This window comes from Lissotriton helveticus, chromosome 8 (assembly GCF_964261635.1).
Source record: "Lissotriton helveticus chromosome 8, aLisHel1.1, whole genome shotgun sequence".
NCBI classification, from domain to species: Eukaryota; Metazoa; Chordata; class Amphibia; order Caudata; family Salamandridae; genus Lissotriton; species Lissotriton helveticus.
Genome location: NC_136069.1, coordinates 269,633,348 through 269,777,526, shown reverse-complemented (window position 1 = coordinate 269,777,526; position 144,179 = coordinate 269,633,348). Strand labels below are relative to the sequence as shown.

The 144,179-nt window shown below is 44.8% G+C and overlaps 1 protein-coding gene across 1 annotated transcript; it reads left to right on the top strand.

Moving 5' to 3' along the window:
• The first annotated feature begins 41,523 nt into the window (after positions 1-41,523).
• Positions 41,524-121,089, top strand: LOC144772597 (myb/SANT-like DNA-binding domain-containing protein 4). Its single transcript, XM_078657029.1, has 4 exons — positions 41,524-41,687; positions 85,669-86,272; positions 102,808-102,852; positions 119,223-121,089. Exons 2-4 carry the CDS (start codon positions 85,799-85,801, stop codon positions 119,796-119,798), a joined length of 1,095 nt encoding a protein of 364 aa, XP_078513155.1. The 5' UTR covers positions 41,524-41,687; positions 85,669-85,798; the 3' UTR covers positions 119,799-121,089.
• Positions 121,090-144,179: the final 23,090 nt, after the last annotated feature.

The following is a 144,179-nucleotide window of genomic DNA, read 5'->3' as shown; positions in this document are numbered from 1 at the left end:
TTAACTGTGCCAAATAATCATTCATCAGAACACATGGTACATCATGTACAGGGCGTGGCTTAGGAACTCCCCAAATACCACTTCAGATGGTGTAAGGCCAGATCATGAATGTGGCACCGATCTTATGGTAAACAATGCCAAAGGTAGTGCATCTGGCCACTTCAAAGACGTGGAAGCAAGTATTTTCGCTAATTTCAGCTTTAGTGTAGCGTTGTACCTCTCCACTAATCCTGCTGATTGCGGGTGGAAGACTGCATGGAATTTCTGTTTGATCCCTAATCCTTTCAGGACATGCTCAACAACGTGCCCAATAAAATGAGGTCCGTTGTCACTCCACAAAAGTTTGCAAACACCATATCTAGGGAAAAACTCCTTTAGAAGCACCTTCGCTGTAGTGAGACCTGTATTATCCTTTGTAGGGTATGCCTCTATCCATTTACTGAAGGCACATACCACCACTAGGACATACTTTAAGTTATTGCAGCATTCAAGTTGGATGTAATCCATCTGCAATACTTCAAAAAGTGCAGTCGGTGTAGCAAACCCTCCTGTAGGAGTTCGTGTTCCTTAACCAGGATTATCCTGCCAACAGATCAAACAGGACTGTACTATTCTTTTAGCTGTGCTGGCAATTTCAGGATGCTCCCAAACTCGCGTAAGCAATTTCGGTATTACTAGAGCTCCAACATGTGCCAGCCCATGTGCCATTTGAACCATAGGTTGTAAATAGGCTGCAGGCAGTTTCTACTTATCCATGTCTTTGTTGCGCCATCAAACTTCATCGTCCAATATTCCTTCTTTGGTCCATTGCTCAAGTTCTGCTACCGAAGCAGATCTTTGTACATCTAGCACTTCCTGTCTAGCATCATGCCATTGCTCAGATTGTGACTTCACTACATACATGGAAGTATCGCTTCGTTGCATTGCAGTCTCACGAGCTACGCGATCTGCAAAGGCGTTGCCTTGTCCTATCTTATCAATGACTTTCTGGTGCGCGCTACACTTAATAATAGCAATTTTTGGGGGATATGTAAGTGCAGTCAAAAGATTATGCACTAGTTCTCCGTGCATTATCTGCATCCCGTGGGACGTAAGGAAGCCTCTTTCCTTCCAAAGTAGGCCAAAATCATGGGCCACTCCAAAAGCATAGCGGCTGTCTGTATAGATGTTCACACGCAAGTCAGTGCTAAGTTCACACGCTCGTGTTAAAGCTATTAGCTCAGCTGCTTGAGCCGACTTCTGTGGTATGCGAGCTGTTTCCACTACTGTCTCAAGTGTTGTGATTGCATATGCAGCTGGAGTCGTACCATCTGGTAACTTCAAACAGGACCCATCAACCCACAGTTAAATGTTATGTTATGTTAATGGCTTTTGTATCGCGCATGACTCACCCAGGGGCATCTCAGCGCTTACCGGAGGGGGGAATACTGCAGGTCGGAAGTTATCGGAAAAGCCACGTTTTTAATTGTTTCCTAAAGGACAAGTAGGTGGTAGATTTTCGCAGCATCACTGGAAGTGAGTTCCAGTATTTGGGTGCTATGAATGAGAAAGCTCTGCTGCCTGTGCCCACCTACATCTGAAAGGGGCTTATCTTGCAAGTCGACGCGACCCTTTGTCTGTTCCTCAGTTAGGAATATACAATCATGAGACTCCTGTGACTGAGGCTGAGTCACCCGATATGGTAACAAAGTAGCTGGGTTCAGTGTCGCACATCTCTTCAATGTAATGTGAGGGGCTAACAGTGTCAGCTCGTATCCTGTTAAACGAGCACTAGTCAAATGTTGCGTCTTTGTCAGATTCAAAAGGGCATCAACCGCATGGGGTACTAACACCAACAGTTTATGTGACAAAACTATCCCTTCACTCTGCCGTATGGACACAGCTGTTGCTGCAACTGAACGGAAGCACTAAGGCAATGCAATAGCAACGGGGTCAAGAACCGCTGAAAAATACGCACAGCGACGATGCTTGTCACCGTGTGTCTGTACTAAAACTGACAATGCACACCCATCTTTCTCGTGTACATAAAGTGTAAAAGCCTTTGTGTACTCTGGAGTGCCTAACACTGGTGCCGAACAAAGAGCTTGTCGTAACTGATGAAAATCATCCTGGCATTCATCTGTCCATGGAAGGGGCATTGGAGTGTCTTTAGTCAAAAGCGCTAGCAGAGGTTTAACAATGTGTGAAAATCCTAATATCCATTGCCTGCAGAACAAAGTCAAACCAATGAATGCACGGACATCTTTCTGAGTAGAAGGTACTGGTGTGTCTAAAATTGCTTGTATGCGATCTGGTGTAAGTGCACGACCCTCAGAAGGTGACCTAAATAGGTTACCTTTGGTCTACAATATTGCAATTTCTTCCGTGATACTTTATGATGGTGTGTAGCAAGAAAAGAAAGTAGGGGCAAAGTACATTTTTCACACTCCTCAGGCATATCGGCTGCCAACAAGATATCATCGACATATTGCATGAGAGCCACTCCTTCAGACAAAGTAAAGGAATCAAGTTGTCATTTCAGGGCTTGACTATAAATGCTCGGACTCTCAGGGTGCCCTTGAGGAATTCTACAGAAACTGTATGATCTATTATTCAAACTGAAACCGAACAAATATCGGCTATCAGAATAGGAATCAAAAAGAAAGCATTCTTCAAGTCAATCACAGAAAATGTAGTTGCTGTTGGAGGAACTAGGGTAAGCAATGTCGTTATGTCTGAAACCACAGGGCACTGCGGTACTACAATCTTGTTGACTTTTTGCAAATCAATGAGGAATCTGTAAATCCTAGTGTCAGTATCTTTTTTCAAGATAGGAAGAATATGACTGTTGCAAACATTGTAAGGAACTTCCTCCAAAACCCCCACTTTAATCAAATCATGAACAATCCGTATAAGTGCTTCTTCACCTTCTCGAGAAATTTTATATTGAGGCAATCGTGGCAAGAAGCACCCTCCTTGGCACTAATATGCACTGGCGGAATAACCATTTGCCCTACATCGGTGTCTGAAGTAGCCCACAAAGTACTAGGGAGTGAAGCTAATGCAATGTCCTCTTTAACAAAACAGGATCTCTCCATCACAGGGTAGTTGTCATTCAAAATAACCCGTACTCCTTCTGGAGAACATCGTATCGTAGCGCTGAAATATTTAAGCATATCAAGCCCACAATATTATCTGGTGTGTTTGGAGAAAGCAAAAATGGAGATGGAGCAGTAAACTTATCAACATGTAATGCAAGTGGTTGTGATAACAGACTAAGGGAAGGTGTTCCATCGAAACCTATTGATGTAATGGTTAAGCCAGACAGGGGAGCCCTTGGAACCAAGTGTTTAGATAAGGTGCTACGAGTAGCTTCTGTATGAACCAGAAACTGATCAGTAGAACCCAAAACATGTGCTGTAACATAGGGACCCTTCTCATCTACTGGAACTTCAACTGATTCCTTACCCCATCCTAGGCAATCCATGCATAAACTGAATCTTTGAAATCAGATGGCACATAATCGGACATTTGATATTGATTTTGTCTGTCAAAAGCATTAAACCCATCCTGTCCACGCATGTTAGAATCAAACCTAGCACGATCATCCGGGCTTCCTCTAGACCCTGAATATCCTGAATGATTTTGCATTTGTCCCCGACCACGTGGATACTGCTGAACACATAGTGCCGGACAATCAGAAGTCCAATGTCCAAATGTCTTGCAAGCGCACCATCTGTGCCCTCAGAAGGCAGGGTACATATTCCCAAGGATGTCATCAAAGATTTTCACATAGGTGAAGATATTGGACAGTGGTCCTACTTAACCAATTTTTAAGGAATGGGGCCTCCGGTCTTGTAGAAATGCTTTTCTTAGACTGCAACGACTAGAAAATATGGAAGTGGTCGGCACCCTTGCAAAATTTTTGAAACTATTGGTAAAGTTTAGGAATTCGATGTAACATATGATAAAGGTACGGGTTAACTCCAGAGCTCTATAGACAGAGGGTCAGGAATTGTAAGAAACTGGAGGGAACCACTTGGGTAGAATATGTGTCTTTCTTTTGCAGACCTATGGATGGTTGGGTGAGGGGTAGCAATGTTGATAATTTTCAAGCGCTCTATGATTTGATTGCTAGGGAGCACTTGTCTGCTAATTGTTTTCCAGAGCTACGCCAGCACCTTATTGATTGAAAGTTGACTAATGCTAGAAAGCTTGCTGAAGAGGCGGACCGCTGGGTCAGTACCAGGGCCCACAAGGGTCTTGTGGGAGACTCCACCAAGGGTGGGCAGGGTCCCCAGCAGAAGAGGGGGGACAAGGGTAAAGAGAGGGAGTTCCAAAAAGGTCCCCAAAGTAATTCCCAAGGGAACCAAGGTATGGGTTCCCAGCCTCCCCCTGAAAAGAAGTCAGGACCCCCGACAGGTAAACCTGTTCATAGGGGGCCTGTTACCTGCTTTCAGAGTAAGCAGGTGGGACATCGTTGGTATGATCCCAGTGTCCTCAGAAAGGACAGTATGTGCCACCCCGTGCACCACCCCGTCAGATGGCCAGTGTAGCCCTGGGTGGGGAGGAGATGGGTGCCCAAGGTGGGTGGGGTCCCGTAGAAATGTCCCTTGTCTCATTAGGAGACTTTGAGATGGCCCCTAAAACTCAGCTACCTGAGAACACTAAAAAATACAGGCAGTGGGTGACCATCAATGGCCATAGAGTGGAGGCTCTCAAAGACACAGGAGCAAGTGTGACAGCTGTCAAGTGTCACTTGGTCTCTGAAGAGCAGGTAGTCCCTCATGCATTCTTCCCAGTTGTTGCTGCTGACAACACAGAGAGTCATTGCATAGTGGCTCAAGTTCCCTTTGAGTGGGGGGGGGTCTCTAGTACTCTTCAAGTAGCTGTGAGGCCATCCATGCCTGTTGATTGTCTGTTAGGCAATGATTTAGAAAACTCCCCTTGGGCTAAGGTGGAGAGGAAGGCGCATTTGGAGATGTTGGGTCTGCATTAGTAGGCATGTGTGACCACTCGGTCTATGGCAGCTAAGTGTGTTGAAGAGACCCTGGAGCCTGAAAGTATGGCCCAGGGACCTGCCTTAAAGAGAAGAGGTAGGGGGCGTGGGAAACCAGTCTCCATTGTTCCCACAGTCCAGGAGGAGGCAGACCTTGAGGGGGATGCCCTGGAACCTACAGGGGAGCAAGTTTCTGAACTGGGGAACCTACCTGATCTGACCAATTGGCAGCAAGAAGGGGGTCCCTCCATGGAGGAATTTTGTGAAGAGCAGAAGAAGTGCCTTTCTTTTGTGGGTTTGAGGCAATACTCCACAAACCAGGCAGCAGGTGATCAGTCTGGATCACATTGGATCATGGGGTACCTGTATAGCGAGCCTAAGGTTGCTGAGCCTGGGTCAGCCCGTGTGCTGGTGGTACCCCGGCGCTTCAGAGCCTTCCTACTGGGTTTGGCTCATGATGTTCCTTTAGCTGGTCATCTGGGGCAGAACAAGACCTTTGAAAGGCTTGTCTCCCACTTGTATTGGCCCAAGATGTTGAAGAGTTCAGATACTCGTTGTAGGACCTGTCAAACTTGCCAGTCAAGTGGGAAAAGTGGAAGGAGGCTCAAGGCCCCTCTACAACATTTCCCTGAAGTCAGTACCCCCTTTGAACGTGTGGGGATTGACATTGTGGCCACTGGACCCCAAGACAGCCATGGGCAACAGGTTTATCCTGGTCTTGGTGGACCATGCTACCCGGTACCCGGAAGTCATTCCGGTCAAGACACTGACGGCCCCCTTGGTGGGACGTGCATTGATGGGGATCTTCTCCCGTGTGGGGTTCCCCAGAGAGGTTGTGTCTGACCGAGGTACAAACTTCATTTCCAATTAAATGAAGTCTCTGTAGAAGGAGTGTGGTATTACCTACAAGTTCACCACTCCTTACCACCCACAAGGAAACGGGCTGGTTGAAAGATTCAACCGGACCCTTAAAGGCATGATCATGGGTCTTGAAGTACCAATGAGGCATAAGTGGGACGACATTCTTGCCATGCCTTCTGTTTGCCTACCGTGAGGTGCCACAAAAGTCTCTAGGGTTCAGCCCCTTTGAGCTGTTGTATCGTCAACTGGTAAGAGGACCTTTGAGTTTGGTCAAGGAAGGCTGGGAGCAATCTCCCAGGAAACCTCTCCAGGATGCATATAGCTACATGCTGGTCTTCAAGAACCAGGTTCGGCGTTTCAGGGATCTCGCTCAGGCGAATCTGGAAGCCAGCCAGGAGGAAATGAAGCGGTGGTACAATCAGAATGCCACTCTGATTGAGCTTCAACCTGGACAGAAAGTTTGGGTCATGGCCCTTGTGGAGCCTTGTGCGCTCCAGGACAGGTGGACCAGTCCATATGAGGTGGTGGAGCGCAAGAGTGATGTTACTTATTTGGTGAACTTGCGGTCTCTCAGGAACGCCTTGTGGGTCCCACATGTTAACCGCCTAAAGCCCCACTTAGAAAGGTCCGAAGTAGGCATACTCCTAGAAAGAGATAATGGAATGGAGGAGGAGACAGAGCCTCTTCCTGACCTCCTGTCTGCAACAGAGCAAGATGGGTCAGTGGATGATGTCAGCCTCTCTGCCACACTGACCCCTGATCAGTAGCAAGATTGTATTCAGCTGTTTGGGCAATTCTCTGATCTATTTCCCTTGGTTCCTGGTTTCACAGAGTGGTGCGTCCATGATGTGGACACTGGTGACAGTCCTCCTGTCAAGCACAAGGCTTACAGAATGACTGACAAGGTTAGGGCTTACATTAAGGAGGAAATCTCAAAGATGTGTGCTTTAGGGGTCATTGAGTCCTCAAACAGTCCTTGGGCCAGCCCAGTGGTCTTGGTCTCAAAGGCTGCCTCGCGGGGGGGGGGCCACGCCCGAACTCTGGTTCTGTGTGGACTACAGAGGGCTTAATTCAGTCACCAGGACTGATGCACACCCCATTCCCAGAGCTGATGAGCTCATTGATCGGTTAGGGGCTGTCTGGTACCTCAGCACGTTTGATTTGACGTCTGGGTACTGGCAGATCGCCTTGACCGATGGGGCTAAGGAGAGGTCAGCATTCTCCACACCAGATGGGCACTACCAATTCCGGGTTATGCCCTTTGGGATGAAGAGTGCACCTGCCACCTTTCAGAGGTTGGTCAACCAGGTGTTGGCTGGGCTGGAGAATTTCAGTGCCGCCTACCTGGATGACATTGCAGTGTTCAGCGCCAGTTGGGAAGAACACTTGCAGCACCTCTGGGAAGTGTTGATGGCACTGCGCAAGGCAGGCCTCACGATCATGGCAAGTAAGTGTCAGATCGGGCAGGGTTCCGTTATGTACTTGGGTCACCAGGTAGGAAGCGGCCAGGTGGCGACCCTACAACCCAAGATTGCTACCATCCTGGCATGGGAACCCCCAAAGACTCAGACACAGGTGAGAGCTTTTTTAGGACTCACAGGGTACTACAGGAGGTTTGTCAAGGGGTATGGCACTATCGTTGCACCCTTGACTGAGCTGACTTCCAGGAAGCAGCCCAAAAAAGTGAATTGGACTGACACCTGTCAGAAGACTTTCGACGCCCTGAAGACTGCGATGTGCACAGCACCAGTGCTTCAGGCACCCAACTTCTCAAAAGAATTCATTGTACAGACAGACGCTTCACAGCATGGTGTGGGGGCTGTTTTATCACAGATTAATGAAGAGGGCCTAGAACAACCTATAGCCTTCATCAATAGGAGGTTACTTTCACGGGAACAGAGGTGGAGTGAAATTGAGCGTGAGGCATTTGCTATGGTCTGGGCACTGAAGAAGTTAAGACCATACTTCTTTAGGACTCACTTCCGAGTTCAGACTAACCACAGGCCCCTCAGATGGCTGATGCAGATGAGGGGTGAGAACCCAAAGGTGTTGAGGTGGTCCATTTCCCTACAGGGTATGGACTTTACGGTGGAACACCGCCCTGGTACAGAACACGCCAACGCTGATGGTCTGTCCAGATTTTTCCGCCTTAGTGAAGAGAACTCCCAAGGGGAAGGGTAGTTCTCCCCACATTTCAGCTGGAGGGGACACGTGTTAGACCTGACATTATTGGCGTGAGACTCCCTTCCATTTTTGACTGATTGCCTCCTTTGTTTTGATATGTTTTTGCTAGATTTATGCTTTCGACATGGTGTCACTGCTAATCAGTGCCACAGTGCAAGTGCTCCCTATGTTAAAGTGATATACTGAATGGATTCCATGATTGGGTTATTTGATTTATCTGTCAGCCCCTAGTACAGTGCACCATGTGTGCCCAGGGCTTGTAAATCAAATGCTGCTGGTGGGCTTGCAGCACTGGTTGTGCCACCCACAGAAGCAGCTTGTAAAGTGTGTCTTAGGCCTGCCATTGCAAGGCCTGTGTGCAGTCTAGCACTGCCATGTCGACCTGGCTAAGTGCTTCCACTTGCCAGTCCCTAAACCTTCCCTTTGCTTCATATTAGACACCCCAAGGGCAGGGTGCATTGTAAGTATAAGGTAGGACATGCCCTGATGTGTGTAGCATGTTCTAATAGTGAATTACAGCCATTTTCGTTTTTCTCTACCGAAGGCTACCTGTTCTCATAGGCCAGATTGGGCAGTTAAGATTATTACATTCTTATAATCCTAACTGACTCAGGGAACATGGTAGAAATTCGAATGTAATATGCCTGAACTCAGAAAAATAAAGTACATCTTTTAGTAAAGTTTATTTTAATATTCTGTGTTTGCAAATACCACTTTAGAAAGAAGGTATTTGCTTGCCTAACCATTTTAGCCTGCCTCTGCTGGGTTGTGTATTCCTTGTCTGGGTTTGTGTGTGGAGGAATCATGTCAACAGAGTTCACGACAAAGGGCCCGCAGGCCGAGAATCTACGCATCACCTCCGCACCGGTAAGGCTCACGACGAGTCCCCTACTCTGCGCAAGCATTGAGGAAGGACGCAACCATTCCCCCGGGTCACGGAACCGACGCATCTCCCCTTTTGCTAGCCTTTTGTTCACTTTGCGTTACGCATCCAGGTACTTTGTTGAGACCTTTGTCGCATTTACCAACAACTTGAACTAAGAGACTTTAATCATCTTTTAAGTAATCTTAAGTGTAGTATTGTGGATTTTTGTCGTTTGTGGTCTTGTGTTAAGTCTATATAAAGAATACTTATTTTTATAAAACCTGTATTGTGTCCATCTGTAGTGTTTTCACTGTATTACTGTGTATATTCATAAATGCTTAACACACTGCCTCTGAGATAAGCCTGTCTGCTTGTGCCAAGCTACCAAGGGGATGAGCAGGGGTTATTAAGGAGTGTAATCCCCTTATCCTGACTTAGTAGTAAGGGTCCCTATTTGGACGAAGGTGATAACCATTGCCAACTAGAGACCCCCAGATCTAACACATATAATTAGAAAAACATTGATAAAATTAGTTATTATGAGAGCAAATAGTATGTGTCTAGGGAGAAATACAAGTAACAAACCCCAAATGCGTCTTAAACCAACAAAAGTTTAATTTTTACACAAAGAGAAAACCCTATACATTGTAAAGTACATTTAAAGTAAATTAACAAGTAGCGTAATGTTAAGCTTAACATCTAAAATTATACATAACCAAATATAACCCTACGTGATAAAAAATTAATATATAAATGAAAGTAAACTTACCTTTGATTTCGCTCCATGTGCCGAAAAGCGAATGTTCAGGAACATGGAAAAAAAGCATGCATGTTCGATAAAAAGCCCCAAAAAATGACCCTTAATTACATAAAATGAAATATCTATATAGTAGCATCTAATTTCAAGAAGATATTTACACTTTCTTAATAAAAGAGCAAACAGTATAAGCACACAAATAATAAAAAAACACCCCGAATGCATTCTGACTAAACAAAAGTGAATTTTTTCACAAATTCAAAACCCCATACCGTTAATAGTACAAATACACTAAATAAAGAAGTAGCACAATGTTAAGCTAAACATTATAACTTATATATTACCAAATGTAATGTAAACTATCAAAATGAGTACATAAACTAAAGTAAACTTACCTTCAGTTGAAGTTAATGTGTTGATAAGCGAAATCCTCAATATGTATATAATTATATTATTATCTTTTAAATAAGTTACATTTTGATACTAACAAAGTAAACATGATGTGCACAAGAGCAAATTAGAAAACATCCCCCGGAAAGCCTCAGTTTTAGATCAAGCAAAAACCATATACCTTCAGAAATACCAACAAACTTAATAAACAGGTATTTCAATATAAAGTTAAAAATTAAAGCTTATCATTTATCAAATATAATATTTCTCAATAAAAAGTTAGTTTATAGATAAAAGTAGGCTTACCTTCTGTTTAAATCCATGTGCCAATAAACAAATGCTCTCAACAAAAAACGAATGTTCTGGAACATGGAAAAAAAGCATAGATTTGTAAACGCTTATTCGATTAAAAAAAAACCACATAAATTACCCTTTATTACATAAAAAGTGATATCTTTATAGTAGCATCTAATTTCAAAAAGATATTTACACTTTCTTAATAAAAGAGCAAACAGTATGTGAACACAAATAATAAAAATAACACCCCAAATGTATCCTTAATAAATAAAAGGGAATGTTTCCACAAATTCAAAACCCTATACATTTATAGTACTTAATCAATCAATCAATCAATAAATTTATAGAGCGTGCTACTCACCCGTGAGGGTCTCAAGGCGCTGAAGGGAGGGGGGTGCTGTTACTGCTCGAATAGCCAGGTCTTGAGGTGCTTCCTGAATGTGAGGTGGTCCTGGGTCAGTCGTCGGTGTGCGGGGAGGGAGTTCCATGTCTTGGAGGCCAGGTAGGAGAACGATCTTCCTCCGGTTGTGGTTTTGCAGATCCGTGGGACGATGGCGAGGGCGAGGCTGGTGGAGCGGAGCTGGTGGGTGGGAGTGTAGAACGAGAGGAGGTTGTTGAGGTATTCGGGCCCATGTCGTGGAGCGCTTTGTGTGCGTGGGTGAGGAGCCTGAACGTGATCCTCTTGCTGACAGGGAGCCAGTGCAGGTTTCTCAGGTGGGGTGTTATGTGGCTGCGGCGAGGGATGTCGAGGATGAGTCGTGCGGAGGCGTTTTGTATGTGCTGAAGTCGTTTCTGAAGTTTGGCTGTGGTTCCTGCGTACAGGGCGTTCCCATAGTCCAGTCGGCTGGTGACGAGGGCATGGGTGACTGTATTTCTGGTTTAGGTGTGGATCCACCAGAAGATCTTTCGGAGCATGCGCAGGGTGTTGAAGCATGACGATGAGATGGTGTTGACTTGTTTGGTCATCGTGAGGGAGGAGTCCAGGATGAATCCCAGGTTGCGAGCGTGGTCCATGGGTGTCGGTGCGGTGCCCAGCGCCGTGGGCCACCAGGAGTCGTCCCAGGCGGATGGAGATTGTCCGAGGATGAGGACCTCTGTTTTGTCTGAGTTGAGTTTCAGACGACGGAGCTTCATCCATTCCGCGACGTCTTTCATTCCTTCCTGGAGGTTGGTTTTGGCGGTGGCTGGGTCTTTAGTGAGGGAGAGTATCAGCTGGGTGTCGTCGGCATATGAGATGATGTTGAGGTTGTGATTGGGAGCAATGGTGGCGAGGGGGCTCATTTCGATATTGAAGAGGGTTGGGCTGAGCGAGGAGCCTTGGGGTACGCCGCAGATGGTCTTGGTGGCCATGGAGCGGAAGGGAGGGAGGCGGACTCCCTGAGTTCTGTCGGAGAGGAACGAGGTGATCCAGACCAGGGCTTTTCCTTGGATGCCAGTGTTGTGGAGGCGGGTTATTAGGGTGAGGTGGCAGACGGTATCGAAGGCGGCCGAGAGGTCTAGGAGGATGAGAGCGGTTGTGTCCCCGTTGTCCATCAGGGTCCTGATGTCGTCGGTGGCTGCGATGAGGGCGGTCTCGGTGCTGTGGTTGGCTCGGAATCCGGACTGGGATGGGTTGAGCGAGTTGTTTGCTTCGAGGAATGCAGTCAGTTGTTTGTTGATGGTCTTCTCGATGACTTTAGCCGGGAAGGGAAGGAGAGAGATGGGGCGGAAGTTCTTGAGGTCTTTAGGGTCGGCTGAGGGTTTCCTCAGTAGGGCATTGATCCCTGCGTGCTTCCAGCTTTCTGGGAAGGTGGCTGATGCGAAGGAGTTGTTTATGATGTTCAGGAGGTGAGGTGCGATGATGGCACCTGCTTTGTTGAAGATGTGGTGAGGGCATGGGTCAGAGGGAGAGCCAGAGTGGATGGTGTTCATGACGTGGGTGGTGTCTTCAGTGCTGACGGGAGTCAAGGCGCTGATGGTGGGGGGTGTGATTGTTGGTTCGGTGGCTGGAGGCGGGGTTTGGGTGCTGAAGCTGTCGTGTATGTCTGCGATCTTGCGGTAAAAGAACGTGACGAGGGAGTTGCAGAGGTCTTGCGACGGTGCAATATCGTTGTTGCTGGCCCTGGAGTTGGAGAGTTCTTTTACGATGTTGAAGAATTCCTTGTTGTTGTGGGTGTTGTTGTCCAGCCGGTCTTTGAACGATGTCCTTTTGGTGGTGCTGATCAGCTGGTGGTGTTCGCGAATGGCGTTCTTACCTCATATAAACTATAAAAAGAGATACATTTAAAAAAAGCTTACCTTTTTTGTCTTCATGCGCAAATAAGTACATGGCGTTCTTGAGGGCTGTCATGTTTTCTGTTGTCCGTTCGTGGCGCCAGGTTTTTTCGAGGGTTCGGCAGGATTTCTTTGAGGTTTTGAGGGCTTCAGTGAACCACGTGGTTTTCCTGTTGCTGGTCTTGCCTGGGGGGTTCTTGAGAGGAGTGAGGTTGCAGTTGGCGCAGTTGGAGATCCATTGTGCGAGGTTCTGGGCTGCGTTGTTGGTGTCAGGGGTGTCGACTGGTGGGTTGAGGCTCAGCGATGTGGTTAGCTGGTCTGTGGTGACTTTGCTCCAGCATCTGGGGGGGATCTGTTGCGTGTGGTGGTGGGATGTAGTCTTCTTGAAAGTGAAGTGGATGCAGCTGTGGTCTGTCCAGTGTAGTCCGGTGGTGTGGCTGAAGGAGACGTGGTTGCTTGCGGAGAAAATGGGGTCGAGCGTGTGGCTGGCGTAGTGGGTGGGGGTGTTCACCAGTTGCTTGAGTCCGAGGTTGGCGAGCAGGGTGGTGGTTTTGCTGTTGTTGTTCTCCAGGTGGAAGTTCAGTTCCCCATGGAGGATTTATTCGAGTGATGCTAGGGGGTGCGGGCTGATGAAGTCGGCGAAGGTTTCGCTGAATTGTGTGCGCGGTCCTGGGGGTCTGTAGATGAGGGTTCCTCTGAGTGTGGTCTTGGGGTTGGTGTACTAATACACTAAATTAAGAAGTTGCACAATGTTAAGCTAAGCATTAGAACTTCTATATTACCCAATGTAATGTAAGCTACAAGAAAATAATGCATAATTTAAAGTAAACTTACCTTCAGTTTAAATTAATGTGCTGATAAGCGAACCCCTTAATATGTATATAATGATATTAGTATCTTTTAAAATATTTACATTTTGATCCTAAAAAAGTAAACATAATGTGCACAAGAGAAAATAAAAAACCTCCACCCCAAAAGCCTTGTAAACAAACAAGAGCTCAGTTTTAGATCAAGCGAACACCATATAACTTCCGAAATATCAACAAGCTTAATAAAGTTATAAAACTAAAGCCTATATTTAATCCAATACAATATGCCCCAATAAGAAGCTAGTTTTTAAATAAAAGTAAGCTTACCTTTTGTTTAAAACTGTGTGCTAATAAACGAATGCTCTGAAACATATCTAAAAATAAAAAATATATTAGGAAACGCATATTCTAAAAAACAAACAAAAATGTTTCTGAATACCACAAACTTTAATATATATACATTAGCATACATATTCAAAACTATATTGGAAATTCCATATTAAAAAAGCAAACAGTATATGCACAATATCAAATAAAAATAAAAGATCCTAAATGCGTACTAAAAAAACTAAAGCTATATTTTAAATAACAATATGAACATGGTAATCCTTATAACTTATATATTACCTCATATAAACTATAAAAAGAGATACATTTAAAAAAAGCTTACCTTTTTTGTCTTCATGCGCAAATAAGTACATGTCCATGAAATAAAAATTAAATCGTCCATTATTTAAAGCATTTTAACTTATTTAGTTGTGCTTCAAAACAACTAAAAAAGCTAGTGTTGAACAGATGAGCACGCTGATAAAAAGCAGATATCCTGAAGCGAAAACAAGGTGTAGAAACTGACAGCATGTGTCTAAAAGCAAAGGCTGCTTTGCTTTAGCCAGTGAATTTAGGCCAAACCAAAAATAGCAACATAGATACTTTTTGGTTACAATTGCTCTACCGCCAGAAAACAAATGGGAACACCTGCCACTGCTTTTTAACCACATGAGCGCTAGCGAAATTCCGCTCCTGTGCTCATGTTTTAAAAAACCCATTATTCATGACGAGCTGGGCTCGTCATGAGCGTGCGAGGAGGCTACCTCATGATGAGCCCAGCTCGTCATGAGCGTCGAAGGGGTTAAGGCACATATAGAAACTTTATATAACTGTTGCTCCGCAGCCAGGAAAGACACCCAAAGAATGCGCACCAAGTTCCACACCGAGGGTTTAAGTAGAATAAAGACAGCATTGAACCCGGCAAGCTGTGTAGTAAAAGCGGCATTTTTATGAAATGTGCCGGTAGCTTTAAAGTATGTTACCATGATAATCAATAACACAAACACACAAACAATGCACATGAAGTTTTACGCCGCACGTTTAAAGAAAATAAATACAAACTCATCAAACCACGGCAAGCTGCGTTCAGGAAGTGGCCTTTTTATGAAACGTGAAACAGGCCAATAGCTTGCAAGTACCCAGTAGAATATTATGCACTAAGAAGTTAGTACATAAATAAATGTACACTTATCTTTAAGTTAGATACATGTGCCGCCAAGCCAATGTCCTGTAACGTGACAAAATAAACCTACATTAGGAAATGGATATGCGACATAAAATCGCCAAAACCTGTTCCTTAATACCACAAATGTTACAATACCTACAATAGCATATAATTAGCATAACATAGGTATAATTGATTAATAAAATAGCAACCCTCCAATGTGTCTGAAACAAACAAAAGTAAAATATAAAACAAATCAAAAACCCAATACATTTAAAAGTACAAATAACATAAATTCAAACAATGCACATAAAGTTTCACGCCGCGCGTTTAAAGCCCGGCAAGCTGCATACTTCCAAACTCAATAAACTCCGGTAAAGCTGCGTACTTCCAAACTCATCAAACCCCGGCAAGCTGCGTACTGAAAGCGGCATTTTTATGAAACGTGCCGTTAACTGTAAGAATAAATAACAACAAAAACACACAAAAATGCGCACCAAGTTCATCATAAATGCATACAATGCACATAAAGTATCATGCCGCGCGTTTAAAGCCCGGCAAGCTGCATACTTCCAAACTCATCAAACCCCGGCAAGCTGCGTACTTCCAAACGCATCAAACCCCGGAAAGCTGCGTACTTCCAAACTCATCAAACCCCGGCAAGCTGTGTACTAAAAGCGGCATTTTTATGAAACGTGCTGTGAACCGTAAGAATAAATAACAACAAAAACACACAAAAATGCGCACCAAGTTCCACGCCTCGCGTTTCAACAAAATAAATACAAATTGAATCTACCCCGGATGCTTTGCCGGAGGGCAGGGCAGCGATTGCCAATCTAATCTCAGCCAATGTGACTCCATTATTCAGCATATCTACTTGTTCCACATCGATGAATTTCACTGAATTAATTTGTAGATATGTCCAAATGTCATCAGGCGCCAGTCGATTTTCAGGAGTATATAAATCCATATAGTATTTGGCGAACTGCTCGAGTATTTGTGGGGGCTATTATAAATCACATTATCAGGGCCTTTAATAGTCCTGACTAGTGTTTTGGCCTTACTTTCCGCCACCTTATAAGCTAATACTTTACCTATTGTTTCCCCACCCTCATACTGGAAAAGATAATGTTTGTGCAATTTGATAAGGCTTTTTTCTCTCAACGTCTGCTTTAAAGTGGACTTAAGATCAATTAAAGTATAGCCCAGTTCTTCTACTGTGTTGGAACCTTCTAAGAGTGCTGCCGCCAACTGTCTTTCTGCATACAGTATTTTAGCGATAGTATCCTTTATATTCTTTTTGTTTTCATAGTTCTGTCTAAATATATATTTAGGGCTCCTGGTTTTATAGTATTTATGTTTTTGCCATTTCCGTCTGTATTTATCCATATTTATTTTTGGGGCATTTTTTCTGTATTTATCCACATTTATTTTTGTCACAAGCAAAAGACGACGCTACAACTAGTATTTTTCCACATTTATTTAAATTGTGAATGCACACATGCGCTCAGTTGTTATTGGTCAACGCTATGCTATACATTCATCTGAAAACGTTGCCATTTGCAGCATGTCCCAAATATGCTTAAAAGTGCTATCACAAGCCATTTGTCTCAGAGCCTTGCAGTTTCTGCCATCGGCAGGGTGCCACATCCTCTTCCCCCACTGAACACCTTACTGCCACACTGAGAGGCTAGTAGTAATAGCATGTAAAGACGTGACTGAATGCCAATTTAGGCCTACATTTCAAACGTTTAATTTTTGAGTGAAAATCAGACGAGTATTGTAATTACTCTATATGATTGTTAATTATGTTAATTTACCCCACTTTCGCTTTCACTGAACCTAATTTGTTAAGCCATTTAAATGGTACTTGCTTATCTTTGTGGCACTCTAAAAGTTTTCAAAAGTCTGCAAACTGACAGGACCTAAGTGTAGTGGCACTAAGTGGTGCAATGCAGACCCCAGCATTCACTGTGGTGCAAGAAGGCGCCCACCCTTCCTGGGGCCCCCAGTCAACCAGAAGGATATGATTATTTGTGACGTAGAAGTGTCTCAGGGCCCCTCAACATATTCTGTGGGGAAGGGGCATTATTTTGTATCATGTCAGGGCTTCCAATTGATACACATTGAATCATGCAAAAATGATGTTATTATTTACATATTCACAAAAAATAAAGCGACAAAAATGATGGCAGACTTCTGCACATGAAAGTTTGATTCCCCTCCCCCACACACCCCTACTTATGAGTGCTCAGGAACCATGGCTGCCCCCAAATCATTGTGAATGGGACACGTTCTTTCCAGCAGGCATATTAATCCTCTGTGCTATAATGAGTCAGAACCTGCACTAGACAAAGCTTCGGTCTCTCTCCGGGAAGAACATTAATCACCGGAATGGTCATTTTTATTGATGCCTGAAATTGCAGACTATTTTGGATCTACAGCCAGGGGGGGCTCAAGGGCGGTGATACCGGGGCCCCTACATCAGGTGCTAACTTCAGGGTGCATCCTGTATGCAAGTTCATTTTAGTTTTAAAAGCACTCGCTGGCCAGTGCTTTGTCTCCAGGACTTTCCGAGGTTGGCCTGGAGAGTTTTCTTCCCTGGTTGCTATACTTGGAGCAATTGGCAGAGTGAAGAGGCAGGGGCTGAGGGGTGAACAATAAAGCCTCATTAACATGTAAATGGTCTTTCAAAGACCTGTGAAGTACTCGGGTGGGGCTGTGTGCGCGCAGGGAAGCTGTCTCAGCCGGGCTAACACCTCTTAACCCTCTAAGGAGGGGGAGACATCAGATGGTTGGCTGTGTGATTCTATTGAAGTGAATGACTAAATATACTAGTATTTTCACGTTTTTATATATAAATACAGACCAAGGAAACCTTGTTTCCCGTCTGTATTTATATGTAAAAATCAGTTTAAACGGGAAACCGGGAGCCCTATATATATTGCTGAGTGAAGCCCCTGATGCTAGCTTTACAGGAGTCCCATACCACATTATGTGAAGCTGAGCCTATATTCATTTCAATAAAGTCTTTTATATGTGCCTTAAGTTTGCCTATGAAATCCGCATTAATCAATAGATGTTTGGGAAATGAAAAAGGGGGAGGGTTTGGTTTCTTTGTTAATATTTTGAAAGAAAGTAGGATGGGGTTGTGGTCTGAAGTGACCCGCGGGCAGATCTCCATGTTACTTGTCTCCAGAATTCTGTCTGAAGCCCAGGCCATATCTATGCGAGAGCACAATTTATGTGCGGCAGAATAGTAAGTATACCCGGCAACGTCGGGGCATAATTCCCGCCAAACATCTTTTAGATCATGTATTCGCCCTATTTCTCTAATTGCGGATCGTTTTTTGCGCATCCTCCTAAATGCCCCCCATCTAGTAGTGTCGATATCATAATTCATAATACAATTAAAATCACCCAATACCAGATGCTCACCCTCCCAATCAAGCAATTCCATATTAACTTTATCCATGACAGTGGGGTCATCTACATTTGAGCCGTACAACACACAGAACGTATATTTCTTACCCGCAATAGTAAGTTGAGCGATAGCCCATCTACCATTTTTATCTGTCGAAGTTCTCGCAGTCTCGGCTTTAAATAATTTATGCTGTAAGATAACCCCACGAATTGGCACATTTAATTCAGAGCATATAATAACATCATAACCTAGTTCTTTAAGTAATTTGCGGTCTTTGTAGGATAAATGTAGCTCTGAAAGTAAAACTATATGTGGGTTATACATCCTTAACTCCTCAAAAACTAAACGCCGTTTATTACTACTATTCAACCCTGCCGCATTCCAGGCTAAACACCTTATTCTATCCATACCAAAAGATTTCTCCCCTTCCCCCGCCCCATATGCATTAAGAAAGAGAAAACAAAGAAAATCTAGAAAGTTTTGCCACTTCAATATAAACTCGCCTCATGTCATTTTTACTCATTTTACCCCCCCTCCCTGAACACCCCGCTCCACCCAACCCTTACCATCCACGCCCATCCCACCCACCCCCCCCTTCTCCATAGAGGAGGATTCCTCTCTCCAACCAGCTGCTGTTTGATTGGGCAGCCAAAAGAGACACAGCAGTGATGATGACCCCTCGATCCCAAAACCACACCAGTTTCATTGATCTAATAACCACATTTCTACAAAAAATGCAAATGGAGGAAAGGGATGAAGAAAAGGTGCGCTGAATAATAAAAAACAAAATCAAAAATGAATCCTCTCTTGGAAGAATTAAGTTAAAGTCGGAGGCTGCAGTATTGGGGGTTTAAGTTAAAGTGTAGCCTATTGCTGCACCTCTTCCTGCACCATTCAACCATCTAACCCTTAAATCATTATACATAGTCAAGCATCTACATTGCTATTCTACCATTTTCTCAGTGGCTTCTCTCCGCCATTTGGTCAGCGTCTTTTCCACTTCTTGATCATCAAAAAATAATATGTGTGACCATTCTTGAATACTTTAAGTCGCGCTAGTTCTTGTAAGTAAGCTTGACCCCCCAAAGCCTTGATAGGGTCAATGTACTGTCATAGCTGCCAGCGTTACTCCATGTAATTTTGCCTAGGTCAGACCTAACAAAAAAAGTTGTTGACTCTATTGTAACAGGCTTATTAGGTCGAGCTTTCAGTGACACCGCCAGTCTTAGCAAAAAATTACCCATGGGATTAAAAACGGCAGAGGATACTGATTGTCCTTATTCCATTGGGCTAATGGTACTCTATGGACCCTTTGTAGTTGCGAGTCCCAATCCCAGTCAGAGAGATCCGGGAATGCCTTTTGGAAGATTTGAACCATGAACGCTCTCGGATCTCCTCCTTCAACCCCTTCTGGGATGCCAAAGACTCGAAGATTTTGTCGTCTTTGTCGATTCTCCATGTACTCGACTTTAGTTTACAGACTCTCAATCTGGGCCTCGTGTTTGCTAACACGTAACTCTGTCTGAGTGGACAGTTCCTCTGTATCTACCACCCTCTGTTGTAGTTCTGCCATCTCTGACGTAAGACCCCCTAGTTTATTTTCCAGTGTATTTAAAGACCGCTGCATTTTGTCATTATCTTCGCGCATTTGCATGTAATGCTGTTGAGATTCAAGTCTCTGCTCACTAAGAAGTTGAACTATCAGATTAAGTGATACATCCTCTTTGCTAAATCCGTTCTCAATCTGCGGCTGAGCAGTCGATTGATTCAGACCCATGTTCTGGTTGTCAATACTGTGAATTGTATCGTTGGAGGTAAGTATAGCCAGAGATAGGTTTTTACCCAACAGGGCTGACGTAGAATTATCAAGTGCATTTATACTTTTTGTCTGAATTTCTGTGGGAGCTCCATCCAACGGGCTATTCCCTGACAATCGGAGTGCCATTGACTTCACCCCTCCTTTAGCTTGCACCCATTTTTGCAGAGGACTATTATCAGCAATAGTTTTAGCTTTTGCCGCAGATTGCACATAAATTGTTTTTTTAGCTTTGTTTCTAGATTTCCCTCTAGCCCTTTTTGCGGCAGAGCCTTTACTCATACCAGGAGGATTTCTGGATACAGCTTCTTCCATTTCTTCAAATTCATCATTTGATCCAGAGTCAATATGAGGGTCTTCCCCTACCATCATATCATCTATGGCAGTGCACATTTTCTCCCCCAGCACATATATTCGGTTTATACCAGGGTTATTTGGGGAGAGCATCTCAGGATTAGCTGAACCAACAGTACTGATGAATCCAGGAGGTTAACTGCAGCACCCACACTTGAGGATCTGGGGGAACTTGTATGCTCTTTAACTATTGTTACTGCTTTAGTTTCTGTTACCATTATCTGTGCCTCCCTGTTGATGGCTGCCCCTGCACCTACTCCGGAACCCTCCGCCTGTGTGTTGGACAATGCTTTGCATGCTCCCACAGCCTCTTTAGTAAGAGTTTGACTTGGGGTTAAAACAAGTTCCCCGCTATGGAATGGGCCTTTGGGCGCAACATTGTTTTGTGTTAGCAGTTGCATTGTAACCTTGTTTCCCTGTTGTGCAGATTGAATTGCATCATTGTTACTATTGGGCGCCCACTGTTCTGTCTCCTTCCTGCTCTTACCGGCTGAGTGCTCAGGAGCTTTTGGAGGCTTCAGTATTGGGGGTTTAATTAGAGGTTTGCTTGATCTATCCTGTATAACCCTATCTATCCCAGAGTTATTAGTTTCTTTATTCAGCACATTCTTACCGTCACGAGTGGTCCTTGCCGGCTTCTTAGGCGCCATCTCCCGATATCGTGGCACTTGTGTCCTCGTCTGTGCGCTAATCTCCGCAAAACTCTGAGGCGAATAGATGAGGAGAGAAGCCAACAAGCGTAGCTCCAGTCGGCCCGAAGTTTTCGTCAGAGACGGCCGTGTAGAGCGTAATAACCACCAGACGCGGACCGCTCAATCGCAGCATCCACCTCTCCAATTCCGTTGTTCTGCACAGTTTTCTCCCGTCTATCCCTCCAGCCAGAACCAGGGCCCGCCTCCACACCACCTTCAGGCTACTCCCGCTATGGCCGCAGAGCAGTCCACGTAGAAGATTGCAGATAGTGTCACCCTCCGGTCCGTGAGCCCTTGCCGATCAGCTTACCCAGCTGTGCAGCCATTAGCGTACCGTCAGCATGTCCGCCCAGCAGTTTGGCAGGTAAAAATAGGCGTTTAGTATAACAGAGTTGTAGATAGCATAGATAGCGTTAGCTGCTCTGGCTGTCGTTTGCCGTCTTCATACCGGCAAGAGAGGGGTCTCTGCTGCTGCTCTCCATGGCGGCTTCAGTCCGCCATCTTGCTCCTCCCCCATGTGCAGTCGAGCGATCTCGGCTGTTGCTTTTGGACAGAAACTGAGGTCACCATTCAGGCGTCCTGCCTCTGAGCTGCCGCGGGCCATTTCTTTGTCTAATGTACTCTAATCGTTTCCTGAGGAATAAAAATTAGATTTCCTCTGCATGAGGAGTATCGGACATATATTATGTTACCGACATCGCAAGGGTGAAAGCAGTGCTGCATTTGTAAAACAGTATTTTCCGGGGCCCACCATTTTGCCCAGAAGCCCTCAGCCCGCGCTATCAGAGGCCGGAGTGCCGAATACCAGGGCCGGTAGCCTTGATCCCACCTCATGCCTCTTTCATCCATCACTCCCAGTCTCTGTCTCATACTGGAATACTCTTTTTCATCCCCCTTTCGGCCTTTGTCACTATTTATCCTTCTTTCTTTCTCCCCCTTTTGTATTTCCCTCTCTCATGCGCTGGGTGAAAGCTTGGTGAGGAAAATTAGGCGTGGGTCCCCACAAATGAGTGCTGATGGGCCCCACCTGCAACCCCCGGCTCAAATTAAGCATTGAATGAAGTCAGAGGATTAGAACTCTTGACCTGCAGACCATAATAGGTGTCTACAAACGTTTAAACGATTAATTTAGGGAGCCATTTTACCAGCTTGTAGATTAACATCAACAGGGTTCTTGTTCTGACTAATCTATAACTCTGCTCTTTCCTTTTCTCTGGAGGGACATTTCCATTGTCTGCGCTAATATGAGACATCATTTTGGGGAGGCCCGTGGCTCGCCACAATGGTGACTGACGTGCAGCCCCTACTTTACTGTAAATTGTGAAATTAACTCTATTGTCTGTTCCTCTGCACCTGCTGTGATCTGCAACGTCTTCATATACGGTGAAGCAGTGCCATGTAAACCTGAGGGCTAAGGAAAACAGGCATTAGCTAAGCCAACAGCTTTTACAATGGCTACCAGCCTTTTGGTTTTTATCAAGGCTTGTTTTGATTTGTCATGGTTTTGTAAAACGTTATAGTTGATAGAACTGCTGGTCCCAGGAAACTAAATTAAAAAGAAAACATTGTCTAAAAACAAAAGTTCTTTGTTGTGTGCTGTAGTTTGCAGAAGAAAAATGTGAATGACACAACAGACCAGTGGCTCAAGAGGGCTGGCTGAAAGTCCCTGTACGTAAGTATATTATGTATATTTTAGTAAAATCGCACGGTCCCGGCAAATGCTTGACTTAAATGTGGTGGCCAGTGGCATCTGCACTTGTTATAGCTCTAGCGTTAATCAGGAGATAAACAATCATTGTGATTCTTCCACTGTTTACAAGGGTGCTTGAACACCTGGGGCGATATTACACTTAGGGCACGTAGGGCCAGATGTACAATGTGATTTTGCATCTGCAAACGGGTTAGCGAACCCGTTTGCGCATGCAAAATCACTGTTGGCCATGTACAATTCCTAAATAGCGAGTCACAATTTATTTGCTACTCGCTATTTAGGAATTGCGAGTCGGAATTAGGAAGGGGCGTACCCTTCCTAAATGCGTCCGCAATGCTGTATGGGAATGTTTTGTGACCGCAATTGAGGTTGCAAAACACTCGCAAATTACCACCTTCTCCAAGAGGGTGGTAATGCAGTCAAAATTTGGAAGGGTTCCCCGGGGGACCCCTTCCACTTTGTGAATGCCTCTTAAAATATTTTTTTAGGGCACACTGCCTGCCCTTAAACAAGCATTTGCATTGCAATAGGTCTTGCATTTGTGTAAGTTTAAGCTATTGGCATTGTTAATGACAATGCCTTTTTTATCTGTTTTGAAACCAACACATAAATAAATGGCATAACCATTTACAATGCCAATAGCTCAAACTCTCGCAAATGCGAGACCTATTGCATTGCATATGCTTGATGGATATTCTGTGCTATGTGGAAAATGACTCGATACATAGCCCTTTGTTGAGAAAGGCTCCAGCCTGCAATAGTATTCTGCACGCTACCAGTGCTCCCTGAAGTCATGTATTAACAACATACCATTTGGGGAGATGGTGCGCATAAGGGATAACTGTAGTTCTTGGGAAACATTTATCACCACCATTCGAAGTGTGAGATGAAGATTCAGTAACAGTTATGGCTCGTTTTTATCTAAAACTTGCATGGATTTTTCTGCATAGTTTATAGTAACCAATTATTCCAGTGTTATTTAAATGTGCTCCTTTTATTCAAACGTACTTTGTTAATTTATTTGCTGTATTACCAATTTATCATTGATGTAGAGAGCCACCCGGGCTCTAGAATAATTTGTTGCCACTTCACATGCAGTCATACACCCCTCGGGGCGGGCTCGTCCCGAGGGCATAAATAAACGGGCCAGAGACCGCTCGTGGTCTTCCGGCCGAGAGCTAAAATGTGTGTGCCACAGTGCATTTATTCAACCTGCTTGGGCCCTATCCGACCTGGGCCCCGCCGCACTACATTGGCGACGATGCAGGTCGCACTCCACGTGTGCCCGCCTACCTCTGGTGCTGTCCGGTGGAGAGCGCGCGGTGCCCACCCGCTTCTGCCGGCTCTCGGAGGTGCATGGTGAAGACGAGCGCAGAGCCCATCCGCATCGCTCTGTGGAGCCCGGTGTGCGGGGCCGCTGTGATGCCTGCCGTCGACTGAAGCTGCGGTGTACTGCCGGTTTGAGCCCGCCCACGCGCCTCCCCTGTGCTGTGGGAGCGTGTTCGGTTGGCGAGGCTCGCCGGTGAGGAGCGCCACGAGGGTGAGTGTCTGCTGCCCCGTGTGCGTGCCGCTCCACCTACGGGGCCGTCTGTGCCCCTGCTTCCTCTGCGATGCCACCGCGAGAGGCATTCAGGCCTGGAAATCCTGCTCGGGACTTTGAGAGCAGCGAGGCCCTGTGCATGGGGCTGCCCCTTCCGCTGCCTTACTGGCCTGCTACACCCGCTGTCCCCATCAAGCAGTGGCTGCTGCAATGCCCAGGGAAGTGTCTCTGCACGTCCCGGTCCATACGAAGCCCCTGGGAGTGGACACCTGAGCCCATTGGAGGGTGGTGGAGTCTCCAGACATGGCCATCAAGCACTGGCCACTGCGAAAGGTGGGAAGGTGCTTATTTTTCCTGCGGACAGGGATAAGAAGCTGCGACACAGCCAGTCCAGTAAAAAAAAGGAATATAATATTAACGCAAGAGTGGAAAAAGAAAAGAACAAACCCTCGCTAGGACACGCACACGCCCTGAGCCGCCTGCCGCCGTATAGGCCGCGCCCTTGCGCTCGCATTTTTGCACTCAGTCGAGATGAGCAACACTTCGCCAGCAGCAGGAGCTGCCGCACAGCAGGATGGAGGGCACAACCAGGCGGTCGCTGTCAATCCCCCACCTCTAGTACATACCCACACGGCGGTCGCACCGCTGCCTCCCTTCAGTGAAGCCGCGGACACAGCAACGGCTGCACCAAGGTGGAAGGCCTGGGTCGGATGGCTCAACCATTACTTTAAGGGGACCCATGAAATGGACGGAACAGTCAAGAGGTCACTCCTAATCAACTACGGCGGCGCGGAAATCTACGATCTGTTTGAGACGCTCCCCAACACCAGCAATGAGGATGACTATGAGGCAACCGTCGCCGCGCTCAACAGACACTTCGACCCGCATCTCAATCCTGATTTTGAGAAGTTCAAGTTCAAGCGGGCGTGGCAGACCGACACTGAATCCGTCTACATGTTCTACGCACGGCTACGTCAGCTGGCTAGCACGTGCCCATTCACGGACCCGAGGGACCAAATCCAGGACCAAATCATTGTAGGCTGCCGCTCCAAGCTCATGCGGAAATTAATTCTCCGGCAGCCTGGGATCACGCTGGATGAAATCCTGATCCTAGCTAGCTCCCACGAACTATCGGACGCCAGGGCAGAAGAAATGGAGGTCGCTCTGCACACAGCTACACTCCCGTCGATCAAGGAGGAAAAGGTAGAAGCCATCCAGAGACGCCCTCAGATGCCTCAATAGGCGCCCAGATCGCCTACAGGTGGACTGTGCGGATACTGTGGCGAATAGCATCCCGCGACGGCCGTCTGTGGGGCGAGAGGTAAGACATGCTCTTGCTGTGGAAGGCTAAACCATTACGCCAAAGTATGCCGTGGAGGAAAGTTCCGGTTGAGGCCTAGAAGCGTAGCCCAGCGTGTTCGCCAAATCTCCCTTGTCGACACGCCGCAGGTATCAGATGACCAGCCCCAAGAGCGACGACCCATGTATGAGGATGAAGATGACGACGAAGTGTTTGTAGTTTCCTACGTCAGCCGGTCCGGGACTCGTCGAAGGCCACCTCCTATGTGCTCTGTCTCCATTGAAGGCACTGACGTGCGGCCCTCATCGACACTGTGGCCTCCGTCAACGTAATGGACTCCAACCAGTATGAACGACTGTCACCGCGACCCTCTCTCTCGCCCGTCCGCCGCCAAGATCTACACATACGGAGGGACGGACCCGCTCCCCCTCCGGGGCGTGATTCAGACCACAATCTCCAGTGGAAAATACACCACCGAAGCAAAGTTCCACATTACGGAAGGAAAAAAGGGACGCTGCTCAGCTGTCACACGGCTGAGGACCTAGGACTTGTCTTCTTCGCCAATCAAGTTCATGAGTCCCATGCGGAGGCGGTGCTTGAGGAGTTTCCGGCGCTCTTCAAGGGGCTGGGAAAACTAAAGGGCAAAAGATTCAAGCTCCACATTGACCCTTCCGTGTGACCAGTGGCCCTCAGGCACCGGCGGGTGCCCTTCAACCTTCGCCCTCAAGTGGAGGAGGAGCTCAGGAAGCTCAAAGAGCTTGGGGTGATCGAAAAGGTGTCCGGGCCTACCCCATGGGTGTCCCCGCTGGTCGTGGCACCCGAGCAACCAGGAGCCATTTGACTCTGTGTCGACATGCGACTACCAAACGCTGCAGTAAAAAGGGAACGCCACATCACCCCCACCATGGACGACATCGTGGCTAATTTGAATGGAGCAAAATGGTTCTCCAAGCTAGACCTGAATGCCGGGTACCACCAACTTCAACTGGAGCCAGAAAGCCGATACATCACCACGTTTTCAACACTTGTGGGTCTACACAGATACAAGAGACTCAGTTTCGGAGTTTCCTCAGCCGCCGAAGTCTTCCAAAATGCGATCCGGGAAGCACTGTCGGGGCTGCAAGGGGTGATCAACCTCAGCGATGATATTCTTGTGTACTCCACCACGCTCGAAGAACATCACTTACATCTCAGGGCTGCACTGACAAGTCTCGTGGACTGTGGGCTGACATTGCATAAGTCAAAGTGCTTGTTCTACCAGGAAAGCATCGACTTCTTTGCCTACACGTTCACCCGTGAAGGACTCCTGGTTGATCCGAAGAAGTAAGTAATTAAATAGTTTATTGTGTAGTTAATTAAAACCATTACAATGTTCCATAACATAAAATATATTACATATTGCCTTCATGAACTGTTATAAAAAATCAGGTGAAATCAATTAATATCAAGCTTAAGAAACATTTTGAAATTTTAGAAGATCTGTTAATATTGTAAACATTATTCTTTCTTCAAATTCTCAAAATAAGTTAAAAATGTGATTATATAACAAATTAATTGTGGGTCCTTTGAGTCCATGCTCATTATTACTGCTGATCTGCAGGTACGTATGCATTTTTCATTAAACTTTCTTTTAAGCAAATCCTGACGGCCGCGCCATAGCCCTGGGCAGATTCATAACAGATGCGCAAAATGCTGTACTGCTGCTCCACATAGATCGCAGTCTTTTCGGCCATGGGCCCTCCAGATCGGTTGATCGCATTGGACGGTAATTTCCCCATGCGCAACTCCATATACTTAGTTTTCAGATACGGCGGAAATGTTAAGGCCAGATATTCTGCAGGCTCAGGCGTTGTATATGCTTGTAGGACCATCCATGCGTGCGCACGTCGGCTTAAGGTTGCTTTATCTTCAATTAATGAGTGAGCTTTTGCCGCTTTTTTTATAATCATCTGAAAAGTTGTCCATGGCAGTTTCCTTTGCCAGAGAGCCTCCATCTTGGTTATTTTCAGTGAGGAATTAAAGTACTTTGCGTAGTATGATTTTGTATCATTTTGCAGAGTTTCCCAGAGTGCAGAGTTGAAAACTAGATCCTGATTCAGCCATATTTTACACCAAAATTTGATTGTCTCGTACCTTTTGTGTATTTCCTGTTTTTGTAACCCAAAATCAAGACGTACTTGGGCTGGCGAGGCATCACATGGCAGATGGAATACTCTTTTATAGACACGTGTTTGTATTTTGTCTAATAATGGCGCACTTTTCCCATGATGAACCACACTTCCATATGCAATAGTCGGTAGTAGTTTTGCTTTCATAACTGCAAGAAGCAGGGCGAACGATGGGCCTTTTAGTCATTTTAGAATACTGCAAAAAGCAAACAGTAGTGCAGTTCCCTTTTTTTCTATTGTTTCCTGTTGCGTAGCAAATGAAAACCTTCGGTCCAAGTATAAGCCCAAATATTTGTAGCTATCAACTACTTCCAACTTGGTGTTGTCAATTATACATTTTGGGTGTTTCGGTCGACAGTTTGTTATAATAATGACCTTTGTTTTTTTATGTTTATTTCCATTAGATTTATTTTGGTATAATCCGCTAACTCATGGATTGATCGTTGCAATCCAATTCTCGTGTAGCTTAAAAGTATTACATCATCTGCATAGGACAAGTGTGTTAGTGGCAGTGTATCCAGTCGTGGTGGGTGGGAGTTGACCCCGTCTAGCCTTAGTGTTAAGTCAGCCATAAATAAATTGAAAAGGTACGGGCCAATACACAGCCTTTTTTAAGCCCTTCATTAGTGTGGATCCTCCGTGTGAGCCTCTGACCATCGGCAATCTTAACCTGCATCCAGGTGTTCGTGTAGAGGTCGATGATTGAATTTAGAAGTGTGTCTGGTAAGCCCTGTTGCTTAAGTTTGGCCCATATAATATGTCGATTGACGCGGTCAAAGGCCGATTTAAAATCCACAAAGCATGGATGGAGTGCCTGTCGCTGTCTTAGGCTTTTATCGGCAATTAGCCCTATTGCTAATATGTTTGATATTGTACCTGTACCTCGTCGACAGCCCGACTGATTCATGGGAATTTTATTGTTTTCATCAGACCAGTTTATCAAGTCAGTTAGAATCAAGGATGCATAGTATTTGGCCTCCGCATCAATCAACGCGATCAGGCGATAATTTGCAGGATCTGTACGATCTCCAGCTTTGTAGATTGGATTAATAATTGCACCTCTCCAACTTTCTGGGATTCTACTAGCAGTGCTAATCATCTGAAACAGGCTACCGATCTTGCATGCCCAGAAATTGGGGTCCTGCTTATAAATTGCCTGTGGAACACCATTTGGACCCGGTGCACTGTCCAGCCGACTTTTTTTATGATCTGTAGAATTTCTGTTTCAGCATAGGGTGCTATCAACTGAGATGCATCATCTTTCTGTTTTTCATTTGGCTTTGTCACGACTGTGAACGGATGGTCCGTAGTATTTGAAAAATTTGAAATTAAATGCTGTACCCCTGCGGGCTCAGTAACGCAGGACATGTTGATAGTTTTAACATTTCTATGCATGGAATTCACCAAGCCCCAGAATGCCCTAGCATCGGATATTTTTGCGTTATATAACAATTTTGTCCAAAAGTTGTTTTCTTCGGTTTTCTTATCGATCCAGATTTTTTTATTTATTTCCTTTTTAATAGGCGTACTTCATCCCATATCTTTGCCCTGGGACTCTGGCGTTGTGCCTTACGCAAGGCCTTTCTTAATTGCTTACTCAAGCTTTGTGATGTTAGACTCAGGTACTATTGATATATTTTCGGTTATTAGTTGAGCATTTGTTGAATACTCCTGATTCGGTGAGTTTTTCCAGGAAAACGGTCCAGGTTTCTGAAACTATTTTATTTTCTAGCTCAAGTGATGTCATTAGATTTTTGGCTTTTAAAGCGATGTCCAGGAGAGTGTTACATGTCCACCTTAGACGTTTCAGATTAATTGTTGATATTTCCCCATCAATGGCTGGGGCTTCTCGATGTTTAAACAATATTATTTTAAGTTCGATGTGCTGAGCTGAGTGATCACTATCGGCTGAGCATTCAATTTGGAAGCTGATTGTTTGCCTAACAAGTAAAAGAGTTACTATTGTGTAGTCCAAAGTCGAGCTTGAACGGGGGCCAATATATGTGCAATTGGCGGGTCTATCTTGTTTTATTTTTCTGTTTAAGGCACGCATTCCCAGATGTTCAAGTTCTCGTATCAATTGCTGGCCTGTTTTATCATTACGGTTTTGTTCATGAAACAGCTGCGTTTCTACAGCCCAGATTCCGTTTGCTACGAGGATGTTATCTTCTTCTTCTTCTTGAGGAAGAAATAAGTTTGCATTAAAATCCCCAGTGAGAATTATCTCCCATGTTGGGTGTTCACAGCGGTATTCTGTGATAACATCTAAGACTTTTTTGAAGAGATCTTTTTTTAATTTGATTTTTGGGTGAGCATAGATGTTAATTAAAATAATAGTGCTTGCCCCTGATTGTGTACCCAGGGCCATTCTTATTATTGCATGGCTGAAGTTGTCGATAGCACCTGAAATGTCGAGCTTTTTAATGATTCTGAGATGTAAACAGCAAGACCCCCCTTTGCTCTTCCGTGTTGTTGCGTTCTTGTTGCATTAACATGATATCCTATCCAGCCTGGGACAGCTACAGGGGCTGTCAGTCAGGTTTCTTGTAGCATAATGATTTCATAGTTATCCCAGGAAGCTATCTTTCCTTTGTCCTGTAGGATTCCTTTTGCCCCTGCGATGTTCCAGGATAGGATTTTTATAGTGGGAGCTGCTGTTTCTCCGGTTAGACTATAATTTCATTCTTCTGTCGGTCCCTGGACGGGCAGCCCCTGCTTTATTTTCCTTTGTTGAAATATATTTTTCCCTTCTGCACCTTTTGCACTTTTTAGTATCGAGGGAACTTTATTCTTTCCTGGACTTTTAGTTTTGGAAATAAATGGAGACGGATATCATTGGATTACTGGGATGGTGAGTGATATTCCCCAGTCCTCAAATTTGGTGATTTCTTGTAAAATTTCAGTTACAGCCTCTTCATTTTTCCATGTTGCTAGAGTACCTTTGTTTCCAGTATTTTTTCCAAGTTTAACAAATTCAATTGCTATCAGATCGATAGATGTTAAATGTTGCAGTGTTGGAATTTCTCTCATGAGCAGTAGGATATTTCCTCTGTTTAGGTAATCTTGGGGAACCTAGGAGTGATAATGGGGGATAAATAGAACCTTGTTTGTTAGATCTAGTTTGTTCTCTTTGGTTTGACCAGAAGAGCATAGCAGCTGCTCATTTGATGACTTACTTCTTGGTTCCTTAATATCCCTGCTATTTGTGTCGTAATGCTGCCTTATGATGTTCAACTGCTGATTTGTTCAACGTATTCTGACCGCTCGTCTACCTTCAGACTATATTTTCTGTCATCTCTTCCAATACTTTCCTTTATGCTTTTCTGTTCATTGTTGTGTACGTTTTGAGGATGACAGTTGCTTGGGTTTCTTTCTGGATCAATTAATCCATTGTTCTTTAATTTGACCCACTCTGGGTTTATTGTAATCAGTATTGAGTCTTCCCTGTTGTTTCACGAGCTTCCCTTCACCTTTGTATGACTTGTCTGTCATGCTTGGTTTCACGGTTAAAATCTTGTTGATTTGATCTAGTATTCATGTCAGGGAGGGGTTTTTCTTGTGACTTTATAATACATTGCTGTCCAGTTCCACGTATTCGTCTGGCATCATTATTTGTGTTTGTCTCTTCTTTTGGCGTTCCTTGTCTGCCTACCCCTGTATTTGAGTCTTTTGTGGGTTTTTTGTCTGGGAGAGCACCATGTACATGTTCAATCTGGATCTGTCTTCTGTGCTGTTTTGTTGACATTTCTGGTTGTTTCTATTGATTTCCAGTATGTGTTCCTTGTCCTATTGTGCTCCCATTAGGTTTATTTCTTGTTGTTATTTCCGGATCATTCGTTTCGGTGGTCTCAATTGTACTTTGCCCTATGAGTGTGGGGAAAACTAGATCGCTGCCCACCCTAACCTGCGACCGAAATGGGGTATTTTCTACCAACTTATTTGTTTGGTACGATGTTTTTTGTGGTACTGACTGAAGGCATTGATTTTTTTCGTCTTCTTGTTTGTGATCTTTCTCCAATACCCGTGAGGTGCTACACCTACTCTGAGGATTAAAGATTGAGTAATTGACCAGGCTATGTTGACTTGATGTTTTACTGATGTGTAGACAATTTCTAGCCTTCCTGGCTCGTTTTTTTTGTCGTTTTGTTAGAACAGGTGGAGATTTGTTTGTTGTAATCATTAGCTGATGCTTATGGTGATTTGCTTCCATACAATGGACCTGTAAACTAAAGCACGGTTCTGGAACCGGGTTTAGTACTGTATTTGACACCTTCTCTATGCCACACACTGTTTGCTGTTTAGTAGACTTTTCTGTTTCACTTGCTACAGCATTTTGGGAATTTTTTTCCCTCAGTTTTTCCTCTTTATTATTTTCTCCTTTTTTGTTAGTAATTGGAGCTAGGTTATGATTATGTCCTCCCTGGATACAGTTTTTACTATTCAGATCCTTATTATCAGGTGAGCAGTTTACGCGTTTGCATTCGTGTAATATGCTTGTTAGTAAAGTTGGTAAATCCCTTAATTTTTCCATTATGAGACAACAGGGGCAACTAAAGGTTTGTGCCTGTATTTCCTTTCCATTTTGAGTGTATCCTAATTGGTTTATCATGATGTCTAGTTTGTTATTTATACCTGAAATGTATTCGGCAATTATATTCATCAAATTTATTTGAATTTCCAGTTTGTCAGACTGCATATTCAGGGTTTTAATTGATGTTTTTAATATATTGACTCGAGCAACATGTATATTTGTAAGGGATTCTGGATTGTGTTCAGTATCCAGCGTTCCCTCTATTGTGTTTTGTACAACATTATCATGTTCCTGCTTGTTCCTGTAATTTAGCGGAGTGACTGTAGTTTTTTTATTTTCCACCTTGTTGTCCTCCTCCATGTGAACACTCTGTCCTGGGTCTACTTTCCTTTTTTTTGCTTAGTTTAGTATATGGTTCATCGTACTCTTGGTCTATCTGTTCCGGTAAGCTTGATATGTGAACCCTCTGCTCTGGGTTTACTTTCCTTTTTTTACTTAATTTAAAGTGTGGTTCATCTGTTCCAGTGAACTTGATATTTCAATTATTGAATCCTTTTTGCCCTCGGATGTATCCACCTGATCGGCCTCTCCTACGGTTTTTTCAAATGTACCATGTGCTGGTAATGTACTGATGCTTAATGAGATGTTTTTCTGAGAGTTTTTTCCTCTTATAAGATCTACTTCATCTATGCATGGGGTATTATCATTTGGTTGAACATGGCCGTTGATTGACTTTCTTCCCCCCTGCAATTACCTTTCCTAGGGTACACATTCTTTCTTCTATAGATTTCTGAGTTTCTAACTGAGATGTTAATGGGGCTTTATTCGTTGTTTCTTTAATAAGTTTGAATTTTGCATTTTTTACTTGCAATGTTACTTTATTATTTGCTGGTGGTCGAGACTCCATCCACGGGTCAAACACATCGTTGGTATTAAAGGAAGGCTCACTTTTTCTAAGAGACTTCCTTTGTTGTCTTGGTGTTGAATGTTTTTTTGGATTTTCCTTGCAGGTGCCTTTCATGTTGCTGTTGACTATTGTACCCGTGTCATATAATATATCTTGATTATCTGAAGAATGAAGTTTTGTTTCCCCGAGTAGGTTCCCAACAGATTCACTGATCGAGGTTGATGTTAACATTATTCTCACCTGATTTGCGTTAGCTATTACCTCAACTTCTATATCATCCAATGAGCTATCTGAGATACTGTATGGTTTTTTACACTGTGCTTGTTCGCCCGTGTCACCATGATCTCCCGGTTCTGTGTGTACATGTGCCTCTGTTTGAATTAACTGTATATTGTTGACCCCACAAAGCGGCTTTTCATCCACGCATACAGATGTTTTAATCTTGTTCTGTAATTGTTTTTCAGTTATGTGTGTTTCACTGTTCGCTGGGTGTTCAGTTCTTGTGACCATAATGCTATCTATTTTCTCATCCATCTTTGGTGAGTTTAGTGTCTGTGGCGTCAATGGCTTTGGGAGGCCGTTTATATTTTCCGACATTGTATAAATTGCTGTAACTGGGTCTTTTAGAAATGTGAATTTACCTGTTGATTTCACTGAGCCGAAGATTGAATAAATAGGTGGTATTAGTGTGACCCCTTGGTTTGGGGAGGGCTTGGTTGCGCTACACAGAAGAGAGGCTACACATTTTACGTCCGATTTGCTTTTACTTTTCCTTTTCGTGGGATGAGTCGAGTTTCTTATCCTGCCTGATCTCATTATACTGCTGTATATGGACTGCTGTATGATGCTGAGTTATAACCTTGTTTAACCTCGTTGGTACAGGGCGGTACAGTACAACAACTGTTTCCCCTTAGTAACTTTCGGGTTTGCAAGGAGTAGGACTATGGCCGATGCCTCCTGTTGGATGTTTCCTCGTTTGTGGTTTGGGCTCACTCCTCACCCTTTCCTCTTTGCGGGGTAGTTCACGTTTTGTTAAAACTTACTCTGCGTCAGGTGCCCTCGCCTTTTTTTCTGTGTTGGGGCCCCTTTCCCTTTTTTTTTTTACAGCGTGGATCTGTCAAGTCTGCCAAGCTGCGAGGCGTTTAGGTGAAAGGTGAATCAGCCCCGTGCCTCTGCCTCACAAGACACCGACTGTGCTCTCTATCCGTGCCACCGGGCACCTCCCGCGGCTCACACCAACACCTCAGCCTCTGGCGGCTCCTGCACTGGTCCTTCGCGGCTCCTACCGACGCTGCCGCAGTTCTCCTGGTATCACCGCAGACGCGCCCCTCAGCCGAGCCGCAGCTGCAGCTGCCTCGAATGGCCCCCACCCCACGCAGCAGTGAGGAGGCGAGGGAGCGAGGAAGCGAGGAGGCAGGAGCCGGCGATAGGAGAGTCTGCGGAGGCAAGCCGGGACCAAGCAGGCAGCAGCCAAACAGCCAAACGTCTTCAGGTGAGCTGCGTCAGGATCAAGAGTGGGCTTACTCGAAACGATGATCCGAAGAAGGCAGAAGCCATCCGAGCGGCCAGCACCCCTCGCAACCCCACGGATGTGATGAGCTTCCTCGGCATGGCCACGTATTGTGGGCGGTTTATTCCCAATCTGGCGGCCATATCCGAGCCACTGCGTGCCCTCACGCGTCAAGATCACAAGTGGGAATGGACGCTGGCGGCCAACAAAGCCTTTTAAGACATCAAGGCGGGACTGCTGGACAAGACCGTGATGGCCTACTTCCATCCCCGGCGCAAAACGGAATTAGTCGTCGACACCAGCCCGGTGGGCCTTGGAGTGGTCCTTCTCCAGGAACACGGTCCTGAAGTATGGAAGCCGGTTGCCTACGCCAGCAAAGCCCTCACTGACACTGAGACCAGATATGCCCAAATCGAGAGAGAGGCGCTGGCTATCAAGTGGGCGTGCCAGCATTTTTACTTATACCTGTGCGGCCAAGAGTTCAGTGTCGTGAACGACCACAAGCCATTGCTCCCGCTGTTTGCCGGCTCTCCCCGACTATCACCCCCGAGAATTGAACGTTGGGCCGTCCAGCTGCAAGTGACCAATCGGCAGACTCTTGTGGCGCGGAGGAGTTTGTCCACATGGTATCCCATGGGGCATGTCCAAAGGCCATGACGCTCGAGGAGATTGGACAGGCCACCCATGAAGATCACACACTTTCCCGAGTCAGAGGCACCTTGGAGAACAACGGCTGGACCCACTTCCTGGATGGGGCTCGTGTCCTCCGGCCGGAGGTCAGCTATGCCCGTCAACAGCTGTGGCACGTTCGAAGTTAGCTCAGTGTTGGAGAAGGAGGAGTCGTCCTGAGGGGACATCTCATAGTGGTCCCAGAGAGCCTACAAAAGAGGGTCCTCGCGCTGGCCCACGTTGGCCACCAGGAAATGGCCAAGACCATGGCAAGATTAAGAGACAAAGTTTGGTTCCCGGCCATGGATTCTATGGTGGAAGAGATGGTACGGCAGTGCCATGCATGCACAATCACTGGGGGAGACCCAGCGCCAGCGCCGGTGATCACCGAAGAACCGTGCACGACTCCGTGGACCCATCTCAGTGTAGACTTCGGGAGCTTCCCAGACGGATGTCAGATGCTGTTCATAGTTGACTCATTCTCGAAGTTTCCCCTTGTCGAGGTCGTCGCATCAACGGCCTTCCCGCATGTGAGGCGGGTCCTGGATCGGGTTTTCGCCATGATGGGACTGCCGAAGGAGGTGAAGTCTGACAACGGACCCCCCTTTCAGGGACGCGGGTTCCAGGAGTACCTTGAAAACCTAGCGGTGCGCCACTGGAAGATCACCCCGCTATGGCCCCAAGCCAATGGGGAAGTAGAAAGACTGATGAGAACATTCAACCGCGCTCTCCGCATCGCCGTAGATAACGGGGAAGATCCTGAAACAGCCCTTGACCAGTTCCTTGGTGCTTATCGTCAGACCCCTCACAGCACCACTAAGTGTGCTCCTGCGCATCTTCTGTTCAAACGAGCCCCACGAGACACCATCCCGGCAGACCCCCCGTGGGTGCCCGTGGAGCGGGACAATGCCGCCGTCCAGGAGAGGAGAGCAAATATCAACCGAAAAGCCAGCGAGGCCCGAAGAGCCCAGGAACCTCAGCTCAAAGTGGGAGACCGGGTGGTGATCAAAGACCGTTACCCCAGATGGAAATTCCGGACACCCTTTGAGCCAGAGCCGTGGGTCGTTGTGCATGTCCAAGGAACAATGGTCACCGCTCAGAGAGGACAACACTCAGTGACCAGGAACACTTCCAATTTCAAGAGGACCACCAAGGTGGAGGTGAGCTCTGAAGAATCGGGGCTCCAGGGCGAGTGGTCAGCATCGTCCCCCCCGGTGTCACCTCAAGGAAGGAGCGCGACACCTGAGTCGCCCCGGCAATGTCACCCAGGATTTGCGGGTAGCCCCGGGTCGCCCCACCTGCCCAGCCAGGGCCGGCGCTAGGCATGGGCAGTATGGGCAGCCGCCCAGGGCCTCGCGCTCAGCTCAAAAACATGGGGCCTCGCTTCCACGTGAAAGGCTTCATTAAAGTCAGGCCCCCCTCCCCTCCGATCACTGCAATTTGACATTTTGCTAATGAGGTGCCTAAACCTGAGCAGTTCTAAAGGCGTGGTGTCAGTCCTGGGATTACGGGCATGGAGGGATGGAAAGAATGGCCAGGGGTCTTGGAACAGCAGGGAAGACTATTGTGTGTGAGCAGGTCAAGGGCCAGGCTGTGCTCTGTTGAAAAGGTGCCATTTGCGTTTCCAAGCAACAAATGGCCCTTTTGTTTTCAGGATCGGCTGAAATGTAATAGGTGTGGAGTGGCGGCGCAGTAGAAGAGGGAGAAGCCGTGGCTGGGCAAAGTTTATAGTAAAAGCACCACACCTCTTTTAAGCCCGGGGGAGGTGGCCCCCACTTCCCTGGGCTTCCATGCACTGGATCAGGGCCCAAGTGTGGGGCCCCTTTCTCTCGGCCTCACATCCCTTATCCAGCGCAAAGAGGCCCAGGGTAGGAGAGGCCCCTTGTGCCCTGCAGCAATGGATCAGACCTCTAAGCCCAAGTTTGGGGGCCCCTGCCCTGGGACATACAGTCATTATTCAGAACTCTGACACCCAGGGTAGGGCCCCCACCCATCTCCTGAACTTTGTAGCACTAAAGTATGGCTCTGAAGCCCATGGGACTAAACACTTTCCCCAGGGCTTTGTGCGCATCGAGCAGCTTAATAGAACTGAGGAACTAGGTTAGAGTCCCAGCGTCTGCTGAACATCCTGTGATTCTGGGCATATCACTATTTCCACACGCCCCTAAAAAATGAAAATGTCCTTTTGTAACGTAACTGGCGATCATGTAAAGCTCTCTAATGCCTTAGAGCTGAGTTCACATAATATAAAACTGCAAATATCCTCACGTTCTGGAACTGAGTCATGCCTGACTTTACTGCCACAGTCCATGTAACACAGCGAGTTTTACACTTGTGGGTGCATTTGCTGTGTGGGCAGTCCAGAGAATTTTCACATGCGCTGGAAATAGGGGTGAGTGGGGTGCTACAGTACCCCCTAAATAACCCTGCTGTTTTCCAAAGGTAAATAAGCAATAAAGATGCTTTTGAATTATTGCTTTTATATTGTCACATTTGTTGTGTGTGTTAACATCTGGGTCTGTGGTGTACCCTGCCCTTTAGGAGATAAGTGGATGGGGGTGTGCGGAGCGAAAGTGTGAAGATAACATATAGCAATAGAGGGGAAATGGGAAGACTTCATACATGAGACAGTTTGTGTTAGGACGAGAAAGGTGATAAAGAGACAAGATGCTGGAGGGAGGCTGAGAGAGGAAAGCAAAGGGGATACTTGGGAGAAGTAAATAGCAGCAACACACTCTGACTATGGGGAAACAGTGTGCTTAGACCAGGAGGAGGTAAGGAAAAGTGTAAAGAAATAAATACATGCCGTATAGGAGACAAAGAAGGCTATAGGTGCTGGAAGTAGGAGTGTGGGGGTGGGGGGGGGCAGCTGCAGGACCCCTAACTTTAAAATGCTGGAGTTTGGAAGGTGAATGAGCAATAAAGATGCCTGTAAATTTCAAAGACAGACATCAAATATCTGGGGATGTGTTCTGACAAATTGCTGCCTATTCTTTTAACATAGAGATTGTTTTCTTTTCTCTGAGTGCAAAGTGGGAGGACTTTACAAATTGATCTATGTGACAATCTTGCTGATGTAAAAGGAAAGGCTATAGGATGTAATTTTTTTCTAATACACATATAATGGCGTCGGGCGAGAACAGGCTGGCTTGGAGGTTGGTTGTATGTCACTAAGGGGCCACCTGCTAAATTTCCCTGGGCCATGCAAGATGTGCTACTACAGCCCAAGTTTTTATTTTGATTTCTGGTGCTTGTAGTTTTGTTCATGCCATTATAAAGCAAGACAACAAGCCCCAGAAATCAAAGAAAAAACCTGGACTGGAACAGCACATCATGCAGTGGCACCATTTCAGTTGCCAGGTCTGAAGTATATAGACCTCCGGGCCAGAACAGAGGGTTGGCATGTGCCAAAAATAACTGGTCTGCCACATATCACTACCGGGCAGAGCTTTTTAAATTACCTTTAATATCAGGTTAGCAAACGCAGTTGTCCTCATTAGAGGAGATTGTAACACCCGCTTCTAAGTATTGATCGCAGGGCAGTTTCCTGACATGAAGTCATCGATTTTTAATATCTGACTGTGGAATATATGCTCATGCGCTAGGCTGTAAAGAAAAATCTCTAAATAATGAAAATGATTGTAATCTTTTGACGCCAAGCTGTTCCTTGAGCCTTCCAACTAAACAGTGGAATGTAATGCTGGGCTTTGTTGAATGAGTAGTATGGGGTTCCGTGGGGCTTTGCATTGAGGCCTACACCTTTCAACATTTATTTAAGTCCATTGGCAGACATCGTCAAGGAATTTTAGGAGTTGATGGTCTCCTTTGCCGACAACACCCAACTGGCAGTCTCCCTTTACCTGGGAAAAGGTTTGCAACAACTAGTCCCTTTTTTAGAGAAAGTTGCATAATGGATGGCTAACTGCTCACTTAAATTGAAGGGAAACAAAGCCAAGCTGATGATTTTAAGAAACAAGCCAACACCGCAAACAACCCTCGGATGGCCAGAGTGTCTGGGGGCACTACCAATCTCTCCCCCTCCCCATTACGATCTTAGGTATGTGGTTGGATAGCTCCCTATCTATGGAGGCCTAAGTAAAAACGTTTACAGCATCTTGCTTTGGCTTTATCAGAACCCTACGGAAAATCCTAGACCTCCTACCTACACAATCTAGGAGAATAGTGGCCCAAGTGCTGATTCTTTTCCTGCTTGGACTATGGAAATTCCCTGTATATGGGTTCACCCAAATATATCACCAAGAGACTCCAGTTAGCCCAAAGTGTGGCAGCAAGGACTATCCTCAAGCTTCCCAAACATACCTCAGCAAAAATTGCACTGGCTTCAAGTGAAGGAAAGGGTAGAATTTAAGACACTTTCCTTGGTGCATAGGGGAATCAACTACAATGGACCCTCCTGGTACCTTACAATCCTAGCAGGACTTAACATCCTACAATGCTTGATTGCTACAGGTCCAAAGATCAGATTGGGGTGTGTGTATCCTTCTCGCATTTGACCCCTAAGCTTTGGAATGCTATGCCCACTGATCTCAGAAACTAAATGGACCAGATTAAGAAAATGCTTAAAACATGGCTTTGCCCCACTTGCTCTAGACATGTACCGCCTCAGAATCGCGCTAGTATACACGGCGATCGACTCACGCAGCACTGGGAAGCCCTCAGGCGGCTAACTACTTTATAAATCTGCATAGAATAAATCTACATAGCATAACTTGAGGAGCACTGTTACAGGGTGGTAGTGAGGGAATTCATAGCGAAGGAGCTCATTGGCGAGGCGACCAACTAACATTGTCGCACCGACGGCCACCAGCACTAACGCTGGCACTGGATGTCCCCAATTAGAGGGGCCTCACATCTTCCCTTTCGCCCAGGGCCCCAAAAGTCCTAGGACCGGCCCTGTGCCCAGCAGTGCGGAAGTAAACGAAGGAACCCCCGCTGGGGTCGGAACGTCTTCTCACACTCGGAGCCAAAGGTATGGTCTCGGGCTGAATCCTGTGCCGAGCCAGCAGTTGAGAGACTTTGTGTATACCTCTCCCTAAACGAAGAGAAGCTGAGGCACAAGGACTAAAAGAAAGGAGGGGTGTAGAGAGCCACCCGGGCTCTAGAATAATTTGTTGCCACTTCACACGCAGTCATACACCCCTCGGGGCGGGCTCGTCCCGAGGGCATTAATAAACGGGCCAGAGACCGCTCCTCGTGGTTTTCCGGCTGAGAGCTAATGTGTGTGTGTCACAGTGCATTTATTCAACCTGCTTGGGCCCTATCCGACCTGGGCCCCTCCGCACTACAATTGCCTTTTAAAAATGAAAAAAAACGAAGAAGATGTTTTTATGTTATGGCATGGGGATCTAGGGCTGTAATGGGAATTTGGGGCTGTCATGGGAGCGTGTTATGCTTAGAATGTTCAATAGCCATGAGCGCTGGAATGTTGGGACGTAGGGTAGTTTACAGAACGGTAGAGCCGGTTGAAGAGAGAAGCTATGTAGCGGACGCCAGGGTTTGAGTATTGGAATAAAGAGAATATAAAAATTATTCACTGCGTGTGGATTCGTAACTTAACATATTGCATGTATGGTATTCAAGTTTTGAGCACCGTTCTCCTTGGCTCCTCTTTAACCCTAAACGTGACTTCATTTGGTTTGAAGAAAAAACATCTACATTTCATTTTGTTACAATCTGTTGTTCGGCCGCACTCCCATTTCTACCAGTCAAAGATGTATTATTATTTGCTGTGAGGCATGCCCGGTATCCTAAATACAAACACTGGGGCGCCGTAATGAAACCATTCAGCACATTAAAGAAGCCCCTTTGTTTTTCAGGCACGTAAAAGGTAATCTAATCGCTTTTGCGAGGTCTTCCAGTTATAGTTTTTTTTTTTTTTGCAGTAACCAATGGGCGCGAGCACGCTTTCACTCTCACCCAATCACAGCTTTCACTGCGATCAGGGTAGGAGTTCTGGGCTACAGGAAGCGACGCGCTCCTGACGCGTAATCAGGCCGGGTGGCTGTCTTCGCCGGAAGTCTGCCCTCTACCTGTGTTGGGCTGCTGAGAGCGGTAGAGGGGCAACTATCAAGCCAGAGGCTGCGGTCCTGTTCACACGGGTAGACCACGGTGCTGTTTGAGCTGCCTCTGGCGCAGACGGAAGGTGAACCGCGCAGCAGGTATTACTGTGTTGGTTTCTTCTGTGTTGTGTGTGATTGACTCTCATGTAATATGTCTGTCCCGGAGCAAGGTAGCGAAAGATGCTAAAGATGCCGCTTTCTGCTCATCAATGCGTGTCCCGCAAAGGATTAATTCTATGCACCTCAACGCGTCGGATTTGTGAGAACTATGTGGTACGGGTGGGCTTGGTTGTCTGGAATTGTCCCGCAGAGCAGAACGCGATTTCTCTTCTCTGGCACTGAGCATAAGATGTATGCAGCATGTATTTATAAAACATCTGCATTCATGAAATGTGTTTTACTTTTATATATATATATTAAATTCACAGCTGCCTTGATGGGGCCATAAACCAACTGGTGCCTGTCATGAATTTTACTTTTACGTTAGCCAGATTTAGTTTATGGCTAGTCAGCCCCAGTAGATTTAAGCATAGTAATAACCTTTATCTATATTATTGACTGCAAAAAGGGAAAAATACAACTAAATGACGTTAGAAACCGAAGTGATTTTTGAAACCTTTGTAATCAATTTCCAACACGCTGCATGTATTGGATGTTCCATACGCCTGCATTTCTTTATTGCAATTGTAGTAAAACAGATAACCCCGCATTTGAGACTAACTTGACTGTCATGGTGTTTCATTAACCTTGGTTGGCGGGCATTGCATGTTATCTGTTCTCCATTTAATAATGTGAATTTGATGTAATCCTAACGGAGAAAGTGACTTGTTTTGTGTGGTTACCCACATTGGTAGGTCGAGCTTTAGCGACGGTACAAAAGGGGGGTGGTGATGGACGGAGCGGAGCATCTGAACCAATCAAACACTCACACCTAGTCAACAGATCTGGGTTTAATCCATCACCGTTCTTTAGCCCACTCTGCCACCCCAGTTCAGACATGGCCATATTGTGGCATCTTGATGCTACACCTTTTAGATTAGAATGTTCTTACATCAGTGCCAGCAGCCTATTTAGAATGTTATGTTTAGAAAGAGTTTGGAGTTGAAGCTGACTGGCTACATTGGGTTTTGTAACCTACTGGATGTGATCCTTTTATAAGAATAAATCAAACTTTTATCTACCTACAAGAAGTGTTACTTCTTTACACTTGGCGACCAGGACGGGATAAAGTAGAAGAAAGGATCTCAACATCTACAAAAGATATTTTTTTTTTTTAAAAAGGAGAAAACAAGTTTTTTTTAACAAACTGCTACTTTACAAGACTTCCAACAAGACTTCTAACCTGGCGTTCTCTTCACTGGATTACAAGACTTCAAAACGCCTCAAGGTACTGTCTTAAACTGCAAAAGTTAGAAATTTGTCTTTTAAAACAACTACAGTTTGCAACTTTAATTAAATTAAGCGCTTTTACTTTTCATCTCATACCTTTTAAATAACTTCAGCGCTTGAACAACAACTATCACTGTGACTAAGATTTAATTTTATCAAATATTAGAGCTGTCAATTTCATTTAGACCTCTTGTGCACTTACATTAGTTCTGTCACAGATTAGACTGAATGTTGCTCGCAATCTCACGATAAATTTTAACTCTGCCGTGTTACTTGCTTAAGCAAAAGGGCAGTGCATCTTTCAAACGCACAAACCATAACGTGCAAGCTGCAACGTTCAAGCGCGCGTTCTCCTCCCTGCACGCGTTACTCACCATCTCTGGAACTTCACGAGCGTCCATTTCTTCATTCCTTCACGGAAGTTGGAGCGTCAGCAGCGCGGAAGTTGACGGTGCGTCTACATCAAATTTATACTGTTGACTACAAGATGGAGATTTATGTTTTTAATATATAACTCAAACTGCTTTGTCATTTAGTGAAGGTGATTTTAACAAGGAGGTTATATATTTTGATATCACGCCACCCATGTTTAAAATTGATCTCAAAGATGTTATTGTTTTCTTTAATATATTACTCAAGGCAAGTGTGTACTGAATAATTTTGAGCATATATCAATTATTTATTTATTCTCTTATCAACATGCAAAATGTCACCTCACCGCCATTTTTCCTATCTTCTCCTGGAGACCCTCCGATTAGATGGCAAAAATGGCGCAAGGTTTTTGAGCGATATGCAAGGGTTTGTGGTTCCAGTCTTGGTGCTGAGAGGAAAACAGCCCTATTATTACACTGTCTAGGTTCTGAAGGACAGGACGTATTTGACCATCTTCCGGAACTTGATGACAACTCTCTCAATGAGTATGAAATTTGCATGGCCAAACTAGACAAACATTATTTGCCAAAAGTCAGTACCATCCTAGAAAGGTATCATTTTGGTCACAGGGCTCAACAAGAGGAAGAGAGTATTGAAATTTATATTACAGCTCTCAGGAAACTTGCTTCGAGTTGTAAATTTGGAACATTGGTTGATGAACGTATAAGAGATCAATTTATGTTAGGTTGTATTAGTGAAAAGGTTAGGGATGAGCTGTGGCAAAAGGATGAGCCATGTTTAGATGATGTCATCACAATAGCGAAGAGAATTGAACATTCCATCAAATGTGTAGAAGTAATTAAGAAGAATGGCGAAACAAAAAGTAAAGATATGGTCCACACTGTAAAGTTAAATCACAAAGTCAATACTTCTCAGAAGGTAAATAGAGAAGAAAATGTGTCCAACGGTATGCCTCCTAAAAAATCTCAGGGTAAATTCAACTTTTCTCAAATTAAATGCTTTAGATGCGGCAAAATGGGACATTTCTCCAACGACAGACAGTGTCCAGTTGGAAAATGACCTGTGGTAAGTGTAAAAAGAAGGGCCATGTATCTCATGTGTAAAGGAAAGGATTATAGAGGTAAAGTGAATTAAATCTATTATGACCTTGATGAACTAACAGAAGATATTGAGGAAGTTGACTGTGGTCAGATTTTAGTACAAGTTATAAGCAGTCAAGATAGCAAAAATTGTCCTTCTGAAGACATCTATGTTGATGGACATCAAACCAAAGTCTTGTTTGATTCTGGAGCCAAAATAACTATAGTTGCAAGGGATTTCTATTTAAAAAATTTAAAAGACAAGACAAGTTTATCTCGCCCTGATATCAGACCTTTGGCATATGGTAATAAGCCCATCAAGCTTCTTGGCTATTTTTTGGGACTCATCAATTACAAAGAAAGGTTGACCACGACTAAAGTCTACGTGTCTCAAGAGGGTGACAGCATTATAAGTTGGTTTGCACAAAGAGATCTTGGAGTTATGTTAGACCCGAACTCGTCACCTCCAATCATTTTGAAAGAGCCTTTTAGTCAAGATCTCAAAGCTGTTACAGTTGATGATCTGGAATTTAGTCGTGGTCTAGAAAAAAAATTCCCTAGTGTCTTTTCACAAAAATTAGGATGTCTAAGAAACTATATACATCATATTAAGTTGAGAGATAACGCTGTTCCTGTGTGTTGTAAGGTGCGAAATGTACCCATTGCTGTCAGAGATCAGGTGAAAGCAGAGTTAGAGAAACTTGTTAGAGAAGGCATCATAGAAGTTGTTGAGGGGACCGAATGGGTTGCCCCCATTGTCGCAGCGAAAAAATCGGATGGTTCTTTACGCCTCTGTGTAGATTTGAGAGAATTAAATAAAAGTGTGGTTAGTGATCATTACCCTTTGCCCAAGATCTCTGATATGTTGATTCTCTTGAAAAGTGCTAAAGTTTTTAGCACTGTAGATTTGAGATCTGCCTACCACCAGATTAATCTTGATGAGAAGTCAAAAGATTTGACAGCATTTATCACCCCCTTTGGTACTTTCCGTTTTGTGAGGCTACCCTTTGGCCTAGTTTCTGCTGCCTCAGTTTTTCAGCGAGCATTGGAGAATGTACTTAAAGGCTTAAAAGGTGTCAAGATATATCAAGATGATATCCTAATTTTTGGCTCTGACAATGAGGAACATGATCTGAGACTTATGAAAGTTTTAGAAGCATTATGTGTTGCTGGTCTTACTGTAAAAATTGAGAAATGTAAATTTAGGAAAGACTCCATTGAATATTTAGGTCATACTATCTCGGAGGGAGGTATTCTGCCGAAAGAGAGTTTAGTTTCCACCATTTCTAAAATGTCTTCACCAACCAGCAAGGAAGAATTAATGAGTTTTTAGGTCTCGTCCTTTACCATTCCGAAGGAATGGGAAATGGCCGAGAATTCAAGTGCTCGAACTGATTGTCAAACCACCGCTTTTTTTTGTGGCGTTTTCTTCGAGTGCACGTACAGGCACGCGCTTTTGGCCCATACACTTTCATGGCCATCTGTTCCTCAATGTCCCTCCCACCCTTCGTCAGGCTAATGGCCCTCCCCCCACCCCCCAGCACAGAGTGCGCATCGCGGCCGCACAGCACATTAAAGGGCTTCTCCCAGCGTGTGCTGTGCGGCTTCTCCTCCCCTAATTATGTGGCCGGCCGTACTTGTGTTTCCCGGCCGCTTCCCGGACACTCTTGTATTTAATTAGCAGCAGCAGCATTTCTCCTGCGTCAGGCCACATCAAAGGCTCTGTGCCACTTTCACCCACACAGCAACACTTACAGACACGCAACGCCACTCACACCCACGCAAGCCCACTATCATCCACGCAACGCCACTCACACACGCAACGCCACTCACACACGCAACGCCACTCACACACGCAACGCCACTCACACACGCAACGCCACTCACACACGCAACGCCACTCACACACGCAACGCCACTCACACACGCAACGCCACTCACACACGCAACGCCACTCACACACGCAACGCCACTCACACACGCAACGCCACTCACACACGCAACGCCACTCACACACGCAACGCCACTCACACACGCAACGCCACTCACACACGCAACGCCACTCACACACGCAACGCCACTCACACACGCAACGCCACTCTCACACGCAACGCCACTCTCACACGCAACGCCACTCTCACACGCAACGCCACTCACACACACGCAACGCCACTCACACACACGCAACGCCACTCACACACACGCAACGCCACTCACACACACGCAACGCCACTCTCAGCCACGCAACGCCACTCTCAGCCACGCAACGCCACTCTCAGCCACGCAATGCCACTCTCAGCCACGCAACGCCACTCTCAGCCACGCAACGCCACTCTCAGCCACGCCACTCTCAGCCACGCCACTCTCAGCCACGCCACTCTCAGCCACGCCACTCTCAGCCACGCAACGCCACTCAGCCACGCAACGCCACTCTCAGCCACGCAACGCCACTCTCAGCCACGCAACGCCACTCTCAGCCACGCAACGCCACTCTCAGCCACGCAACGCCACTCTCAGCCACGCAACGCCACTCAGCCACGCAACGCCACTCAGCCACGCAACGCCACTCAGCCACGCAACGCCACTCAGCCACGCAACGCCACTCAGCCACGCAACGCCACTCAGCCACGCAACGCCACTCAGCCACGCAACGCCACTCAGCCACGCAACGCCACTCAGCCACGCAACGCCACTCAGCCACGCAACGCCACTCAGCCACGCAACGCCACTCAGCCACTGCGGGTGCAGATTGTGGGTGCAGATTGTGGGTGCAGATTGTGGGTGCAGATTGTGGGTGCAGATTGTGGGTGCAGATTCAGGGTGCAGATTCAGGGTGCAGATTCAGGGTGCAGATTCAGGGTGCAGATTCAGGGTGCAGATTCAGGGTGCAGATTCAGGGTGCAGATTCAGGGTGCAGATTGTGGGTGCAGATTCAGAGCAAACTCAACAGCACCACCACCATTGCAATGCAATAGGTCTCGTTTTAACGCAAATTTAAGCTATAGGCCTTGTAAATGACAAAGCCTTTTATTTATGTTCCAAAAACCAGAACGCAAAAATAAAGGGCATTATCATTTACAATGCTAATAGTTCAGACTCGCGTTATTGCGAGACCTATTGCATTTCCAATGCTTGTTTAGGAATGGCAGAGTACTATAGCAAGTTTATTAAAGGTTTTGCTTCTCTTTGTGTTAATATGAGACACTTGCTCAAGAAAGGATGTCATTTTGTTTGGAGTGACAAGTGTGAACAAGAATTTTTGTTATGTAAAGAAAAATTGAGCTGTGCTCCCAAACTCAATAGTTTTGATCCTGCTCAGAAGTCTATTTTGATTACTGATGCCAGTTTAAAAGGTCTGGGTGCTGTTTTGGTCCAAAAATGTGAAGGTGTAGAAGTAGTGATTTTTATTTTTGTCAAGGAGTCTAAGAGGTGCAGAATGTAGATACTCTGTTGTTGAGAGGGAGGCATTAGCAGTGTATTGGTCTGTCAAAAAATTAAAGAATTTATCGTGGTGAACTTCTTTTGAAATAAGGACGGACCATAAACCTTTATGTGAAATTCTAATGAAGAAAGGTATAGATGCTATATCTAGTAGAATCACTAAATGGGTTGTTGGGTTACAAGATTATGATTTTGAAGTTAAGTATCTTCCTGGAGTAGAAAATAAGGTTGCTGACGCGTTGTCTCGCCTTGTTCCATCTGGAGAATCTAATGAGAAAGATGACTTTGATGAAGAAGATGAGTTGGTGTGTTCCATACAAGATGGTATTATTGACAGGAAGAAATGGGACAAAGCTTTAGAAGTTGATGCAGTTCTTGTTGAATTCTTTAAACGAATTAATACAGGTTGGAGGTGTAGAAATAAAGGAGATGAAATGTTAGAAAAGTTCTGGCATGTCAAAGATCAGTTGGCGGAACATGATGGTTTATTAATGAGGGGTACAAGGTTGGTTCCACCACAGTCCATAAGAAATGAACTCATTTCTTTAGCTCACATTGGTCACATGGGCATTTCTAAGACTAAAGAAACGTTAAGATCTTCCTATTGGTGGCCAGGGATGGATTTAGAAGTAGAAAGGACAGTTATGTTATGTTATGTTAATTTTTATTTCTATAGCGCACGGCTACTCCAAAGGAGTGTCCCGGCGCTTTTTCACTAGGCGGCTCATAACCAAGAGAACATAACACAGTTAGAAAACAGGGGGACAGAAAAACAGACATCCAACGACAAAAAAATTATGTTAAAGGGTAAAAAGCCATGTTTTGAGGCCCTTTCTGAAAGACATCAAATTGGAAGTACAACGTAAGGCCAATGGTAGGGCGTTCCAGAGCTGTGGGGCCCTAAGCCTAAAGGAGCGCCCTCCAATTCGGGCTTTCTTTATTCGAGGAACCGTTGCAAGAAACAAAGATTCTGAGCGCAGAGCACAGACCGGACGATAGAAGGCCAACCTGCGCTGGAGATATTTCGCGCCAGAACCAAAAAGTGCCTTATGGGCCAGTGTCAGTGTTTTAAAAATTATCCGTTTCCGGATAGGCAGCCAGTGAAGCGACTGCAGAAGACCAGACACTTTAGATCTCCTGTGGAGGCCAAAAATGGCGCGTGCAGCAGAGTTCTGCACCACTTGCAGCCTTTGCACAAGATATTCTGGAAGGCCCAGATAGAGGACGTTGGAATAGTCCAATCTGGATCCAATTAAGGCCTGCACCGTAATCCTCCTATGTTCTTCCGAGAGCAGGGGAAGAAACTTCCGGAGCATCTTGAGAATGCCAAAACATGTGCCAGCAAGACCCAGGATCTGAGATCTCATAGTCAGTCCATTGTCGATCTTAATCCCCAGATTTTTAGCCAGCTGGGAAGCATAAGCTGGGGGGAACATATCCATTGGCCACCATGCATGCCATTCAGGGTCCGCGGCAGAGCCAAAAAACAGTACCTCGGACTTATCTGAATTGCATTTGAGGCTGTTCAGATGAAACCACCTGAAAACAGCCCCCAGGCACTCTCGAATACTCTCTCCGGCAAAATCCTCACCCCTCTTGCTCGTAAAGAGGAGCTGGGTATCATCGGCGTAGGAGACGATCTGGGCCCCAAAAGACTCAGCCAGTGCCGCCAAGGGAGTCATAAAGATGTTAAAAAGAGTCGGGCTCAACACAGAGCCCTGCGGAACCCCGACCCCCAGAGGCGGCATCTCAGCGGAGCTAGGAGAGGCCCAGACCGTTTGCCGACGGCCCGCTAGAAAGGACGAAAACCAGCTGAGTACCGTCCCCCCTCAGACCGATGTCATAAAGTCTGGCGAGGAGCCCCTCATGGGGGACGGTATCAAAGGCCGCCGACAAGTCAAGCATAACAAGCATGACTTTGCCGCCTGAGTCCAGAGCCTCCTTAATGGCTTCTGACACCTCCAACAGTGCTGTCTCAGTACTTAGGTTGGGGCGGAAGCCAGACTGGGAGGAGTGCAACAGGCCATTGGTCTCCAGAAAATCAGAGAGCACGCTGTGCACGTGCTTCTCCGCGACTTTGGCCAGTGCCGGAAGGAGAGAAATGGGTCTATAGTTGGCTGGCGCCTCCGGGTCTAGGCCGGGCTTCTTAAGAAGAGGGATCACCATCGCCTGCTTCCAGATGTGCGGGACCCGCCCCTCACTCAAGGAGAGGTTCAGAAGTGGATTAACCAACGGGTTAATCACTGCCGCCATCCTCGCCAAAAATTTGGCCGGGCATGGATCTAGCGGGGACCCAGATTTAAGAGAAGATAGAAAGGCCAAAGACGCCGAGATAGAAATAGGCGGAAAATCAGCCCAGATCGGATCCACAGTGGCCAGCCGTGCCACGCCCCCCCCAAGGGCTATGGGAGACTTCAACCTGCCTCTCCAGAAAAGAATCATGAATGAATTTAATTTTAGCCGGGAAAAAGTTGGCCAAATCACACACCCAAGAATCTAAGGGAGCGGCCTGAGAGAAATTGGTCCGAGGGGTCGTAAATTCCCTCACAATACCAAAGATTTCCTTACAGGAATTAGAGGCTGCCTCTATCCTCCTAGCAAAGTAGCTCCTCTTCTCATGCAGGATGTCGCGGTGATAGATTTTAATCACCGACCTATACACAAGTCTGGCCGACGGATCGTATTGAGCGCGCCAGGCCCTTTCAGCCACCTTGCACTGCCGGCGAGATTCCGCCAGGGCTTCCGAGAACCATGGAGCGGAAACCCGCTTCGGGGTGGACCGAGGGGTTAGCACTGGAGCTAAATCATTTAGCCTGTCAGTCAACCATACTTGCAGCGACTCTAAATCCCGCTCTAGGTCACCTGAGAGAGGACAGGGATGGTCAAGGGATGCCTGAGCTAGCATCTCAGAGGTCACCCGATGCAACGCCCTGGAAAGAGATCCGTGCTGTCTAGGCGCAGTGCACGGTAGTTTCTTCGAGCCCGGAACATAAAACTTAGCCAGCCTATGGTCGGACCAGAGAACCGGAAGAAGTTCAATACCCTCTAAAGGGGCCGAGGAAAACACCTGATCCAGGGTATGACCCCTATCATGTGTTGGGCCGGAAAGGAAAGGGGCAAGGCCGAGAGGAGCCATATCATCAAGGAGCTTACTCGCATCCAGGTCCTCACCCACATCCAGATGGAAATTAAAATCTCCCGCCAGAACACAATGCTCAGCGCTCAAAACCAACCCCGAAATAACTGCCTACAGTTCCTCAAAAAAGGACCAACAGGTCCAGGGGGTCTATAGACTAACAGCCCTTTAAGGGCTTGATGAGGGGCCAAGGAGATCGAAAAAGCTAAGGATTCAGCGCCTGCAATAATGTCCGTAGGGATAACAGAACAAGTAACACACTTATTCACAACAAGGGCCACCCCACCTCCCCTACCCTTCAATCTATCTTGCCGGAATATATTGTAGTCCGGCGGAATAGCAACCGCAATATCGGGATTAGACAAATCCCCTAACCACGTCTCTGTCAACATGAGGCATAAAGGGTTTTCCAAAACCAGGAGATCAAAGACCTCCTGGCCATGTCTGGGCAGAGATCTAGTATTCAAGAGCAGGCAGAGATGTTTCACATTGGCCACTTCTCTCTTTGGTGAAGTGGTCGGAGTATACCCCGGTGACCACCCACAACCAGGACATTGCCTCTTACCCTTGTACCGAGCAGGGAAAACAGTATGACAGGCAGAAGAAGATGATTGAAGTAAGCGTAGTTCCGACGCCGTATAGCATATCATTCTCGCCGCTAGACTTACGTGACTAAAACACCAGACCCTCCCGCCGCACCGACGCCTCCGGAACGCTGACGGGCGCAGACGGGCAGGACTCTGGCAAGACTCAGGCAAAGCGAGGGCAACCCCGCTGCGCGATCCCGCTGCGCTGAGGGGACAGGTTTAAATAGGTCCTCCGAATCAGTTCCCAAACGCCCCACAAGGACGCTCAAAATGGCGCTGCTCGAGCGTCACTGTCCTTCTCAAGATGGCGCACAGTCGGAGCGCTACAAACCCCGCCAGCCCCAGAACCCGGACCCGCTAAAACAGCGGTGAGTAACGATTATATGCAGTAAGGGGGCACTCCCAAATAAAATCAGGGAAGAAGAGAACACCAAAAAATAAAGAAAATAGAAAAACTGACCACGCAGCGCTAAAAGCAGTAACGAGCCGGACCTCCGGGCAAATGTTTCCAACAGAGCGTGCAGTCAAAGGGACCGCCTTAAATAGGTCCTCCGAATCAGTTCCCAAACGCCCCACAAGGACGCTCAAAATGGCGCTGCTCGAGCGTGACTGTCCTTCTCAAGATGGCGCACAGTCGGAGCGCTACAAACCCCGCCAGCCCCAGAACCCGGACCCGCTAAAACAGCGGTGAGTAACGATTATATGCAGTAAGGGGGCACTCCCAAATAAAATCAGGGAAGAAGAGAACACCAAAAAATAAAGAAAATAGAAAAACTGGTAGTTAAAATAGAGCGCACTGACCACGCAGCGCTAAAAGCAGTAACGAGCCGCCCCTCCGGTTAGGGATTGTGTTCAATGTGCTCTAAGTGACAGAGTAGCCAAGCCCCAAAACACCACCCATGATCATTAGAGATCGTCCAGATTCACCTTGGAAGGAAGTGGGTTTGGATATTCTAGGGCCTATATCATCGTCAGGATCTGAATGGTATGTTTTAGTCTTAGTTGATTTTTACTCGAGGTGGCCTGAAATAGCTATTACGCGTGGAATTGAAACAAAACATATTAACTTCCTTGAAAAACTATTTGACAGGGAGGGTATTCCTGACACTATACTTACAGACAATGGTTGTCAATTTGTCTCAAAGGAGATGGAGTTATTTCTTTCCAAACATGGCATTAGGCACAAGAAGTCATCTTTATACCACCCAGAAACCAATGGCATAGTTGAGAGATTCAACCGGGTACTTAAGGAGACTGTTAGGATGGCTAAATCATCAGGTACTGACTGGAGAGGTGATATTTTTAAAATAGTTAAAGTATATAGATTATCTCCACATGCCACAACCAATAAGTCACCTTTTGAGCTTTTTAGATCTAGAAGAGCTAACACATTGGTAACACCAGCATGGGTTAATGATTTACAACCCAGGTTGGATTCTACCAATGATCATGTTGACTGGAAATTACGTGAAGCTCAAAGAATACAAAATAGGAAAAGACTTTTTGATGCGAGGAAGAGTGTTAAGAAAACTTGTGTTAAAGTGGGAGATTGGGTTCTCATAAAAAATCCATCTAATAAAAATAAGATGATGTCTGCTATGTTCATGAAACCTATTCAAGTCATCAAGGTTTTCCAAAATGCAATTAAGACGGCTGATCATCGTATTTGGAATCTCAACAGAGTTGTGGTCATCAGGAAAGATCTTATCTCTGGTGGTAACTTTTCTGGTTTAAATCCTGATTCATCTTTGGATTCATCTCGTCATGGTGGACCATCTCTGTGTCTTCACAAGTCGTCAAGGATCACTCGTGAACCAGCACATCTGAAAGACTTTGTTAAGTAGTTTTATTGTGTATATATTACTTTATTGTAAGAAGGGAGATGTGTGGCATCTTGATGCTACACCTTTTAGATTAGAATGTTCTTACATCAGTGCCAGCAGCCTATTTAGAATGTTATGTTTAGAAAGAGTTTGGAGTTGAAGCTGAAGCTGACTGGCTACATTGGGTTTTGTAACCTACTGGATGTGATCCTTTTATAAGAATAAATCAAACTTTTATCTACCTACAAGAAGTGTTACTTCTTTACACATATGCAAATCAGTCTGACCCTGTGCCTCATGGGAACAGTCCAGCCCGAACTGCCAAGCCATGCCTTCCCTGGACCGGATTCAAGCTTCCTAGGACCGGTTTTTGGCATTACAGCCGTCTTCAGCCAGGCTTGCTTGACAGGGTATGCTCAGACGTGAGTCCCTTGCTCACTTTGCCACTGGATTCAAGATAGCCTGGCTGATGAGGATTATGAATCCGAAACTGGTCCCAGGATGCTTGTTCCCGGTCCAGGGAAGACATGGCTTGGCAGTTTGGGCTGGACTGTTCCCATGAGGCACAGGGTCAGACTGATTTGCATATGGCCATGTCTGAACTGGGGTGGCAGAGTGAGCTAAAGAATGGTGATGGATTAAACCCATATCAGTTGACTGGGGGTGAGTGTTTGATTTGCTCAAACGCTCCATCCATCATCCCCTTTTGTATCGCTTTGTTCGCCCTAAATTGGCAGGGTATGCTCAGACGTGAGTCCCTTGCTCACTTTGCCACTGGATTCAAGATAACCTGGCTGATGAGGATTATGAATCCGAAACCGGTCCCAGGATGCTTGTTTCCGGTCCAGGGAAGACATGGCTTGGCAGTTTGGGCTGGACTGTTCCCATGAGGCACAGGGTCAGACTGATTTGTATATGGCCTTGTCTAAACTGGGGTGGCAGAGTAGGCTAAAGAATGGTGATGGATTAAACCCATATCAGTTGACTGGGGGTGAGTGTTTGATTTGCTCAAACGCTCCATCCATCATCCCCTTTTGTATCGCTTTGTTCGCCCCAAGTTGGCAGGGTATGCTCAGACGTGAGTCCCTTGCTCACTTTGCCACAGGATTCAAGATAGCCTGGCTGATGAGGATTATGAATCCGAAACCGGTCCCAGGATGCTTGTTTCCGGTCCAGGGAAGACATGGCTTGGCAGTTCGGGCTGGACTGTTCCCATGAGGCACAGGGTCAAACTGATGTGCATATGGCCATGTCTGAACTGGGGTGGGAGAGTGAGCTAAAGAATGGTGATGGATTAAACCCAGATCAGTTGACTGGAGGTGAGTGTTTGATTTGCTCAAACGCTCCGTCCATCATCCCCTTTTGTAGCGAGCTTTAGCGGCAGCACACAAGCGCTGATCGCTCTGCGAGGCATGCAGTAGTCCAGTAAGGGGAGACAAGCTGCTATCACTCTCCGCCCGTATTTTTCATTGGCTTCTGTGTTTGTCCTTCATCAATTTTGTTTTCTGATTGAACGTGCCTTATTATGCCATGTCATCATTTGTATCCTTCCGTGGCTTCTGGCCCCTTTACTTCAAGTGTTACACTGTATGGATGTTGGCAATGCCATAGGTCTAGTGTAAATGCGAGTCCTATTGCATTGCAAATGCATGTTGTTGCATACTAAGCGCTAGCGGCCTGCCGATAGTCCTTCTTGGCGCTGCAGAGTGCAGCATCGTCACCCCCTCCATAAAAATAAAGATAGATGTTACGGGCCAGCCAAGGGTTTCTAAAGCACTTCTGGCACCAGGGGTGGGGAGAGGGCGTGGGGCACTTTTGTTTTCTGCACCAAAACTGTTGTTGATACTGATCCTGGTGGGAGAGGGGGGTTCTTGTGAAGGATAATAATAAAAAGAAACGCGAGTCAAGGGTGCAGCGAGTAGACATGCATTTGAAATATCGGGATCATTTTATGGAGCGGAAAAGCCGCCATGGCCCTGTCTTCGAAAATACACAGGGCTACAGTGACTTATTCGCACATACGCAACGGCACAGTGACTTCATTGAGCAACTGACAAAACGCTGAGGTCATTATATCTCATGCAGACCTTTGCACGTTTCATCTTCTAAACTTAACTGGACGGGTTTCAACAAAAGCGCAGAGATCCCGGTGAATTCCACTGCGCCAACCCAGAATAAAAGAGGCCAAGATGACCTGTTAATTTGACACAGTCCAGTCCTGCCCCATCCCCTGGCTTACTGCTTCATGGCAGGATTGTGTTTGGGGGGATACACAGGTACCCCGCCAATATTCACACCTGAGGTCAGAGCTGTGCGCCTACTACTAAACGCACAGGCTTCTGTGGGCTATGAATCCGGTCACCAGTGCAGATTCCTTCACATTCCAATGCAGCTCGTCATTGAAAAGGGGAGATGATCGTCTAGGGAGCACTGTAGCCGGGCAGCGTGGACCGAAGTGAAACCATTCGGCTGCCATGTTTTATTTGTGTTTATATGACCCAGCTGCGCGTGGTCTTCAGAGAAACGCACTCTCTTCCATGCCTAGTCTTAGGGGAGGAGCCGGGCAGGGTACATTCTATGTCCCTGGTAAAATTCACTAGAAGAACTTTTATTTACAAGGTTGGAAGTCAAAAGGCGTTTTTGGTACAAAAAAGAAAGCACAGTCCCTGGAAATTCCGGGCAATTGTTCGACCCAGTTTTAACAAATTAAGACAATATTAAATTGTTTTTTTTTAAAATCGAGACTTTTACCCGAGCAAAATGCACTGTAATGACAAAAGCATGTCAGCTTGTGTTGGCTCTGTTATTATCAATATTATTGCTAATATTCCTATTCTATTCGTGTAGTTTCAGTTGTGACAATTATTTTATTATTGCAGTTTCAGTTGTAACAATTGTGTTCTGGAATGATAGAATTACAAATATACCAACAGCAAAAAACAACCATTCGAATGTGTTCTGTTGTCATTTTCATTGAAGATCTTTATTCGGTCCATTGTAAGACCATAAAAGCTCATTTCAAAACACATAAAACAATTCAGTCATAAAGCACATATTAATACAAGCAGGAGTCATGTTAGAGAATATGATCTACAATCCCAGTTGAAATGGCCATTTACAAGTGTTTTCCCCTGAATCTTCCAGGGACCAATATGCTTTTGGACGTTGTGTTGGTGCAGCAGGTGGAAAGAAAAATCATGCAAAATGTGTCAATGAAATAAAAAACAACGGGTAAAAGACCTCACTGGGCAGAAAGAAGCTGTCACACGAAACCAGCGGAATCAACTGGAATTTATCTAAGGACATTTCAGTTCAAAATTACATATGTCCTTACCCGATTCCAGCAGAATCCACTCGAAACTGGTCAAAAGGAATTTGTAGCTGAACACGGAACCATAGGAGGAGGTTTCACAAGCATGGGCGTATCACCAAATACATGTTTGAAGTCTGAACTAACACCCGGTTCAATGCTGCGCGTTTACAGAGTATTCTCGGGTGAATCATGGAAGGGAAACTGGGTGGCTGGTAGTGAGATGCATATGTATTCAGCAATAACATGCGTGTATTCAAAGACACACTTTCCTGCTTACATGCACGCAGTAAACGTGTTTACAAACACAGGTAAACGCATGTATGCTTGTAAGAACACATACACCTGCATGCATACATGCTTTCAAATACACATAAATTCGCACGGACTTATTCACATGCATGCACGTACAGTGTGCTCTGTGAGCCCACTTGTATGAGGGCTGCCACAGTGTACTCTGCATCACTAGGGTCTGTTGTGCGTTCATTGTGTTCTCCTTGCTCTCGGCTCCCACTGTATGAGGGCCATCACGTGCACTCTGAGGCACTAATGCCTGTTGTGCATTCACTCTGTGCGCCGGTGCTCTCTTCTCCCACTCTGAGGTTGGCACTCCCACTCTGAGGGTGGCACTATGTACTATGCTGCACTAAGGAGTTTTATGCATTTAACTGTGTGCTCTCTGCTTCCACAGTATGAGGGTGGTCACACAGTGTATTCTGTATCACTAGGGCCTGTTGTACATTCACTATGTACGCTTGTGCTCTCTGCTCTCACTCTGAGAGCTGTCACACAGTGTACTCAGCTGCACGTAGGTCTGTTGGGTATTTGCTGTGTGATCTCTGTTCCCACTTTATGTGGGTGCCACTGCTGCACTAAGGCCTGTTGTGAATTTAATGTGTTCTCTCCGCTCACACTGCATGAGGGTGGCCACTCTGTACTCCGCATCACAGTGGCCTGTTGTGCATTCACAGTGTGCTCTTGTGCTCTCTGCTCCCATTGTATGAGGGCGGCCCCAGTGTACTCTGCAGAACTAAGTCAAATCAAAAAAGAAAAAGGGACTGACCCACCTATCAAGGGGCTGGGTACTGATTATGATCAACAAAAAGAATGGGCCCCTTGAGTGAAAAGGCTTATGTACTGATAAATTGCAAACACCCTTCATTCACTCCAGTGTCAGAGATCAGAATGCTCCTAAACAAGCCATGGCCTACATTTTGTAAATATAACAAAAATTAACTGATGTTGAGTTTGTTGTAGATTTATTATAAAGTTATAATTGACCATCAGTTAACAAAAGTTGCACCAAATAAACTTGATTCTAATCGGATTAATATTATATGATGATTTTCAATGAATTCACTTTGCTTTCTGTCTCTTACTTATATTTTTAATTGTCTATATTTTTGGTGATATTGTGTTTTTTAACATTTGGAAATTGTGAAATGTATATATTTTTAATGTATAATGTTATTAAATCTACAACAAACTCAACATCAGTTAATTTTTGTTATATTTACAAAATTTAGGCCATGGCTTGTTTAGGAGCATTTTTATCTCTGACACTGGAGTGAATGAAGGGTGTTTGCAATTTATCAGTGCATAAGCCTTTTCACTCAAGGGGCCCTTCTTTTTGTTTCTCTGCAGGACTAAGGCCTGTTGTGCATTCACTGAGTGCTCTTGTGCTTTTTGCTACCACTGTATGAGGTTGGCTCCTTGTACTATGCCACAGTAAGGCCTGTTGTACAGTCACCATGTGCTCTTGTGCTCTCTGCTTCCAACCTGTAAGGGCGGCCACAGTGTACTCTGCATCACTAGGGCCTGTTGTGCATTCACTGTGTGCTCTCTACTCCCCCGGTTTGAGGGCGCCCACAGTGTACTCAGCAGCACCAAGGCCTGTTGTGCATTCACTGCGTTCTCTGTATAAGGTCAATCACTGTGTACTGTATGGGGCCAATGGCTGTAGCGCATACATTGCAGGTTCGATGTGTTCTATATGACGCAGTGAATATTGAAAATACTAGGGGGAAGGAGTGGTCATACTTTTCTGAGGGGTGGGTTCATGAAGAGGGGAAATGGCGAAAGGGACAGATACAGACGGAATGTACCAAGAGATAGAGAAGAAATCAAACGAAAGGTTAGACTCGGCGAGGCCAAGTTGGCAAATTTACATGGGCCGTACACACAGAAGCATGATACACACACACACATACCTACCTACACAGAAAATAGATAAGACAGGCAGGAAGACAGAGCGACCTATCTGCCAGCTGACAGGAAGATAGACGACCATACAGATGGATAGGCAGTCAGGCAGATAGGTAGGTAGGTAGATAGAGGAGAGAATAGAAGGTGAGGAGAGAGAAACGAGGGTGGAGGTGGGAAGTGAGCTGACAGTTTAACACAATAATATAAAACCAGGCACAAAACAAAACACACAAAATAACCGCACGCAGAGTGCGCCACGACAAGGCAGGTTTCTGAAGCCACTACGCAGCTCGTCCCTCTCCCATGCACACGGTGTACTTAACAGGCAACACTATGTACAGTTTGTAGGGGGGCCGGCCGAGCCCTGTGTGTCGCAGGCCGAATGCCTCTGTCGTGACAGCTGCACGAGCCCTGGGGCCAGTGGTGGCTGCTTCTCCATGGGTGTCTTCAGGGCTGGGGGCCTCGCCACACAGCCCCCACACCCCCTCCCAGCTTGCAACATCGGTTGTGCACACCTGCACTGCATGCAGAGCCAGTAAACACAGCTCATTGTCCTTTGTGTCTCCACTGGTTTGTACCTGCTGTTGACCCCTGCCAAATGAGAGTGCATGTGTCTGGGCAGTGCCTAGAGGCAGTCACACCTCACAGGGTGAGGCGGAAAGATGACAGCCTGAAGGAGGCCGAGGAGGCCTCCAAGGGGAGGTCCGAGACTCCGACCTTAACACTCACTCTTTAATGAACCCCCCAACACAAGGCTTGACCCGGGAGCTCCACCGTAGGATAGCGCCAATGAGCAGTCAAATCAACGCAGGGAGCTATAGATCATTATTAGCATGTTCTACACATCCAGGAGCCGGGAATAGGAAGAGTTTCTAGATGACAGAAACCCGAGTCCGCAGCACAGGCTGTGTTCTTGTGTCCTGCTCTCACCCGATTCACCAAAGCATTCGGGGATCTCTAGTAAATATCGCGATCCGTTAACACGTCACATCTCTCAAATGGATGCGATTTTAAGCAGGCGGTTCACCATAGGTAACACTTTTTATTATAACTTTTCAGCCTGCTGCACAGCAGTCACACTTCTCTACAGCATAGCTTAAAAACATTGGCAAACTCAATATCTCTGGCTAATCACTTATAAGGTCCCAAAGGCGAGACCTATTGGCTATGCCAATGCTTGTTTATGGACAGATACAGCTGTTTTTTTGACTCTGTGCAGTGAAACACTGATACCCTCATCCCAGTGCGCGTGGTGTGGCCCCTAAAACGTGTTGAAATTGGCATATTTAACGTTCCTATAAGGCCATAGTATATGGTGTCCCAAAAAGCGCCTATGGCATGAAAACTTACTTTTCACCTATGGACTAGAGCACCGCTGTACCATACACTAGTGTGACAAGGCAGATCAGATTCCTGGCTTACCACTGTATCCTGGCTGTTGCAGTTTTAAAACTACAGCCCGACTCGTACTAGTTCAGGTGTCTCGTCTGTTTGCTAATTCAAGGAACAATGTTAGAGGAACCCAGAGAAACCTGTTATCTTTGGTAGGTAGTTTCCCTTTCCAGGCAACTTTGGGGGACGGTCACAGGACAGCATTTGTTTTCACAACTCCAAAAGATTAATTGGTATACCTGCGCTATGTGGGGACATTGGGAAGTCAACTGGGCATGACTAAGAATAGCCTGGTGACAACAGCCCGGCAAAGGATTGTGTACTGGTGGTGGAAGTTCTGAAATGGGGCACTTCCTGTAGCCACGGGTCTTTGCTTCTCTGTCTTTTCGAGCCACCAGAAAATATCGGACCATCCACAAGGTAAGGTGGGTTATTGTCACATTTGGTCCATTGCAAGATAGCTTAAATTGAATTTGACTTTGGCAGCTACTGGAAGCCATTGTATGTCTTGAAGTATGGGGTGAAAAGGCCGTACTTGTTTGCAGAGTGTATAAGCCTTGCTGATTAGTAGACAGTAGAGAGGGTTTTATAGGAAAGGTGTGTGGGAGCTAAAATGGTGTTGCCATAGTCTGAGCTAGATAGTACTATCTATATAGTCCCCATGTTTCTAACTTCGGAGTTCCCTGTGGGGGGGTGATGATTAGAGATTTTCAAAAACTTTATGCAACCGCACTCAGTTAATTTACACGCTGCTCTTCGAGCAGGTAACCCATGGCAATTTCCTATCACCCAGTAAGACGTAACTAATGCCTTTATTAATCTTTTCTATAACTTGTACAGTAAAAGCAGAGGGAGAGTTCGTAGATCTCATTTGGTGAAATGCACGTTTACAGGCAGTTGTTCTTGGTTCTGCATGCTAAAGTTTTAACTCGAAACAAGGTGGAACACCTTTTAATCTTTGACATTCGAGCGAAGGCTGTTTTAGGCCTACATTAATACGTGCACCATCTGGTATTTGCAGAGAGAAGAATTGAAATTAATGTGTTCTGGAGCTATTTGCTGCTGACCCAATGCAAATTCATAGTATGCTTAAGTAAGCATGTCAAGTGAACATCGGAGACAAAAAGACAGCAAGGTGTTCTGCCTTCAAATGTAGATACCTAATCTCCAACAAAAAGCATTAAACAAACATTGTTTGCTTACCTCGAACGTCTTTCTTTTATTTATATAATTCCTTGTGTTGATTCTAGCTGCCCTGAAATCCTTGGCTTACATCAACATGACTATCCAGAATACACAGCACATGATATCAAGCCGGCACAATCCATTGTTGCAACACAGAACTAGGATTAATGGCGTATTTCATGTTTATCTGGCGCAAATAGGAGCAGTCTTTTCTTACAGCAGTACCTTACATTCCTGGTAGAATTAGTAAGGGACCGTAAGAAACGGTAGATATTTAACGTTTTATTGCTTTTGAGTGAGAAGGAATCTTTACAGCCCAGGACATGGAGCTGGCATAGTGGCTGAAAAAAGTGCTTCGGTCTTGGACTGTATGTTTTACACTAATCTGAAAGAGCTCCTCTAAAGTTTTAGATCTAGGGTTGCACCCATCTCCATAAACATGAGCTTCTTGTGAACAGAATGTTACGAAACGGACTATTCCTAGTGAGAGACAGCACCTCTGAAATGTTTACCAGATGTAATCTCCGTTAGCATCTCTGTTTATGCCCACAGCGACAGGTTGCTGAGAAGCACATATATTAGTCTACATTCCTTAGACACAGCAATTCTGTTAGTGTGGTAAAAACATAATGCATGTAAAAGCTTTCTGTGCAGATCCAGTTGAGGGCAACTATATGATTTGTACTCCATCAAAACAAAAAATTACAGAAAATAACTAAATTATGCCAGCAATAACTGTGTACATGTTATGGGGAAGCAGGGGCTGACATCCCGCATATGTCATAGAAACGCCTGTGCCACTCGGGAGACAACTGTGGAAGCTTATAATTAAAGAAGTGATAGGGAAGAATGTTCTCACTTCTCCACTTATAGCTCGGGTCCGCGAATACTCGTAAAAAAAAAAAAAAAAAAAGTGTTTGCCGATGACGGTACATTTTATGATGGATTACTGGAGGCGTGTTAAGCAATACTGCCCTTGAAAACACCATAAGAGGGTGGGGAATGGGAGCTGTGCACGGTGCCGCCTCGCATGCTGCCTGCGTTGGAAGCCTATTGGCTGACCTCTCATGCTCTGAGGTGCTGTCCACACTGCCTGCCGCTCCTCTATTGGCGCGCATGTGACTTACTCAATTACTCGCTCCCTATGCACAAAATAAGTAAGTGGCTGAGGGAACGGCAGAGACACACGTGCGGCCTGGACCGCCATCCACCAGTCTAAAACCTGAAGGGACTGCTGTGGTTGAGACGGAGTGAGCGAGACCATGGCCAAAAAGTGATGAGCGCAAAAGCGAAAAGTGTTCTGCCAAAAGAACAGAAGAGCAATGCAAGTGTAACAAAACAGTTCTTGGCTGGTGCTCCTGCGAGGAAAAACGGAAATGACGTATTGCTGTCTGAACCAGTTAGGTGACCGCAAATAAGAGCCACACTGAACTGAAGTAGTCTGGAGCGCGAGTAAGACGGGAGTAAAGTCCTTTATTGACCACAACGGGTCTTGCAGACAGTGCATGCGCTGTAGGCTCGACCTAAAAAGTGGGTTTTGGTGCTTTCATTGATTCTCTCCCACCTCTCCCGGTGGGCCGGGACTTGAGGATCAACATGTTGTTTTTCTTTTTAATTTGAATCAAAGTGGGATATCACTCCTAACAAATTTGTCACAGTGGCTAGTATTCATAAAATCAGTTGGTTAGTACTTTAATTCAGTGGCAAACAGCATATAAACTGTATAGCCCATTTGGGCATTTAATCAGTTTTAGACATTATATCAATTACTTCAATTAAGAAGCTAGCAGTCACATATCTTTTGGAAAACTTATATCTAGAAGTCTGGAAATCAAATGCGCAAGTATCCTGATTTATCGGTGCAAATAGAAGTTTGGCTGCATTCACAGAGGAATTCCATCAACTTCTTTTGGGGAAAGACCTACATTAAATTCACATAGGTATCTTTGATCATTGACAAATATTGGCCTTACTGTCCACAAAACTTTAAATAAGTCATCTTTTATTATTTCCCTATATATAAATGCATAAATACCCCCATATATAAATATGTAACAAACATTTTCAGTTTGTTTCCAAAATTAGTCGATTTTCCACTCTTTCATTTTGTAAAGTAATTAGATTGTAATTTAATTTCACTGTTTCAACCAATATAAAAATTTATTTTCATTGTAATAGCTCCAAATACATCATTTTACTCCGATACATATCCCTATTAGACTGAACAGTCCTGAGTGACGTCCTTCTATTTAATACATATTCCACAGCACATATGTTTGTTATTAAAATAACTCCATGGCTTCTTAGTTTCCCCCAGCCAACACGTTTCGCATATAGGATCAAGGAGACAAAGAGATAACCACAAAAGAGACCGACATTTTTTTAAAGAATATATAACAATTTGACAAACCACACCCTAGCTAGAATACATGATAACAATACTGAATTCAAACAGACAATCTTAAGTAATTGATCCCTGATTAATGCTCTTGGGGCCAGATGTAGGTCGCCAATTACCGGTCGGTAACGGCCGATTTCGGCCGTTACCGACCGGTAATTGGTATTTGACATGTAGGTAGGCTTAATTTACAGAATCGATATATTTACCGATTCGGTAAATTTACCGATTCTGTAAAATACCGAATCGGTAAATACAGATGTAGGTGGCACTGAAAACAGTGCCACAGGCCATTACCGATTCGTTATTTACCATGTAATACTATTACATGGTAAATAACGATTTCCAGTGTACATGCACATCTGTGCATGTACACCTGTGCCATGTGGCACACAGACATGCCCTAAGGGCATGTCTGTGTGTCACATGGCACACAAGCCAGAAACAGGGGTGCAACAGGGTGTCAAAGTGACACCCTGTCCCCCTTGTAAAATCGCTAATTTTACAGATTCGGTAATTGCCGAATCGGTATTTGCTATTAAATCCTATGGGCTTCAAGGCCCATAGGAATCAGTGGCAAATACTGATTCGGTAATTACCGAATCTTACCGATTCTGTATTTTTACAGAATTTTTTACCTACATAGCAATTACCGATTAGTAAATACCGAATCGGTAAAATTCGGTATTTACCATTCGGTAATTTGCTATTACCTACATCTAGGCCTAAATGTCATATCTGTTTTATTAGTTCTTCTGCTAAAACTCTCATTTCTAGTGGAGTAAAAATATTCTGAGTTGACAGTTGCATGTCATTTTCTGAAAGACCTATCCTATCTAGGATAACACAGGAACTAGTTGGATTGGATTCCATACCATACCAATGCCTTTTCAAAAACAAGCATTGGCATAGCCAATAGGTCTCGCCTTTGGGACCATTTAAGAGTTTAGTTATCCATCAAATATCCTTGGTGCAACAACATAGTGTTGCTTGGCTAAACACTTATAAGGTCCCAAAGGCGAGAACTATTGGCTATGCCAATGCTTGTTCACACATACTGAAGTGTCCGTGGTCTGTGCGGCTCCCGCTTTCACCCAACGTCATCGATAGCGTGAGTCAAGGATCTTTGGGTAAGGGTCAGGACGCGTCGCTTGTTGCAGCCGTGGAACTGTTGTTTGCCCAGCTATAGGATATGAGGTAGTCTCCCCCCACGAAGACCCCTCAATCATCTGGGGAGCCCAGAAGGTGGTAGATCAGATCAGTAGGGGGTAGCATACCTATGGTCTTGTTGTGTGTTTAGTAGGGGTCCCTCAGAGAGGGTGAAATGTTTCCATGGCCTGGTTCAGTCGCCGTAGCGTTCCGTGCTTCTCAATTGCTGGGGGCGAACCTCCGTGGGGGCACACGCTGCTAGAGAGCGTGCGTGACATTTGTAAGGGTGAGAATCGTTCACCTTGGCTTCTGTATGGCAGGGAGTGCCACAGTGATATCTGTCAGTGCAAGCTTCTTATAAGATTTTTTAGAACCACTCCCTATATTGAAACTCCGTGTTTCAATCAAGCCTTCCCTGTATAATTGCCCTTCTTACCCACTACTGGTTTAATTTTCCTCAGGTGTCGAACTGACCACTAGCGCCAAGAAACCGTAAGGTGCACGCTGCGCTGTATAAATGTTTTAAATTAGAAATTAGAAGGTGCAGAACAGCATTCACTCGTTTTAGGTATTACCTGAACACACATCTGCCATGTTTTTTTGCTCTTGGTAACATTGTGCATGTGGAGATGCTTCTTCATCTTGGCTTCTGAGGTATGAAAACTGAGAAGAGCTTGCTTAGCCAAAACTGTTTACATATTTGCTGTTTGAAGGCCATCCTTTCTGTTTCCACGATTTCTGATAGGGACCTGCTAGCTCTTATTGTAGCAAAACAGACATGTAATTAAAGTCAGCACTTGTATATCTTAAAGTATGCATTTGTGTCTCAATTTCTATATATGCGCTTGCACCACTAACTGTTGCTATGGGAAACTCCGGCCACTTGAACCTCTGATTCATAGGTTATTAATTTAATGCATTTTTTGTAAATAAATGCCCTGTTTGCACCATTTCCACCTGGGTCTGGTGCACTAGCACAATGTTTCCATTTACTAGCTCCTTCTTTCATGACATTATTTTTAAGTGTTGTGCATGAAGGGATACGTCAACTTCTGCTAGAAATGGCTTACATTTCTATTGTCAACAGTAATTAAATCTGTTACTTGAATTGAGAAAATCTCTGTTCATGCATGGTAAAAGGGATTCCTTTCCGCAGATGCTGTTTTAAACGCCCGAATGGAGCCCTCGGATCTTTGTTAATCTTAAAGTAGGAGATCCTATTAAAATACACCTTAAATATCCTACGTTTACTTCCTTCTCCAAGTATTTTAGGAAGGGTTGAAATCTAGTACTTTTGAATTGTTGAGAGTGCTGCCCTGAGGTAAAAAAAACTGGAATCCCCGTACTGTCTGCTGTCCTAGGTAGATAAAGAGAATGACTCAACAACCGACTAATGGCTGACAGGTGTGTATTTTTGCTACTCCCACCTCCAAGTATGTCTTCACCCTCCCTTGACACTTTTTATTCGCTGTCAGTATCTGAGCAGCGCGGCTCGAGCTCCGTGAACCGCTATGTTGTTGTAATGTAGACTCCATGCATGAAAAGTATAAAGGAGGGTTTATTAAAAGAAGCACAGGAGCAAGGTAGGTAACAGCCTACGCAGGACTTCTTCCCCAGCAACTGTCACCACAGAGGTGAGGAAGAGAATCCTGCACAGTACAGAATGTAGAGGGTAAATAATTCTATTAATATTTAAAGAGACAACATGACACATCTTCTTCCTTATGAAACAAATTAAACAAAGGATTAACAAACAAAATCTTGCAACCATTTTGGTTTGGAGCAAATACGTTTTTCACTTACAGCTGCATTATTAATACAATCAGAATCAATAATAGTGGAACTGTTGGAGTTGGAATTCTGTGTAGAACATTCATTGGACACAATGGAAGATGAACTGGAAATAATATTGTCAGCAGAATCTACACACTCATCAGGGATATTTTCTGAAACAATAAAACCACCTTGATCCTCATTATGAACAGAATGAGGTTCAGGAGTAGTTGTAGTAGAATGTGAAGAGCAAGATGAATTAGCAGTTAAATCTTTCTTCCCTTTGTAAATGGCAATCCTCCTTAAATTCCACACTCTACCATCAGTTAATAAAACTGCATTGCGTAAAACTTTCTTAATCATTAATGGTTTTGAATATTGAGATTCTCCTTTCCTAACTTTCCAAGGTTTTTTAACTTTGAACCACATGCCAGCTTTGATATCTACTGTACAAGCATTACATTTTCCATCAAAACTTTTTTTGTACTGTAAATGTTTTTCAATGATATCGGATCTAACTTTACTCATACATATATCTCGACAAGAATTCTTATGCAACCAATTGGGATTATATTTGGTGCTGGCAGTACGACCTCTCATAATCTCGAAAGGTGACATTTTTAAAGCATCATGGATATTGGTTCTGTAAGACCAAACAGCTTTGTAGACACAAATTTCCCAATCTTCTTTATTTAGATTGGCAATTTGGATAGCGTTCTTTAAAACTTTATTGAATCTCTCACATAACCCATTCCCACTAGGATTGTATAATGAAGTAGTTTTGTGGATGATACCAGTTCTGTCAAAATAAGTTTGAGTTAATTTGGACATGAACTGAACCCCATTATCGCTGATAATCTGAGTAGGAAGACCTTCTTCAATGAATACTTTGTCAATGAAATCTAACACAGCGGCTGAATCAACTTTATCCACGATGGTGATACAAGGCCACCTAGAAAAAATGTCAATAATAGAAATCACAAACTTATGATTGATGCCTATAGGCCCCATAATGTCAATTGCTACAGTGTGCCAAGGACCATCAGGACTGATAGGTTCACACATTTCAGGTTTCAGAGTGTTAAGAACTTTATCTGAATTTCAGCAAGTAATATACTCACGTACAGTCCTCTCAGCAAGAACATCAATACCAGGCCACCAGTACCATTGTTTCACGTTCTGTTTAGTTTTGACTATGCCACAATGATCTTTGTGACATAACTGCAAAATAGAATTCCTCAAGGATGAGGGGGGAACAGCTCTATCACCGCGAAAAATAGTACCTCTAAAACAGTGAGTTCGCTTCTAACCTCCCAGAATGGTTTGAGATCTGAGTTTAACTTTTTCTTCTGAACCCAACCTTCACGAATAGATGAAACTGCAGTGAGCAAAACATTATCCTTTAAATACTCTTCATTCCACACTTTCTTCTCAATGCAAAAAGGGTTCTCATCATGGATGAGAGCAATCTGAAAAGAGTCCCATTCACTCACTTCACATTCTTGTAATTCAGAAGGCATGCGAGAAAGAAAATCAGCAATCACGTTGTTTTTGCCTGGAAAATACTCAATTTTGATTATAAAATCTTGCAAACGCATAGACATTCTTGCTATTCTAGCGGTGGCATTATAAAGACCATCAGTGGAAAGAAGCTTAGTTAGAGGTTTATGGTCAGATCTAACAACGCATTTCTTGCCCCACACAAAACTCCGGAAATGCTCTAAAGCCCAGACAACGGCTAAAGTTTCTTTCTCAATGACAGAAAATTTGCTTTCAGGAACAGAAAGAGCCCTGGAGGCGAACGCCACAACGCGTTCTTTGCCAAAATTATCCACTTGTGAAAGTACAGCGCCCAGACCTTTATTGCTGGCGTCTACAGTAATCGCGGAATCCAATTCAAGATCAAAAGGAGATAACACGGGGGCATTGATAATGTCAGTCTTAATACTTTTAAATTCATCCTCACAAAGAGCAGACCATTCAAAAGTGACTTTACTTTTCAACAGTTGTCTTATATTATAAACTTTGCTGGAAAAACCTTTAATAAATTTCGAATAGAATTCTACCATCCCTAAGAATGATCGAACATCATCTTTACTAGATGGGGGAGGAGCTTCTTTAATAGCTTCAACCAATTTGGGTTTGGTAGAAACACCATCTGAACACAATACATGACCCAAATAAGTTACGAATTTAACTCCAAAGTGGCATTTTGAAAACTCAATTGTCAATCCTTTTTCTTCAAGAAGGCTTAAAACTTCTTCAAGGATGGAATTATGTTCATTTTTATCTTTTCCATACACTAGAATGTCATCTTGAAAAAATGTAACATTGGAAATTTGGCCAAAAAGGGTATGCATAATGCGTTGGAAAGTGGCAGCTGCAGAAGCAAGACCGAATGGCATTCTCTTAAATTGATAACACCCCATAGGGGCGATGAATGCCGTAAGATGTTTACTATCATTGTCGAGTGAAATCTGATGATAAGCAGCAGAAAGATCCAACGTTGTAAAAATAGTGGTACCATTAACTGAAGACATCTCGGATATTTTTGGTAAAGGAAACTTATCAATTACGATGTTATCATTCAAGTGGCGTAAATCAACACATAAACGAATTTTACCATTAGTACGTCTGGCAATTACCACTGGAGAAATCCACTCGGAGGATTCTATAGGCTCAATTATATCCTCCATACCTAGTTTATTTAATTCTTTTTCAACATCACTACGTACTAAAATGGGAATGTTTCTGGCTTTAAAGGTTTTAGGATTGGCATTACTTTTTAAAACAATGTGATGAGAAAATCCTTGAAAATTACCAATTTTACCACAAAAAACTTTTGGAAATTTTTTAAACATAAAGTCACCAATCTCTGAGCCATCATCAATAACTAAAACAGGTTCAGGACTGTTGGGATTCAGTATAATGTTTAAATCCCTTTGGTCTCTCCATCCGAGAACAGAAGGACCGTATTTTGCAACATAAAGTTTTCCAAAAGATTCCCTGTCTTTAAATCTAAATTTTAATGGTTTGAAACCAATCATGTTTATTCTTTCCCCCGAAAATCCTTCGGGGGCAATGTCTGACAAGTAAAGGTGTAGGGAGAACCAGAGTCAGCATAGATGTTAATAGGAACTCCATCAATGTGCATATTACAAATAGGTTTTTTGAGAAAATCTTTCTTATAGGAATCATTTATATTGAAAATATAAACTTTTTCGAGAGGTTTTTCAATACATTGATCTCTGACTGAGCAAAACATAACTTTCTCAATATACTCGTCTTGAACAGAGCAATGCATAACTTTTTTAATTATTTCATCATCATCACTTGAAGATGAATCACAAATGACCTTAACTTTTTTTTTTTTTAGTTCTGTAACAAGCTCTTGAATAATGTCCAATTAACCCACAATTGGAAACATTTTCTTTAATAGCTGGACACGATTTAAAATTGGCCAAATGTGAACTGCTTCCGCACCTAAAACACTTAAGTTTATTACTATTTTTAACTTCAGTAGGTTTAACTTTAACAGGATATTTTTGCTTGTAATTTGACTTACTCTGGACTTTAGAAATAGTTTGGTCCGAGACCATTTTTTGTTCAGTGGTATACTTCTCACTAACTTTAATAGCTTTAGCGCTGCGACCCGAGAGTTCTGCCTTTCTAACAATGGCTAAAACATCTTTAAGATCAGAATCTCCATTAATCCAAAGTCTGTCTTGAATTGATGGATCTGAAGCATGCATAACTACCTGATCCCTTATAAACTGTTCTTGGAGATGATCAAACTTAGTCTTCTGCCATTTTCTTTAGTTCAGCCACATATAGATCAATGGTTTCATCAGGTTGTTGTTTTCTGCGAAAAAACTTGTATCTGGTGATACATACTTTGGGAGAAAAATGGTTATCAAAATCTTTCAAAATATTAGAAAATACATTTGAATCACCACCCCCTGTACTCTTTGACATTTCTTCATAAACTTTCAAGCCACCAGCACCTAACGAATGTAAAAACAGTTATTTCTTTCAGGCTTCATTTTTTCGTCTTCATCAATGGTGTCAATAAAGTTCAAAAAGTATGCTTTCCATTGAAGCCATTTCATGCAGGGTTCTAATCCTGAAGGCCAAAATGCTTGTGGTGACTGGATTGTAAAGTTTTGTGTGGCCATATCAAATTGAAATAGTTAAAGGCAAAAGGTAAAATAAATTTTGGTAATAATCACTTTAAAAATTAAATCTCCTTACTTGAAAATGAAACAGGTAATTCAAGGGTCCATAAAACGCTGTGATATAAAATTCAATTAGCGCAGATTTAAAATGTACTTCCGATCGATGAGAAGTGAAAGAAATCAACAGGAAAACATTTCTTCGGTTGCCATGGTAATTTCCTAAAATGGCCGCTCTGCGTCTTACATCACAGCGCAGCGTGCATTACGTTCGCGTAGTCTGTAACAAGTGAGGAGGTCAGATCTCACGGTTAGAGCGCGGAGAATGCAGCGAAGGAGAACGTGGAAGAGGCAGTGTTCGCGCTGAAGAATGCGTTGAAGGTAACTGCTTTCTCCTAACTTAAATGATGCACAGTGATAAGCAGCGCTTAATTAAGGGTATCTTAAAAGTTTACTTTGCGCAATTAGTCGATTATGTCAATTTTTTAAATGCGCTAAAATAAGAGGAAATACCAAAGAAGGCAACTCACGGAAGGTAGTTTCTTTCAAGACTAATCAGGTTCACCTCGGTTCTGCTTCCAAATCGGACGAATGAAAGTTCAGTTGTATAGTTTAATAATAAAATTATTATTATAAAAAAAAAAGTCGAATGTTTAGATCCGTTTCTTCCAAATCTGTAATTCAGCAAAATCTTTAAAACGAGGTTTTTAGCAGGTTCCTGGGTTTCCTAGTGCTTCTCAGTCATCGTCGCCAATTTTGTAATGTAGACTCCATGCATGAAAAGTATAAAGGAGGGTTTATTAAAAGAAGCACAGGAGCAAGGTAGGTAACAGCCTACGCAGGACTTCTTCCCCAGCAACTGTCACCACAGAGGTGAGGAAAAGAATCCTGCACAGTACAGAATGTAGAGGGTAAATAATTCTATTAATATTTAAAGAGACAACATGACAGTTGTTTATACTCGCACTGGAGGTGTGTGCCGCCTGCCTCCTCCTCCTCCTCCCATCTCCTGCAGCCACCGGCCACTCCAAGACCATACCAAGAATCCGGAACACACCATTCCGTGAGCATCTACGTCTTGTCTTCAAGGCGCTTGGCTATTTGTTTAGGGGTAGCATTTATAATCCAGACTCTGAGTACATTGCTGCGGGCACTGAGGTCCTGTTCAACAGAGGGCTGTTTGATAGGGAATTGAGTGTTTTCATCACAATCGTGCATTTTAAGTAAGGAAAAAGGGGATGAACAGGATTAGCTGGCCCGACTGCTACATTTCTGTCAGGCTCCGCTGTGACTTGTAGTCCGAGGGTGTTGTGCTTTCAGTACTGGTAATGCTTTTACACACAGTAGGGTCTGGTATCCCAGCCTGAGAAATGCACATGAATGGAACTCGGACTACAACTCCCAAGATGCATTAGTTTCTGAAAGGCTCGCCCAAGGCTGGAATATTGCTACATTATTCCATCTAGCATGGGTGATAAAACTGCATTTGTGTAAGTGGGTGAGCCTGGGACAACGGTGTGCGCTGTATGGACGGCCAGGGTTGTTGGCACCACTGTTGCCCTCTACAGAATCTACTCGCCGGGCAGAAATAGCAGCGGGGCAGAACAACCCCGCTCCGTGCAGACCTGACGGTTCTGACCGCTTCTAGGTATTTTAGCGCCAAGAGCACGGCTGGTAAGGGAGGGCGGGATGTGCTATAATGCTGGACAGCTCCGGCTGGGACGCTGTCTTTAGGGGGATGGGTGCTGGGGGAAGTGAGAGAAAGGAAGTTTTGTTTAGGGTGCGGCAGCTCCAAGATAGATACCTTCCAGGTCCAGAGAATACTGTCACAGGAGACTCCATCATAGCGCTACGATGTCATACAATTAGTAGAAGGTGCTATACACATTAGGATAACATATCCAAAAGCCCGGAATCCTTAGTGTGGTGACACAGAATATTGATGCAGAATCAGAGACTTTTTTTCTTCTAATTTTCAATGGATACCCCTTCTCCCCCCCCTCCAAAAAAGCATGTCCACAGTGGTTCCTTTTACCACTGTATGTGTTTGTATCTCTGATCTGCAAATAAAGATTTTGTCTATATTTATTGTCTTAAACGGCAGTTACCGTTCTCCCCGCCCCCCAGTTCCAGCTGAAGGGCAGAAGTGACCCCCACACCGGTCTTGCCCCAGCACTAAAAACAAGAGACTCGGTGCCGATGAACAGTCCTGCAGTTCCCCCAGGGCACAAGCAGGCCTCCACTTCTGTCAGGACAGCTGATCGCAGCAAAAAGACAGAAGTGGATGCCTGCTTGTGCCCCGGGGGAACTGACAGCAAAAAAAAAAAAAGCTCGCGCGGCAGGCGGAGGCGCGGCGGTAGGGGGGTGGGGGCTGCATTTACGGGAGCGATATTTGCTGCCATTTGGCGGCGTGCGCTCCCGCAAGTAAATCACCTCACGTGCCCGCGTTGCCATTGATGGCAATGGAACGCGTGCACGTTTTTGGCTGAAAAGCCAAAGCGATCGGAAAAGGTCTTGTTGCCTATGCAGCTCATGCGCGCTGAGTAGGTGAGACCTAATGAGGTCATGTTACTATTGCATGTTGACCTAGATCACAATTACTCAAATAATAGCCACATTCTAACTTTTTGTGATTGCAGAGATTTATTACTAGACCCTAATCTACAAAACCATGAAATACTCTATTTTTGGTAATGACTATACATAAATGTGATCACGACAACAGAATTTGATCATTGAGATTATTAATATCGTTCTTCAAGAAAGGGAGTTCAAATTCTACACATATGTATATAAAAATAAGGCACACTTGGATCACAGGTTAGACCTAATGAAAGATGTAAGTAGACAAAGAATATACATACACTGATGTGTAGTCATATCATTATTATTGACAGACCAGACTTATTTCTTCCCAAAGCTGACAGTTGTATAGGCAATCCATAAATATGAAGAAGAAAAGAAGACTTTAGTCAAATTCTTGATCTGTATGATAAGTTGCTTTGAGGATATGACTCCCGCGAGTATAGAGAGACTCAAGGCTAGAAATCCTCAAATCTCGTCATTTATATTGAATCATGCTCTATTCCTCTGGTGGGACAACACTTTAAAACACCTTATTTCCACATCATTATATGAACTGATGCTCATGATCTTGAAAAAATATAACTCTGATATCATTATTACTTCTTAATAGAGTGATGTAAGCCTACACTATCCGTAACAAAGCGTTCACTCTCTGATTTCCATCAGATCAACTAAATGGTTTCTTACCTGTCCTCAGAGAGTTTTTTTCTTCTTCTTAAGAGGTGTGTTAAGCAAAACTGTTTGCTGTTCTGTTTATATGATCATATACCAATACTGAACACACAGCTCAGTGTCAGCCTCTAGGACCGTGATACACATAGTGTGGCCCTGGGGCCGCATGCAGCCCTCTTGACCTTTTCATGTGTCCCCCCTGGTCCACAGCAGCACTAATCTTTAAATGATGTTAAATAGAAAGACAAGGATTTATTTGAAGGTTAATTGAAATTAATAAAAGGAAGTAACTAGGGTGTCCTGTATGCTTAACTTTAGAAACAACTTTATTTTTAAAGACATCTTGCAGCAAATGTGTACAAAATTGAACAAAGTCGCTTGGAGTTATTATATTTCTTTAACATGCAGGGATGTTTCACTATAGTACATCAAATCATATCCGTGCATTGAGAAGTAGTTTTATTTTAAGTGATGTTTTTAAAACATTAATTAAAAAACATTAATGCTTCTTCCCACCCTCTCCCCCACTCTGACAACAATGCCAATAGTAAGAGGTAAGTTACACATTATGGGCACCCTCTGGGGGTCAGAGCTGTTATACACGGACAACATCACAACATTAATTTAAAAACATTAATGCTTCTTCCCACCCTCTCCCCCACTCTGACAACAATGCCAATAGTAAGAGGTAAGTTACACATTATGGGCACCCTCTGGGTGGTCAGGGCTGTTATACACGGACAACATCCTAGTATATTAAATCAAACACAAGCGAAGGTTGTATACAGCACGCATCCTTAGCTCATGTATTTCAAGGTGTTCTTTTATTTACTAATTAAGGAGTCAAAGTTAAAGAAAACAATTGCTTAGGATTATACAATTTGGTCAAGTGGGGAAGCCAAGATTGATCTCAGGTTTTCTGGTTTCACATTGTGCAATTCAGCCACTGGATGTATATGTTATGCTTCCCCTACACTCACCTTTCCGTCCCCCCTCTCCATCCGCCTTCCCTTAAAGCATTCAAACATCACCCTGCTGGCATCAGTGTGGCCCTCGGTCACACCACAAGCCAAACTTTTTCGCCCCAGTAAAAATGTTTGCGAGTACCCATGCTCTAGGTTTACAATCCTTACCCTCCTGTCATATGTACACCAGTTTCTGAGATGAGTAGAAAAAACATTCTAAAATTTGAACCTGCCTTTCTACATCACATGCTCTAAAAGTGCTTGACTTAACAACCTTTACTTCAAATGTGCCAAATTCACCCCTATCTTTCTTCTATAAAACTCCATTAACATTCATTGTGTCTTCATTAAGGTGAGGCACTGTTTTCTAATACTTATGTCCAAAAGAGTGAAAGGACCCAAAGAGCAAAGATAATAAAAGAAAATGGTTTTTAACTTACTGAAATTCATACAATACCCCATAATACACAAAATTATATACTGATTGTGAGAGCATACAAGTGCTTCATCATTGCACTACTTCACATTGTATCACCAATCTGTTGGATGTTATACATCATAAAAACAGTAATCAAATTCCCAAAAAATCCAGTCACTACATTCCTTACTTTCTAATTGTGAGACTCACAAAAACTATGTCATATACATTTTAATAATATTGCAGCCTCACTATGAAAAGCAAGGACAATGTCTGTATGTTGTCCAGCTTGTTCTTTGGAACCAGACAACTAACACCAATAGAATTGATAATTGACCTTCAGCAATGTGTACACAGTCTTGATACTTGCTCATGAATCTGAATATGCTCTCTCCATGAAAGTGGTCATGTACTGGACTTATATAATGTTTGTGATTTATATTATGAAAATACTAGACCTCAAGGTCTATGATGTCCAATATGAAACTTCACAATACTTTCACTTAATCCTCTGTATATCACATTATATGAATACATAGCATATGACCATTTAATATACTATCATCCTATACCAGACTATCACATTAGGTTATGAATATAGGTAGTGAAATAACAAACAAAACCTATATATGAATTCATGAATGAGGGGTTCAGAAACCAGAAAAACAAATCGCATGACACTGTGTACTTAAATAACGAACAAAACCTATATATGAATTAATGAATAAGGGGTTCAAAAGCAAGAAAAACGTGCCACCATGTACTTGGCCTTGTTACCCATGCTGAATATGCAACTGTGATTTTGCCATATCCTTCATTAAACGTGCATTTATCTTCCTACTGAATTACAGATTAATGCCTTGCTTGTCTGAGTCCTATGTTGACCCTCCCAAAAAGTTGTACCTAGTTGATAGGCAGTAGGCAGTTATCATTTTTTTTATACCTTTCTCATGTACTCTAAGTCTGTCTAGGAAACGTGTTCATACAATTGATCTTGGAGAAAAAGCATTTTGTTTATTTTCAACTCATCTATAAACATACAACTTAACTCTTACACAGTGTTAGCCGCCACTATGTAGTTATGGTTCAGCCACACTTGCCATTACAAAGATGATTTTTTTCATTTGCCTATAACGTTTCACCCGATGGAGGGTTCACCACCAAATTTGGCTTTCGCTTGGTGTAGTCAGCTACTGTTCAGTATGCATGTTTTTTTGCAAATCCGTAGACGAGAAAAAAATTGGAAACTGTGCAGAAACACTTGTTTTCTAATTATAGCTCATAGGAAACGTTCCTTGCACTTATAGCCAAAACGGCTAACTGCATTTACAGCCATCAAACTTGGCATGAAAGTAGAATTTACTCAGCATGATCTCATGTGTTATAAATGTGTTCAGTAGTATTTTTGTAGGCATAAGCATAGTAGGGGTTAGACAAAAGGCCTGGCCACAAGTCAGGCTCTGCAACAAATCCTGCTGCGCTCGACTGACAACTGGTTAGCCACCCATCTGCAGGTTGGGCTCATGGCCTAGTCGCAGCTGTGGGGGTTGGAAATTAAGTACGTAGTAAAAAAATTAAATTAACTGAAAACGCGCAGTTAAATGGTTGGATGTTAGTGCCTAGACGCCTCCGGGAATTAGTTGCTCTATAAAAATATATAAATAAATACATTAAATGTGAGTCATGTCTCTATATCAAATGCCCCAAACCACTGAAATTCGCCAGGTATAGTCAGCACCGCACACAATATATGCATATTGTTGGTCACCTGCCATACTCAAACCACCAATTTGCAGAAAGCACAGAAACAAAAAAGAGCTATCAAGATAACAACATGGCATGCGTATTGAGTTTTAGCATGTGTTTTGTACATTTCGAATATCAAACAACGAAGGAGCAACTAAAAATACCAAGAAAAAGGAGGGTAAGTACGACAAGTCAAATACCACAACCAGAATGATAGAAACTGGGTGAAAAAAATGTCAGTGCACACTGAGAAAGGAGAACCCTCAGGCACCAACAAAGTCAGTGGCCAATTGTCGTCATTGGGTTCTTATTGGCAAAATGTGCATTATTATTATTATTATTAATACATTTTATAGAGCGCGTAGTCACCCGTGAGTATCCCAGCGCTAGGAACAGTTAACCTGAGGGTGGTGAGGGGCAGTGAGTTAGGGATTTATGGAAATAGAAGGGTTTTCAGCCTCTTTCTGAAACGTAGGTAGTTGGGTTCTGTTCTTATCTCGCGGGGTAGGGTGTTCCAGAGACTTGCTGTGTGAACCGAGAAGCGTCTTCCGCCCGTCCGGGCCTTCTTGACTCTGGGGGTGGTGATGAAGTATTCCTGATCGGAACGGAGAGATCTTGAGGCTTTGTAAGGTGTAATGAATTTAGCTAGGATCGGAGGTCCTTTGTTTTGCAGCGATTTGTGGGCCAGGCAGAGGGCTTTGAACTGCACTCGTTCCCTGACCGGGAGCCAGTGGAGGAGCCTCAGAGCGGGTCTGGCTGAGGCTCTGGCAGGAGTGTTGGTAACGATGCGGGCAGCCGCGTTTTGGATCCTTTGTAGCCGGTTCAGGGTGGCCTCAGGAGCGCCCAGGTAGATGGAATTGCTGTAGTCGATCCTGGAGAGTATTAGACCTTGGATCAGTAATTTTTTTGCGGTAGGAGGGAGTAGGGGCAGGATTTTCCGAATTGATTTGAGGAGTCCAAAGCATGTCCCGGCTACTTTTTTTGCCTGTGTGGCAAATGATAGGTCCTTTTCGAGCCAGACACCCAAGCTCTTAATCTCGGGCTTTGGGTCTGGGGGCGGGCCTAAACAAGGTGGCCAGATGTTCTGTGACCAGATGTTTGGTGACAGGGAGAGTCCCTTCTGACCCAGGAGGAGGATGTCGGTTTTTGAACCGTTAAGTTTGAGATGGGATCGGTTCATCCATCCATATATCTGTGTCAGACAATTGTAGAGGTCCGCATGTTGTTGGCTTGGGTGAGACAGGGAGACCACTAGTTGTGTATCGTCAGCATAGCTGACGATGCTTACTCCGAATGGGATGACGACCTCCTCCAGTGGGGACATGTAGATGTTAAATAATGTGGGGCTCAGGGAGGAGCCCTGAGGTACGCCACACTGGAGGGGTTTTTCGGAGGAGCGGGTGTTGTTCTCCCAGATTTGAAAGGACCGATGGCCCAAAAAGGACGATAGCCAGGTGAGTGCTTTTCCTTCCACGCCGACACTCCTGAGACGATGAATCAGGAGTTGGTGGTTAACGGTGTCGAAGGCCGCACTGAGGTCGAGGAGGATCACTGCCACTGATCCTCCAACGTCGAGCAGTGCTCTGGCCTCTTCCACCGCTACCAGGAGGGCGATGTCGGTGCCCTGCCCTGGGCGGAATCCTGTCTGCGATTTTTTTCAACCGATCATTGGTTTCCAGAAACTCTGAGAGTTTTCTGTTTACCAGCTTTTCGGCAATTTTGCTAGTTCCCGGGAGGAGGGAGATTGGCCTGTAGTTGGCCAAATCGGCGGGGTCAAGGGAAGGTTTCTTCAATAACGCCTTGACAACTGCCTCTTTCCAACTGGGAGGGACAACTCCCTGTTCCAGCGAAGCGTTGATGAGCTGAGTGAGGGGGGGAATGATTGTGGATGCTACTCTTTTAAGGAAGCGTAACGGCGCAGGGTCCCTGGGGGAGCCGCTTTTGATGTTATAGAGCGTGCTTTCGACCTCCTCGACGGTCACTTGTCCCCAAGAGGTGAGACAGGGGACGATAGGAGTGTTATTAGTCTCTTTATCCTCCCACATATTAGTGGTTGGAATTGAGTCGAGGATTTTCTGGATCTTATCTGTGAAGAAATTGGCTAGTTTATAGCATTTTTCCTCATCAGCCTTGGGGTCCGGTGGAATTCTGGGTCCGGAGTCGGGGACTTTGAGGAGCTCTTTTAGAATGGTGAAAGATTCCTTACTAGAGCATGCGGAGTGTTCTATTCTTTTTTGAAAGAATAGACTTTTAGTTTTTCGGAGGGAGGTTTTATAAGATTGTAGAGCGGTTTGGTAGGCGTCCTTTTTGTCCTTAGTCTTATCCTTCCTCCAGGAGCGTTCCGTTTTCTTGCATTCCTGTCGTAGGACTTTAAGCTCTTGAGTGTACCAAAGAGCGGGGGTGACTCGCTTGGAATGTTTAAGAGTAGTTGTTATGGGGAGGAGATGATCCAGTGAGGATGTGATCCAGAGATTGAACTGATCATCAGCGATGATAGGGTCACCGGAGAGAGTCGGTATAGAATTAGCAAGGGTGTTGGCCCATTCCTCTGGGACAAGTTTGTGCCAGCGTCGATCGGTGACTCGGGTTTTGGGCGGTTGTGGGGGGGCTGTGAATAGAGGACAGGAAAAAGGGATTAGGAAATGATCTGCCCAAGGGAGGGGGAGAGAGGGACTAGTGGTGATGTCCGTAATGTTGGTCAGGACGGGGTCCAGAAGATGGCCCTTGTCGTGGGTGGGTCCCTTATTGACCAACCGAATGTTAAATGACCGCAGGTCATGCAATAAATCGAGTGCTATGGAGTCTGTCGACTCTCCAAAGTGGAGGTTAAGGTCGCCCACTAGTAGAAAGCTGGGGGCAGAGGAAGCTAGTTGTGCCACCGTCTCCGTAAGGGCGTTGATGAATTTTCCTGATAGACCCGGAGGTCGATATATCAGCAAACCCGTTATGGAGTGAGCAGGGGAAATTTGGAGACTAAAGTGGCAACTTTCGCAGTCGTCAATGCTTGCATTGCTAGTTCTGCAGATAAGGTGTTCTTTATGGATTATTGCCAGTCCCCCTCCTCTCCCTTTGGGTCTGTGCAGGGTTTTAATCAGGTAGCCCGGAGGGAGAGTGTTGACGATGTCGGAGTCAGAAGTTGCCGAAAGCCAGGTTTCTGTAAGAAACAGTACATCCAAGCAGTGGTCTTGTATCAGCAAATTGGTTTCAAGTGCATGCTTGGGGAGGGAACGGCAATTGAGAAGGCCCATCTGTAGCTCTGGCCTGGCCGGGGTATGGGTGCCTGGGTTACAGCGTGCGCAATTGGTATAGGGTTTGCCTTCAACATGAATGTAGAGACATTCCGGCTTTTTTTCCAGGTGAAGAGCCCGGAGCGTATAACTTGTGTACACCAGGCGCTTGAGCGGTGAGACCGGCAGAGTATCTGGGCCTGGGTCCGGGTCCGGCTGGGCCCGGACGGGCCCAGACGGGCTTGCCTTAGGCGCGCCTTCGGCGCGCAAACGGCGCTCCCGCTGCGCTCGTCTGCTGCGCTTACGTGGGACACACATTTATGGTGAGAGGGGGGTGGGCGTGGCCTAGCGGGTGGGCGTGGCCTCGCGTTACCGGCGATGGCGTCCTTGTAATGTTTTCCTTCCCACAGCGCTATGATCCGCTGTTTGTGGGTGCCTGCTTGGCGGGAAAGTGATTGTAGTAGCTTGGGGTAGGTGCAATAATTTTAAAAACACAAATTAGCACAGTTTCAACAATTTTTAAAAACGGACGAAGTAGCACCTCTGGCTTCCGCCTCAGAGGTTGAACAATTCCAGTGTCTCGCGCTCTTGATCAGCGCTTACATAGGCTTGGGGGGTGGGCGTGGCCTAGCGGGTGGGCGTGGCCTCATGTTACCGGCGATGGCGTCCTTGTAATGTTTTCCTTCCCACAGCGCTATGATCTGCTGTTTGTGGGTGCCTGCTTGGCGGGAAAGTGATTGTAGTAGCTTGGGGTAGGTGCAATAATTTTAAAAACACAAATTAGCACAGTTTCAGCAATTTTTAAAAACGGACGAAGTAGCACCTCCGGCTTCCGCCTCAGAGGTTGAACAATTCCAACATTAGCATTAGTACCTTTATAGTGAAAAGAGTGATCTAAAAGGAGGTGTACCTGTTCCCTAACACAAAGAATTCCTTTTAATAGAGGGACAGTTCATCTCCATTAAAAACAAAGTGAGTGCGGACAGGAGTTGATTGAGTCAGTTTGAACCAAACATGTCCTAAATACTATGTGAAACTGGTCAACATGTTTCTGCTCTCATGAGCCATGACAGCTCAGCATTCATCAGGACCATACATACCCCACCAGGTGTTTCGCGCACGCTAAGGCGCAAAAAAATCCAAAGAATGGGGAAGAAAAATAAATAATGAGACTCACAGGATTTCTGTGTAGGAGCCCTCACATATGTAGGGGGGATCCAATTGAGTGTATTCGTAATGAATACAGCGTAGGCTCGTGGCAGGGGAAACCTTCACGCCCAGAATCGTTTATTCCGAGCGACAGCCCGCTAATAAACCTAATGCGGTCACGTCCACGGCCCGAAACATTTCGGGCATTAGAGGCAGAACCATAACTTATCTTATCTTAAGGGAGTCTTCTATAGCGCTCTGACACCATAAGTTTCCTGGCGCTGGTTGAGTGCTGTGAGGTGTAAAGACGGGGGTCTAGCCAGTCTGCATGAATAGGTAGGTTTTCAGAAGTTTTCTGAATTCCAGAAGGGAGTTGGCGGATTTGAGCGGAAGGGACAACTGATTCCAAAGATTGGGAGCCTGGTGAGCGAATCTGCGGCCGCCAAACTTTTTAAGTTTAATGGAGGGAACGACTAAAAGTTGGCGGTGAGAAGACCGGAGGTTGCGTACCGAGCAGTAGGGAGTGACCAGTGATTTAAGGAAGGCGGGAGAAGTCCCAGACACAGCCTTGAATGTCAGGCAGCCGATCTTAAACGCAGTCCTCTGCTCCACTGGCAACCAGTGGAGCTTGCGAAGTAGTGATTTCGCAGACTGCCACTTCGGGATTTTATAGGCCAGTCTAGCCGCTTGGTTCTGTACAATTTGGAGCGTATAAAGGAGGGATTTGGGTAGGCCATGGTACAGAGAGTTTGAAAAATCCAGGCAGGAGAGCACCAAGGCAATCAAGACTTGTATCCGAGCCTCTGGTGTGAGGAGGTAAGAGACTTTCCTGATTTTTCTGAGCTGGAGCATACATGATGACACAACAGCACCCACCTGGGGCTTGAGAGAGAGCTCCATGTCAATTATGACCCCGAGACTCTTTGCTGACTTGGCCGGGGCGGGCGGGGAGCCAAGCTCAACGGGCCAGAACTGTGGACCCCAGTAAGTGGGGCTATTGCCCGGAAGAATTAGCTCGGTCTTCCCCGGGTTCAGCTTAAGCTGGTGGGAGTTCATCCAATGCTGGATGTGTAGCATAACTGCTTGGCAGTCGAGAGCTGCATTGGGGGTGTTGAGCGGAAAGATAATTTGCAGATCGTCTGCGTAGTTGAATACGGTGATATTCCACCTCTTCAGAGAATAAATGAGCGGTTGAAGGTAAAGATTGAAAAGCAGAGGAGGCACTCCGCAGGTGGATGATACCTTCGCGGCTGTGAAAGGGCCTAAACGGACCGCCTGGGTTCTGCCCGACAGAAAAGATTTGAGCCAGGCAGAAGCCAGGCCCCGGATGCCGGCTTGCGCGGCACTGTGAACAAGGATGTTATGGTCCACCGTGTCAAATGCCGCCGACAGATCTAATAGAACAAGCGCCTGTGGTGCCCCTTTATCGGCATTGTCCCTTAAAGAATCCATGACTGCCAGAATCACAGCCTCGGTGGAATGGGCTGGTCTGAAGCCGGCTTGATTGGATTCGAGATAGCTGGAACACTCGATAAATTTAGAGAGGGAGCTGGTGACGTGTACCTCCAAGAGTTTGGATAGGTAGGGCAGGAGAGAAATAGGCCGATAGTTGGCAAGATCCTCCGGGTCAGCTCCAGGCTTTTTTAACAGGGGCACCAGGACAGCCTCCTTGAAGGAGTTGGGCACCACACCTGCCTCGAGAGAGGTGTTTAACAAAGGCAAAATGCAGACGGGCAGAGCCAGGCAAATGTCACGGAAGACAGAGGGAGGGCAGCAATCATTAGGCGAGCCGGATTTGACTCGAGCAGCGAGTTTGGCCAGAGTACTGGGATCGAGGGCGGGGAAGGATGATAGTGAGAGTGGGTTTCCAGGAGAGGAGGCTAGTGCGCCATCGAGGGAGGCAGGAGGAATGGTGTTCTTGATCTTGATAATTTTTTCAATGAAGAAACTATTTAGGGCATTGCAGGACTCTTGAGTGGGGGTCTGAGAAGGAAGGGTCCTAGCGTCAGAAGTGAGCGCCCTCATGACTGAAAAAATCTCCTTGGATTTATTGGGGGCAGTGAGGATCCTTTCTGAGATGTGTGAAGATTTTGCTGCTGTGATTGCACTTTTGTATTTTTTTCGTGCAGCAACGTATAGCTCTCTGTCGATGGATGAGTAGTTACGTCTCCACCTACGTTCCATCTGGCGCAGTTCAAGTTGCTGAGTTTTCAGAGTGGCGTTAAACCACTTGTGGGACTTGCTGTGCCGGGAGCGAGGGAATCTGGAGGGAGGGGCAAAGCGGTCGCTGGCTTTGGTAATCCAGCTGGAAAGATCCTCCTCCAGAGTGTGAACAGTCGCGGCACTACACGGCGGGGGACAGGTCTCAGCCAGGAAAGAGAGAAAAGCCTGAGAGTCAAGGGTGCTCCATTTACGAGCAATCCCGCCTGCCAGGGGAGGAACCTTCATACAGCCCATGACTGTGATCACAGTGTCGATCAAATGATTGTCCGACCAGATACAGGGAGTGATCACAGGACAGGAGAGCGTGAGGTTGTGGGTCCAAATATGATCTAAAATATGGCCCCTGATATGGGTAGGAGAAGTAACAGGTTGGGTCATGTTAAAACTAGAGAGAACTTCAAACAGCTCGGCCGCATGAGGACCAGCGCCGCTGTCATTGTACCAGTAGTTGAAGTCGCCCAGAATGGCGACTCAAGCAGAGTAGGTGAGTAGGTTGGCTAGCTGTTCGCTGAAAGCGGCGGGAAACAGAGGCATAGAGTGGGGAGGACGATAGAGGATAATGATGGTAAAGGCTCAATGGTTAATAGTTTTATTTTTCAGTGACTATACATATAAATCAAATCTGAATTGATATTCTCTGCCTGTTCAGTGTTAGTAACCAAAAACAACATTTTTCCGCAGTGGTTTATGCCATATAACTTCTATTTTGCACAATTTCCTTCTTTACAAGAACATGCCTAAATAGCTGGTATACATTTTCCTACAGATTGTGTAGTAGGTAGTAGTGGGGAAAAGGTACGCAAAAAGTTTTTACGAGAAGTTATGCTAAAATCCAAGTATTGCGATTCAAAAAAAGAAATCCAGATTTTTTTTGTGAAAAACTCCGAATTCTCTCATGATCTATGAGTATCCCATATAGGAAATACCATATAGGAAATACTAAGCGACTAGGCTGGTCTGAACATTGCTGGGGTTATGTAGCGCAAGTAGTCCGATGGAGAAGCTTGCTCCCTTTTGATGACTTGGAGGTCCCTCTTCTGTGAACAGATGTACTTAAAGGACATGCAGCTTTATTACTAAATAAGACTCTGAGGAAGCAGTTCATCAGGGGAGTGTATCAAGTCTAAAAAAGCCGGGGAGTGGGTCATTGACTGGTAGCAATCCAGAATCTTTGGTAGTTCCTAACGGGGCAAAAATGTTCAATCAAATACACAATACTTATAATTGTATGTTAGGGTTTTGTGGACACATAGTAGGATGTTTCTGTTTTGGCTGTTTTCGTAGTTTATTCTACCACTATCCCACTGACCTTTAATGTATTTCTGCATTCAAATTCATGCCATGTATTTCTGCATTCAAATTCATACCATGTGGTTTAGGAGATCATATCAACACTTTGAAATTTACAGAGTATGTGTGGGTAAAGCAGTCCATATCAGATTCAAGTTTGAATGCATGCACATATAATTATTCAGTTTTGTGCAGCCTACAGGATGACCTCCATTTACCTTTAGTTGTGTATGTTTTCATGTGTGACAAAAAGCCATGCAAATATAAAAGATATTGATTTTAAATCGGTTTTTTTAGTTTCTTATACCTTTTTTTTGCTTATTAAATAAGGTACATGTATTGATCTAAACCGGTTTTGTTGTTTTCTTGTAGGCATTAAGGAATTGGATGACTAGAACCCAAGAGGTATCGAAATAGTGACATTTAACAGAGAAGTGTTATAGCGTCTTAATTTCTCCACTCCTTGGGGTTGTAACGGTTCACTAAAATCAAGATTTATTCAATGATGAAGCAGTTAAGAAGAAAGCGAAAGGGTAATTTTAGTGTTCAAGAAACTCAAACTTTACTAAAGGAAATAAGAAACAGAAAAGAAGTACTTTTCTCAAAGCGGCTCAATTCAAGAATTAATGAACTGAAGCGGAGGGCCTGGGAGGAGATAGCAGAGTGTGTAAATGCAATAGGTGAAGGAGAGCAAAGGACTGGTCTAGAGGTGAAAAGAAGGTACCTGGACTGGAGAGCACTAATGAAAAGGAAGCAGCTAAATGCAACAAATTTTAGACTGGTGACCAGTGGCTTTAGCAGCATGCCCTTACCTGATCTATATGACTCCTTAAATGAAGACCTAGATGAAAAACCATCATTTTCAAAAGAAACTGGATTTGAATGGCAGTCTTCTGCAGACTTCAGAGAATCAACTGGGTCCTCAGGAGAAATTAAAGTGGAAGAGGATGATGAGCAGGATCGCCATGGCTTTGAGGTATGTCACAAGAATGCTATAACTGCTGATTGGCTTTAAAGTTTGATTCCTATACCATATTCACAAGTCTCATTGGTCAGGGGATAGCATAGGCAATATGTCAGACCCTCATATGAGCAGTTATTTCAGTTCGGTCCTGTTGCAAAACAGTTTAATTTTTGATTGGTCTCCATCCATCAGGTGGCTCATTCTCTGGCAATGCTGCATACTGTTTGCTCCATCAGACACAGTGTGAATAGGTTCGTACATCAGGCATCAAAAATGGCTTATTTATTTAATTTATTTATTTGAATACTTTTATAAAGCACAAACAAGACCCATAGGGGTATCAGAGAGCTGTACAGTGTAGGCGCAAGCAGGGGTACAAACACAATGTGAAAATAGGTGAAATTACAACGTAGGGGAAATCATTCAGGTTAAGAGTTGGTGGTATCAATGGTGCCCTAGAACACGAAGAGCAAAGCATCATAAAATAAAACTCACCAGAGAAGTGCAATACGAATCGTGGAAATTTAACAAAAACAAGAGCGAGATCACTAGTTACTGCAATTAAGGAGCCATAGAGGACTAGATCAAAATAACGTAAACCACCAGTTCATGCAATTAAGGTCCCATAGAGGACTAGATCAAAATAACGTAAAAGCATACAATAAAATGCATCAGTGTATTTATACATGATGTATGTAGAGTGCACGTATACAAAATCCAGTACAAGCTTTATTAATTAGACACATCATTTGGTGGATTGTTATGACTCATTATTCCTCCTTTTCCAGGCCCCAGTCTCTTGCCTTCCCTTTTCTGTACCCTGTTGATGTTTCAACGTTAATCTAATGAGTGTTGAAGTGACGGTATCCACAATTAGAAAGGCAGAATATAGTTTTCCATTTCTCCATGTGATGATCATTTCTGCTCCCCTCTGAGGCAGCATATGGAACGGTACAGCTATGAGTCCGTAAAGGATCACTGTTCGACTAGAAGAAGGCAGCAGGTAGAAGGAACATTTTCTACGGGATACCACCTTTGAAAGTGTAAACTAATTGCTGTTGAGAAATGAAATGGAAGGAGTGCACAACCAAGAGGATGGTAATGACAGGCTGCAACCAGACTTTTTGGGGGATTAGCCTTGTGTCCGGCTTGTTGTAGAGATGAGAAAATTATTTTGAAATGTGGTAGATGAGTACTCTGGTGTGGACTAGAGCTAATAATGTCATCCAGTTATACAGCAGCGTAATTTTGATGAGAGCTGTGTATGTGGGAAAATAAATTGTTGGAAAGTAGCTGCATGTCCTTGAAGTCAAAAGGGAATAATTTTGTAATGATATAAACCAGAAGTGGAAATGGTATTTTCTCTTGATGTTCATTGGCCTTGGGGAATCTGCTGGTGTCCTTTAGTGAAATGCAGCTTGGTTATGTTCTAGGCCTTCCTCTGGCATTGTAACATTTGATATACCCTAGGTATAAAGTAAGTTTCAAACTGCAAAATGGCATTCCCCTGTTCGAAGTCGATACATAATGCATACTCCCATCCAGTGTGTGGAGCAGAACAATAGGAGAGTTAAGTTGCTTCAGGACAGTTCAATGTATCAGTCTTTCAGCATGCATTCTACTTCTACAGCCTGTCTCTACACATCTGGTATACTGTATCGCATCAGTTGGAAGTTCGGCCAGCTATGATGAGACTATTATCCTATACTAGTTACTTATGTCCGGAACTGTCAAATAAGAAATCTGGGGATTCATTAAGTAGTATTTGCAAATCTGGTGGTTATTTTTATAGTTAGCTGTGAACCGTGGGTACTGAAAAAGGGAAGATGGTCTGTAAGGGAGGATAGACCACTTTAGACGGAAAATCGGGAACAATTAGAGAGTAGAAGTATTGATTTGTAGCTTTATGGTCTGACTGAATCATAATGCTGTATAGTGGAACTGTGGGAGTGTTGTGCTTTATTATGAGGACATGATAGAAGTGGTACCTTGTCTCCAGGCTGGTGTCAACACCTAATTAACAAATTTAGAGGGTTGATGCGCAAGATCAGGAATGTCTCCATCTTCATATGCCTTGTGAGTGTTCATAAGATGTAGTCCATGGCTAATAAACGTAGATCTGCGTAAGATAGAATTCCAGGTTAAAACTTCATGGGTTTATTGAAAAATATATTTGACAGAAAGTAATTAGTTATTCAAGAACCAGCCCATTCAAAATACTCAGCGTAATATAATGCTGCAAGAGCACTAACATAAGATGTCAGCCTTTGAAGGAAGCCCAAGGAAAGAACTAAATCTACATGAAATAGCCAGACTAACAGAATCTACCTTCTACAGGAACCCAAACTGGCTCATATGCATAATACAGCAGTTTTTTATAAGGTTCTAGGGTACAGAAGCCTCACACATTTACGGTCTGATATGTCATGACAGGATTGCACTAGCAAAGTTGTGAATGCATAAACCAATCCATATTCTGTTTTGCATTTGGGTTTTCTAGTCCAACCTCCAAGCAGATTTTGATAGTCTTCCTCAGCAAACCCTTCTGCACAGGTACTCCTAAAAAGTGTACTCTACTCCATTTGCATTTCCACAGTTTCACCCAGCGCCTGTACCTTTTTTAGGTCTCGCCTACGCAGTGCGCTGCATAGGAAGGGACTCATGTAATTGATCAGCTTTTCTCCCCAAAAACGTGCACGCTTTGCATTGCTTTACATTACAAGGCGTGCACATTTGGTTATTCCCTTACGGGAGCGAGCGGCGCCATGTGTTACCAAATATCGCGCTCACTCCTGTAAGGTAAACGCTCAGGAGCCAGCAGGGCATGCAGGGCATCTCTGTTGTGTCAGGTTTCCTTTTGCGTGTTAGGTTTCCTTGCCGCTCGCTGCTTTATAATCAGAAGGCGCATGTAATTTCCTGAAGGGCTCGCACATTCCATTGCCGCTTTTCTGTGCCCGACCACATTATTTTTTTTTTATTGTGCTGGTCTCCCATGCAGTCTCTCTCTCTCCCCCCCCCCCCCCCCCCCCCTTGCAGCATCGCCGTCATTGAAATGGAATTTATAGATGCGGAACTTAGCCCAATGGGCGTCAAGGCGCCTAACTCAAAACTAGCTGAAGACACCAGATGAGAGGAGCTTATTGATAGGCCTTAATAAAGCACCAGGTTTTGAGAGCCTTCCTAAAGAGATCCAATGAAGGTTGTGATTTGATCTCAAGGGGAAGTGTGTTCCATAGTTGGGGTGCCAAGATGGAAAAGGCCTTACTCCCCCATCTAACCTTCCTAGAGCGCGGGACTACCAGTTGGTTAAGCTCTAGAGAGCGTAGACATCTACTCGGAACATACTGAGTGAGCAGGGATCCAAGAGCATCGGCAGGGCCAGCCATAAGGGCACGGTAAGTGAGGCAGAGGAGCTTAAAAGATACTCTTGAGGTGATAGGGAGCCAGTGAAGACTCTCCTTGCCATGGTCGCAGAGGACAGCCAAGGCAGGGCCAGAACAAATCGCGCCGCCACATTCTGCACAACCTGTAGGCGCTGCAGAAGGCCCTTGTTGGCCCCGGCATAAAGTGAGTTACAATAGTCGAGCCTTGAACCAACAAGAGCGATCACAACCTGCGTGCCTGTGGGGAAAGATAGTGAAGGATTCTTTTAAGAATCCTAATAACACCCCAACAGGTGGCCACAGTCCTGTTAACCTGAAGTTCCATGGAGAGCTGAGTGTCGAAGATGACGCCTAGATTCCTGGCAGATTGTGTGGGAGTGGGGCAGATGCCTAAGGATGGAGGACACCACTCACCTGACCACATGCCCTGGTCTTTGCCAAAGACCAGGACCTCCGTTTTGTCACCGTTCAACTTTAGGGAATTGAAAATCATCCACTCTGCAACAAGTTGCATGCAGGACCTAAAGTTGGACGCGGTGATACATTGACTCAAGCCGCTTTGCTGTTACTGCCTCCCCTCGCTGTATTAACCAGAAAGCCGGTAAACGATACCGCGCTGAGTTTGCAGGAGCCTTCACAAATGTCAGCAACTTACTCGTCGGTATTTAGGAGGCATTGTTTGTTTATAGGCTGCGTTTTTTTGTTTTGGGGGGACATGTATAAACAAGGCTCCCTTCTGTTAAACATTATTTGAATTGACGGCTGATGTCTCTTATCATTCCTTCCCCCGGGGCCCAGGTATTTCCAGTTCTGTCCAGCTGTCCCGTGTGCCTAGTTTTGAGTTTTGGGAAATGTTTGCCGTTAGCTCCTGTGGTGTGTACTGGTTTCGGTCACTCTGCTGGCCTCCGTTGGTTTGAACTGCTCAGTGGTGTTATCTGATCCCACCCATGTGTTTCAATCAGTATGCTGCTGGCAGGGGCGTACCTTTGGTGGTAGGGGAGGGGCTTGAGGGTGTTATACCCCCCCCCCCTTAAAAAGTGTTTCCTGTAGTAAATAGCAGGGTACAAGGGCTTTCAGTCGGGTACAGTGAGATGTTGCGAGATTTCACCTGGCATTTTCACATACACACCGACTGACAAAAACACACACACTCGTCCTCTTGTCTCCTATTTTGAAGGACTTAAAAAATGGTGGTTAGTTTGAAAAATATTGCGTTTTAAGTGTTCTTAACACATTGCACCTTAAGCCCCCGTGCCCCGCTTCTTATGTGATGCATTTTCACAAGATACTCCAGCGTGGTTGTTGGGAAATCTGATGTTCACCGCCCCAGTTTTGCTGCCCAAGCCACGCTCCCTGGTAACTGGTTGCCCCGCCAGTCATGTCGTTTCTTCAGCAGAAGCCCACAAACCTATACTCTGCATCTGGCTCCAGCAAATCAATTTCCTAATTGACATAATAGAATTTTTACAGAGGGGGGTCAGATAGATTCGATATTTTGGGCAGTGGCTTAACGCAAAAATATGCCCCCAACACCCTGCAAAATGTGATGAAGCATCCATATCTCACAGATATTCATTGACTTGGTTTGCGGGGCCTGCTATACGCCCCAGATTTTTAGAGGTTGAGGTTGAAAGAGCGGGCCGAATACAGTGGCGAAGCAACGGCGCAGCAGGCCCTGTTTCAAGCAAGGAAATACCCCTTCTTCAAGCACTTAGGTAGTAAAACAGAGCCGAAATTGAGTGCAGAGGGCTCCTCGGGTCTCAGTGCCCCTGTGCGACCGCGCCTGCTGCACCGCTGATAGATGCGACCCTCGTCTATTAAGCACCTCTGGAATTGCAGCGTTTGTTAGATATTTTGTATGTGGTTGTCATTCGTCAGGGCCAGCAGGGTGTGTATATTGCTGGTTACATTCACCTGCACTCCACGTCACTGTGACTTGTGAGTGAGGTGAACTGGAGGCGGGGTCAGGGTGTGGGGGATTCCACATATTGGTGGCTCCCCAAAAATTCCCAAGGATCTAAAATTGCTTTTGATATTGATGTCAGAGGCTCCAAAATCAGCTCGCCCCGAGTGATTGCAGTACCGAAGCATCAAACGCAAAGGGGACAGACAATAAAAGGATTTATTACCCTGTTCCTCACAGCTCTAAAAATAGCAAACATTCATACATGTCAACATTTTAGGACAAAGGCGTGACGTTGTTACACTCAGGACAGTTGCCTCTCCTATAGGCTATAGTCAATATATTACTATTTATCGCACCTTTAACTTTCTGCCTCGCGGAGCATCCCTCAGCTCATCACAAATCAACAGGCGTAGGGGCTTGTTTACAAGTCCTTTGCGCCGCCGGTGCGTCACTTGTTCCCACGTTAAACACACTGGCGGCGCAAGCGGCTTGTAAATGAGCCCCATAGTTTTTCAGCTGCAAACCTCCTCGCTTGCTGTTACCAAATCGCTCTTGACCTGTACTTGTACTCAAGGGATACATTTTTGTATACAAATGCGTGGCCTTTTGTGGTTATGCTTGGAGTGGTTCAGGCCATGAGCAACAACCTATGATTGAAATTGAACTAATCTTGCTTCAGCCAAAATTAGAGGCTGAAAAAACAGAGAACAATGTGCGGTGCCTTAACTTTGCCCCTAGTGTACAGCTTGCTGGAGGTTGTGTTTTTACACTAGGGGTCCTGCAGCTCTCCTGGGAGCAGCACGGGCCCCTCCCCCACCCTCCAACCACATTACATGAAGAATCAATGTACAACATGGACCCGTTGTAAAACAGCCCAAACAAGCACTCAAGGTCCGATAAAAGGCCGGCTGTGTGGTTGTGTTGACTTCAGCAAGGGACACTGCTTTGTGGCGCATTGTGTGCAGCGTGTTACCAGCGCAGGTACGATACCGCACATGTATCTCGTATGCCCATTAAATACAAATTAAGCATACAGTGATGGCATAATTTGCGCCAATTCAACTGTAGACGAAAGACGAGGTAACAATGCTTGGATGAGAAGTGTGTGCTGTGAGGTAATAAGAGGCCTGATTATATAACGGTCACAAACATGGCGCTGATTTACCTCCAAACATTTGTACTCCGCACCTACAGCCTTGAATCCAAGCGGAACCAGACACATGGATGGGGCGTGTGCCCAAATCTAAGATGCTTCCTGGACCCCAGGAGATGGGGGTGAGGGGATGGGGGTACATCACACAGTACTTGCATTTTAGCCAACATCCCCTTGGACAAGAGTGACCAGATTTTGAAAACCAACAACCGGTACATTTTGCAAACATAGAAGTAGAACAACAATTTGTATCGAGTGAGGGAATTAGTGGCACAGGTCACCAACACGGAAAACACAGACCATGAGGCACTGAGGGCAGCTCAATGCAACGTTTACACGTCAGTGTAAAGTACATAAATTTCTGCTAGAGCCAGTTAATCCTGCTCTCGAACACATGCAAACTTGTCTCAGTCTGTGTTCAGCGAAACTGAACCCAACCCAGGACATATGCTAAATTTAGTAAAATTTGCATTATATTTGACAAATCCAGGATGCCTGATCACCCTCACTTGCATATTAGAAAAGCAAACCTACAGATCCAAGAATCCAAAGTGCTGTTAGTAAAAAGGCTGGACTGGATGAAAGTGAATCTCATGACAATGGGCCCACTTGATAGTCATTAATTCTTCCTTGTCCTGCCACGTCTGTGGTGGAAAGGCATGCCTTTATTCCCATGTTCCTCCACTCCCACTGTACAAAACAGCCATAGTACAACAGCACATTCTTCCCTCTTCCAGTCAGGCCTTTGCTACAGTATTCGCAGGACAAGCGGCACCTTCTCGTCTGACCTCACCATTAGTGAACTGAAGGTAAGGTAATTGTTAAGAACTAATGAAGCCGGCCCTGGTTAAATACATTACTGACATTTAATTGGCACAATATTGTCAGGAAACATGCCTATTTTTCTTTTGGACTGCCCATTACTGATGGCAATTCAAGCCTCGTTTTAGACGCGGTCTCAAATGTAGCACAGTTTGCTCCAGATGTACGCATACATTTTGCAATTGCAAACCATGTTATTTGCATAAAAAATAGGATTTGCATCCGTAATATAGCTTTTTGGTATGTGCCACGCTCATTTTGCGCGTAGCGAAACCATTTTAGACTCGCAAAATGGGTTTAGTGATCCATACGAAATTGCAGTTAGGAGGTGGTGTCAAAGGGGTGTGCTGACCTAAATAAGGTTTGGTATGCTATGTATCAAAGGTGTAACTTAGTCTCAAACAGGAAGGTGTCTCCATGGAATACATTCTCCTTTGTGAATGGTGTTGGCAGCCTTCCGAGGAGGCGAAGCAGGCAGCGGTCCAGTAGACCACTGTCTGATCACCTTACTCCATCCTCCATTGTTTTCCTAAACTGCATACTTTTTGTGTTTTTTAAAGCTTAAAGTACTACCAGTACAGTTAAGGAAAATGGGCTGCTTCAAAAATAAAATATTAAAAAAGTTTCCCGCTTGATAATGCAAACACAGGAGTGGTGGCCTGCTTTTTAGGTCTCGTGCTGTATAGGACACCTTCACCCGTCGTGCAGCGCTTTTTCAAAGCGCATACTTGTGCTTGTGGCGGCATACAGCTTGCGGGAGTGCGCAGCGGCGCGCAACAAGCACGAGTATGTGCTTTGAAAATGAGCAGACTGCGCGCTGTGCCAGCCGCTGCAATCTCTTTCCTGATAATGTATGTTATGCTCATTTGTGTTCATTAGGCGAACATATGACTCAGCTTCGTGGCGTTATAGAAACACAACACAGTAGAAAACTCATTAGTTTCAATCAAAACGTGGGTGCGATAAACTACCGAGATAGCTATCATCCACTATCAAGAAATTAAGACAAAATAGTTCACGTGGGCGCAAGCTCCGAGACAGTAGTCATTAAAAACAAATGTGTGTCAAAATGTCTTATGATTATCTTAACGAGTTTTCATGCCCCCTGCTTCACCATCAACTACCAGGGGTCCCCTCTCTGGTTTTACATTCTCGACCAGGGGTTACTTGTCCTCCTCCCTACCCCTGGCTGTAACCTCTGCCAGGTAGATCCTGCCAGTCCCAGCCCCTGCATCTCCAGCAGTGCCCCTCCCTTCCTTCCTGTGGGCTGGCACAGTTCCTTTCCAGACCATGCACCCCACCCTCTCATAAACCTTTTCTTCCTGCCCCTGCATCCCATGCCAAGGGGCACATCTATCCCAGTGCTTGGGTGCCCACCCGCTCCTGCACGCCATACAGGAATAGAGGTGCCTTGCGGAAGGGATGCTTTGGCAGTGACGCCTGGGAGCCACTTTGCTCCTGTACGGCAGAATAGACCTCCGTGGCAGCCAAAGCTGTTATTCACTCAAGAGCCAAGAGGGGAAGCGGGTCTGAGCCAAGGCAAAAAATAAAGACCTCATACCCATGGAATGTTTGAATCCAATATCTCTCCGGAAAAAGCCATTTAAGGCGTGTATTCCAAGACATTGGGACCCCAGGAAATCAACTCATAGGTAACATGTGCAGGTATGCTCAAAAGGACCCTCCGACCTGTCCATGTGGATTCTAAATTCGCAGAACCCCCGGGCCTCTAGTAACACGCAGAGCTCTTCTAAGGCACGGGCAAATGGGGCAACTGCCGAGTGCCCCGCCTTCCAAGGCCCCACCCTGGAGAAGGCCCCTCGCCCTCTTTTTGTCTACGTCTATAGCTGACTATGTGTCTACCCATATCCCCCCACCTTTCTACCTCTTTCTCAATCTCACCTACCTCGTTCTACCTCTTCTCGCTTTGTCACTCTCTATTGACCTGTCTACATCTAACTTACCTCTGCCCTCTTTCTACCTCCCATCTCTTTCTCTACTTCGCCTATCTCTATCTCTCTATCTTAGTGCCTCTCATCTGGCACCAGTCTCTAAATCCTCGCCCCTCTCCCAGCCTCACTTCTATCTACCTTTCCCTCCTAATACTTTGTTAACCGCCATCATTAATTTTCTGACTCCGGTCACTCCATACTTTACCTCACCTCTTGGACCCCAGCTCTCTGTCTTTACCTCGCTCTATACCCACCTCTGGCTGCGCCATAGCTCTATATCACTACTCTTTCCACCACACCTCGCCTCAACAAGCATTGGCATAGCCAATAGGTCTCGCCTTTGGGACCGTATAAATGTTTAGCCATGCAACAGTTGATGTTGTTGCACCAAGGATATTGTGCTGCATAACTAAATACTTATTTGGTCCCAAAGGGGCCACCTATTGGCTATGCCAATGCTTGTTTAAGTAGCGCTAAATGCATTGGTGCTGGCATGCGGTAAGAGGCGCTATGAAGCTCTGGCAAACTTCTCAATCTATGGAAACTATGAAGTAAATAATTGTAATGTGTCAACCATCCAGATAAAAATGCTAAAACTAGTGAGACAGGCGTATAAATGAATGGGTGGATGGATGGTGAATGGACGGGTTGCGTGAGTTGATGGCTATCTTCGGAAAGTTTCCAGTCTGGATTCCCAATCTACATTACAACCAGAACCAGGGTGTAAATAAACAGTATCGAAAGTTACAAGCAAAAATCTGGATTAACACTTTGTGAACGCAACCGGTGGTAGATGTTTGCAAACACCCTACCCACTTTGCCATCCTCTGTCGCCCCTGGCAGGTGCTGTCCGACTCCGGCGAACTCAATGCAAGCCACTCTGATTTATTTTTAGGTCTAGCCTAGCGCTCGCAAATGTGAATCCCCCGTTTCTCCTCACCTTCATTTCAACCCCCTCTTTGGTGCCCCTTTGTTTTTCGCTATCTCCCTCGCCCGAACACCACTTTCTCTCTCGCTTTCCCGCCGACTCTGCGGTTGTGTTCCCTCTACGCCCTTAAATCTGGGTATATTATTCACCATTTTTCAATTCCTCACTGTTCCCTTCTTTTCTCTTTTGCTGCCTAACCGTCTCTCTGCTTTCTCTTCCGAACCCCTTCCTCCTTCAGACTATCTTGTGCTCAGTATTCTGTTCTTTCTCTTCCCGTAACTTCGTCTGCCTCTCTACGTATCTCAATTCACGTCTTTCACTTTCTGCTTTCTCTTCTTTTCACCTATATTATCCACCCCTTTCTCCTGTCTCATCACCTTTATCTTCATTTTACTTTCCCTCACACTCACCCCTTTCTCTGTATTCTACAGACTCTACCTTATATGTTTAATCCTCACGTCCCCGTGTCTACTTAGCCCCTCCCATCCCTCCTCACTTTCAACCTTCTCTCTCCACTTTCACCTTTCCCATCTTCCACCCTCCCGTTGTTTATTTCCCCCATTAACAAGAACAAGCATTGGAAATGCAATAGGTCTCGCAGCATTAGAGTTAGTGCTTTTAGGATTGTTTATGGGTTTTTTTGTAAATCTTTAGCATTTTTGTTTCCTGTAGCCAATGCTAAAGAATAAAAAAAAAAAGCCATAAACATTTCTAAAAGCTCTAACTCAAATGCTCCGAGACCTATTGCACTGTGTGAGGGTGAGGGGTTGAGGGTGAGTGAGGGTGAGGGTGAGTGAGGGTGAGTGAGGGTGAGGGTGAGTGAGGGTGAGTGTGAGTTAGGGTGAGGGGTTGAGGGTGGGTGAGGGTGAGTGAGGGTGAGGGGTTGAGGGTGAGTGAGGGTGGGTGAGGGTGAGTGAGGGTGAGGGGTTGAGGGTGAGGTGTTGAGGGTGAGTGAGGGTGAGGGCGAGTGAGGTGTTGAGGGTGAGTGAGGGTGAGGGTGAGGGGTTGAGGGTGAGGGTGAGGGTAGGTGAGGGGTTGAGGGTGAGTGAGGGTGAGGGTGAGTGAGGGTGATGCTGAGGGGTTGAGGGTGAGTGAGGGTGAGTGAGAGTGAGGGTGAGTGAGGGGTTGAGGGTGAAGGGTTGAGGGTAAGTGAGGGTGAGTGAGGGTGAGTGAGGGTGAGGGGTTGAGGGTGAGTGAGGGGTTGAGGGTGAGTGAGGGTGAGGCGTTGAGGGTGAGTGAGTGTGGGTGAGGGTGAGTGAGGGTGAGGGGTTGAGGGTGAGTGAGGGTGAGTGAGGGTGAGTGAGGGTGAGTGTGGGTGAGCGGATCTAAATAACCAATTACACCACATCAAATTAGACAGATGCAAAAACGCTGAGCAAATCCCCCCACCGGCCAGAGCTGGGAGCGTTTATCGTGCCTATAAATTAAATTATTGATACCAGATTGCAGACGATGCGATTGGACGGAGGGAGGCGGCGAGTCTATCTGGTCCCTGCCCCTCCTCCCGCCACGCTCCGGGGCAGCTGTGGGGGATAATCTCCTTCGAGCCGAAGGCGGGCAAGATGCGCGGTGCTGTCAGGGAAGAATGCGAGCAGCGGGACACGGCGCTGCTGTTTTCGGGGGGTCTAGGGTGAGTGCCACAAACTAGTGATGCTGGGACGCGTCCGACAGTTAGGGTAGTGACGGGACTGTATGTGTGTGTGCTTCGGTACTGGGACATAAGGGGGCGCTGCAGGTCAGGTTGCAAGGCTGGACAACTGCTTGGTGTCCTGGTAATGAAAAAGTAGGGAGTTGTGCAAGTAGGGATTAAGAAGATGCACTGCTTGATCTCAGTGTGAGTACGAGTACAGCGGCAGTACGGCTGCTGCAAGTCTGGATTGGGCTGCACTGGGTGCTTGCACTGTGAGTACAGGTACAGGACAGTAGGGCTGCTGCAAATGGGGGGGGTGGGGGTTAAGTGCAGCGAAAGCGATTACCTGCGGGGATAAAGAATAGGAAAACCTAACATCAGAATGTCTCAGGTAGCTCATAATGCAGTTGGTCGGCCATATGTGCCACTCGTTGAAAACAATAAACATGCAGAATAAGCGTCATTATAGTAGGCGCGGGCGGAGTTCTTTTTACCTAGCGTGATTCAGGAAGTGTCTAAAGAGAGGACCAACGGTAATTGTTATCCTCATAAACATTGGGTGCAATCAGTTAAACAAACCGTGAGCTGTTAATACGGGTCTTTCGTGGACTTGTGCCGGTAAGGTGTCTTGTTTAAAATGGTGATTTCTGCCGTCTAGCGAGAGCAAAAGTGGGGCAGACTTACTTTCGAGCAGAGCTGCAAGGGTCTATCTCCTTCTTGATGTGGCTGGTGATGCGTGAAGTGCCGCGTGTGAGGTCCTGTTTAAATACTGCGTGGCGTGGCCAACGTGCTAGCATGCACGTTCTAACCTGTGTATGGCGCTGAGTTTAAAACCTGGAACTGGAGGTTTTCTCGAGCATACCTGTTGAAATTAACTTGTAGTCCAGAGAATTGCGTGTTATAGCTTAGGGATTAACTAATTTGTCAGCAGGATGTGTTTTGCGCAATACAGTACATGTTATGTACATTGTCAATTGCAAGCAGGAGAACAGTTTGTGAACTTTAACATCCTAAAGAATCGATGACCACATACAAAGTTAACATGAACTAATGTCGGATCTGTGTGAGACAGCAACAGGGAGCGTTGCGAGTGGCATACAAGACGGAGGGAAGAGAGGGGAGGGGGGAGGAGAAATGCGACACGGCGGGAAGGGGAGGGGGCGGAGCGGGTACAATAAACAAGACGGAGGGAAGAGAGGGGAGGGGGGAGGAGAAGTGCGACAGGGGAAATGCGAGACGGCGGGAAGGGGAGGGGGCGGAGCGGGTAAAAACTTGTAGTCCAGAGAATTGCGTGTTATAGCTTAGGGATTAACTAATTTGTCAGCAGGATGTGTTTTGCGCAATACAGTACATGTTATGTACATTGTCAATTGCAAGCAGGAGAACAGTTTGTGAACTTTAACATCCTAAAGAATCGGTGACCACATACAAAGTTAACATGAACTAATGTCGGATCTGTGTGAGACAGGGAGCGTTGCGAGTGGCATACAAGACGGAGGGAAGAGAGGGGAGGGGGGAAGAGAAATGCGACACGGTGGGAAGGGGAGGGGGCGGAGCGGGTACAATAAACAAGACGGAGGGAAGAGAGGGGAGGGGGGAGGAGAAGTGCGACAGGGGAAATGCGAGACGGCGGGAAGGGGAGGGGGCGGAGCGGGTAAACAAAGACGGACGTGCACGCGCTTTTAAGCTCAATGCGCATGCGCATTGAGCTTAAAAGTCACGGGCACTGCAAGGAATCGCCACGATTCCTTGCAGTGTGGATAAAGAGCGGATAAGTCCCAATACTCTCGCCTTGCTCGATGCGCATGCGCATCGACAGGCGAGACCTAAAAAACGATAACAAACCAGCATTAGTACAGGCAGGAAGAAGTTGCCAGCATTAAAAGGGCATAACAACTAAAAGGCATTTTTTATGTTAATTCTTTAATAGGATTGTTCAGTTGTACATAATGTATTTTTGTTTTTTATAAAAGATAACAAAAATGCTTATAACACTTTATTATAACTTTTCAGCATAGTTTAAAAGGCATTGGGAAAGTCAATAGCTCTGGCTCAACACTTATAAGGTCCCAAAGGCGGGACCTATTGGCTATGCCAATGCTTGTTCTCTTTATAAGCTTCTACTAAGGAAGCACATCACGAGAGGTACTACAGCCTTCCTTGTTTATGTAACATTACAGTGATTGCACTTGATACAGATCAGTCATTCTACTGCTAGCACACCTTTACCTTCCCAGCTGAGGGTAATTCATGCGGTTGCCTTTTACCTACATGCTTGTGATGTATATGCAGGACACGAGTGACATTAGTCACCGAACATCCAGGAGACATTGTTTGGGGGCCAAGTGCAGGAAATGTTGTTGTTTATTTTGTCTACTGGACAAGTAGGCACGCCTCCCTGCAACACACATTCCTTGGCTGCCAGTTTGTAGTACCTTGATATCGATGTGTGAAAGGGGATTGTCTGCAAGTAAGGCAAGACTTTCTCGTCTTCAAGCTTGAACAACTTATGCAGTCATTAATATAACAACTTTACTAATAAGGCGAGCAAACCAGGGAAATGCAATCAGGCAGTGTGGACAGAGGATCATGTATGTAAAACCATTATGGGCAAGATAAAAAGAAATTAGGGGCGACATTCTCAAAGAAACGCACACAAGTGTATCCAGAGGTATTTGTCCTTTCTTTGATGTGCAGTTACATTATTCAAGAATTCATAGGAGTTTGCAGATGTAGGTCTGGAATCTGAACTCCTATCAAATGTTTGTGAATTGCATTTTCCAATGAGCAAATATATATGTATATATTTGCATGTGCCAAAATCTGGGGTGCAAGTGCAAATTTAATTTGTCTGCACATTCTTTATTCCCACTGAAGAATTTGTTTTATTCCTGCCCGTGTCTGTAATGAATGAGCATAATCAGAGAGGCTATTATTTGTGCTCTGATATAAGGAGAACCATGCCTCAATGAGGCACCTCACTGCATGGCACCACAATGAACAAATGGATTTGTGTGTTTTTTTTTTACACATGGCAAATACATTTCTAAAGCATCCAGACCCTCGGACGAGTAGATCATTTATAAGATTCCATAACTCTTGATCATGAGTAGTGGAGCAGTGCATTCATTACTTGAGCTTTACTTGTAGAATTTAACAATATCTGATGAGTTTCAGAGTAATTTAGGTTTTGCTTCGTGAACATAACATTTAGGTTTTGCTTCGTGAACATAACATCCCTTTGTTATTTTGGTACTGGTTGAGCGTACTTTTTAAAACCATTTAAAAAAAAAAAAAAGATTTTTGGTTACTATGTTTAAGGCTCATCCATTTCATTCCTAGGGTAAGTTTCTTTAGTGGATTTTTGGGAATTGTGTTCTGATACGTTTAGATGTCTAGAATTTCCCATACTCAAAGCTATGTGGTCACATCCTGTGGTTGTACATTGCAGGTGTTGGGCATAGCCTTAAGTCACACTCTGCACTTAGTTCCCCTTCCGCCATTACTCTGCCTCCAGCAACTGCAGGACATGTCCTTTATCCTTGCCCAGTAGTTGCAAGGAGCATGGCGTGGCCTTTGACCCCTTCCTGCACGTTGTTCCCCTGCCTTCGAAGAATAACTTTAGAATTGCCAGCTCAACATGGCTTATAGTTCTACCCAGAAGTCTCAAAATACAAGGCGTGACCTATGGTAATACCCCGTATGCATTGCCTGGCCTCAGGTCAGTGCTCGTATGGTGGGAAAGTGCTGATTCAATAGTACTAACTAGACAGGAGTCCTTGTGTTTTCACTTATTGAATACCTTGTAGGTATTTCAATCAAACAACAACTTTTGTAACTCCCTGTAACCTTTGTCTGCTGCGACCTATCTGCAATTGTTTTAACATGATCAAATCTAGGTGGTCATATTTTGTGTGTGAAAAACTGCATGCATGGCATCATGGCTATAAGCAGTTTTCCCCAAGTAATATTTTTCTACAGATACATTCAGTGCCAGCAAGTGCCACTCACAACTTTGGACAGGACATCACCCAGTTCGTAGTGCAAATAATGAAGAGTTTAGGTTAATTGTTACGTCTATGTAATGCCACCTCACCTTCTGTTTACTTTGTAGGTACAATATGTATAGTCCCATATTTTTCATCACAGCTTCACCTCGTGGGTTCTGGACCTGGCCTGTGCGACTCCAAATGTCAGCCAGTTCCCAAATCTCATAATGGCTGCTGTAGTTAAAATCCCATATCTTTCCAACCAATTAGATCAAATTTGGTTGTAAAGTGGCGTAGCCGGTTAGGGATTTATAAGATGGCTAAGGGATTCAAAAGCTTCTATGTCAATCAGATTTGATTTGTAGATCAGTCAAGCTATATCAGTCAAGCTCTTCTCCGTTTTTGTATTTATCATTCTCCAACAATCAATATACAGCAAATAAATTAAATCTATCATGATTGGTTTTAATCTTTCCAACTCTTTTTGCTGTGCTGAATGGCCATCGCTAATTTTAGGACTCTCCTATAATGGCTTTGAGTTGAGGGCCTGGTCTTTGCATAATCTTTGACGAAATGATAATAAAAACACATACCTAAAGATCGTCTAAAAAGCAAATACTTTTTGGGCAGTTGGCAACTAATGACTGGAAGATTACCGATGCTACATTCAGACCTTGAATGATAATATTTACATTTCAAGAATAGTTCTTTTTAAAACATTGAAATTCTGTAATTTTGAAAGTTTGCCTGCCTATTCATCCTTGCTTATTTTTTATTCATGCAGCCCTGGAACAATCATCTGCGTGGACCAGGGAAATTTCAAGAGCAGGTTAGTCTTAAACTTTATTAGCACCTCTCCAAAACTGTATATGTGTAAATTATAAGCTTTGTACAAGTTGCTGGTTTGAAGACAATCTAATTTACAACATTTTGCACTATTTTATATGCATTTCCAATGTAGAAATTTAAGAGTAAGTACTGAATATATAGTATCCAAGTGGAAGGAGAAATTAAGCCCCAAGACACATTTATTAGCCATTGAGCCACATAAATGCTTTTCATCACTTATTTATTCAAAATAAACACCAGCGCTTTAGCTGTGAGAGATGGCTTGATTCATTAAGGCTAGAATGTATCCGCCCCCTAATAAGTTTCTGCCCCACTTTGTTGGTATAGGTTGCTGAAATAGGAAGGTCTACAGTGCCATCATCCCCCACAGACTCCACATTTTACTGACAATTATATTGCCTTTGCACCCACTCCAGTCATCTAATCTTGATCTATTGTCATTGTCACCTTAGTAGCATTCCAGGCCATTAGAAGTCCCCTAATACGTTCCAATAAGCCTTTTGGATAAAGATCTATTGAATATACTTTTGGCAGATGGCACGTCTTCTCCTTTTCCCTTAGTCTGGTGGTGCTTTGGCAGTAGTAGGCTCAACTCCCTTAACAAGTGTTCAGGTTCTATTAGGGCATTGCACACCTACATGGACAACCTCTGTCATCTGATTCGTCAATTTCTTAGCCTGTGTCATTAAGCCTTTCTAAACCTTTTTTTATGGCCTAAGTTGGAAACATTTAAATTTATGTATGAAAACAATACAAACGCATTACCACTGTGAAAAATTAAATCAGCATGGCTACTTTTCAGTCCAGAGTATAGACTTTAAGTGTACCTCAATTCGCCATAGGATGGACTCTGGTACAGTTTGTTAGTCGGAGATACTGTTTGCTGCTGATCCATCTGCTTATCAAAAATAACCCTTTTTTTGTTGCGCATGCAGCATTACTGGATTCCTGCAGGGAAGAATTGCTTGCCATATAAAGTGTTGTTTTTTCCGGTCTTTGGAGCAGACCCTGGGTCTGTGCTTCCCCTAGATAGTGGGTTCAGACTTATTTGGATGTAGATGTCATAGACTTTCAGCCCTAGGTCCACCGTACTCGCTGTGGCTGTCTGACCACCACACTGCCGGCACGACAGCAGAATTCTATCATATTCACCGGGATTTCTAAAGCACATGGCTACCACAAGAGGCTCCCCAGTGGTAGAACAACATGATGTTCTCAAATGAATCTATAACTAGAACGGAAAAGATTTTAGAAAGTTTCTGAATGCTAGTTCAGAGGGAGTCCATTCCACAATTTGGGTACTAAAAAGGTTAAATGACCTACCACCACTCCTGCATTTCTTTATCCTTGGGACTGCAAGAAGAAGTTGAGTGCTGGACCGCGATACTCTTGCAGTAATATGGAGTGAGAAGATTTTGACTCCATTTAGGACCTCTTTTATTATGTATTGCTCTATGAGCCATACACAATACTTTGAAGTGTATTCTCTTAAGTACTGGCAGCCAGTGAAGGCTTGCTAGGGCAGTAGTGGTAGCTTGATGCTTGGGAATCTTCAATACTATCAGTGCTGCCTGCGGCGTGAATGGTAGTGAGAAGGCGCTTGAGGCAGGTAGGGCGTGGGAAGTGTTGGAAGTGCAACTCAAGCAGCCAGAAGAAACCATGGATTAAGGGCAACAGGGGAATTCGCAAAAGTCTGCACCATAAAGTAGCCTGATCTAAAGACATGGAAGGGATGGAATGGGGAAGGAAGGTTTGGGTGTGCCATCCAGTTAATAGGAGCCTGAAGGATGAGTGGAGAATAAGACTTCTGAGTCGAGGTTCCAAGTGAGTGGACCTGAGGTGCGCATTAGTGTAGGTAATTCAAGACACCCCGGCTGGGGGGAAGAAAGGAGGGGGACAAGGGGTTGCTGTGAGAAGTTGGCCTGATGTATGATGTCTCCAATTCTGGGGGCACCTTATATCAGTCCAAACAATCCCTTATGGTGGTGGTTGTATGCCAACCTTATAGACAAGCTATCCTAGAGGTGGCATGGACTAAGCAGCCTAAAGGCTTAACTCAAGAGGACATGTGAAGCCAGCTGTTTTACCATATGCAATCCTGTAATATCAAATGAAAGGACACCACACAAGTTATATATTATAAAAATATATGTATTTATTCTCAGAATAATCCCCAGTACTCTTTATGAGTAAAGAAGCACAAGTGTTTAAACAAAAGCACAGTATAACATATACAAGTTGCACAATTATGGATGAGGCCGGTGGCCACTCAAACCATATATCCAAAAAAATGGTATAAGTATCACTAATCGCTCAGGGGTAAGGCCTAGGGCCTTGGGAATCGCTGGGACTACACTGGACTAACAGCAGTTAGGACGGGAGTAGCCCGCGGGATTCGGGTGCAGTGTCTAAAGCACACGCATGCACCAATGCAAAGTCAATGGTGCGTAAAAGTTATCGGGTTACAGTTTTAAGAGTCTTCCGACTGGACTAGAAGGACAAAACTTTAGACTTAGACACTAGAGGTGTAAACCACTACAGGAGCACCGGCGTTCAAGAGTTACCTCACCCACAGGAAGCGGGTGCACAGGTGCAAAGATGTGTCGGGTTTCGTCACGAAGATCTATGGTGCCTGGAGATGAAGATGCTGCAGGCGTCCAGAAGAGAAGTGTCCGGTGTGATCCAAGGGTGGATCGAAGATGTAGAGTACCTGAAAGCAGAGGGGACAGAGTTTGGGTCACTAGCCAGTGACCAGGAAGGAACCAGGCAATGTCGGGCGCAATCAGGTGCTTGTCGTGAAGCTTGTCTCCACTGCCACGTGGTCTCTGGGGCACCGAGGATGTCCTGGAGTGAATCACGAGCTGTCCCACGAAGGCTCTCGCTGTCGGCGGTGTCGGCTTCCGGATCGGAGTCAACAGGCCTTGGCAAAGGCAACCCACGCAGGATTCGAAGATCGCTTCTTACTCGGACCAGCAAGGTCTGAGCGGGTGCTCCTTTTCAGGGGAGCGAGGGCCAGTCTGGAGCTACCAGACTAGCAGAGCAAATTAAAATGTTCGTCGGTACTGGGGCCACTAGCCAATGGGCAAGTGACCGGACCAACGCGTTGAGCAGGAAAATGCAAAAGGGCCCCACGCAACACTCGAGGAGTGTCGAGGGGTGAGCTTCGGTGCAAAAGCTGCTCAGGGCTGGAGCTTCTCAAACTCCAATGCACAGCTTCGAGGGAGCCTCGGATGCTGCACGGTCAGCGCTTCGTAGTTTTTCCAAGATGGCCGGCCCCACGCTTCAGGTCGCCTCCACGGGTCTCAGCTCTGCAGGGACTGTGGATCGGGCTGTTAGAAGGCAGGCACGCTGGGTCTTGTCGATCTGTCGCTCGAGTTCCGGCGGGAACTGCAACAAAGCAAACGTCGAGGTACTGGATGGTGCCTGTTTGCACAGGGTGGTCACTCCTTGACCACAAGGGAGATTCTTCAGTCTTCCACGTCGAGTGGGATGTCGAAGGGTCCAGAGTTTCGTTTCATAAGTTTCAGTCAGGATAATCAGATGTGCATCTGCACAGCTCCTACTTTTATGTCAAATCAAGGGGCTGGATTACCTGCTAGGTCCCTCCTATGGGTAGGACCCAGGAAGGGGGTGGTTACACCCCTTTCCCTTTGTCCAGTTTCGCGCCAGAGCTGGGGCTGGAGTGCCCCAGAACCGGTTTGACTGGATTTTGCATGGGACACCTTGTGGGCCCCAGGCAGTGTCTAGTTTCTTTCAACCCTCCCTGCTCCAATCCACTATCTCCTGTCTGGGGTGGTGTAACACCTCCCTGTGACAGGAAACCCTTTGTACAGGCCTCCCCTGCCAAGTTTCGGTCAGCAGCAGGAGGTCAGACTTGTGTCGGGGCAGCAGCATCCATTTTGTGATGCTGAGGCTCTGGTTAGGATTAACCGCGTTTTAAGTAAAGTAACATGTCTTCTCCCTCTAGAAGGGTGGAATGCTACCCCCATCACCAGGACTGGCGCGGGGGTAGTATTCCAAAGTGTATGACACCAAACACGACATGTTTTGATAAAGCCAAACCAAAGTTAGCATTAACCGCAAGGATTATAATGTACTTAAGAGTATATGGTATGGCAGTATCACTGGAACAGCAGTAAGGAAATGGTTCCGAACACTGCAGGCAGGCTCAGCTCATGCTAGAGCACCATCTCACACAAAACCAAGCACTCTGCCTCCAGGATTGTAAAGGCCTTCCATAGGAGTGACTTATAGGTGTCTATGTGTCCAGATATAGGTTTAGACATAGGTATACTATATCTAAGCAAGGGGTGAGTACACCACCTTGCCCCAGCTGTGTGAACAGCCAGTTGTCGATTTAAGTACCAGCCAGGGGTGGCAAAAGATATGCTGCAGCCCCTGGTGGCCTTGGATGCACCTATGCCCTGGGCACCTATAGTGCCTGGTACAGGGGCTGACAAGGTGTCCAGTACCAAATTGGTGATGTACCTATAGTACATGGAGTTCATTTAAAGAGAGAGCAGATAGCCTGGGGCCCTGATTAGCAGGATCCCAGGCCAACTAAGTCAAAAACCAGCTAAACACAAGGCAAAAAATCTGGGGTAACCATAGTCGGGTATCCACCTTCCTACAGTTGCCATCTGAGATTGAGTAAGCAGATGCATTGTATGCCGCATGAGTCATTATATTACATTCGAACTTCCGAAAAAGTGTAAAGAGTGCTGACACAGGCACAGAGACTGGCCACATAATGGGACTGTGAACACGAGGGAGGAAGCCTCAGTCAGAAAGGGCGGAAGATCAGAGTAATGATGGTTGGCATAGGTTATGAGCATCGTTGCACATACTATTGTCAGTATGCTTTCATGAATAAATGCTCAATAAAGTATTTTTTCTTTTAATCAGTGCTGCGGGGTTATGAACAACTTGAAGTCTTTTCAAAACAAACTTTGGGCTGCCTAGATATAACAAAAATACCCATAATCAAGTCAGGAGATGAATAAGCCTTGTATTATTAGCCTATGCGATGTCTGTGGTAGCCATCTAAGCAATTTTATGAAGGCTCTTAATATGCCAAACAGGTGGATGCTAATTATTGGGCATGTGTCTCCATTGTTAATTTATCGTCAATACAAAAGCCAAGCATTTTGACTTCTGATTTTGGGGGGATGTGCACAAAATGAGGAAGGCCAGTTAAGTTCCATCCATCTCAAATGGTTTTTTCCCACCACCAGCACCTCAGTTGTTTCGCAGTTAAGCTTAAGGCTGCTATTACAATTGCAAAAGACACACAATTGATGGACGGAATGCAGAACAAATCCAAACATTCACCCCGGTCAAGAGATCTGGGTTAAATCCATCATTCTTTTGCTCACCATGCCACCCCAGTTTAGACCTGGCCATATGCAAATCAGTCATGACCCTGTGCCTCATGGGAACAGTCCAACCCGAACTGCCAAGCCAGGTCCTCCCTGGACCGGAAACAAGCATCCTAGGACCGGTTTCGGGGTTTCACCCCTCTTCAGCCAGGATAGTTTGATTCCAGTGGCACAGTGAGCCCAGGACCCACGTCTGGGCATACCTGGCGCACTTGGGGTGAGAAAGCAAAAGAGACACAATTGATGGACAGAATGCAGAACAAATTAAAACATTCACCCCAGTCAAAAGATCTGGGTTAAATCCATCATTCTTTTGCTTACCATGCCACCCCAATTTAGACCTGGCCATATGCAAATCAGTCTTGACTCTGTGCCTCATGGGAACAGTCCAGCCCGAACTGCCAACGCAGGTCCTCCCTGGACCGGAAACGAGCATCCTAGGAACGGTTTTGGGGTGCTTGGGAGCTAAGGCCCAGGTCATATAAATAGCTTTGCCACAGCCAGATGCGGTATGCACAGACACATTGAACCTTACAAGTCTGCCAGGTGTGACGAACAAAAAGACCTGGGAATGACCATACTGTTTCAGGCCATTTAAGTTGCATAAATCACTCAATTTTCAAATTGTATGTGACACCAACTAATCAATGCTGGACAGCTAAATTGGCCTCTAGAAAGGCAAGTAACATTTCTTGAAGGTTTGGGAAATAATACTGTTGGCAGTGTTACAACCCTATCATACAATTTTGTTTGTTGTGAATAGATCAGCTTTCTATCAAAAACGGAAGCTCAATCTTAGTTTTTTAGAATATAAGTTAACATTAGCTGTGAGTAGCAATAATATGTTGCTCTTGTAGGACCTTTTGATGTCTGTTTAGGAGTTTGGGCCCCTGGGCATAAACACCTGCGAGTACCTGTCAAAAGAAAGCACAGATCCTCATTGGTTTGGGGTCTTGTGGTATTAAACCACGTGGTAGAGCCACACTCAGTCTGCGCAGTAGAGCAATCGTGTGTTTCTGGATCAGAATTCCACTTAACTGGTTTTCTTTAAATATAAATATACCTTTATTGCCATTTCTCTCAATTATATAACTCAGATGGTATCGTAGATTATGTTGGCGCCCTTCTCAGGGCTGATATACGCATATCTTTTCAGTGTTAACCATTACGTGAATCAATGTTTCCGAATACATATTTATCAACGTTGTATGCATTGTAGTTCAAGGAAAAAACAGAATATAAAACTACTTTTGGAACATGGACATGGACCTCCAAGACCTCCCTTCCCCGTAGTCAGTCCTGTCGCCACTATGCATTCAAACCTTACACTATAAGTAAGTTTAAAAATATATGCAAGCCTCCCCCCCCCCTTTCTGTACTAAGACCGAGAGCCTATCAGATTTCCAAACCTGGATTATCTCTGTTCAGGGTGGTTGCTCCAATGCAAGCAAGATAGTATCCTAAACATCTATTGATGTGCCCTTATTATTCCTTCTGTATTGGGACACAATGGTGGCCACCTCGGCTCTAGACCATTTATATGTGGGTTCGCTTTAGCTTTCCAGTTCATACAAATATTTATTTTAGTGATTGATGGCCAAATCTAGGAACCTACAGATCTGCCGGAGTGGCTATGGTCTCTGGAACAGGTACTGTAGCAGCTCCAATGGATATTTCTACCTGTTACTTCCCCTAGCACTCCCCATATCCCCCATCCAAAAAACCTGGATGTTGAAATGCTCACCGGCCATACCATAAATATGTGCCCGGAACTGTATGCACATAGGGCATACATCCCTGGCCCTCGGTACATCTTAGCTATCTTGTAGGGGGATTTATAGGTTTAGTGTCTATTATTTATTTGTGTTCATTTTGAGTTGTGCATTTCTGGTAACATTCTGGCCATATCCCAAAGGTCTATCTGAGGTATTTTTCAATACTTCTGTCTCCGGTGAAGCCTTCCAAGCCAGCTTGGATCATGCACATTCCTACACCATAAATATGTTAGGATCCTGTGGCGTTTACAAGATTTACCTTATCTTCTCACGTTCCATGTTATGCAGTTAATTTTCGTACCCATAAAGTGTTGCTCAGCTGTTGTGGCACCCTGGGTCCTGCTATCAGACACCATGACTAATTTACTTCCTTACCCTCAACTGGCAGAGAGGCTTGGTATAATGCAGGATCTCAAATGAACCCTGTGGCCCACATCCCAATCTACAAATGTTTTCAGTACCAGCGAGTGCCTCTCACAACTGTGGACAGGACCCAGTTTGTCGTGGAAACATTGAAGAGTTTAGGTTAGTTGTAAGGTCTATTTTAGTGCCATCTCACCTTTTGTGTGCTTTATAGGGAAAATTGACTATTCCCATATGTTTTGTCACGTGAGGCCTGTGCCTCCGAATGGTTTTATCTCAGTACAGACTTGTTAGCCAGTTCCCAAAACTTGTTACGGCCGCTGTAGTTAAAATATAATATCTTTCCAACCCATTAGATCAAAGTTGGTTGTAGAGTGTCGTAGCAGGTTCATGAATTATAAGACTGTCAAGGGATTCAAAAGCTTCTGTGTCAATCAGATTTGATTCGTATATCAGTCAAGTTCTTCTCCATTTTTGTATTTTTTTTTTCTCCAACAGCCAATTCATTGGGTCTACCATTTGTAGACCCAATAAACCCAGGTAGTAATCATGTGTCAGAACTGCGCTACTTGATATGTGTGTCCTATTCCTGCGGCTGATGTTTGGTTAACTACTTTGCCACCCATAACTAAGAACTGAACTTTCTAATAGGACATTCTCATAAGGTCATGGTAGGGTGCTGCTAAAAAGAAATGTAGCAGTATTTAGGCAGACATTCCACCTTGACTATTCTGGTACCAAAACATTTCCCCCCTCTGCCTGCCCCACACAAGGCACCCCCGAGTTTGTTGCTTCGAGCTCAGATGTCTCCACATACATGTTAGCTTAACCAAGCCACATGCAATGTCAACAGCAGCCCAGCCAGATAACCCTCCCTCAAGACATCAACCTCATTTAGACAGGGAGACCAGCTGTTATTAGTGTTGATTTAGGGGTGTGCGGGTCAATAGATTTACAAAACAACATTTTGGACTAAGTAGTAACCTCTTCCTTGGGTTTGGGGGCAAAAAGCTAAGCAAGATGAGCAGAAAGCACCCCACTTCCAGATTGCCCTCTAATCAGTGAAATATTGCTACAAATTGACAGGGTAGCCCCCACCAGAAGTATTATGTGTTCATTATAAAAGAGGAATGGGAGCTGCCTTTACTCTTTTGGTTCTGTCACTGTGATTTGCCACTACCTGATCCTTACTTTATTGGTCTGTTGTGAACTGTAGAAAATACAAACAGAAAAGTGAAGGGGGTCCTAGGGGAGAAGTTTAAAGACCTATTAGTATCTTGTCCCCCAACTCAATTATCAAAAAACACGGAAGATACAGTAGGTCTAATACGCTATCATAATAGGAAACCCTTATTATGGAAAATCAGAGTAGTAGATACCAAATGGTTATCTATAAAAAACACAAGAGAGCATTCTTAACAATCTCAAATCGTGAGTGAAGAAACCCATCAGCACACCGATTGGTGAAGCCTCATCATCTGGGTTTTTTTGACTGCGAATGGTGCCCATGAAACAACACCTCAATTAATTCAATGAGGGTTGTAAAGTGTGGATCATCAAACGCCAAAAAACACAAGCCATCACACAGAAGATGGGTGTTATAAAGAGCTGATAGGAAAAATTGCAGTGCCCAAACAATAATGTGAAAAAGTTAAAAATACCTGTCGTGATGACTAAAGAGCAATTTTATTAGGGGTGACCATCAGGACGGTATGATTAAAAACAGAGTGGGTATAGTATTTTGAAAAAATATTACTAACCATCAAGGATATTAAATGGTCAACATGTTTCATCCCTTCCGGGCTTTCGTCAGGACCTATGGAGTTCACTACTGCAATTTGTGAAAACAAAAAGGGGACCTACCAATGGTATGGTCGCTTCAGTCCAAGAGCTCTCCTGTGTAGTTAGGAAACATAGAAAAGAGGAAACAAAAATACAAAACAGTCTATATCCAGTACTCTCTCAGATTTTGTACAGGATCTCAATGTAAACAGGCTGATTAACAATCACTGTCAATATCGGATTAGAATCATGTATTTATTACTCACCCATAAGTGTAGGGAGGAAAGGCCTCACCTCTCCTGGCACTCGCTCAGAAAGAAAGAGCCCACGCTCTGAATAAACAAGAAAAAAGGTGCAATTGCCATTTTATGCATATAATATATACTTTTTAATGAGGAACTAGCAACTAGAAACCAACAACACACATGGCAGGGGAGGCGCTGCACTAAGGGAAATGAGAAGTGACTCCTCACTATACCCCTTAGGGAGATGACAAACCTTTCACCATGATTTTGTATCTATAAAGTCCTTGTGAAACGAAGGACTAGTGCAAAAAAAGGGGTTTTACAGTGAAAAAGGATGGTTGCTGTGCGTAAATACTCTGGAGCAACCTGAACACAAATTCACTAAATCAAAACAAAACAACTCGCAGATAGAATAGAGGAGCGTAGGGTTGCTCCTTGCATCTATCTGTGGGAATCCAAAAAAGTCTATACTTGTAAAGCTAATGATGTTAGCAAAAACTATTCTTTACAAAGCTACTCGTATTAGCAACAAAGCACACACGCAGCGCTCACCCACCTGTCCGTCGTTACCTCGGTCGTGTAACTGAGCCGAGGGGAAGGTGGTGAGGCTGCCTGTGTGCGCGTTAGAAAAATCACTTAGGCGGACCTGAATGGCAGCTAGCTTACGAGGTGCTGCATACTGATTGGACAGTGGAAAAAGACTCCAACCAATAGTGAACAGGCAACGCGAGGACTGTATGCCTTGCTGTGTTGCCGTTTCCGAAATTCTCCGCGATGTCCTGATTGGTAAAAAAAGCCGGATACGGAAATAAATGGTCCCGGTCCGAGTTAGTTTGTGGTGTTGGAACTCGCCCATTGGTTAGAAAGACTGCCAATGGCTGTGCGATGCTGTTGTAATGGACAAAAACACTCGCATTTGGTACGGGAACCGCGTAGTTTCTAATGTAAAAAGTCTCCACCCAAAAGTTTAAGGATATTGTATTAGTTGGCTAGATTGGGGAGGCGAGTGTCAGTTATGAAGCCTCTTCGGTTCCTTGGTGTTGTGTCATAAAAGCGGGTTGCTCAGATCCCTGGAAGGACTATGAAAGTGAAATATAAGGTAAAGGGGTTTCAGTGTCAGATAGACACAAAACACTAAAACAATTTGCAAAACAATGTTGCTCCGAAGCAGATATAGTGGAAAAATACAGTCTACCATTGGTCATGTGTTACCTGAATGGTACTAACCATTAATATTGGTTTGTTGAGTGTATATACGCATATTAGAACACATTGTGTCAGTGCAGGTAACTGCAGCATATTTACATAACTAATGGTTTACAAATGAATGCGTCAGCCAGGTTTGTTTGCGTTGCATTCTAATGATAAGAAGGTTAACTTCTCGTTGCCATGAAGTGCCATCCACTATTATATCTCTTCTCATGGTGAAATGTTATTATAGGTGCGAACAACAGTTAGCTGTATTGACAGAAAGATGGTAAAGGTACCATCGTTAGAAAGACATAATCTCATCAGTTTCGAGTCTTAGGAGGTGGTTTTTATAGCTGTAACCACGGGATATCATCGTTCAGCCCTCGTGTATCACATTGAAGTTTAAAAACCCATTTCTGTTCTTTCCTAAGTAGGAAATGTGAGATGTCTTTTACATGGGAAGGTATGTATGGCTGTTCCAGAACGACCCATTCCAGATCATCTGCTGAATGTTTTTTGCTGAGGAAATGGGAAGTCAAACGTGTGGCTTGTCTGCTGCATCGAATCATACTCTTGTGCTCCTGTATCCTTAGTTTCACTTTTCTGGTAGTCATCCCTATATAGCGTAGGGAACAGGGGCAAGTGATCTGATATATAACCCTTTCGCTGTTACAATTGGTATGGTTCTTCAGAACCCAAGGACGAGTTGTTCCAATGTCTACTGATAGAGTCTTCTTCGTCTGGGGACACACCGAGCAGCTGCCACAGGGATAATGGCCCTGTACCGGTGGCAGATTCCACAATCTGGTGGTAGTATCACAAATGATAGTTCTTGGTCTGGTGTGGACTAACTCATCTTTTAAATTTGTGCTTCTCTTGAATGAGAAAAGTGGTAGAGGGATGTTGTCTCCTGTGGTGTTCAAAATACGCCACTTGTGTCTGATAATATTTTGTATTGTGGAAGAGACAGTACTAAAAGTAGTTACACATACAAGTCTGTTCAGTGGAGGTTTAATAATGGCTGGTGCAAGGAGTCCGTCTCGGTGGTTATTGAGAGCTCTCTTGCATGAATTCTTAATCAGCCTGCTGGGGTACAGACGTTGTTTCAATCTCTCTGTCAGACCTGCCGACTGAGTGCGAAAATCAGATGTGGCTGAGCAATTCCTTCGAACCCTCAAAAACTGCCCAAACGGGAGATTCTCACGGAGGGATCTTGGGTGATGGCTATCAAACCTCAAGAGGGAATTGCGTGACATGGGTTTACTGTATAAACTACTCGCAAGGTGTCCCTCAGCTGGAAAAATCAGCAGATCCAAAAAAGCAAGTTCTGTTTTGCTATAGTCCACTGTGAATCTCAGAAAGGGATTCTGGTCATTTAACCAGGTTTGGAAAGATAGTACGGACTCACTGTCTCCACGCCATATGACTAGAATATCATCGATGTACCTCTTCCACAACACCATCTGATGGTAATATGGACCACAACAATCCATATTACCATCAGATGGTGTTGTGGAAGAGGTACATCGATGATATTCTAGTCATATGGCGTGGAGACAGTGAGTCCGTACTAGCTTTCCAAACCTGGTTAAATGACCAGAATCCCTTTCTGAGATTCACAGTGGACTATAGCAAAACAGAACTTGCTTTTTTGGATCTGCTGATTTTTCCAGCTGAGGGACACCTTGCGAGTAGTTTATACAGTAAACCCATGTCACGCAATTCCCTCTTGAGGTTTGATAGCCATCACCCAAGATCCCTCCGTGAGAATCTCCCGTTTGGGCAGTTTTTGAGGGTTCGAAGGAATTGCTCAGCCACATCTGATTTTCGCACTCAGTCGGCAGGTCTGACAGAGAGATTGAAACAACGTCTGTACCCCAGCAGGCTGATTAAGAATTCATGCAAGAGAGCTCTCAATAACCACCGAGACGGACTCCTTGCACCAGCCATTATTAAACCTCCACTGAACAGACTTGTATGTGTAACTACTTTTAGTACTGTCTCTTCCACAATACAAAATATTATCAGACACAAGTGGCATATTTTGAACACCACAGGAGACAACATCCCTCTACCACTTTTCTCATTCAAGAGAAGCACAAATTTAAAAGATGAGTTAGACCACACCAGACCAAGAACTATCATTTGTGATACTACCACCAGATTGTGGAATCTGCCACCGGTACAGGGCCATTATCCCTGTGGCAGCTGCTCGGTGTGTCCCCAGACGAAGAAGACTCTATCAGTAGACATTGGAACAACTCGTCCTTGGGTTCTGAAGAACCATACCAATTGTAACAGCGAAAGGGTTATATATCAGATCACTTGCCCCTGTTCCCTACGCTATATAGGGATGACTACCAGAAAAGTGAAACTAAGGATACAGGAGCACAAGAGTACGATTCGATGCAGCAGACAAGCCACACGTTTGACTTCCCATTTCCTCAGCAAAAAACATTCAGCAGATGATCTGGAATGGGTCGTTCTGGAACAGCCATACATACCTTCCCATGTAAAAGACATCTCACATTTCCTACTTAGGAAAGAACAGAAATGGGTTTTTAAACTTCAATGTGATACACGAGGGCTGAACGATGATATCCCGTGGTTACAGCTATAAAAACCACCTCCTAAGACTCGAAACTGATGAGATTATGTCTTTCTAACGATGGTACCTTTACCATCTTTCTGTCAATACAGCTAACTGTTGTTCGCACCTATAATAACATTTCACCATGAGAAGAGATATAATAGTGGATGGCACTTCATGGCAACGAGAAGTTAACATTCTTATCATTAGAATGCAACGCAAACAAACCTGGCTGACGCATTCATTTGTAAACCATTAGTTATGTAAATATGCTGCAGTTACCTGCACTGACACAATGTGTTCTAATATGCGTATATACACTCAACAAACCAATATTAATGGTTAGTACCATTCAGGTAACACATGACCAATGGTAGACTGTATTTTTCCACTATATCTGCTTCGGAGCAACATTGTTTTGCAAATTGTTTTAGTGTTTTGTGTCTATCTGACACTGAAACCCCTTTACCTTATATTTCACTTTTATAGTCCTTCCAGGGATCTGAGCAACCCGCTTTTATGACACAACACCAAGGAACCGAAGAGGCTTCATAACTGACACTCGCCTCCCCAATCTAGCCAACTAATACAATATCCTTAAACTTTTGGGTGGAGACTTTTTACATTAGAAACTACGCGGTTCCCGTACCAAATGCGAGTGTTTTTGTCCATTACAACAGCATCGCACAGCCATTGGCAGTCTTTCTAACCAATGGGCGAGTTCCAACACCACAAACTAACTCGGACCGGGACCATTTATTTCCGTATCCGGCTTTTTTTACCAATCAGGACATCGCGGAGAATTTCGGAAACGGCAACACAGCAAGGCATACAGTCCTCGCGTTGCCTGTTCACTATTGGTTGGAGTCTTTTTCCACTGTCCAATCAGTATGCAGCACCTCGTAAGCTAGCTGCCATTCAGGTCCGCCTAAGTGATTTTTCTAACGCGCACACAGGCAGCCTCACCACCTTCCCCTCGGCTCAGTTACACGACCGAGGTAACGACGGACAGGTGGGTGAGCGCTGCGTGTGTGCTTTGTTGCTAATACGAGTAGCTTTGTAAAGAATAGTTTTTGCTAACATCATTAGCTTTACAAGTATAGACTTTTTTGGATTCCCACAGATAGATGCAAGGAGCAACCCTACGCTCCTCTATTCTATCTGCGAGTTGTTTTGTTTTGATTTAGTGAATTTGTGTTCAGGTTGCTCCAGAGTATTTACGCACAGCAACCATCCTTTTTCACTGTAAAACCCCTTTTTTTGCACCAGTCCTTCGTTTCACAAGGACTTTATAGATACAAAATCATGGTGAAAGGTTTGTCATCTCCCTAAGGGGTATAGTGAGGAGTCACTTCTCATTTCCCTTAGTGCAGCGCCTCCCCTGCCATGTGTGTTGTTGGTTTCTAGTTGCTAGCTCCTCATTAAAAAGTATATATTATATGCATAAAATGGCAATTGCACCTTTTTTTCTTGTTTATTCAGAGCGTGGCCTCTTTCTTTCTGAGCGAGTGCCAGGAGAGGTGAGGCCTTTCCTCCCTACACTTATGGGTGAGTAATAAATACATGATTCTAATCCGATATTGACAGTGATTGTTAATCAGCCTGTTTACATTGAGATTCCGTACAAAATCTGAGAGAGTACTGGATATAGACTGTTTTGTATTTTTGTTTCCTCTTTTCTATGTTTCCTAACTACACAGGAGAGCTCTTGGACTGAAGCGACCATACCATTGGTAGGTCCCCTTTTTGTTTTCACAAATTGCAGTAGTGAACTCCATAGGTCCTGACGAAAGCCCGGAAGGGCTGAAACATGTTGACCATTTAATATCCTTGATGGTTAGTAATATTTTTTCAAAATACTATACCCACTCTGTTTTTAATCGTACCGTCCTGATGGTCACCCCTAATAAAATTGCTCTTTAGTCATCACGACAGGTATTTTTAACTTTTTCACATTATTGTTTGGGCACTGCAATTTTTCCTATCAGCTCTTTATAACACCCATCTTCTGTGTGATGGCTTGTGTTTTTTGGCGTTTGATGATCCACACTTTACAACCCTCATTGAATTAATTGAGGTGTTGTTTCATGGGCACCATTCGCAGTCAAAAAAAACCAGATGATGAGGCTTCACCAATCGGTGTGCTGATGGGTTTCTTCACTCACGATTTGAGATTGTTAAAAATGCTCTCTTGTGTTTTTTATAGATAACCATTTGGTTTCTACTACTCTGATTTTCCATAATAAGGGTTTCCTATTATGATAGCGTATTAGACCTACTGTATCTTCCGTGTTTTTTGTGAACTGTAGAAAGACAATTCATGCTGAAAAGAGATTTTACAATCTTTTTGTTGTGATTCCCAGAAATGGTCCTATTCCTTCTCCGATTCCTTGGCTGGTTCATGTGAAGAATCAGCCGAGGTAAAAATTAATTACAAGAAAGTTATGTACTTGCATTCGATAAGGATCTTTCTAGTGGATAGTGGCTCCTGCAAATTCCTGATCACCCTCCTGTCTCGCTTGTTGAGGATAAATGAACTGCCTTTTTTATTTCTCACTGTTTTATTTTGCTCCGTCCTTCAATTATGTAGTGCATGGACAAATTGGATGGAGCAAAGCTCACCAGCTCATGTTGCGCCTTATTTTGAGATAAGCATTTTCCAGTGGATTCACACAACTCCATTCAGAACATCAGTCAGCGCCACCATTGGGCCTGGGACTCTATATTGGTGAATTACAGTTTGCGGCTCCAATACGGCACCTTTGAATGTGGTTCATGTAAGGAATCTATGATTTCAATCATTACCGGATGGTAAGTAGTTTGTCCAGTTGATACTGCAATTACTGTATTAAATGAAATGATCTGCCTTAATGCTACCGTGTATGATGTGATCCATCAAAAAATAATAGTATGTTATTCAAATATTACCTATTTTATATTTTCTGATGTTTGTGCACTTAAAAATTAGCAGTATTCATTTTTAATTTTGCTAAAATAATTTACAGTAATTTCTCTTTGTCCACTAGTATGAGTTTGAGGATCAAGAAGAGGGTATTTCGGTTATGCCTGATTCAAAAAGGGAAAATGAACTGACCGAAGTTTTTCCCCATAATGAAGAATTTGGTACCCAGAGCTCTGCACAAAAAAGGCTTGGATACAGGGATTCACATCTTCACATAGCAATAGAGAAGCAGAAAATCGAGCTTGAAAGACAGCGATTGACCATTGAGGCTGAACGTCTTCAAGTAGAGAAAGAGCGGCTGCAAATCGAAAGGGAACGATTACGACATCTAGACATGGAGTATGAAAGGCTTCAACTAGAGAAGGAGAGGCTTCAGATTGAACGTGAGAAGCTCCGAATGAACGTAGTACATGCAGAAAAATCTACCGTAGAGAACGAACATTTGCAAACAGAAAAAACTGTTCTGCAGCCCTTGGATATTGAAACGGAAAAATTAAAACTCGAAAAGGAAAGATTGCAGTTGGAGAAAGAGAGACTGCAGTTTTTAAAGTTTGAATCTGAGAAGCTTCAGATTGACAGGGAGCGCTTGCAGGTTGAAAAAGAACGTATCCTAATTCAGAGAGAAGGACATACTCAATAGCTCTACTGAAGCGCCATTATTAGCTTTAATAGTTGTGAACAAGTAGCAACAGTGTCCAGTTTATTGTGGTCTTGTAACCTTCTGGTAATCATGTAACACTAACACTGTTCTTAATATCCTCTGTAGTCTGTTCATAGTGGATGTGAAGAGTTTGCTATTTGAAAAAGAAGCATACATGTATTATCGGAGGGTTTGTTATGCCACATTTTTCAATGTAATGTTATTCTGCATCCAATGAAATGTCTTCTAATACCTTATGTAGTGTAGCAATAATTCATGAAGTATGTGCATGTACTTTATGGGCAGTATTAATTAGATTGTGCAGTTAGTATTGAAGTTTCACAGGCTGCAGTTTCCTAACTAAATAAGTGAGGTTTGTTGTTGGAATTTAAGAAGTTAACAGTTCAAATTACCTGTTGCATCTACTCAACAAATTGAAGGGTATCTCCGTCATGTCAGTGAATTTTCACATTAAGCAAGTACAGAGGACCTCTGTACCCATGCAGATTTTATACTAGTCATTGCCATGAATTGCTGCTTTATTGCCCTTCAGCCCTTTTTTACTACAGTATAGTTTTTCTCTCTGGTATTATCAAGAACACTACAATTCTAAAATATTATTTTAGTTGTAACACTACATGACTTAATTTGCCATGTGCTTTTTCTTTCAAAGATGGTTCATAATTTGGATCCTTTTTTGATAAAAATATTTTGAAATGCTGCATTACAGTGTAAGGGTGCAAGTGCTGCTTTTGAGTAGTCTAGAATGAAAATGCAAAATTGATTTTGTTTGCTTTCAACAGTGATCAGTTCCAGACTAAGCTTCACTTCAACTATTATATTACTCCAAAGAGGGTAATACATATCCACTACTGATGCTTCTAACCTTTCATTTCTGGGGGACACTTGTATCCTGTATTTGCCACTTGGTATAAACCTGCAGAGTTGTTTGGTAACCAAAGTATTAGGAAGATTGTACTATCCATTACATCAAGGTAGGTTGGTGGCCAAATTGTATAAGTTAAATGAGATAGCTAGCTTCGATTGTTAAAAGATTCTTGCCAAACAAGCAAGTTAAGCACTCCATGCACATTGGGACGTAGGTATGGAATCATAGCGTACCTCCAGTTCCCTAACTATTTATTTTTTTAGTAAATCTGTAGCTAGAGTCCTTATTCTTGTGTTACCTTTCATTAGTCATTTGGCCAGAGTGTAAAGAAATTCAAGGTAGTATACCACATTAAAAAAGAGGCGCAGGAAGTTATGAATTTTCTGTGCACGTAAAATCCTGGTCCTGTTTGCTGACTTCATTGTGGTTTTACAGCACAGCCATCTATATTCTGCTGTACATGTTTGTCCTAAAAGGCAGAAGCAGACCTGCAGTGAAACACATGTACTAGATCCAAGCACCACATCTCGAAAGGTGTGCAACCTCTCACTCCTTTTCCTCCTCCCCTCTTACTCTTTTTCTTTGTCTAAACCGCCTTCCATGCCGTTTTTTCTCTCTTAAATAAAGGTCTTGCCTACCGAAAGCTTTGGTTATCGAAGACATTTGACCTACTATACAGTATACTTAGGTCATCCCATGGCTTGGCTTTCCTAACGATCTAATTTCTTGCTTTTTATGCAAAGGCTTGGGTTCCTCTACTTGTGTTTGATCCTCTGCTCTGCCTCTTTTCCATCATTTTTGATTGGAAAATTTGTAGTCTTCCATAGGTCGCATCAGAGAACTACTTTTGTTTTCAGCATGTTTTCTTGCTCTCTCGCTTGTGTGCTGCTTTACCATTCATATCCCTGCTCCACATATGCTCCACGTTTTGCTTCCCTCACTGATTCCCATTCCACTTATCGACGAGGTGGGATTTACTTGTAGCACCTCTCCATTGCCTCACTCCTCCGTTGTTTTGCAGCCCCTCCCTGTCCCTTTTTAAAATGATTTTTGTTTAACCGCATCGCTGCGGCGGCTACTCTGCCGCAGCGCTAAGGGGTGGGGCCGCCGCATGCTGGTGACGGAACCGCTCCGTCATCAGCCGCGGTTGGGCTGTGCTCATGACGGAGCGGTTCCGTCATGGCCCCGCCCGCTCAATAGAACGCCCAGCGCAGGCGCGGAATCCGCACCGCGCAGCGGCCGGGCCATGACGGAACCGCTCTGTCATCAGCACAGCGCCACCGCAGCTGATGACGGAGCGGTTCCGTCATCAGCATTAAAAGGGTTAAACTTTTAGGAGGGCCCTTCAGCTACAATTTGCTAACAGCCGCTCCTTTCTGCAAATGTACTTTTGCACATTTTTGCAATAATTTTTACCACTCCATGATTGTCGTTCACCATCTTTGAATCGTAAACCAAAAAAAAGGGAAATGGCTGCCCCATTGTGATGTATGATGCGGGTGCATGAAAATGTTTTTATTTTTGCCCTCTTGTTTTGATCGTCCCCATTTACAATATTTCTTATATCTTGACAGTTCTAATCTCAGAGGACTTGTTTTGCACAATTTCATTCCTGAACCGTCTTTGTTTTCTCTACTCTTGTATTGTCTTACTATTCTATATCGGCTATTTTATTTATACATTGTTAATTATTCTTTTTAACATTTTATACACCGTTTTTGCTGTAATAGGAACACCGTTTATCTGTTTTCTAATACTTAGAAGGAAAGAAGGTTAGTGGATGGACAGATGGGTATATATATGCCTGCTTACTTTACTTCTGCGAGTCCTGGTAAAACACCTTTAGAACACATAGCCACTTTTATGTATTTGCCACACAATGTGCATTTTGGCACAGAGTACAGAGTAGCAGGCAAATGAGTATTTGGAGCACGTCTGTTAGTAAGGTGTATATCAATACTTTCTGATGTAAAGGAGCCCTACTGCACAGTCTATTCATCAAAATAGAAGAAGGCAGCCCTAAATGCGTTTTTTGTGTTTATTAAATTAAAGAGTCTGAGTCTAACACTGTGTGAATGTAGTTATCTTTACCTGTACTTAAGGAGGAATATGTGATTATAGATGGGCTTGGTGCACCCTGAAACAGTATTCAATTGGATAAGGCCGTTGACTAGCATAAAACAATGAAATTCACTGAGTGTCGAAACATAATCACACTCTTAGATTTGCAAGTGATTATATCTGAGGAACTTAAGAAAACGGCTTCAATTGTCACGCTGCTACCTCTTCGAGAAGTTTGGCCATGCAAAGGAAACTATAAATCATTCTGATATTGGCCATGATGGAGAGTTTCATTATGATTAGTATGTCATAACTGTGGCTTTCTTGATGTGTATACCTAATTGGCACTACAATTGCTAAGCAAACTATGTAGGAGGAAGATTTGGGCCAATGCCAACACTTCTTAATCTAGAATAACACAAACAACATCGAGCTGTGGTCTCATTTTCTGTTTTAGTTTAGGTACCTTTCTTCAAACATCACTCAGTGATTCTGTGTGTTTTCACTAATTGTGCTGGGTACCTCCTGTCCCCTTCAGCTCTCCTGCAAGAGAGAGCCATTACATTAAAGAAAAGTCAACATATAGAGAACAGATAACCTCCAAGTTGCAGCTTGAGAATCAACTGCCAAATACGCGTTTGATACAGATGTTGTTCCTGTATTGATTACGCTGTAAATGTTTTTATTGAACATGTGCGCAATTGCACAGCACTAAGTCATTCATCACCATGTGTGTTTTTCTACAATCGCGTGAGGGTGCAAAACTAATCAAGAAAAGTAACCATTTCTTGTGTTAATAGTGTATGTGCTTGGTCGGATGTCTGTTTAGTGTTGCAGTCCTAAAAAAAGATATGAGAACTTCTGTTGCTCAGCCAGTTTTCAATTCATTTGTTTCCATAGATTTGTTTTGCTTCCAATGGGAGCAAGATTTTTGGGAGCAAGATTTTTAGGAAATTAGACTCCACCATTCAGATTGTCATATACAGCTGTTGCCACATCAAAGCCTAAGCAGGATTACTTTCTTAAGCTGCCTAAATAATACATTGTAGGAATGTGTTAGCATTGTTGGTGTAATGCTGGTGTTTTTTGCTGTTAATAAGCGCGGAAAATATGAAGACGTTAAATGTGTGTTTTCGAACTGAAACTAGTGCTGTTGTCATATTTTACAGACTTCATGGGCATTGCATTGTAAGATTATTCACTTGGACAGAAGATCCAGAGTTTTGCAAATCTATTGTAAGGTTGGATTTATGGTTAGCCTTTCAATCAGAAGTGTTGTAGAACATAATGTTTTTGTTCATGTAAACCATCTATCTAAGCTGCCAGAGTCAAACAGCTTTTGAAAACATTCCGGTGAGGTTATACATTTGGGAGGATTAATGCTAATTATCTGATAGTCAAGTAATTGCTTAGAGGTAACTCGATGTGTATTTTCTGAATGTAAGTGCTTTGGGTAGTAGTTAGATTTCCTGTTAATGACAGCTTGAGAAATCCTTGATCCTTTGTCACACAGCATTTTTGTACCAGTGTGGTCCAATATTCGCAAGAAAACATGTATATAACTGTGTTTTAAAAATGTCTAACACCATGTTTGAAGTTCTTGTGTTTATGTTTTTGTATGTGTGTATTGACAAATAAAACACATTTTCAGTTTCTTTTTACTGCCTATTGGAAACTTTACTACGGCCCTGATCATTTGATAACTGGCAGCGATCAATCTCATGATTAGATTATTAAATATCGGGCAACAGTCGGAACACCGTGGTGTAAACGAGTGTTCGGACTCCGCAAGCCCTACCATGCATGCGTTAACCAAGTATGTGCGTGGTTAAGGCAATGTACGGTAGGACTTGCAGACGGACGGAAGCAGTGAGGTAAGTGAGGCTGGGAGGTGGTTCGGAGTACTTTTGTGGGCTGGGTGGGCGGGTGTTGTTTTGTGGGCTGGGGGTGAGTCGGAAATGTTTTGTGGGCTGGGGGTGAGTCGGGAATGTTTTGTGGACTAGGGGTGGGTCGGGAATGTTTTGTGGGCTGGGGTGAGTCGGGAATGTTTTGTGGGCTGAGTCGGGAATGTTTTGTGGACTAGGGGTGGGTCGGGAATGTTTTGTGGGCTGCGGTGAGTCAGGAATGTTTTGTGGGCTGCGGTGAGTCGGGGATACTTTTGTGGGCTGCGGTAAGTCGGGGATACTTTTGTGGGCTGGGGGGGTCGGGGGCAGTCTAGATTTGGTTGGAAGCAGGGAGAGATCCGCAGTGAGGTGAGAGGGGCTGAGGGTGGCTCTGGGTATTTTTGTGGGCTGGGGGTTGGTTGGGTAGTTTTGTGGGCTGGGGGTTGGTCGGCTAGTTTTATGGGCTGGGGGTTGGGGTAGTTTTCTGGGCTGGGTCGGGGTAGTTTTCTGGGCTGGGCCGGCGTAGTTTTCTGGGCTGGGGTAGTTTTCCGGGCTGGGGTAGTTTTCCGGGCTGGGGAGTGGGTCGGGGGTAGTTTTCTGGGCTGGGGAGTGGGTCGGGTAGTTTTCTGGGCTGGGGAGTGGGTCGGGGTAGTTCTCTGGGCTGGGTAAATCGTGGTTAGTCTTCAGGGCTGGGGGTCAGGGGTAGTGTTTAGGGCGTGGGGAGTGTTGGGGTACTTGTTTTTAATTAGGGGTTAGGGTATTAGGCCTCAGGGGAGGGAAATGGGTAGTCTGGGTAGTTTTTAAGGCTTGGGGGACGGCGGGCAGTTTTTAGGGCTGGCCAGGGTCAGGTTAAGGGAGAGGGTTTTAGGCATTATGGCAGGGGGGACACAGCGTGAGGGTTAGGAAGGTGTAGGGGTATTTGCACTTGGGGGGGGGGGTCAGAGGGGAGTTTGTACCTTAGGGCGGTGGGGTGGGGGGTGGTGACCTTAGCCACGCATAGCCGTTTACCATGCATGCCTTTACCACGAAAATTTGTGGTAAAGGCATGCATGGTAAAGATGCGTTGGTTTTCAGACTGCATTTATGTATGCGGGGTTGAGGAACGTGTTGTTCCGTCATACAATTTTAAATATCAGTCATTCTGGTTTACGGTCTTCTGCACCATGTATGAATTGGAGATTGAATTGAATCCAGTCTGTTCTTGTGTAGACACACAGTCACAACCTTTGACCTCAATTTCATTTAGCCAATTCTACTTATTACAGAAAAAACCCTGGCATAACTGGTCCCATTAAAAAATTAACAGCAGTTTGTTAGACCTACTCGGCTTAATCATGACATTCAACAGAAAGTGCTTTGTTCACATAGTAAAGCAGTTTGATTAACATTGCATTTGTATTGCATGCATCCTTTGAATGCTAACGATATACAAGAATGTCAAATGTTTTTCTTTTATGTACATTAAATGACAATTAAATTTTTTTAAATGAGCTTGTACAAACCCCCAAAAATCTTTTTCAATTAGACTTTTGAATCTGTTGATTTGCATTTATGATTACTTACTTTTTGGTAGACTATCTAGAGACGCCCTCAGTCATCAGGTTAGAGTCTGAATTTTGTATTTCATAATTCCAAATAGGCGTGAATGAGGAGCTGTCTCTTGAGCTGCATGACGACTACCTCAACGATGTGTTGTACCAAGTACTCTCCACTCCTGTGACTTTTGTCCCTCTTTTGAATGCTTTAGTCTTAGGATCCCAGAACTTCTTTTGTATTCTTATGGTTATTTCTATCCAAAATATTTTTCCCATTGCGATTTGGTGGCAAGTTGCTGCAGTAGTCTTTGGATTTTGAACAGAACACTAAGTGAAGCATTCGAGCATTGTGGCTTAGAGGTGGACGGTTACTACCTATAGAGTGTAACTTTAACTAGATGACTGGAGAGAGTGAAGACAAAGTCTTCCTGGCTCTTCAAGGTAAAGACAGAAGAGACTAAACTCTTCTCCTAGGAATCACTTTGAAAGCTAAGAATAGACTGTAACTCTTTCCATGCAGCGTTATAGCTGATACTGATTTATCACCGAGTCCCCTTCAGTAAACTACTTGCAGTCCCTCAAGCATTTTATGTCTATGGCAAAATTTCACTCCTTCTAAAACTTAGATTACATTCTGCAAGCACATTTCTTCAACAATGTAGCGCAATCCAAAGAATTTCTTTAAGTGCCAAGTGTGGATATCTTTGCTGTAGTTTAGACAGAGCCAAGTAAAGACCTTCCTCTGTACCAGCTTTAGTGGCATGGACACAATTCTATGCTCTCGGCCATCAATCCCTTGTAGACCTGATACTAAAAGAGAAAGACTAACTCCGGGACACCTTAAGGTATTTGCACACTTAATAATTACAAGCATTGTCAAAATGAATAGGTCTTGCCTGTGCGAAATCTATTGGCTTTGGAAATTTTTGATAGTTATTTTGTATGGTATGGCATGTCATTATATAGTATGGTATGGCATGTACTGTTACTCTATGGTATTGTATGGTAAGACCCGTCATTGTGTGCAGTGGTGTGACATGGTATTGTGTGACTTGTCATATGATATGGTATGGCTAGTTATTCCGTAGTATGGTGTGGGACTGTGTAGGAAAGTAGGATCTGCTTCTATGGTTACCCCCACATTTTGCTTGATGTGATGCTGTCTTTGACTAGTCTGACTGGGATCCTGCTAATCAAGACCCCAGTCATCTATCTATCTATATTTCTATATTCAGATGCGGAGCAACCATTAAAGATACAGTACATTATATAATAAATAAGCAAACAGTTCATGCTAAAACACAGTAAAGTTTGAATCAATACAGATAAATAAAAACCAGCTGCACAAAATCAATCGTTTCTAGATAGTCTAGATCCATAAGCGGCCCGCAAGAAACTCAACACTGCACAAAGAGTGAGAGAATTGGGTAACAACTGTAAATGCAGGAGGGACACTTTAGAATGCGTGAACTTCAAACTTTTTAACAAGGGTCGAAGGAAACATATTCTGGGGAATGAAAAATATTTACACAAAAGTATGAAATGTAACGTATCCTGAGGAGATCGAAGATCGCAGCCACAGGAACCTCTTTGATCTGGTGAGGGAAAGAACCCCGCCGGGGAAGCTAAAAGATGATGGAGCTGGTTAAATCTAAAACACGTGATTTCAAATCTGTCATGAGCACTAGTTGGGGCCAAAAGGTATGGTTCAATGCCCAATACTGATTTTAACAATGCATATGCCCTTACTAAGGGTTTACTGAGCTCACAATTGTCACGGTTCGTGGTAAAAAATATGTTGTGTAGGTCTTTTATGATTTTAACATCCACCTTACTTAAAGTGTCATGTGCATAAAAGATATCTGACCTGCCTGTAGCCTGGAAGGACTCCTTTACATTGTGAATCCATGATATTTTGTTACCATGTTCCAATTTCAAACAATCCGATACGATCATGCGATTTTAAATTCTTATGATCGGAAGTCAAATCTTTATCCAACACACTGAGGGTTTAATTGCGACTTGGTCCGCCAGAAAACCAACCCCTAGCTTTTCATGTACGGTCCAAACTGGCGTACCTTGGTGGACTCGGAAGATCTGGCGTAGGAATTTATTTTCCACCACCTGTAACCTGTGTGGGGGGCACATACCCCCAGATTTAGGAGAGAGGGGTTGGCCTAACGGCTAAGGCGCTCGTTCTCGGACCTGGGGATCTGGGTTCGAGTCTCAGTAACGACGCCAAAAACCCCCTGTGATTCTGGGCAAATCACTTAATCTCCCCGTGCCTAAAAAAATTTAAAGTGTGTCCTCATGTAACGTAACTGGTGCTATGTAAAGCGCTCTGATAACTGATTCGGTTCGGTTCTAATTCGCGCTATATAAAACTCCGAGAAAAAAAAGAAGATTTCACTACCATATACTACTCTTGTGATACCTTTAGACGTGTACAGTTTTAAAATTTCCTCCGGGGCCCATGACCCCAATCTACTCTCAAAATTGAGAATAGCTCCCAAGGATTTATTCAGCTCGTTCAGCTTCCCTTCTATGAGGGCTTCCCACTGAAGCTTATAATCAAATAGCACTCCCAAGTAGGGAACGGCCGGGACCGTTCAAAGAATATGATTGCTGGCTTTAAAGCTTTTTGGCCGAAGCCCCCGTGGGCCCACCACTAGTTCAGAAGACTTAGTATAGTCCACCGACAGGTCCAGCCTGTCCATAAATGCCACAAAACCATCTATTAAAACCTGCAGGCCCCGGCCCGTTCAGGCCATGAGCACTGCATTGTCCACATAGAGTAGACATGGCAAAGCTCTCCCACCTACTCTAGGGCACAGCTTTCCAAACTTTTCATGTTGGGGACACACTTTTTGGAGATGCATAATTTTGGGACACAGTAAGGCAGTGTAGCGAGCGTATGGAGCCTGAACCACCTCAAGGGGAATTCGGGGGCGGTTCTCACTCACTCTGTGTCTGTCTCTCTCTCTCTCTCTCTCTCTCTCTCTCTCTCTCTCTCTCTCTCTCTCTCTCTCTCTCTCTCTCTCTCTCTCTCTCTGTCTCTGTCTCTGTCTCTGTCTCTGTCTCTGTCTCTGTCTCTGTCTCTCTCTCTCTCTCTCTCTCTCTCTCTCTCTCTCTGTCTCTCTCTCTCTCTCTCTCTCTCTGTCCCTCTCTCTGTCTCTCTCTCTCTGTCTCTCTCTCTGTCTCTCTCTCTCTCTCTGTCTCTCTCTCTCCCTCTCTCTCTGTCTCTCTCTCTCTCTGTTTGTCTCTCTCTCTCCCTCTCTCTCTAACTGTCTCACTCTGTCTCTGTTTGTCTCTCTCCCTCCCTCCCTCTCTCTCTAATTGTCTCACTCTGTCTCTCTCCCTCTCTCTCTAACTGTCTCACTCTGTTTGTCTCACTCTCTCTCTCTAACTGTCTCACTCTGTCTCTCTCCCTCGCTCTCTCACTCTCTCTCTCTCTCTCCCTCACTCTCTCTCTCTCCCTCGCTCTCTCTCTCTCCCTCGCTCTCCCGCTCTCTCTCCCTCGCTCTCCCGCTCGCTCTCCCGCTCTCTCTCCCTCGCTCTCCCGCTCTCTCACTCTCTCTCCCGCTCCCTCTCTCTCCCTCTCTCTCTCTCCCGCTCTCTCTCCCTCTCTCTCCCTCTCTCTCTCCCTCTCTCTCCCTCTCTCTCCCTCTCTCTCTCTCCCTCTCTCCCTCTCCCGCTCTGTCTCCCTCTCTCTGTCTCCCTCCCTCTCTGCCTCTCTCTCTCTCCCTCTATCTCTCTCCCTCTATCTCCCTCTGTCTCTCTCCCTCTAACGGTCTCACTCTCTCTCTCCCTCTCTCTCTTCCTCTCTCCCTGTCTCTCTCTGTCTCCCTCTCTCTCTCTCTGTCTCCCTCTCTCTCTCTGTCTCTCTCTCTCTCTGTCTCTCTCTCTCTCTGTCTCTCTCTCTCTCTGTCTCCCTCTCTCTCTCTGTCTCCCTCTCTCTCTGTCTCCCTCTCTCTCTCTGTCTCCCTCTCTCTCTCTGTCTCCCTCTCTCTCTCTGTCTCCCTCTCTCTGTCTCCCTCTCTCTGTCTCCCTCTCTCTGTCTCCCTCTCTCTGTCTCCCTCTCTCTGTCTCCCTCTCTCTGTCTCCCTCTCTCTGTCTCCCTCTCTGTCTCCCTCTCTCTGTCTCCCTCTCTCTGTCTCCCTCTCTCTGTCTCCCTCTCTCTGTCTCCCTCTCTCTGTCTCCCTCTCTGTCTCCCTCTCTGTCTCCCTCTCTGTCTCCCTCTCTCTGTCTCCCTCTCTCTGTCTCCCTCTCTCTGTCTCCCTCTCTCTCCGTCTCTCTCTCTGTCTCCCTCTCTCTGTCTCCCTCTCTCTGTCTCCCTCTCTCTGTCTCCCTCTCTCTGTCTCCCTCTCTCTGTCTCCCTCTCTCTGTCTCCCTCTCTCTGTCTCCCTCTCTCTGTCTCCCTCTCTCTGTCTCCTCTCTCTGTCTCCCTCTCTCTGTCTCCCTCTCTCTGTCTCACTCTCTCTCTCACTCTCTCTGTCTCCCTCTGTCTGTCTGTCTCCCTCTGTCTCCCTCCCTCTGTCTCCCTCCCTCTCCCTCTGTCTGTCTCCCTCTGTCTGTCTCCCTCTGTCTGTCTCCCTCTCTCTGTCTCCCTCTCTCTGTCTCCCTCTGTCTGTCTCCCTCTGTCTGTCTCCCTCTGTCTGTCTCCCTCTGTCTGTCTCCCTCTGTCTGTCTCCCTCTGTCTGTCTCCCTCTGTCTGTCTCCCTCTGTCTGTCTCCCTCTGTCTGTCTCCCTCTGTCTGTCTCCCTCTGTCTGTCTCCCTCTGTCTGTCTCCCTCTGTCTGTCTCCCTCCCTCTGTCTCCCTCCCTCTGTCTCCCTCCCTCTGTCTCCCTCCCTCTGTCTCCCTCCCTCTGTCTCCCTCCCTCTGTCTCCCTCCCTCTGTCTCCCTCCCTCTGTCTCCCTCCCTCTGTCTCCCTCCCTCTGTCTCCCTCCCTCTGTCTCCCTCCCTCTGTCTCCCTCCCTCTGTCCCCGTCCCTCTGTCTGTTGCCCTCTGTCACCCTCTGTCTCCCTATGTTTCCGTCCCTCTGTCTCCCTTCCCCTGTCTCCCTTCCCTGTCTCCCTTCCCCTGTCTCCCTTCCCCTGTCTCCCTTCCCCTGTCTCCCTTCCCCTGTCTCCCTTCCCCTGTCTCCCTTCCCCTGTCTCCCTTCCCCTGTCTCCCTTCCCCTGTCTCCCTTCCCCTGTCTCCCTTCCCCTGTCTCCCTTCCCCTGTCTCCCTTCCCCTGTCTCCCTCCCTCTGTCTCCCTCTCTCTCCCTCCCCTCTGTCTCCCTCTGTCTCCCTCCCTCTGTCTCCCTCCCTCTCTCTCCCTCCCTCTGTCTCCCTCTGTCTCCCTCCCTCTGTCTCCCTCCCTCTGTCTCCCTCCCTCTGTCTCCCTCCCTCTGTCTCCCTCCCTCTGTCTCCCTCCCTCTGTCTCCCTCCCTCTGTCTCCCTCCCTCTGTCTCCCTCCCTCTGTCTCCCTCCCTCTGTCTCCCTCCCTCTGTCTCCCTCCCTCTGTCTGTCTCCCTCTGTCTCCCTCCCTCTGTCTCCCTCCCTCTCTCTCCCTCCCTCTGTCTGTCTCCCTCCCTCTCCCTCCCTCTGTCTGTCTCCCTCCCTCTCCCTCTGTCTGTCTCCCTCCCTCTCCCTCTGTCTGTCTCCCTCCCTCCCTCCCTCTGTCTCCCTCCCTCCCTCTCCCTCTGTCTGTCTCCCTCTGTCTGTCTCCCTCTGTCTGTCTCCCTCCCTCCCTCTGTCTCCCTCCCTCCCTCTCCCTCTGTCTGTCTCCCTCCCTCTCCCTCTGTCTGTCTCCCTCCCTCTGTCTGTCTCCCTCCGTCTGTCTGTCTCCCTCCCTCTGTCTGTCTCCCTCCCTCTGTCTGTCTCCCTCCCTCTGTCTGTCTCCCTCTGTCTGTCTCCCTCTGTCTCTGTCTGTCTCACTCCCTCTCTCGCTGTCTTCCTACCTCTATCTCTCTCCCTCCCTCTGTTCCACTCACTCTGTCTCGCTCACTCTCTGTGTACCTCTCTCCCTCCCTCCCTCTCTGTCTCCCTCCCTCCCTCTCTCTGTTTCCCTCTCTCTCTCTCTCTGTTTCCCTCTCTCTCTCTCTCTCTCTGTTTCCCTCCCTCTCTCTCTCTGTCTCCCTCCCTCCCTCTCTCTCTGTCTCCCTCCCTCTCTCTCTGTCTCCCTCCCTCTCTCTCTATCTCCCTCCCTCCCTCTCTCTCTGTCTCCCTCCCTCTCTCTCTCTGTCTCACTCCCTCCCTCTCTCTCTCTCTGTCTCCCTCCCTCCCTCTCTCTGTTTCCCTCTCTCTCTCTCTCTGTTTCCCTCTCTCTCTCTCTCTGTTTCCCTCTCTCTCTCTCTCTGTTTCCCTCTCTCTCTCTCTCTGTTTCCCTCCCTCTCTCTCTCTGTCTCCCTCCCTCCCTCTCTCTCTGTCTCCCTCCCTCTCTCTCTGTCTCCCTCCCTCTCTCTCTATCTCCCTCCCTCCCTCTCTCTCTGTCTCCCTCCCTCTCTCTCTCTGTCTCACTCCCTCCCTCTCTCTCTCTCTGTCTCCCTCCCTCTCTCTCTCTCTGTTTCCCTCCCTCTGTCTCTTGTCTGTCTCCCTACCTCGGTCTCTTGTCTGTGTCCCTCCCTCTGTCTGTCTCCCTCTGTCTGTCTCCCTCTGTCTGTCTCCCTCTGTCTGTCTCCCTCTGTCTGTCTCCCTCTGTCTGTCTCCCTCTGTCTGTCTCCCTCTGTCTGTCTCCCTCTGTCTCCCTCCCTCTGTCTCCCTCCCTCTGTCTCCCTCCCTCTGTCTCCCTCCCTCTGTCTCCCTCCCTCTGTCTCCCTCCCTCTGTCTCCCTCCCTCTGTCTCCCTCCCTCTGTCTCCCTCCCTCTGTCTCCCTCCCTCTGTCTCCCTCCGTCTGTCTCCCTCCGCCTGTCTCCCTCCGTCTGTCTCCCTCCGTCTGTCTCCCTCCGTCTGTCTCCCTCCGTCTGTCTCCCTCCGTCTGTCTCCCTCTGTCTGTCTCCCCCTGTCTGTCTCCCTCTGCCTGTCTCCCTCCCTCCATCTGTCTCCCTCCCTCCATCTGTCTCCCTCCCTCCATCTGTCTCCCTCCCCCCTCTGTCGCCCTCCCCCCTCTGTCGCCCTCCCCCCTCTGTCGCCCTCCCCCCTCTGTCGCCCTCCCCCCTCTGTCGCCCTCCCCCCTCTGTCGCCCTCCCCCCTCTGTCGCCCTCACCCCTCTGTCGCCCTCACCCCTCTGTCGCCCTCACCCTCTCTGGCTCCCTCCTCCCTCTGGCGCCCTCCTTCCTCTGGCGCCCTCCTTCCTCTGGCGCCCTCCTCCCTCTGGCGCCCTCCTCCCTCTGTCGCCCTCCTCCCTCTTACTATATTTGCTGGTTCACAAAATTTGTTTTCATTCGCAAAAAGATGGTATGCAATTTGCACCCACTTTTTGCAATTGGGAAATCCGTACATTAGGCCCTATAACATACTGAATTATATTGCATTTTTCATATATTACTCTTTCTCATTAAAAGTCCACTTTAAAGCATTTTGTTATTTCTCAGCTCCTCCAAACGTGCTGGCAAGCAATACAGCTTCTCTATTTTATGGCCTCCCCAGGACATGTCCATTCACCTTCTCTTGCATAACGTTAAGAGTTTTGCATTCTTCCACAAACTTTGCGGTGGTGTTTAAAGAACCCAATCTATTTATTTTTATCACCAGAGACAAATCGGGTGTAATCCAATTCATTCTAAATCATTAATCGCATCTGCTTGTATGTTTAGTATACACATATGCAAATTTCAATGCATGGGTCTTATTCGCACATACACCAAGGAAGTAGTCGGGCAGTAAATGAAATGTGCTGTTACTTCACTTAACAAAGGCACTCGAATTACCACAGTGGTGCGGCTAATCGCTGAGGTCTCCGCAGTCATCGCATCCATCGCACACAAAGCTGACATTCAGACACTTCCCATCTGTGCACAGAGTACTTCGCAGGTCTTTAAAAGACCATTTATTTGTTAATGGGGCTTTGTTGTTTATTGCCCGGCCCCCCTAGAGCAGAGTGTCTCAGAGTCCGCACTGCTGCTGCTGACTCCAAGACACTCTTTCTTTAGGAATGCCTCCTAATTAGCAGCACTTATGTGCGAAGTGCTCTTAATACTGGTGTCATCCTGTGACACACCCACCATTTGCAGGGGACACAGTACTGTGTCGGGACACACAGTTTGGAAAGCTCTGCTCTAGGGGGTCTGACGGAAGGGCCAAGAGTGCCGCCTCGAGGCCATTAATATAGACCAAAAAAAAGAAAAGGAGCTAAGATGCACCCTTGGCGCACCCCCTGTGTACAATTAAATTGATTAGACAGGTCTCCCTCTTGTAAGACTCTCACTGCTGCCGATGTGTGGGCATGGAGTTATATGAGGAGATGTACAATACGGAGATCCGCTCCCAATGAGATTAAGATGTTGGTTTACCAGGTCAAATGCGGACGTAAGGTCCATAAAGGCCAAGTACATGACGCCCGATTGGCCCATAGTGTACATAGAAATCAGAAGGTGTAGATTGAGGCAATTATCCGATGTTGACAAGTCACCACAAAAACCATATTGGACTTCCGATAAGATATGGTTATCTGTGGCCCACAAAGACAGTCTAGATAGAAGTACCCGACCCAGGACCTTAATTACAGCATCGATAAGGGAGATTGGACAGTAAGATTGCGGCTTATCCTTATCTCGTTTTTTGAAGATTGGCACTATGATGGTGGTGGACCAGGATGGCAATGTCCCCTTCCAGGCTGCCGCATTTAGAACTTGGGTTAGTAGGGGAGCCCAGACCTTGAGATCATCACGAAAGAGATCCAGGGGGATACCATCGGGGCTTGCGGCCTTGTTTGAGACCAAAAGCTTGATGCTTAAGGTTACTTCCTCCAAAGAGACGCTAATGGGAGGGACCGCCACACAAAGGGGAATGTCTACACTACCCTCGCAGGCTACACTGTAGACTTTTCCATAATGGGACACCCATTGGTCTGGTGTGATGTGGTGGCATACTGTCAGGTTAGTTGGTTCCGCGAATAAAGGGCTATTAATAATTTTCCAAAATAGGGATGGGTCCCTCTGTTCTCTCGCTTTAGCTAGGTCCTCCCATGCCTGCTTTTGGAGATGACGCCTATGCTCTCAACTTGATTCTTTATAAAGGTGTCGGCAGAGGGACACCCTAGCTTTCATCCGTGGCGCCTGTTTTAGGGCTGCTTTTAGCCTCCTTAATGCCTGCGAGCACTTATGATCAAACCATGAGGGGGCGGGTTGGACCCACACCCTGCCTGTATAGTTAAGATACCAGAAACTCTCGGGGCAATGGAGGAGAATGAGCTTAGAATCTCCTCACTCTGAATGCTAATATTCGGACAGAAAAAAGGCTGCGATTGAAAGCCTTAACATCTATGCTCGCCCATCTAAGGTGCCTACCCTGGTCAAAAGAGGTTAAGAGTACCTGCGACTTACAGGGGCCTAGGATGGGATGGCCCAACCCAGGCAATACCAATGTCAATGGTTTGTGGTCGCTAAAAGCACTATCCTCTATGTTGAAAAATCCTGGGGCCACCCCCAGCGATGCTGTCACAAATATAAAATCTATAATGGTTGCAGCACCCCTTCCTTTATAGGACGCGGGCAATTGAGAAATAGGCCTGGGGTGCCAGAGGTCTAAGTTATTCACCAGGTTGTGGGTGAATAACAAGTTGTATAAAACCTTCCCTTCAAGTGTGTGTTCCATGTGAAGATCCTCCGAAAGCGGGCATGGTTGGGGAGTCGGCTGGTTCTTTACAAAAGATGGATACAAATGGCAGTTGAAGTCACCCACTAAAATAAAATTCATATGCCTACAACCATCCTCCTTTAGGTCATCTATTGCACAGTTTAAGGCATTAAGATTGGAGGGTCCCCCTCTCCCCTCTTAGCATTATAAAAATTAATGATCGCAAGAGTGAGGGCTCCCCCCATATGCAATTCTATACCCTGGATTACCTGAGAATTCCATTTTAAAATGTTTAGGCCTTTCCATAATTATAGAACCACAAATATAATAAGACCTCCACTGGCTTGTCCCATTGTTGAGTGTGACGCTGGACAAAAGTTGGCCTTATACCCATCCAAAAAGAAAATATTCTTGGTCTCCCAAGTCTCCTGTAAACATATAATGTTAAATGACCTTACATATAGTAACCAACTGGCGTCCATAAACTTAGAAGACAGCCCAACCACATTCCAGGAAACAAGACTAAAATCTCTGCCGGTAATATGATTAACATTAACCGGCGAAGTGGAAGTAAAGGATGGAAAATGGGGCCTCACTTGGCATGAATGGCTAAATACAGGGAGCACATGGGGTGATGGGGCTACAATGATCTCATTAGGGCGTGATGTCAATAAGGAGAAAACATCCTCAACCCTCTGACTCGATGAATCAGTCTGCTGAGGAAGGTTGATGCACAATTCTTCATCTTCCTGGAGTCAGTCCACTGGTTGAAATCGGCAAGGGGTACAAAAGAGTTTGTAAGGGGCAACAGCCATCCCAAACCTCCCTCTGCAAGCCCTCCCCTCACGGGCAACCCCCCCCCCCAAAAAGTTAGCACCAAACAAGATTTTACATGCTAAGGATCCCGTACCGAGATTATAATGCAGTCTCGCACAAAGGATTTCCTAGATGGACCTATCCACGCCATCAAAATATCCTTGTGAACCCTGATGGAATACCAATGGGAGACTTTATTAATTAGTTGAGCCGCGGATTCCTCATTATGAGCCAGTAGACAGAGTACCCTTGGCAAAACGACAGAATAGGGAGCACATGCTGGGGGAAGTTCAACTGGCCTACTGGACCATAAATGTGTGGAGTCTCCTTATATATAGGGACAGGAGCTTGCTTCTCTAAGTACACCCTTTAAGCATATGGACTCCCTGTCCCATATTTATGGTTACCATTCACATGTAGGAAATATCAAATTCCTAGATAAAAAATTTCTCTTCTTTGGTCATTTATATGCAATTGGATCACCCGCTCACCTAGTACAATGGATAGTTATCCTTCCAGGATACTCGTCAAGGTTTTACTCAATAGATGCCCTTTGCATTTTTTTGCAGTTTATTTTGAACCTCTCATCGCAAGTTGGAGCAGGTGGCATTATCGGGCGACTTCCATTATATTCATTGCTTTACTGGCTTACTGTACACAGTGGTGCTCATGGTAAGTTAATAATGTACATTCTTCTTATCAAACCAGTATGGCTTATGATTATAAGTCTGTTCTACTTGGGGCGTCCCTTTTCGTTCTATACCTCTGACACTTGGGAGATTGTTTAGGTGACCAGTCGTGCGCTGTTGGGTTTCTTTCTTTACTTTGGAAAAAGAATTAAAATTCATTTCTCATTTAGTCTTGTTTTTTTAAGCACTTAGGACCGTTAAGGTACTAAACTATGTATAGAGACTTTTTGGGATTTGTTTGGATCTCTTTCTGTAGAATATTCTGATCATATTCGCTCTTTTTTCTCTTCCTTTCTTGTCTTTTTAATGCTATGTATATTTTCGCATTTACTTGTTTCTTTTCATGATGAAAGTGACATTTGCTATGTTGATTATATCGTAAGTCACCATCATCAAAATGTATATAGATAAACCACCAGGTAGTGTGATGGATCCAACCACATGTATTATTTGGTTATCAAGTTGTATTGTTGGATATAAATATCTATTTCATGTTCTATTTTTTTCTATATTGTATATAAATGTAATCTGTGAGTATTGTACATTTGTTGTTTTACACATACCTGGTAATAAGTGTATATGGATAATAAGTTTTAAACTTTTTTCTCTCGTCATTGAGATTAGGTTCTGTTTTTAATCTCATCCTTCTGTTGTACATATTGGTCTTAGTTTATATGTGTCTTGTGGAATTATGGTGTATAATTTATGTATTTTTTATGGTCATTTCAGCCCTGACGAAGTTCCGTCCAGGAACGAAACGCGTTGGCTGTGTGATTTACCCGGTATAATTACCGAAATAAAAAAGGTTACAATTTGGACTAAAGAAGATTGTCTTTATTATATCTTAACGAGTGCGCCTTCCGCCTTTTGATAAAAGAAAACATTGGCATTTAGAATGCATTAGTCATGCCAATAACTCCTAAAAAAGCGAGACCTATTACATTTGTTAAAGAACTGAAACACACACAGAAACACGTTTTTATAACAGTAATGTAGGTGTAGTCGACTGAGACCTAGCAATTTACATGTTTTCATGGAGCAGACGTCACTTTAGCAGTCCTAAACATATGCGGGATTCTGACTACACAACATTGTAATACAGTACATGCATTGAGTTGTTATTCCTGTTACACCAAAAAATAGATTTTTGGCTACAAGGTCACTGAAGTATAAGACCAACAGAATCGGCAGCAGTATTTCCAGTGAGTATGTTCAAGAAAGAGAACCAAATTGCAAAACAGATTGCTAATCTATTAGAGCTATGGCCTGTTATTCGTTCACACATTTCTATTCTGTGGTCCTGTAGCTATTCATTTGAGGTGAGGAGGACTGCCGTGCCCTTGTGGCATAAAGTGCATATTAAATCCAGCAAACTAACTCGCCAGCAATCTATGTGATTAAGTGAAATTTAAAACTGCCAATGAAGCTGATCTCGGTAAAACTTGTTGGACTTGGCCTTTTTTGCAGAGTCATCCCAGAACTTTTTGCCTTCCTCCGGTATTTTTTCTGACCGGTCGTTGCTGGTTTTTAGGACTCTGGGCACATTATCATTGCTGTTCAGTGTTAAAGTGCATGTGCTATAGTAAATTTGGTAAGATTGGTCTACACATGTTTTGCATATTTAATTTACCTGTCAGTCTCTTGTACAGTGGTTTCTCATATACCCAGGGGGAGTAAATGAAATGCTACTGGTGGGCTTGTAGCACTGCTTGCGCCACCCACCAAAGTGGGCTTTCAAACCTGTCTCAGGCCTCTGCCATTGCAGGGCTTGCGCGCGCAGTTTACTGCTGCTGCGACATGGCACATAAAGTGGTTGCAACGTCTGTGACTCCCCTTTTACTACATATCAGTCACTCCTAAGGTAGGTCCTAGCTAGTCTTATGGGCAGGGCGCAGTTTAGGTAAAAGGTAGGACAAGTGCCTTAACTGTGTGGCATGTCCTGGCAGTGATAAACAACCTATTTCGTTTCTCACTGCTGTGAGGCTTCCCTCTCATAAGAACGCATTGGAGATTCCCTGATATGTGTTTCAGTGGTAATTCCTGACATGAGAGGAGTAGCGTGATAAAGTTTAGTATGTTTGAAACAGTGGTGATAAATGCTGGGTACTGGTGTTCGCAGATTTATTATCACTATTTTAGAAATGCCACTTTTAGAAGTAAGAAACTAAGAATTTACCTACACCTCCACTTACTTAATTGTGTTATTTAACCGAACAAACAAACGGTAATTAAGACGTTTGTCGTGGCCATCAATTTAGCCTGTTTTATTTTTAATTTATTCTAAATGTTCGCAAATATTGTCACAAAAAAGACACATAATCTACTAAACAAACAGTCTCATGGTGAATACATATAACACTACATAAAGACTTGACATAAATGTGTAAGAAAATACAATTGCATCAATATGAATTGCGCAAATAGCAATAACAATGAATCAGTCAAAGAAACAGTTGCAATGTGTAGCTTCAAAATCACTTCAAAACATTTTAGCAACACATAGAGTTAGATGGTGAATAACTGCAATCCTCTTAATATCCACAGATTTAACTGGCACTTTTACAGTAGCCGACGCGTTTCGAGTCCCGGTTTTTAGAATTGCTGGACTCTCATCAGGGCGGATAAATCCTTTCTTAAAACCAACTGTTTGTGACAAGAAACAAAAATACGAAAATAAATTGTGGTGTGCTTCCTACTGTATTTATAAAGCTTTTTTTACATCATTGATTAATGGGCTGCCCACATACCTGGCAAATTGCCGAACTTTGGTGTAAGCTGGTATGATGTAATCGCGCGGTCAGAGCCACTCTGCAACAAAATATCAGAGTCTAAGTGGTCTAGCAAACAGCGCTTGGGACGCATTAATTTTGTGTCTCATGGACACTTCGAATACCTTTCTTTTTCTCTTCCGGGGGGTAACGGTGTGGTAAACTGTTCCTCAAAAACTTCTCGGGGCGCGGTGCTGGGGTCTCATATGTCTAAACAAACAAAGGAGGGTTCCCAATTTAACCAAATGCTTCTAACCATTGTGCACGACAAAACATGTTATAAACAGGGTCACGATCGGGTGTACTTACTCGTGGGCTGGTCAAGATTCAGAGGCTAAGCCATCTGTTTTTGCTTCACAGGTCTATACTGATTGAAACCTGTAAGAGCAGGAAAATAGATTGTGATCGAGGTTTGAAACGAGGTTGCATCTATTGCAGTTAAAAGAGCAACCTGCTTTCTAAAAAAAGGGCAAAAAAGCGGCTCACCTTTTTTGACGATTTGGTGCTGTTTGGAATTATTCCCTCGTACCTCGTAGGAGTAACAGCCATCCGGCGTTCTCCCAGCTGTTTTATGAAATCCTGTGACCACGTGACCTCCGTGAATGCATCAGGGAGGTGTGGCCCATCCACTCCCGGGGAATTGCATTGTGGGAATTGTATTTCGATCGACAGAAGTCGAAGTAAAAAATTAAAAAAGTCACTTGAAACAACACGCACCAAGTGTGTGAGTGCATGCCAAAGATAGGAACCTAGAAATTACCTTCATTTAAAGACCACGGCCTCGAGGGGAATAAAATAAATGACTGAACTAAACTCTATTTAATTCACTCATACAGTTCAGTCCTTTATTTATGCTGTCAAACTTCATAATTGGATACGCCTCCTTACGTAGCAAGGCACTCTCAATGCAAGGGGAGCGATGCTTAGGATCAATCACAGTCAGAATGGTCCATTTAAAATCATTCTCACCCTGATGTGAAGACAAGAAATGTTCCACCATAGGGGCAGATAGAACTTTTTTCCTGATTCGCGACCTGTGTTGCGTTATCCTCGTGTTAATTTGTTGGCATGTTTTGCCAATGTATACTTTGTTGCATGGGCATAAGACCGCATAGACTACATTTTTTGTTTTACAATTTGTAAAATTGTTATGTCCCCATGTAATACCATTATGGTCAAAAAGAACCCCCTCCAGCGTTGTCGGACAGGCAACACAATTGCCACATCTGTGGTGTCCAACCACAGGTGTCAAATTCCATTGTGTTATTAAATCACTTTTAGGTTTTGGAATGTAGCTGTCAGCTCTTATTAGCTGTTGTCCCAAACTTAAATTCTTTTTCATTGCAAAGATAGGCTTAGACATTGGATTTTCCAGATTCTCGAGGAGATGCCAGTTCCTCAAAATGATTTGCCTAAACTTGTTAGTGTGAGGCCCGTAGGTCGTCACACAGACAAGTTTATCCAAATCCGTCTTAATTTTTTTCTGCAATAAAGTCTCCCTAGGAGTGAATCTAGCTCTCTTCATCGAGTGTTTCAATAGTTTTTTGGGGTATTCCCTCCATTCCATCTCCCTACAAAAGGATTCAGCATGAGTCTCAGACTCAGACAGTTCAGTGCAATTTCTCCTAATCCGTAAAAGTTGTCCATACGGAAGATTTTGTTTTAAGCACTGTGGATGTGAGCTTTTATAGTGCAAAATGGTATTTCTGTCAGTTGCCTTTTTGTAAAGGGATGTAACTAGTCTTTGGTCGTCACAGCTGACAGAAATATCCAAAAAAGTCATCTTCAATTTGCTGGATTGTATGCAGAATTTGATGTCATTATGTCTCGTGTTGATCCAAAAATTGGTCCAACTCAGTCTGGCTCCCCTGCCACAGGAGCCAGACGTCGTCGATGTACCTCAACCACTGTAGTATGTTGCCAGAATAGGGGTTATTCTTGTATATGAACCTTTCCTCATATTGGGCCATATACAGCACGGCCATTTCTGGCGCATAAGGACAACCCATGGCCGTTCCCTTGACCTGTACAAAAAATTCATTTTCAAATTTGAAGTAGTTACTTCGAAGTGAAATTTCAGCCAAAGAGATGATAAAGGATGTGGGGACCCTGTGTGGTCTCTGCCTCGACTCCAAATATAACTCAATGACTTCCAGTGCTACGTCCTGGGGGATTTGGGTGTACAACGATGTTACATAGAGTGTGGCCATAATTTGTGTATCCTCATTAAATTGAATGCCCTCAATCTTAGTTATAAAATCAGTTGTGTCCCTGAGATATGATTTTACACTTGACAGAAACGGCTTTAGGAAAAAGTCAATCTATTTAGAGGGCGGCTCTAGTACAGAATCACAGCCCGAAACTATCGGTCTCCCCGGGGGTAAGTGGCTGTTTTTATGTATTTTTGGTAAAAAATACAATACCGGGGATCTTGGTTGTTTTCTATTCAGGAATTCAAATTCTTTGGGACCCAGATATCCTTGTTCTAAACCCACTTTTGTTAGTTTCCCAATCTTGTCCTGTATCACATACACAGGATCTTCTCTGACTGGTCTATACCACTCACGGTTCTCAACGTGTGATCTCCCTTCAGTCAGATACATAGGACGGGGCCAGATCACTACTGCCCCGCCCTTGTCCGCTTGTTTTATTACAATCGAAGTATCCGCCGTGAGACTTCGAATTGCTGCTATTTGTCCACTGCTTATATTGTTTTGTACAAAACTTTTAGTTCTTTATAGCTTTGATATTGATGAAAGGACAGCCTGCTCAAAAGCATGGATCTGCTTCGGTATGTTCATGGTGGGAGTGAATTTGGACTTAACTCGCAGGCCAGTTGTTTCTTGATTCGTGACCATTGTTGCCCCTGAGAAGTAAGATTTAAGTCTGATTTTCCGACAGAATTCAAGTGCCTCTAACTTCATTTTAGTAAAATCCATTCGTTTGCTCGGGACACGAACGGATTTTACTAAAATGAAGTTAGAGGCAGGCTGTCCTTTCATCAATATCAAAGCTAGAAAGAACTAAAAGTTTTGTACAAAACAATATAAGCAGTGGACAAATAGCAGCAATTCGAAGTCTCAAGGCGGATACTTCGATTGTAATAAAACAAGCGGACAAGGGCGGGGCAGTAGTGATCTGGCCCCGTCCTATGTATCTGACTGAAGGGAGATCACACGTTGAGAACCGTGAGTGGTATAGACCAGTCAGAGAAGATCCTGTGTATGTGATACAGGACAAAATTGGGAAACTAACAAAAGTGGGTTTAGAACAAGGATATCTGGGTCCCAAAGAATTTGAATTCCTGAATAGAAAACAACCAAGAACCCCGGTATTGTATTTTTTACCAAAAATACATAAAAACAGCCACTTACCCCCGGGGAGACCGATAGTTTCGGGCTGTGATTCTGTACTAGAGCCGGCCTCTAAATATATCGACTTTTTCCTAAAGCCGTTTCTGTCAAGTGTAAAATCATATCTCAGGGACACAACTGATTTTATAACTAAGATTGAGGGCATTCAATTTAATGAGGATACACAAATTATGGCCACACTCGATGTAACATCGTTGTACACCCAAATCCCCCAGGACGAAGCACTGGAAGTCATTGAGTTATATTTGGAGTCGAGGCAGAGACCACACAGGGTCCCCACATCCTTTATCATCTCTTTGGCTGAAATTTCACTTCGAAGTAACTACTTCAAATTTGAAAATGAATTTTTTGTACAGGTCAAGGGAACGGCCATGGGTTGTCCTTATGCGCCAGAAATGGCCGTGCTGTATATGGCCCAATATGAGGAAATGTTCATATACAAGAATAACCCCTATTCTGGCAACATACTACAGTGGTTGAGGTACATCGACGACGTCTGGCTCCTGTGGCAGGGGAACCAGACTGAGTTGGACCAATTTTTTAATTGGATCAACACGAGACATAATGACATCAAATTCTGCATACAATCCAGCAAATCGAAGATGACTTTTTTGGATATTTCTGTCAGCTGTGACGACCAAAGACTAG

Coding starts and splice junctions, on each gene's coding strand:
- LOC144772597 (XM_078657029.1), top strand. CDS start 85,799: ATGATGAAGCAGTTAAGAAGAAAGCGAAAGGGTAATTTTAGTGTTCAA. Junction 86,273..102,807: donor AGGATCGCCATGGCTTTGAG/GTATGTCACAAG, acceptor TTATTCATGCAG/CCCTGGAACAATCATCTGCG. Junction 102,853..119,222: donor CAGGGAAATTTCAAGAGCAG/GTTAGTCTTAAA, acceptor TTTGTCCACTAG/TATGAGTTTGAGGATCAAGA.